Here is a 144,179-nt window from a genome sequence, read left to right as displayed (position 1 = left end):
AACGTTAGGGGGACACGATTACGTATTTGCGACCCAAGTTTTCATAACACAGTTTTAAAGGTTGAGAAATGCTGTCCCTTCAAACTAAAATCTACAAAGAGGAAGCCCCCAATTGCCTTGGTGAAATGGATCCAAAGCTGACATATTGATTGAATTGGTAAATTCAGAGCTTTTAAAAAGTGAGTAGTCTGGATTTTACACCATATGATTAAGTTACTGTCACAGAAACAAGGACTGCTGAAACTTATAAAATGTATGTATAACAGTTCAAAACCTAAAGAGAATAATGATTGGGGTGTAAGCAAAATGTTCTGATCCACCAAAATAAGGTTTACTGAACAATGCACAAGATGGAAAAAGGAGGTACCAGATTAAAAAACATAGTGAAATCCTGACTAGTACCGTGTTAATATATTGGATACTCTGTGCCTGGTAAAGTATCTTAAAACATATCCCAGTAACACACGCACTCAACCCTCTGCTGAAGATGGCTCGTTGCACCGTTTAAAAACTCTGCGATAGAAAATTACCGTTAAAAACCCTTTTAAATCAGAAGGGAGGGTTTTCTCGGACCCCTATTAAACGCGTCCATTCCTTTCATTACTAGTTTAATAGGATCACGGGTATAAATATGAATACACTCGCAAGCAAACTTTTTAAAATCTAAAGACTTAAATAAAAACAGACAGCCTGATCTCAGAGCCCCCGTGCATTAAGATATAAATTCTTGGGTCCGTGTTCAGGGTTCAGTCAATCTGTCTCCAGCCGGCTGTCCAAATGAGAATTTTTATAAAGCATAAATGTTTCGTTATCAGACTTTTAAAACAGGCGGCTCCGTACAAAAAATAACCGAGTACATAGTTCAGAATACTGACGTCTTATGTCCGAGCTATTACACACACCCGGCCTGCTCTTTTAAACCAGGCCTGAATATTCTCAGAGGAGAGAACGTGTTTGAATTTCAGACGCCGAGACAAAACTTAACTGATTGTAAAGCCCGTTTCGGTAAGAGAAAAAAAAAAACTAATATTGCTTCAGTCCTATGAACATTAATCGTCGTACACGTAGATAGAGAGATTGAAATATAAAATGCTACAATTTATATACACACGAGCGCGCTCACGCTCCTACACATGCGCTGTGTGTAAATTAACATGCTGATAATTCCTGCACACTGTAAACAAATATTTTTAAAATGGAATTACCGGAGAATCAACTTGGAAAATATTAAGTATACAATATAAGGATTCATCCCTCCGTTTTAAAACATGCTCGTTTAACACTTATAATAATCCTGAACGGTTCTTACCGTTATATTGACTGTCGGTGCTCTGTGCAGATGGCCGGACACCGAAAAGTCCTGTATTTTTAAAAAAAGGTCCTTCGTTATGCATAGATTTATTTTAGCAAATGTGTGGCCTCACTTTAAGTGTGTTTCAAACTGAACCTTATGTTAAAGCAATTATGTGTGAACATCTTTTGTGTCGGTATAAGGATTGATCAGACCTAATAGCTACACCCCCACCCGTCTTAGCTTCAGGATGTCAGAGCTGATGACCGTGAACATCCTTGTATTGTTCGGGTTGAAAAGTCAACTTTGTAAGCATTCGAAATCTTTTAATATCACAAGGTGAGACCATTTTTACACTGCCCCCGAACGATCTGAGGTGCTTAAGACAATTTCACTTGGCAGGGATTTTTTAAATATATAACTCCTGGGGGTAAAATTTATACGTCTCAAACATTATTTAAAAGGATCCTGTTGCCTATTATTTTACAGATCTTATATCGATCTCGTTATCATTAAAAACTTTTACATTTCGTGGGGTTTAGCTCCTGATACGCATGCGCTGAGAACGCAGCGCCTGAGGCTCGTAGCCTTGGGGGTAGGGTCTAAACCACTCTGCTCGAAGGACGCATCCTGTGGGTCTGTCAGTTTCCTGGGGCTGTGCGGTCAGAAAGTTTGCGTGCACGCGCAGCGGTCTGCTCCAAGAGGCTCTGTGTGTAGACGAAGAGAACCGGGCAGCTTGTATTTGGAAACTACAGAGAGCCGGACAGCACCCTGCGGGTTGAAGTAAAGGCTTTTTCAGCTTAGAGACGGTCTGTGAAGAAATCATTTACTTAGATAAAGGAATAGATATTTTAAATCATAGTTTCTTGCCCAAAGCACTAGAGACAGGAATGATCCCCAAGAGGCATGGATGGTAGGGGCCCTTCCTTAACATGTTGGGTTGCGTGTGCGTGTGCGTGTGTGTGGAGGCGATCTCTCCTCGGGCTACAGGCAGAGGCCTCCTGCTCCGAGACAGAGAGCCGGACAGCACCCGGCTGGGGTGAAGTAATGGCTTTTTCAGCTTAGAGAGCGTCTGTGAGTTGAAGAAAATCATTTTGACTTAAATAAAAGGTTAGATATTTTAAATAATAAAGTTTCTTACCCAAAGCACTAGAGTCAGGAATGGCTATAAGGCAGAATGGACAGGCTGAAACATTTGTGTGGTTGTCTCTCCTCGGGGAGAAATGATCAAGGACTGGCCTGGGGCTGGACTCAGAGTCAAAATGACTATGATGGCCATCCGTTGTGTGTGTGTGTGTGTGTGGGCGGTCTTTTCCTCTAGGGGTGGGGAATCGGAAGGGGGCGTCCTCAGGGTTAACCGACTGTGGGCAGGAAACTCTAAGTCAGAAGACCTGCGACCACCAAGAGGTGCGGACGGCAGGGTCTGCTACAGACTTGCCTGAACTTGTCCTCGGGAAAAGTGGGGGCGGGTTCAAGGAGGGGGCACCCATCCATCAAATAAAGTCTTGGCCATTTCCCGGGGTAAAAACAGGATGGGAGGGTTCAAGGAAGGGACAGATGTTTCCTGGTTTAAAAACAGGATGGGAGGGTTCAAGGAAGGACCGGACATCCGCCAAACGGATCTTGGCCGTTTCCTGGGGTAAAAACAGGATGGGAGGGTTCAAGGAAGGGACAGATGTTTCCTGGTTTAAAAACAGGATGGGAGGGTTCAAGGAAGGACCGGACATCCGGCCGGGAACACCGAAAGGGGGCGGGAGTTTATGACGTCAATCCCAAAAGGGGTGGGGCTTAACTCATCAATCATTTTTTGACAGAAGGTGCATGCATTATACTACTGAGCAACTTAAGTAAAATTAAAAAAACTTTGCTGTAATGCAAACTTTCATCATTTTCCCAAGTAATATTGTTTTTATGTATAAAAAATGTTTGAGATATATAGTAGATTGTTTGGGGTACAGGTTATCTACCATTCAGGTTTCTCTGTCATCTCTTTTAATCCTTTAAATTAATCCACTGCTTTAAAATTTACTGTAAATTTGGACAGAGCTACAAGTAGCAATTACCAGTGAAAAGTGCAATGGTTAATGGTTAACATAATATTTGGGTAAATAAGTCACTGCAATTCAGGAAGTACAGGTTATAGTTGAATGGTTCAGTTTTTTGACCATCTTATACAATTGAGAATCACTTCTAGTAATAATGCTAGGCTACATGCTAGTGATTGTTCATCTCACAGCCTACCTTGTAGAAAATATCAGTCAGTCAGTCATTGTCCAACCCGCTATATCCTAACACAGGGTCATGGGGGTCTGCTGGAGCCAATCCCAGGGCGCAAGGCAGGAACAAACCCCGGGCAGGGCGCCAAACCACTGCAGGGCACACACACACACTAGGAACAATTTAGGATCACCAATGCGCCTAACCTGCATGTCTTTGGACTGTGGGAGGAAACGGAACACCCAGAGGAAACCCACACAGACACAGGGAGAACATGTAAACTCTACGCAGGGAGGACCGGGGAAGCGAACCCAGGTCTCCCAACTGTAGAAAATATATCCTTTTCCAAACATAAAATATTCATTGTAAAAATTTTTTGATATTTCCAGTGGAGAGATAATCTATACATACTGTAATAAAGGCACAATTTAAATAGGTTTCATTAATGTTATCTTGGTGTTTTTAATGACAAAATCTCATTGATTGTGTTTTTTTTCCTGTATCAATGGTTGTAACTGTGTTAATAAGTTGTACATGTGCTCCAATAAATAAATTCTGATTTCTTAAATAATTTTTCTGTCCTTGTTTCCTTGTTTTTTTTTCCTAGTGAAACAAAAACTATAAGATAACTTACCGTTGATACTATATACAGTAATCCCTCGCTATATCGCGCTTCACCTTTCGCGGCTTCACTCCATCGCGGATTTTATATGTAAGCATATTTAAATATATATCGCGAATTTTTCGCTGCTTCGCGGGTTTCTGCGGACAATGGGTCTTTTAATTTCTGGTACATGCTTCCTCAGTTGGTTTGCCCAGTTGATTTCATACAAGGGACGCTATTGGCAGATGGCTGAGATGCTACCCGGCTTACTTTCTCTCTCTCTCTTGCGCTGACGTAGGTGGTGTGAGCAGGGGGGCTGTTCGCACACCTAGACGATACGGACGCTCGTCCAAAAATGCTGAAAGATTATCTTCACGTTTCTATCTTTTGTGCAGCTGCTTCCTGAAACGACATGCTGCACAGTGCTTCGCATATTTAAAAGCACGAAGGGCACGTATTGATTTTTTTATCTGTCTCTCTCTCTCTCTCTCTCTCTCCCTGCTCCTGACGGAGGGGGTGTGAGCTGCCGCCTTCAACAGCTTTGTGCCGCGGTGCTTCGCATACTTAACAGCCAAACAGCCCTATTGATTTGTTTGCTCCTTTGAAGAGGAAGATATGTTTGCATTCTTTTAATTGTGAGACTGAACTGTCATCTCTGTCTTGTCATGGAGCACAGTTTAAACTTTTGAAAAAGAGACAAATGTTTGTTTGCAGTGTTTGAATAACGTTCCTGTCTCTCTACAATCTCCTGTGTTTCTGCGCAAATCTGTGACCCAAGCATGACAATATAAAAATAACCATATAAACATGTGGTTTCTACTTCGCGGATTTTCTTATTTCACGGGTGGCTCTGGAACGCAACCCCCGCGATGGAGGAGGGATTACTGTATAGTATTTTATGACCAGACAATCAAACCGATTGGGACCTCTACAATTATATAATGGGAATTTTACAAAAGAAACTACAAGAACACAAAGCAATCACTTTTGCCTGCCTTATCAGGATCTTACGAAATATACTTAACAGTGGGGGGGTGGGGTGCAGCAGTAAAGTGGCTATCTATCTGTCTATCTATCTATCTATCTATCTATCTATCTATCTATCTATCTATCTATCTATCTATCTATCTATCTATCTATCTATCTATTATTCTGTGCAGTGTGGCATCCTAAATTAACTTCACTTTGGAACAGTCAGAGGTGGTACTCATTTACCGTTAAATAACAAGACCTTAGCAAAGTCTTGGGTTATTCACCTCTGTGCAGTGTGGCCTATTGACATGATGGTAAAACAACTTGTTATCATGAAGGATTCACGGGTCTTGTACTAAATATGTAACAACAAGAGAAATGTGTCTTAGTTAAGTCACCTTAGACCATTGCAAAGTGGAAATCACGAATTGTTCAATTTTAATCTAACTTTGGAAGAATGGTGACATATAGTCACCACAATATAGGTATTTTTTACTTTATAGTTTGGCTCCTAACACATAGATGTTAATTAGCAATTCAAATCTGGCCCAGAATGAGTTGGTGTCGGTTGATTTCCTGTCTTGTGTCGGATTCTGCTGAGATGTGCTTTCTGAACAGGACACTAAAGGAACAAGAACACCATCTATTTAGAATATGTATTGTACCACCTTCAAGTCTGGGCATTTTTATAGACCTCAGAAAAAAAAAGTCCATGCAGGTACATGATGGAGATGTTTTTATTTTAAAAGCAATGAATGATATGTCATTTGCAGAGAATAATTAAAAAAGTGTTTGTATGGAAATGGTATTTTTAAGAAAGACAGCAGACTGAATAAACATTTCCAAAGCATGAATCAATATTGACAGGTAACCTTCCTATAACTAAACTAATAGTACATTTAAAATCGCTGAACTCATACAAGTTGCCAGAAGTACATGCTGTTGATGTAGTTCTTTATGAGCATTCATTCACCAAGAGTTGAGTTGATTTAATCCAAGGGCGGCTCCAAACTTCAAATCTGCATCTGTAATTCTGGAATAAAAAGGCATAGCTGATACATCATCTCATACATTTTAATTACCGATCACAAAATATTCACTAAAATAAGATATTTTTTAAAAAGAAAGTTTCTGTGTTTTATGAATTGTTGAACATTAAAAGGCAGCTTTAAGAGAGAAGATAAGCCACAGACAGTATGGTGACGCAGTGCTGCTGCCTGACATATCCAGAATGATGACTTCAGATCCAGTATAAGAGTTGAATTTGAACCCTGGACCGATGTGCACCTATCGTGTGCTGTCTCATTTTCTTCTGAGCTTATGCTTAAAGGCTGAAGGTGTTATGTCATATTTTAAGGCATTGTTCTATTGTTATGCTCAGGCTAAGCTTCCTATTGATGAACCAAGAAGGAAACATATGGTTCAGAAGAAAAATGAACAATTCTAAAAAAAGGCACGTACTCCTAAGCTGAGAGGACTATAAATCAACCTAGTTGTGGCTATTTAAGGTCATGTTAGCAACTGGGTGTAACCAGTCATGTTAAAAAGTTTTATGATTATGTATGAATTCCTTGGAATTGTTATCTAATCGGTGAATTGTATAATAAAAGGGTGCTCTTTTCCTACACTGCACTTCCAAACTGCTTCATGAATGTCATTAGTTGGTATGATTTTGGGTCCTTAGAGACCGCCAGTGTTTATTTTCATCATTCGGTCCACTTCCAGCATTACTAGAGGAGTGTCCTCTGAGGTCAGGACCCAAGCATAACTGAAGTGATGGGTTGAAAGGATGGCTACAAGTGCAAATCCTTATCCAATCTGCAGATACCAAATCTCTGAAGTATTCAAACTTTATCATTGTGCTCTTTTCATGCATTTACTTTCGGCTTTTACTGTCTTGTTCTTTTGCAGCCGAAAGAAGAAGAAGAATTGTCTCTTGTATTGGGCTTTGGGTTTCATTTACCTTATATAGTTTACACCTTTCTGTTTTGTTTTGTTTTTCTTTAAGACACATCTCCCGGTTTTTGCTCACAAAGTGTATCTGCCAGTTCACTGACAGAACAATGGGGCGGGAGGTGAGCCGATGATAACAGCTGAGCAGCAGTTCAAAAGTGCTGCGCAGAGACTTCAATTATCAGTTTGTGCTACTCCGTACCAGCAGTTAAAGTGTGCATGCAGATGACCCCCACCAGACCCACAGATCCTCAATTCACATGACCTGTACACTTTGTGATGGATATACAGCTAATTTAACATGTGTCACAAATGGTTCTGTATGTTGGCACCTGACTGCATTTGCACTTACTGAAGATATTTTAGCTGAAATAACCTTACTGATATTTTAAGTAAATAAATATACTTACTGCAGGTTAAAAAAACATCCAAATTGCCCCAGGCCATTTTCTCATCCATGATATACATGAATAGAAAATAAGTAGTAATGCTTTTTTGTCTAAAAAGGTGAAGAAATCCATCTTAAGATGAATGAGCAACCTCATTTATCAGTAACTGTTGCCTGACCCATTAAATATGGTCCTTGAAAATATATCAGAAAATCACACTGACCGCAAGGTATAGCAAAATATTACAGATGACTTTCTGGAGTTAAAAGCACATGGCACTCTCATGGGCCATTAGGTGATAATAAGCACCAACGCCTAACATTCAAGATTATACCTTAGCATTCTGAGGACCTCTTTGGAAAGGACACTTGTTTATTGAATTCTGGGTAGTAAGGTCTTCTTTTTTACATGTGGTTCGCCCAATCTTAGCTTCTATTATGTACTTCATTCCTGAAACCACCTGGAAAAAAAAACATAGGTAGCCAAATGTATTTAATCAACAACACTGCTTATTACATTGTTATTCTGCACATTTCTGGTTCATTGAAGCAACATAAACACACCTAAAAACATAGATTGTATTATTGGATTTATTATTATTAGAACCTATTGTTTATTAAACGAACAATTAAAATGAGATAAAATAGTTTTATTTGCAAAAAGTACAGCAATTGTCTGGCTGGACTTTTTAATAATATTGTCATCATCATTTTACTTTACTCACCTCACTACATTTCATCAGCACACTTGCTGCTTAGACTTTCTAATAAAGAAGTTTTTCAAATGTTAGACATACACTGCCGTAGGCCAAGTTAGCACTGCAGTGTTATTGTCAGTTACAGCAAATTAAATGTAGTGTGTAAAAAAAAGGTAAATAAGAAATTATGGGCCACTTTTTAAAAAGAAAATCAAAGAAAAACTAGCAAGTAGTGTATCTTCAAAGGAAAATATAAATCTAGGAAACATGAGGTTTTGTTCACAGCATTCTGAGTTTTGCTAGTAAATATAAAGATGGCCTTTATTATCCCAAATAGGTCCTTTTGACAAGAATTTCTGTCAAATAATTGCCCAAAGCTGTCTCGTTTGAAAAGACATTTGAACAAAATCATTCAACTGATGTCAGGAAACAGGTTGACATCTTCTAAAGATGAGCAGCACTGGTAGTGAAACAAGACAGGCGTCTTTCTTTACATCATATTGCATTTTTCATGCAAAGGAATGACACGCAACTGGAGAAGACCTGATATCACTGGTGATCGAATACATTCTTTGGGAATTGCTTGGCATGGAAGGTGCCTGCAAAATTGACACTGTTCCTTTGTCAGATAGGAAATGTGTAGACGAATATATGTGTTGTGGCTGACAATGTAACATTGCAAGTACCTGAACAAAAGCAGAGATGTAGCTAATGCAGCACAGCTAATTGCCTGTGTTTGACAGAGATGGGAAATTTGTCAAACAGCTTCTGCATAGAAACTAAGGGAAGAACTACAGGCCAGGAAATTTTTTAAATTTTGGATGCATTCATGCAAGCAAATTCAGTTTACTGGTCTCTTTGCATGGGACCAGTAGAACCAACCACAAGAACTTTGTTTTCAGGATCCAATGAGTTCCTGTACGATGCTGGCTGTGAGACACTTGTGGTCCCTGGCCACTTTCATGTATTGTGTTCCCACTGCACAACAGAAAGTGTAACCCTTATACAAAATATGAAGTTTTCAGTATGTTTGGGGGTTTATGGGGGACCCCCTCCACTTACTGTTTCGAAGCGACCATGACTTCAGGGGGCAGACTATTGTTTAGATGCAGTGCCTGGCACACTGCACAAGGGAGATAGCTATAAAGAGTGATGCAATGCGAAGTGTGACACAATCGGTATTCACAGGGGAACTCCCCTCTTTATTGCTTAGAAGTGATTTTGAACTTACAGGGGAGTTTATTGCTTTGATGTGGTGCATGGCGAGCTGCACCACTGAGGCAGCTATGAAGAGTGATGTGGCACACCATCTTCACCAATAAAAAAGGGATGAACGTATTCCTATTAGTTATTTCCTGTTGATTATTTCTACCTGATTGTAGGCAGTAGACCGCCAAATATCTTTAGTGCTGCTTATATTACAACTGTCAAAAAATCAAATCATTAACAGGTGAAACACTAAATTTTGTGTGTGTGGACACCAACAAGCCTCAGAAGTGATCCCTGGCCTTGGGTCAGCTCACTAATCTGAAAGAAAGAGTGAGGTAGAGCTGGGCAGAGTGTATAAGCAAGCAAAATAAGCAACTGTGAGCACATGGAGCCACAGACCACCTGAGCGCGGTGATGGAAGCACCCACTGACGCCGCCAACAGTCTTTTTTAGGACAACTGACTACCAGACAGATGTAAAGTGGCTAATTCCATTCTTTTATTTCTCTTACCTCCTCGGGTTGTTACAATATCAAAGCAAACAGTTTAAGAGCAATCTTATGTAGCAGTACTCATTGATTATGGCACAAGAGAGTGCTGATGTGTTGCATTTTTATTAATGCATGTTCTCTTAACTCCGTACATGTGACAGTCTGGTAAAATACCTTGAAAACTGGCAGTGCTGAATGGGTGATTGACACTTAAAATGAGCTCTGCATTCCACAAACACCTGGAATAGTCATATTACACTTTACAAATAAAGGGTCAAGAAGGCAGGCACCCAGGGAGCCATGGGGAAAAAAGAGAGGGATGGTCACAGACGGAATGATTGGGAACTATGGAAGAGTAAACAGGATTTCACAAACAGCTCCTTTCAGTAATTGTTATTTTACATGGCATTCCCCAGATAGATAGAATAAAAAAGAATTGTAAATGTAGAACTGAGTTTCAGTAAGGGTGCTGCTAATCCAGATATTCATGATGGCTAATAATGTGAAACAGGGTGACCTGATGGCAAACAGTACAGAGTAATAGGGATTGTGTAAGAGAGGTGAAAAAGAGAGTGCAGGCAGGCTGGAATGGGTGGAGAAGAGTGTCAGGAGTAATTTGTGACAGACGGGTATCAGCAAGAGTGAAAGGGAAGGTCTACAGGACAGTAGTGAGACCAGCTATGTTATATGGGCTGGAGACGGTGGCACTGACCAGAAAGCAGGAAACAGAGCTGGAGGTGACAGAGTTACAGATGCTAAGATTTGCATTGGGTGTGACGAGGATGGACAGGATTAGAAATGAGTACATTAGAGGGTCAGCTCAAATTGGACGGTTGGGAGACAAAGTCAGAGAGGCAAGATTGCATTGGTTTAGACATGTGCAGAGGAGAGATGCTGGGTATATTGGGAGAAGGATGCTAAGGATAGAGCTGCCAGAGAAGAGGAAAAGAGGAAGGCCTAAGCAAAGGTTTATGGATGTGGTGAAAGAGGACATGCAGGTGATGGGTGTAACAGAACGAGATGCAGAGGACAGAAAGATATGGAAGAAGATGATCTGCTGTGGCAAGCCCTAACAGGAGCAGCCGAAAGAAGAAGAAGAGGGTGACCTGATGGTGCCATGCCTGGCACTCTTCTGTCCTTCTGGTGCACAGTAAGTGGCAGTAAGATGCTAGAAACACAGAGGCAGAACATCGTGAAAATTGGAGTGAATGAGCTGAGATGCTGGAATAGCGGATGTACAGTATACAATGTAAATATGCTTTTAGAAATGTACTTTTTTCGTCCGTTTATAGGAGATGGACGTCTGAAGCAGAGCTCCGCTAGCAGCGGCTTTATTTTCCCACGTATTTCATATTATTTAGAGGTATCCTGTATTTAACCCGACCAAGGAACTTCCACTACAATATACAAGCATGAGTAACAAGAAGAAAAGTCAGAAAGAACCGGAAAAGAAACTTAAAGCTGTATCAAAGTCTGGACAGACTTCCGGCCTGAGTGCAAGTGCAAGGTATGGCCTCACGGAGACTGACCTGGAACAGGCAGACGAATGCGCAGAATTCCTTGGACCCCGCTCCATTGTATCGTCTCCAGTCGAGAGTGAAAATGGGAGCGAAGGTGCAAGTGATACAGGTCACGACGGATCGCTGATTTCTGAGGATCATTCGAGACTAGAAAGGGCTCTGCAGGACGTGCTCTCATCTACTCATCGCGAGCCTGTAACCGGAGCTGCATTTCCACTTGCGGAGCACGAAAGCCGAAGCGAACTGTCCGAACTGAAAGAGATGATCGCTACACTGGCCACTGCCATGGTTACGGCCATGAATGAGCTTAAGAAAGACAACACGAATGATCTTAAGAAGGTGACCATTGAGCTCAAGAAGGATAACAAAGATAAGGAAACATGTCTATTTAAACGTTTTGACGTGAACTTTAAAGGCATGTTGGAGAAATTAGTGGAACACATTAAAGAAACTAATTCCAAACTGAAAAAGCTTGATGACCAGATTAATGACGTTTCAGATCAGCTGGAAGACGTTAAGCAGGGACTCACGGCTCGAGTGGAAACAGCGGAACAACTGGCATCTAACGCCGATGAAAAAGACACAGCTGCGAACTCGGAATGCAAAAAACTTGGAGACAGACTTGCAGCCCTGGAGGATGGGTGCAGAAGAAATAATATAAGAATTGAGGGTATACCTGAGAAACGAGAAAGCTCAAGCCCAGTGAAATTTGCAGTAGAATTACTGTCTAAAATAATTGGAGATGACTTTAAACTCGACATTGAGATAGCCACGGCTTATCGCACAAAGATACCAAGCGCCTTTAAACCTAGGTCTTTTATTGTCCGCTTTGAGCGACTACGATGTAAGCTTGATGTGATGGCACTTCTTAGACGCAAGCAAGAGATTATATTCGAAAATAATCTTATTCGTATTTTTCCCGACTTCTCACCATCAACAGCTGCAAAACGCAGATCCTACATCGACATTAAAAAGTTGCTACGGAAAGCCGATATCAAATACAGCCTCTTGTATCCCGGCAAACTAAAAGTGGAAGTTCAAGATCAACATCATATTTTCTTAAGCAAAGAAGAAGCTGAAAAAGAACTAAAGAAGCTGTTTCCGACACTTTTTTGAAAGTTAATAAGTTGAAAAGTTGAAAGTTAATAAGGAGCCGTATTCTATCAAGGCACGGGAAGGACCTATAATCTGCTCTCTGGATCCATATTTAAGGAGACTGGTATTATAATTATACATCCCTTTTTTTTTTTTTTTCTTTTTTTTTCTTTATCTGGACTTTATATGTTTATGTTTTAATCAGAGTTGTAGAGTTATAGAGTTATAGACGTGAGTGTGAAAATGTGAAAGTAATTTAAAGTAGGATTCGTTTTTTTTTTTTTTTCTCTTCTTTTTTTTTTTTTATTTTACTATACCTTAAAGTAGACTGTTTAACTTCATACCCTTGGTTTATTGCTTTTTCTACTATTTATACTATTACCATTATACTATTACAGTAGGAATTACCAGGTTTATCCTAGACTAGTTTTTAAAATCATTCCCAGGGTTGTTTTCTTTCTTTCTTTCTTTTTTTTTTTTTTTTTTTCTTTTAATCTTAATATCTTAATTTATAAGCGCTGAAGATTATTTCAAGCTTAAATATTGTTAATGAGAACATCTTCGGCAGATAGTATTAAGAATTTAACTGCAAAAGATATCTCTGTTTTAATTCTCTAACGCCGCTGTGGGGTGGGGTTTGTTTTGTTTTGGACGTGCTCTGTCTCTTCGTATGTCAGAGGACTGGAACATCGCGAAGTGGGATCTAGCCTCATGTGGGGAGGCAAAATGGGGGGGTGGGGGGATAAAGGGGGGAGAGAAGGAGAGCAGGTTATATTTAATCTATTCTTGTAATTTTTATAATTATAAATATCAATGCAACAATAAGCTAAAATGCAATAACTCATGGGGAATCTTGAAACTAAGATTAAAACTGCCATATTACCAATTAAAACTATAAATGACATTAAAAACTCAGAATCAATGTCTCCATGATGGGACAGTTAACTTTGTGAGCTGGAATGTTAAAGGCCTGAATCACGAATTAAAGAGAAAGAAAGTATGCTCTCACCTAACAGGCTTAAACGCTAAAATAGTATTTTTACAGGAGACCCACTTACTAACCAAGGATCAGTTCAGACTACAAAAAGACTGGACTGGCCAAATGTTCCATTCTAGCTTTATAAAGAAAACTAGAGGGGTGGGAATTCTCATACATAGAACAGTTCCATTTGTAGCATCAGATGTAGTGTCGGACCCTGAAGGGAGATATGTGATGGTCATGGGCAACTTATATAACAGTAAAATGATTTTGATAAATGTTTATGCACCCAATGTTGATGATAAGGAATTCATGCAAAATCTATTTGCATCCATTCCCAATGTGAACACTCATAAAATTATAATGGCTGGGGACTTTAATTGTGTTTTAAATCCACTCTTAGATAGGACTCCTGTGACAGGGGGGACGACATCTAATACTGCAAAGATAATTACACAGTTTTTGAATGATCACAACTTATCAGACCCCTGGAGGTTTCTTAACCCAAACTCAAGAACATATTCGTTCTGTTCACCAGTGCATTATAGCTACTCAAGAATTGATTATTTTTTTATAGATAATAATTTCCTGCCTACAATTAAATCATGCAAATATGACACAATTGTTATCTCTGACCATGCCCCTCTAGTCTTGGAGCTAAAATCATTAAGCCCCTCACACTCACCTCGCAGATGGCGTCTTAACCCTCTTTTATTGGCAGACGAGAACTGTACAGAATTTATATCCAAACAAATCAGCTTCTTCCTAGAGACAAACACGTCCACAGAGGTTTCTGCAGGAACACTCTGGGAAACTCTAAAGGCCTTCTTAAGAGGACAGATTATTTCATATCTTTCCCACAGAAATAAATTAGAAACCAAGAAAGTATCAGAGCTAAGAAATGAAATTACTAGAATAGATGAAGAACAAGCCAGGCGTCCAAATGAAGTTCTCCACAGGAAAAGGCATGCCCTACATACAGAACTTAACATCTTAACAACTAAAGAAACTGAACAACTTATTTATAAGTCTAGACAGCATTACTATGAACACGGAGAAAAAGCTAATAAGCTTTTAGCTCAACAAATTCATAAACAAGAAGTTCACAATGCAATACCAGTAATCACCAACAAGAATGGAGAAGAAATCATCGACCATAATAAAATAATGCACACATTTAGAGATTACTATAAGTCTTTATATTCCACTGAGCCCAAAGAAGACAACACACAATCTAATGCATTTCTGGATAATTCACAAATACCATAAATAGATGCTTTAAGTGCTGAGGAACTGGATAAACCTCTAACGCTAACAGAATTACTAGACGCTATAAAGTCACTACAAAGCGGGAAATCATCAGGCCCTGATGGTTACCCCGTAGAGTTTTATAAGAAATTCTCCACTCAGCTAGCTCCACTCTTATTGGCAACATTTACAGAAGCTAGAGACAGCTAGATTTCCCCCACCTTGCACCCTCCACAATGCTGGAAAAAATACTGCTCAATTTCGATGAAACAAACACTATTTCCGCAATATATAAAATCTTATTAGAGTCCCTACCTTTCAAAGATCCAAGAGGACATTGGGAAGAAGATCTCTTAATCAATATATCAGAAAAGGAGTGGAAGGTAGCAAAGCAGAGAATTCACTCGAGTTCTATATGCGCAAAGCATAGAATTATTTAACTAAAAATTATATATCGAGCCCATCTGTCTCTCTTAAAACTGTCCAAAATGTTTCCAGGGCAGGATCCAACCTGTGAGCGCTGCAACCAAGCTCCTGCCTCACTGGGTCACATGTTTTGGGCCTGCACTAATCTAAAATCATTTTGGACAAAAATTTTTAAGTGCCTCTCAGACAGCCTTGGTATCACAATCCCTCCTAACCCATTAACAGCTGTGTTCGGTGTTCTTCCAGATGGACTTGAATTGGAGAAGGACAAGCAAACGGTGATTGCATTCAGTACACTTTTGGCACGCAGACTTATTTTGTTAAATTGGAAGAATCCTAATTCTCCTCTTATAAGTCAGTGGGAAACCGATGTTTTATATTATTTGAAATTGGAAAAAATCAAATTTTCAGTTAGAGGATCTGTACAACATTTTTTCAAAACATGGCAGGATTTAATCAATATCCATATTACTAACCGAGAATGCTAAACCGGATGATGGACGCAGGCACATCCGGCCATGGGCCGTAGCTGCAAAAAGACGTACTGCGCAGGCGCAAGAAAGGGCGGACGGGATACACACCAAGAGGGGGATTTAACAAGCCCCTGGAACACAAAAAAAAAGAACACAAAACCGCCCCACACACCCTACAAGCAACGGACGGGACACACACAAAGAGGGGGATTCAACAAGCCCCTGGAACACAAAACGAAAGAAGACGCTCGCTCAACAACAATCCTCACCCACACCCCCCCCCCCCCCAATCAATAAGAAGTGACACCCAAAGCCACATATCTAAAGGAAACGTCCATATTAAACATACGTCATCTCAAAACCTTCACACTAGGCAGCATAGGTGGATCTCATTAAAATAAAGCACTATTAACCGTTCAACTGGAGAAAAGGCTCCATATTAACAGTGAGTACGATCCTACTAAATACTTATCCATATTTCGCACGCTGAGGAACAAACAAGTCATGCATACACGGTCACGGGTACAAAACTATTCGGATCGGATAACGGAACAAAACACACGAACACGAATGAAACAAAAAGAATACACGGCGGCGCATACAATGCGCTTCGGAAAATACGTGAGAAAAAATGTCTCGGATCAAAAAACGCAAAGCTCAAGTAACCCCGTTACAGAGACGTGCCCAAATGAACAGACACATTGAACGTAGATGCATACAGCGCGCGTCTCAAAGTGCTGCATCAAAACAAGCACGATTTCAAAAGAAAGAGCTTGCGTCTCAGACATACAAAAAAGGGAGCAAAGCAACGCGCATATGACCGGCCAGAAAACAAGCAAGCAGGACTCAAAAAATAGAAAGCTCAACTGACCGACATACAAAAACGGACAAGGCACGATACAAACAATGCACGACGTAGAGTGAAACGGACTTTGCGCAAAGCGGAGGCGGATCAATTAAAACTCAAAAATAGCGCGTCACAAATAATGGACATGCAACAACGCGGCACTCAAACACCACAAGCAAAACATGCCCGTCGCAGACATCAACACCAGACGTCTGCTAAACTCTTACGCCAGTTGGCTGACAACGCTTTCAATAATGAGTCCACTATTGAGGAAAATTCATTGGGATTAATGAATGTCATTTGCAATCATTGTCATTCACTTAACTTCACAGAAGAAACAACTGGCAATACAAATAATGAATTTACACGTTGTTGTCAAAAGGGGCAGATTAGACTGCCTCCTTTACATTCATATCCGGAATATCTACAGAAGCTTCTAACTAAGGATGTGCCTGAAAGTAAAAACTTTATGAACTACATTAGATCCTACAATAGTTCATTTGCTTTTGCATCTACCAGAGAACATAACAGGACACCAAAAGGCAATGGCCCATACTGCTTTCGCATATGTGGTTAACACAACGCACTATATTATGTCCAAAAAATATTAATGTTAATCACATTATTAACCAGGTCATTTCATTACTTCCTGGAGAGACACGGCTCTTTCTAAGCTCTGACAAAGTTGACTCTGATGACGACAATGAACATCTGAATTTCCCATTAGAATATTTGAACACTATTAACCCGGATGGATGACCACAACACAACCTTACCCTTAAAAACGGAACAATAATCATGCTATTAAGAAACCTTAACACTAAACAGGGTTTATGCAATGGCACACGGTTAGTCGTCAACACCATAACACACGATGTTATTCAAGCAACAGTTCTTTCAGATTCACATGCTAACAATACTGTTCTCATTCTTGGAATTGACCTTACGAGTTCTGACCTAGAATTACCTTTTACATTGAAACACCGACAGTTCCCCATTAAACCTGCATTTGCCATGACCAGCAAAAAATCACAAGAACAAACCATGGACAAGGTTGGCATCTACCTCTCTGAACCCGTTTTTGGACATGCACAACTTTATTTTGCCTTCTCATGTGTTCGACGTTCATCTCACAATAAAGTTAAAATTAAAAATGATCCATGCCAAGGAAAACTCATTCAAAGACAAGACACCATCTTTACTACTAATGTTGTATACAGAGAAATATTCCAATAAAACATTACTCTATGCCAAACACTCTATTTTGTATTTATATAGGCATCATCCAAACCTGCACACTATTCTATATCTAATTCATACATCTCACTCTTTGTCATGCCCCAACGCCAGGGGTTGGCGAGCGAAGCGAGCAGGGGGCGGAGCCCCCTAGTTATTTTAGAATAAGAGAAATAACTATTATTGCATTTAACTCCCTTCTCCATCTCTTATTTACATAGATATTTACTTCTCCCTTTCTTTTGTTTAATGTTGCCTTATTAAAAAGCCTAAAGCAATTTTCCTTTAGCTAAGCTCTCCTTCTCAGGGGTGGGGTTTGATTTGTCTTCAAATTTGTTGGGTTATAAATTGATCTGTTTGTATGGAATGATTACAATGAAAATTAATAAAATAAAAATATTTAAAAAAATTAAAAAAAAAAAAAAGAAATGTACTTTTTATATGGCAAAATTACATTCTGTTATTAACACAGTTCAAGAAGTTTACTGTTACAAATGCCTAAAGTAAGAATTACATGAAAATAAAATACTGTCAAAAACTAATAAATAATTAATAAATATAAACACATGACATGATCTTACTAGGGCGGCACGGTGGCGCAGTGGTAGCGCTGCTGCCTCGCAGTTAGGAGACCCGGGTTCGCTTCCCGGGTCCACCCTGCGTGGAGTTTGCATGTTCTCCCCGTGTCTGCGTGGGTTTCCTCCGGGCGCTCCGGTTTCCTCCCAAAGTCCAAAGACATGCAGGTTAGGTGGATTGGCGATTCTAAATTGGCCCTAGTGTGTGCTTGGTGTGTGGGTGTGTTTGTGTGTGTCCTGTGGTGGGTTGGCACCCTGCCCAGGATTGGTCCCCTGCCTTGTGCCCTGTGTTGGCTGGGATTGGCTCCAGCAGACCCCCGTGACCCTGTGTTCGGATTCAGCGGGTTGGAAAATGGATGGATGGATGATCTTACTACTCACAAAGTCAGTCCTGTAACTAAAAATGAAAATATTTTTGTAGCGAAATAGCAGTTCTCTTAAATGTTTAGCACGGTAAAGGAATAATAACAACGGAGCATACTAGTGATTTGATTCTTGCGTGGCATTGGAAGCCTTGAACTGTCACGTTATCATGTGAAAAACTGTCACAAAAAGTAGAACTGTCTCTTTGGTGCATTTAGATGTAACCTGTATGTAAAAAAAATTAAATTAAATTATAAATTAAAACTAAAAAATATCTTAAAACAAGAAAAATGCAGTTTAGAATAAAGGGAGCAACTGAGCATTTCACTAACCTGATACTTAGCGCTGATGATCTTGGCCAGTTTGTACGCGAAAGTGTCATCGGACGCCTTATTGTGCTCACTTACGGCAAACTTCACAGCCTTTTGAAATTCTTTGTCAGCCGGGTCGATATTATTTATGCCCCCGGGTAAACCCAGCTGAGACCGGGTTGTCTTTGCTGCGAAGAGCAAGAAAAGAAGGCAGGCGACAGCCGACAGATTCATTTTTGCTTTGGACTATTCGGCAGTGATCCGAGTAAGAGGATTATAAACAGCGACCTCGCCCGGGTGGGTTGGGTTAACTGAGAAATGTACTGGCATGTCCGGACCGCTACAAGAAACGGCGCAAAGGTATTTGAATCGGGGGGTGGCGAGATCTGAACAAGAGCCTGGCGATAATACATTCTTATATTGTGGCAGGTTGGTAGCGGTGGGCATTTTAAAAATAGAGACTTACTGTTGCCCTAAAGACCGTTGTTTGATATGTGCACATATAGAGGAGAGGGACACAAACATATTTAGCAAAATTATGAGAATCACCATGAGAGCTCGTCACAAAAATGACACGAGTTTTATTTAAAGCTACAAAAAGTCTCGAATTTAGCAACCTGCCATTGCAAACAGCATAAGAAACACTGCTCTGCTCCCGATTAACTGTTCATTATGGGCTACCAATATAGAGAAATGAGTGGAGAAATGCTCGTGTGTATAAAGCCAAATTAAAATACTACTAAATTAATATATAGAAGGTAAAAGGCAAAATAAAATGTAAAACGGTTTTAAAAATCTAATAAGTTGCAAGGATTGTATACATAAGATATATCTTATTGTATACATTGGGAGTGAATTCCTGTCTGGATTCGAAAAAGGCAAATACTGTATAGTGAATATGATGGAGTCAGTTTGATAAGTGAATTGTTTATATATGTCGATTTATGTAGACTAATTCAAAAATAAATAATGTTGAGTTATAATGAGTAAGATTTGATAAATGGATAGAATCCTTAATTTAAACTTAAACTTGGAGGCAAAAATAGGCAAATCTAATGACTAGTTTTATATCTTGCGCCCAGTTTTTGGTATATTTAAGTGGAATGAATTATCAATATACAAAGTCATTGTTTATAAATAGAATCAAATTTGAAATATATGTAGTATATTTTGAATATACTCTACACAGTCAAACCTGATTTATATGGAGCCATAATTATATAAGGAGTACAGTAATTTCAGAAGAAATTATAATGTTCCAAACCCACTGATTCGAATCCAGGATCATGGTGGTCCAGTGTCTGAGACATTAGAACTGAGGGCATGGTGGAAAACAACCCTGAGCAGGACTCCAGTCCACATGAACATAGCCATACTTGGACCAATTGATTGATTTAAAGGTGAAAGCTAACCTGACCTACATATCTGTGGAGATGTGAGAAGAAAACTCACACAGTCACCATGAGTGTGTGCAGACTCCATGAAGGCTCGTATTGAATGTTGGTTAGACATGCAAGTAAGAATTTCACTATACCCTGTACACATGAGAGTAAAGGAACATTAAATAATGACCAGGCACAGGATTCGAACCCAGGACATTGGACCCATAGTGGTCCCTAGTGAGCCGCCCATGCTTTGTACACATGCAGTCTCATGTGATATCTATGGAATACATTCTGACTATTGAATACTTTCAATGGCATTCACTTCAGCATCATGTTTTGGAGTGTTGTACAAATTCAAAGTTCTTGCTGGTCAGGGAAGATTTTTAGTGCCTTCAACTGAAAATAAATCTTCTAACAATTACAAGAATAATTTCAATAGATTACTACTAACCTTTAAAGTGAATATCTGTCTGCCAAAGAAGGTGTAACCTAGAAAGTATCAAAAAAATAAAAACAGCCTGAGGCGACGGCGTTTGGGTGTACCCTTTCTGAAATGCCTCCTTATCAAATACACCTGTGGCTTTGCTCCTCATTGGCTGTTGTCAGGCTCTTCTGTTCCCCTGGCCTCCTGCCACTTGTTTTTGGATGTGTTGCCTCTTACTTGTTTTGACTTGTTTTCAATCCTTATTCTCTTGTGTCTCACTTGTAGCACTCACATTACCCATTTTGGATGATGCCTTTGTAGGGGTGACACATTTTAAATGCTCAACTTTTTAACTTGGGCGGCACAGTGGCGCAGCGGTAGCAGTGCTGCCTCGCAGTTAGGAGACCTGTATTCGCTTCCTGGGTCCTCCCTTCGTGGAGTTTGCATATTCTCCCCGTGTCTGTGTGGGTTTCCTCCGGGTGCTCGACATGTAGGTTAGGTGCATTGGCGATCCTAAATTGTCCCTAGTGTGTGTTTGGTGCGTGTGTGTGTGTACCCTGCAGTGGGTTGGCACCCTGGCTGGGATTTGTTCATGCCTTGCGCACTTTTCTGGCTGGGATTGGCTCCAGCAGACCCCCATGACCTTGTGTTAGGATATAGCGGGTTGGGGAATGACTGACTGACTTTGATCTACCCTGATCTTTTTATTCCTGCTGGCATTTAGTTGTTTTTTTTTTGTAGATTTTCCTAACCATAACTCTTCATATTGTAAATGTGTGTTTCACAACTAGAAACCTCTCTTTAATCAGTTCTCAAGTAATGATTATCATTTAGAGCAGATTTTAAAATTATCTTACTTATATACAAGGCACTTAACAATCTTTTGTCTTCACGTATTTCAGGATGCCCTTTCAACATTTCCAAAACAAAGCATAAAATGATAGGAGAACCGATAATGAATTAGCATATCAGTCATGTGAGTCTGTCTAAGACAAATTGGATATAACAAGGATAGAAAAAGAAAGGAAAGGCCCAGATGCACAACTTTTTAAGAGGTAGAGACGCTCAATCCATTAGACAACAGTTAAGGGGTGTGCATACTGGACCTGAGGGGTGACATTTGTGGAACTCAAGTGGCACGTGCTCCAGAATAAACCATGTCACCTCCCGATGTGGACCAAAAACCTGATTTGGAGAACACACACATAGCAAAGGTATGTAATTTGTTATTGTTTTACGATATTCTTTTAGGACGTGTTTTTAAGACTTCGACAAGTATAAAATGCAAATGTTTTTGTTTCCAGTTGTTGGTTGAGAGTAGGAGAATTGTTGGTTGTGCTTTGGACACATGAAATATTTAGCTTTCTGTCATGACTTTCAGGTGAAACACTGACTTTAAAAAAAAATGCTGTCCAGTGGATTCCTGTTGTGAAAAATAAAACATTTACTATGAATCAAGCTTTGCAGGATTATTTACTGAAAGGTGAATTTGGATCCACCGTGAAAACGAAGCTGGCATGTTCTAATTTTGTGCTAAAAGGTAATTTTAATGTCCTTGTATGGAGACACTTATTTCCACCCTTTAATCTTCAAAATCACTGAAATACATCTTAAATCTTCAGTGGTTACAAATAACCTCATTTGTTTCATCTATAACTGTATAATAAAAAATACAAATTTGATACTCTGTTCAGTGTAATTTTTAAATTTATTTATGCAATGAATCCTTTTCATTTTGACCTAAAATAGTTTAACTATTATTGTTGATGTTCTTTCATCGATACAGAGAACAGACCTTTCTGGTTTTTTTTTTGGCCAACAGCCAGAGTAAAACTTCTAAGAGTAGAAAAGAGAGAGGAGAATCCTTTTCCCCAATATAAAAGCTTATTCTAAAATGTTATTGAACAGATCCACTAAATGAGAATTAGATTTTTTTCCAATTTCAAATAGTATATAACATTAGTTACCCATTGATTTAAAAGTGGCGGGCTGGGATTCTTCTAGTTTAGCAAGATAAGTCTATGTGCTGGTAGTGTAATAAAGGCAATTACAGTTTGTTTGTCGTTGTCCACTTTAAGCCCCTATGTGAGCCCACCAAACACAGCTGTTAATGAATTAGGAAGGATTGTGACACCAAGGCTGTCTGATAGACATTTAAAGATATTGGTCCAGAATTATGTTAATTTGCATGCAGAAAACATGTGGCCCAATGAAGCTGGATCTCAATTGCAATGTTCGCAGAATGGATCTTGTCCTGGAAACATTTTGGATAATTTTAAGTGAGATAGATGTGCTCAATAAAAGATTTTAAGTTGAATAATTGTATACTTTGCTCATATGGAGCTAGAATTAATTTTGTGCATTGCTGCCTTCTGGTCCATTTCTGAAAAAATCAATATTTCTTTTGGAATAGAAACAGGAGGTGAGGAAAATTAGGAAGATTTTGTTTACTAAAGTAGTTCGTAGGATACAAAGGCATTATCTATGTACAAATCTCTATGTGATTTAATCCCGCATGTTTTCTAAACATTAAAAACTGTGTAAGTTTAATAGGGTTGAAAAAAGTGGCTATTGTGTAGAGGTGCCACAGATAAAAGCTTCTCTATCTTGAAGTACTTCCTACATTGGTTCCAAATTCTGAGTGAATGAAGGACAATTGGGTTGTTAGTATATTGGTATATATATATTAGTATATTCAGCCTATATACATCGGACTTCCAATACAACTCAGAGTCCTGCCACGTGCAAAACTATGCGACTTTTCAATTCCACCCAGGGGGGTAAACGTTAACATTATTCAAAGTTGTTGTCTGTTTTTACCTGCATTTTTATTACTCTTTAATTTAATATTGTTTTTTTGTATCAGTATGCTGCTGCTGGAGTATGTGAATTTCCCTTGGGATTAATAAAGTATCTATCTATCTATCTATCTATCTATCTATCTATCTATCTATCTATCTATCTATCTATCTATCTATCTATCTATCTATCTATCTATCTATCTATCTATCTATCTATCTATCTATCTATCTAACTCATATTTACTTGGGCACAAAGCAAGGAATGTAAAGTACTGCAGGATTTTATTTTGATTGAGGACCAAGCCCGTGTGTGTTTATCTCTTTGTGCCAATGTTGTTTTTATAGCTTGTATATTTGCCAACCCAGTAATAAAATTGAAAGATAGGTAGAGCCATGCCACCTTCTGCTTTAGACAGCAGACTTTTCCACACCAGCCTGAGAGAAGGTCCATTTTGATGAAGTGCCACAATAACACTGGGACAGATAACCACAATGACATCAGAGGCACTAGAAACAGGGTCAATACTTGCTATTACTGGCCTACACTTAACAAGGATGTGACAGATTGGGTAATGTATGGACACTATCATGTTTAATACAAACTCTGAGTTATTTTGGGCAAACAGTTTTAGGTTTGCATGTGAACTGAAAATGGGACTTTGCCCACATTGAAAACTGAGAATTGAGATTTTCTTGGTTATTTTTTTTTTAGTAAATTGGTTTTATAATGACCCGTTTGATAAGCCTGCTTAATTTAAAATAATGCTTCAATAATTAGCTTCTGAATACTACATTTAGTTATGAAAATCTAATATCAATCAATCAATCAATCAATTCAGTTTTATTTGTCATTTCGCAGAACATCCAAGATGTGCTGCAGAACGAAAATACGATGCACAAGACATTAATAAAAACACATAGTTAAAATCAGCCTACAATAAAATACTCGGGGCAACGGGGCTCCAATGATCCTCTCCGCAGCCCTCACCACTTTCCTCAGTGCTTTCCAGTCCGAAGCGCTGCAGCTCTCCTGCCACAGAGAGCTGCTGCTGGTTAGCACGCTCTCTATGGTACCTCTGTAAAAAGTGGTGAGGACTGACTTACTGAGATGGGCCCTCTTTAGCCTCCACAGAAAGATCAAGCGCTGGTGAGCTTTCTTGATGACGGAGGAGGTGTGCAGGGACCAGGTGAGGTTGTTCGTCACATTAACTCCCAGGAACTTAGTAGACTGCACAATTTCCACAGCAGTGTTCTTAATGTAGACCAGGATGTGTATCAGCTGTTTCTTCCTGAAGTCGATCACCAGTTCTTTTGTTTTTTCGACATTCAGTATCAGATTGTTTTTATCACACCATTCCACAAATGACTTCACCTCCTCTCTGTAGTCCCCCTCCCCGTCACCTCGAATGAGACCCACCACTGTTCTGTCGTCCGCATACTTAATAATTTGGTTTGTGCTGAACTTGGCACAACAATTGTGGGTCATGAGCGTGAAGAGGAGGGGACTTAGAACACACCCCTGTGGAGAACCTGTGCTCAAGGAGATGGTATCTGATTTATTCTTTCCTACCCGTACGTACTGTGGCCTATCCAAAACATTATCATTGCTGCCAGCTGAACAATCCTATCAAGACTGCTGCACCAGTTTTGTGTTCTGTTAAGATACTGTTTGCAGTGAAAAGGCTTTGCGACTCTGTAAATATGCTAATGCCATATGTGTTGTGACAATAATTGAGTCTAGACATCGTAAAAATGGTTTGGGTCAGCCACCCGTATAATATCCCTGGCTGCAAAAGGCTTTTAAAGTAACAGAGATGTTCACCAGACGGAGGCCAAAACAGAAGATGACATTGATGCAAAAATCAATGACATGTACATTCTGAATGAAATGGTGTGTACTTAAGCAAAGCACACCACAAAATCTTCATATTAGTTTTCTGCATGTTTTTATTTATTGGATGTTACTTATAAGTTCTCAGCAATATTGAGAGAACACAAATCAGGCAGCAAAAGACCTTTGGAGACCAGAAGCACAAGTTTACCAAAGTGTGCTCCATTGACACTGGGGATGAGGTTTGTATTTCACATGACTGCAAGAAATGGCACACTAGAGACACCCTTGGAAATCTATATCAAGGACCTTATACTGTTATGACCATAACTTCTATGAGTGTAGCCACTGTGAGAAAGGGTAGTTCAACAGTCCAGAAGGTCTATGTGTTAAGACTATGGCCATATAACAGATTAACAAGTAAGAGATCTAAATACAGAATGTCAGTGTTATGGGAAATTTGATAAATCTGGTAACTATGCATAATATACATAAGGACTGGACACTATAAATGTCACAGAAAGGAAATGAACCATTTGAATGACAGTGCAAAAGATGATTGAAATTGGCTGATTATCATGCACAAAGCACACATGATCACACTGTGTTTGTTTGTTTGTTTTTCTGGTATCAGATGTACCAACTGAGAGGACATTCATGCAGGTCCACTGTTATTCACAGCTAGAATGGCAGGTGGAGCATCCATATGCTCTTTTGGGACCACATTGGGTGAAACACCTGGGCCTTCTTCAGGATGACCTGATTAGCATTGTGTGCTGTCTGCCCATGTCATGGTGTGGTTGCAATGATTAATATTGTCATTTATGTCTTCACTTACAAGAGTTAATCTTGATATGTAGTTAAAATATGTCCTGAGAACTTATTGTGAAGAATGGCCAAACCTGCCTTATATGTGAGGAGTTCTGGAGCTTCAGTTTGAGCCAGTACATGGAATCAAATGTGAGTACAGTAATCCCTCGCTACTTCGCGGTTCACTTTTCGCGGATTCACAACTTCGCGGGTTTTTAAATACAAGTGATTGCCCGCCTATCGCAGAAGTTATGTTCCAGACCCACCAGCAACAGGAGAAAATCCGCGATATAGAAAGACCATATAAATAAACATTTTTATAGTTTAAGCCTTAAAATACTCATCCCACATGCTTTAAACACATGTAAACTTATAAAACACACTTTGTTAACACATATGATATGTGGATGTCGGGCTAAGGATATGAGTAACATCTCACTATTATAAAACATTTTAACTTCACGCAAGACAAGACAGTGAGACAGGAAAATTGGTGATGTACAGGCTTAAAATTATTGACACGCAGAGTGACAAGCAGCACAAAGCCAGCACAAAGTCCACTTCTCCTTAGCGTTCATTCAGCTCCCCACCCCCTTGACAATGCGAAGTGGCAGGAGCGTACTGCGCTTCCGGGGAGGGGGGGGTTTGAGCAAAGGTGCGTTCAGCTCTCACACACCCACACACACACACACACACTCCTGCTTTCGAACACGCAGAGCGACAAGCAGGCATTTTGGCAGAAGCAGCACAAAGTCCATTTCTGCTCAGCGTGAGTTCAGCTGCCCCCCTTCACAAAGCGAGTGCAGACACATTGACGTCTGATCGCTGCGTGCAGTGTGCAGTGTTGGTCTGCGGTGTTTAAGAATGTAGAAAGTGTTTAAGAGCATAGGAAGTGTTTATAAGAGCGTGGGAAAGGTTAACAAGAGAGTAAGAAAGGTTTATAAGAGTGTGGGAAGGGTTTATAAAGCCTTAAAATATGTATAAATAATAAAATAAAAATAGGTCGCTACTTCGCGGATTTTCACCTATCGCGGGGGGCTCTGGAACGTAACCCCCGTGATAGGTGAGGGATTACTGTATCCTTAAAGTTTACTGTTACACCATGCTAAAATTCAATTCAACACATTACACATTGTATATTTAACTTGAAATATTTTCTATGATTCTATGCAGATTGGAAATGCATGCCTCAAGATGGTGGAAGAAACAGCACAAGACATGCAATTTTTCATTTTTCGTTTCTAATTTTAATTTTATCATCCTGTTTCTTGGACTTACTGCTCCAGTTTCATTTATCATTATGATATTCTTGTCATATTCATACTTTTAGGTAAAGGTTGTTCATGTTGTGGACCTGTAGATCTGTATGTAGATCTGCTGCTTTGTTTGCCAGTACTCCTACACATTGAAATCTCTACATTCAGAAGAGATGTGTATACAGTGTTGTACCTGACTATACCAATGTTTATGTGTTTTCTTCCATACTACCAGGGAGATGTAGAGTCAAAAAATGCCATTCTTTTCCCTGTTTGGAGTAGATAACTGGATTAAGCAGATCACTATCTGGTCTGTGTTGAGTACAGTTTTGAAATATTCACCTTTTAGTTTTATTATATTTATTTTGAAAATGTATATTTTAGGTTCTATTGTTACCACAAAGGGAAATTATCCATCCATCCGTCTTCCAACCCGCTGAATCCGAACACAGGGTCACGGGGGTCTGCTGGAGCCAATCCCAGCCAACACAGGGCACAAGGCAGGAACCAATCCTGGGCAGGGTGCCAACCCACCGCAGGACACACACAAACACACCAAGCACACACTAGGGCCAATTTAGAATCGCCAATCCACCTAACCTGCATGTCTTTGGACTTTGGGAGGAAACCGGAGCACCCGGAGGAAACCCACGCAGACACGGGGAGAACATGCAAACTCCACGCAGGGAGGACCCAGGATGCGAACCCGGGTCCCCAGGTCTCCCAACTGCGAGGCAGCAGCGCTACCCACTGGATTCCCTTTGTCCACATGGCTTTGGAGATGATGTATACAGATCAATATTTAGGTTGTAAATAAAGATAGTTTGACTTTGGTCTATGACTGTGTTCCTATTTTTATTTCCAAGAGCCACATTGGCTGTGGAAAACCAAGACAAGACCCAAATACCAATCACATTCCATATACAGGTGTTACCAGAACTGGCCAGACAGCATGCCACAAGAGCTATCAATAAGACTTGGCCAGCCACCAACAGCTCGAGAGCTTCTTAATGAGAAACATGTTTTATGGCCAGCCTCATTCTCACACTCCACGTTTCTGTCATAGCCTCATTCTCAGCCTCCAGAATGAATTATATAATTACATATCAAAATTACTGTACTTTTATCTCTACCACCGGACAAATTGCAAGCTCCATTGGCACAAGACCCTGGACTGAGAGACACTGAAGTAACTTTAGACTGGTTTAATTGTGAAACTCAAGTGTTTGCATGTTTCTCACTCCACCTCGTTTTATTACTTGAAAAGTTACATCTGTTGTTTCTCTGCTTTCAAGTTCTCCAGAACTTTTCTCAACAGACTGCAAGAAATTCATGTGGCATCTTCATGCTAATGGTAATAATAAATTTTTCTACACTTTCATGTATTAAATTGCTGTGTATTACATTTTTCTGCTTTGTTTATTGTAGTACGCACTCTGCCTCTTCACTACAGCATTTTCACAGGGTAAATTTTGGCACATTTTGAAGATTTTCAGCCTGTTTTTTGATATTTTGTCTATTGCCTGATTTTTATGTGTGTGTGTGTGTGTGTATGCTGTATACTATATATTGTAAAAAGGTGCTATATGGGTGCTGACCTGACACAGACTGACACCGTGAGGCACCCGTAAAATAAATAAACTTTTTATTTTCTTCACCTGTGGGGCACGTCTTCCCCGTGTCCCACAGGCACAACACAGTCCCAAAACAGACCAATAAAGCACCAACACAACACACTCTTCTTTTTCACCACCACTCCTCCGTCAATCTTCGTCCTCCTCCTCCCGACTCTGGCCATTGAGTGGTGGTTGCTTGGCCCTTTCATAGTCCACCCGGAAGTGCTCTAGGTGGTTAATAGTAGAGCTCTGGCTGCACTTCCGGGTGTGGTGAATACGCTGCCCATACGGGCTCAGGAGTCCCAACTGCAGCACCCCCTGGCGGTGCCTGCAGGACCCAACAGGGCTGCACCCAACTCCAATTCCCATGGAGCCCTGTGTTGGGGGATCTGCATCTAGCGTCCAGGGGGAGGTATTGCACAGTCCATGGCTGCTCCTCCTGAACATATAACGAAGAGGTGTCTGCCACTATATATATATATACTGTACTATGGTGGGCTGGCGTCCTGCCCAGGGTTTGTTACCTGCCTTGCGCCCTGTGTTGGCTGGGATTGGCTCCAGCAGACACACGTGACCCTTTAGTTAGGATATATCAGGTTGGATAATGGATTGATGGATATATATTGTATATTTAGACTGATATCCTGTTAATCCACCAGTGATTCAGCATTCAGCTAATGGAGAGATTTTGTATAGAAGGATTTGAATGACTCCATTAATAATATACTGAGCTATAGAAACGTAAAGTCTTTCTTGTGTAAGTGATGCAATGGTATTACTCAAACATGGACTGGGGTTTGGCTACTGGATAGAGGAAGATTCATGCCTACTGAAGGGAAGCTTAGAGCCTCTCTTCACGGTGTCAAGGTCCACCTCAAAAATATTCCAGCCAGATGTGCAAACTGTAACTGATTTCACTGCAAAAGATAACCCTTTTAGAAGTGTTTGGTATTTTTTTTTTTCTTTGTTGACTTTCCAATATACATTTTAACTGAATCCATCCCTGATATTTACTTCCAACTTTACGGAGGAGCCATGCATTATGAGGGATTTTTGTGATGCTTTGTCCTGGATTCACATGAATGGCCAACTCCTTTGTGGAAAAGTGATCGAGCTTACTGTGCTCCGAATGAGCGCTGAGGATCAGCAGAAGACACTGTGATGATATGGAGGGTCAAAATGTTCAGGCAAAGGAGACATTTACATTTATTTTTGTAAATCAAGATGAAATGGAAATTTTCATATGTAATTGTAACAACAAATATAATCTTAAAGTTAATGCCATGTTTATATACGTAATTTTTTTTTTGTTTTGTCCAATTTCACTCTGTTCCTTCTATTGTGTTTACTTATTTGTTCAAATGTATCTGTTATCAATTTACTGTACAGTTTTGTGTTTGACAGAAACTTGGTTATTGCACTGTTTTATTTTGCCTCTTCTCACACCTCTCATTTTTTTCCCCAAATCCTTCCACTCCAGTTGAAGTCAACCATGTCTTGACTCCGGCAAGGCTGATCGTGTGTAGGCGGATTGCAGATGGTGGACCGTGTCAAGGCCCAGGTTTCATTCATCATGTGCTGCTTTTGGATCCTTGATATCTTTGTCACTGACATGTTCAGATATCCCTGAGAGACTTGTGGTCATCTTGTACGTGGACTGTTTTGTTGATTGTGTATTATTTGAGTTTTAGGACATTATATGGACAATCAGTTATGAACTGACACACAACAGTTGAATACATAACTGCAATGCAATAGTTTACACTTTGTTTTCTCTCCATTAGACCTAATTTAATAAATTTCTATATATTTGTTGTGTAATTTGTTTTCTTTGTCCTGTTTATTTAACAAATTTAACTAAACATTATCACATTGTTTGTATTGCCTTGTTATTTCTGTTGTGCGTAAAACAGTAGAGGATGGGCTCCCCCTTTTGAGTCTTGGTTCCTCTCAAGGTTTCTTCCTATAATTTTGCCCTGGGAAGTTTTTCTTTGCCACTGCTGTCCCAGGCGTGTACACTGGGAGATTAGGTGTGGGAACATGGAAAGCTGCTTTGTGACAATGTCAACTGTTAAAAGCGCTATACAAGACATCTGCAAAATATTTCTCCAATCAGATTCAAGGGAAACTCAACAAACACGTCAATCATTTACATTCCTCAACACACCTGAACACTGCAATCACACACCAACGCTATAAGATGGGAGACAAGTCAGACAAGACTGTTGGGTCAGAGAATACTTTCATGAGCTGCCTGGGTATGTGTTTGTGTTTTCTCCTTTTCCAACAGTATGTAACAAATTCCACTGTTCATACTTTCACTTCTGTGTACATGAACTTCAACTTCTACAGGCAGTGAAACAGAATATTACAAGTACAACAGCATATGGAGTTGCCTTTGAAGGATGGAGAAGGGGACTCAGCACAGTACCCTCTGGATTTCCTTTGTTAAGGGTTAGCATGGAGAATGTGGTGTTGCCAATCTGCACACCCTGAGGTCTGTTGGATAGAAACCATTACACCTGATTCCAATTGTCACTTTATATTTCATACAAAAGTAGTCACTTTCCACCACCCCGAGGGCAAATGATAACCCAGAATTTCTCTAGGAACCTGGCAATCTCAAAACCCTTCAATATCCCTGCATTACAGTAAGTCACAAACAGTGGATGGCAACTTTTGTACTTCTAAAAGCTCCCACTCTGTGGGACCTTCTTCTAATGATTGTTAGTGCAAGGCTAAATCAAAAAGTCAAGGCAATCTGAAAATTATACGGTAACCACAATTGATAGAAGTTGATGCAATTCAGCATGTTCATGATGACTTATGGGTAGTTTGACAGCACACAGCACAGTGCTCTGCTATTAGTCTAGGTGAAGCCAAGGTCAATTGAACATGGACGCTCCCCTTTTGGGATTGCACAGTTGTTGAACAACACATCATAGTGAGATTTCTTTGAGCAGATGGAGTTAAACCTGCTGAAATTCATTAAATTCAGACTAATAACATCACTGCACACATAACTCTTCATTAATGAGATGCCAAAAAAGAAGAATAAAAAGAAAAACGCTCCAGCCTGTTTATGAACGCAGACGCTGTTGGCAGGCAAGCAAGCAGGTGAGCAGGCAGGCAGAGCGGCAAAAAGTGCAAAACAGTGGGCCCCAAAACAAAAGTGGCTGAAAACAGATTGCATTGGTAGTGGTTTAGCACTACCATGGAGGATGAATTGGAAATGGTTTAGGGAGTTTCAGCTAAAAACTGGCAGGATATGTTCACCTGAATAGTTTGAATAGTCATGCGTACAGCTCTCTCCCGGTCACATAATACAGTGTCAACGCAGTTTCCCAGGTATGGCTCATTTATTTCAACTCTGACAATTTACTACAAAATTATGCCAAAATAGTTTAAAGTTATTTTGTTATAATTATTTATTTGTCTAAAACATATACCCTGAATGAGGTAAAGTGTCAGTGTTTTTTCCTGTGTATTTTAAATGCTGTGTTTGCAAACACCACTTGGATAAAACATTCTTTTTTCTGGATTCCTTTGTATCTCTATATGTTCATTACAGCCGTATTTCTACTTTTTACATTTTATGCAGACATTTGCATGTTTAAAGAGGTAAGAGATAGGAAAATAAATTATGCCCGCTTTTCAGCACAGCAAGGAAGCTGAAGTTGGCTACTTATTTGCAGCTCCTTATTTGGCTGGCTACTTATTCGTTTGTAGCCAGCTACTTATTCAAATACTGTGTGCAAAGCAGTTACTTATTCAACATTAACAGTAAGACAGATGCCTTTGGTAAACAACAGTTGATTTTTGATCATCCCAACGTTGGTAATGAATAAGAATGTGATGTTCAAATAGCACTATAAAGGGTTAAATTTCATTGGGCCACCCTAGTTTTAACAGTTTTATGAAAAAAAAGGTGTCTTCATAAATTTGCAATTCAATTTTGTAAAATCCAATGCAAATACCTGGGTCAAATGGACTGGCAAAAGTGGCACACATACTGTAAAATCTAATAAATGAGATTTACTTTATGTTGGATGGGCATTGCAGAGGGTTAAAAAGGATTGAGCCACCATTGTGCCACCTGATTTTTCACTATTTCAAAAAAAGACAGATTCTTTTGTTAATTTGGAATTCAGATTTGTCCAGCCTAATGCGGGTATATTAGTCAAATGGACTGGTAAAGTTACAGTACTTTCATATCCAATGAATGGAATTTACTGTGATGTTTAATAGGCACTGTAAAGGGTTAAATGCTGTTGGACCACCCTAGTTTTCACAGTTATGACAAAACACAGATACCTTTGATAACTTGCAGTTGTGTTTTGCCCAGTCCAACACAGATATATAGGTCAATGGACTGGCATAGTTGGCATACATCCCAGCTAATGGATATGATTACCTCTGATGTTTGATGAGCACTGTAAAGGGTTAAATGCTGTTGAGCCACCCATATTTTCACTGTTTTGAGAAAATAAGGATAACTTTGTTTAATTGGAGGCCCAGCACAGGTATATAGGTCAAATGGACTGGCAAAGCTGGACTACTTCCATATGTAATGAATGGGATTTACTGTAATGTGCTGTTTTGTGGGCATTGTAAAGGGTTAAATGCTGTTGGATCACCCTCATTTTTACAGTTTTGACAAGATATGGATGCCTTTGTGTAATTGCAGTTGTGTTTTGCCTGTCCGAAGATGGATATATAGGTCAATGGACTGGAAAAGTTGGCATACACCTCATCAAATGAATATGATTACCTCTAAGGGTGAAATGCCATTGGGCCGCCTGAATTTTCACAGTTGTAACAAAACACGGATGCCTTTGTTAAACTTGGTTTTTCTGCATGGTAGATTGTTCAAGTTGCTTTGACATTTTGTCAAACATGCATTGATGCATTAAGTCAAAATATAGTCTACTGTATGTTCCATTTTTCACAAACAGTACTTTAGCTGTATTTTAAATTTTTAATGATTTGTAAATCAACTGTTTACTCAAATATAGTATATGCATTTCTTAAATCAGTACCTTATTATTTTGTTTCATGTGATGAATGGCATAAAAACAAAAAGACTTAGCTTGTTTAGTGATGTACGTATAAATGTAATGAATTATTATTATTATTATTATTACGTATGTGATAGAAATGTCTCCATATCTGTAGAGTTCTGGAAAGTAAATATAAGAGGCTTTAAGCTCTCGTCCCTTTCTTCTTCATCCCCACAGTTTTTGAACTCTTCTAACTTAGTATCTGCATCCATTACATCTTTATGCTTCATTGCCAGTACTGAAGGTTCACATATTATTCCAGTAAATAGTTCTTTGTTTTTGTTCACCCAGTGACCTGCACTTGCAAAGTCCTTCAGCACTGGTGATTCCTGGCAAAGGTTTATGAATATATATTTAAAAAAAGAACCCCTCAATTGTATGGCAATGCACAAAAGGAAATTTTTACAATTGAAAATACAAGTCCACAAATGTTTATTCCTGCCTGGGCCTCTTTAGCTCTTATCATGGAGATATTTCTATTTGTCTTAACTGGAGACTTTAAATTAACCTGGTCTGAAAGATTGTGGTTTGTGTATGAATGTATCTTGGGATGAAGTGATGACTATTCCAGGGTTGGGTCCTGCTTTCCAGGGCAGGAGTCATGTTGGCTACTTATTGTCCATCACTGAATTGGACAACATGGCAACAGAAAACGATGAAAATGCTGAAGATCTTTTAATATTTGCATACTTGAGACAGTGAACATAAGTACTGTGCGCAAAAGAAGGGTTTCAGGGTATTATTTAGACAGTGGAAAAAAATAAATGAGAGTACAATGCTGACATTCGGAAATCAGTCTTTATGTAACATGAAGTTATTATAGTAAACCCTTGGGTTTCTAGAGCTTGACTGCCCTCTTACAATTCTACACAGACTTGCATAAGCACTAATAGTTCATAAGAATAAGATTCCCAGTGTTTTTTTGTTTGCTTGTTTGCACAATTTGTTTGCTTGAATTGAATGAACACATTTACTGTAAAGTCTCTCACACTGTTTTGCATAAGACATCATGAAGTCTGATTACTTCAGATGAAGCCTCATGTTAAATGGCACCCAAGATTTACTTGACAGTAAAGGAAAGATTATTCATAAATCATTATTGAAAGCAAAAACATATTCCAGGTTTTGTCTGAACTATCATTTACAACTTTGAGATTTCCTTCACTCTTTTCACTTGATTGATAGAGTCTGACATCTGCTCATTTGACACTGGCTCCATTCTGACTGCTCTTTCTGGTTTGTTCCTGAAGTTTCTGCTCAGATCTTATATCTGTCTTGGTGACTCATTTTAAGTTCTAATGCAGTGCTTCCCAAACTCCGTCCTGGGGACCCACTGTGGCTGCAGGTTTTTGTTCCAACCAACCTGCATTTTTCATTGGATTCTTAGCCTAATTAAGTGAGTCATTATTTTAATAATAATAATAATACATTTTATTTATATAGTGCCTTTCCCATGCTCAAGGCACTTACAGAATATAATAAAGAACGGCAGCGTATACAGTATATAGCATTGTACAAACGAGATAAATAAATAAAGATGATTAAGACAGTGAATTCTGAAAAAAAAGAAACAGACAACATAATTGATGGTCTCGCACACACACACACAGAGGTTACATTAGCATCTTGACAGAGAAGTAAACTGAGAGAAAGGTAATAAAGTCAAATAGAGCTAAAAGCCTTCCTGAACAGATGAGTTTTGAGTTGTTTTTTAAAAGAATTCGTGGAGTCAGCTGAGCTGATTAATTTTGGTAGGTCATTCCAGAGTCTGGGCTCTATACAGCTAAAGGCCCTGTCACCCATGGACTGTAGATTAGTGAGGGGCACAACAAGATTGCCAGAATCAGAGGACCTTAGTGGGCGGGCAGGCACATAGTGATGGAGAAGGTCACTGATGTAGTTTGGCACGAGGTTATTTACAGCTTTGTAAGTTATTAGTAGGATTTTATATTCGATTCTGTAAGACACAGGGAGCCAGTGGAGACGGAGCAGGATGGGTGTGATGTGCTCGCTGCTGCTGGTTCGAGTAAGGACTCTTGCAGCTGAGTTTTGAATAAGCTGGAGCTGTGATATAAGATTAGACGGGGCACCTGCCAGTAGGGAATTACAATAATCGATGCGGGATGTGATAAAAGCATGGACAAGTCTCTCAGCATTAGAGAAGGAGAGGAAGGAGCGAACATGTGATATGTTACGGAGGTGAAAGTAAGAAAGTTTCTTAATGTGATTTATGTGGGCGGAATAAGAGAGGGAGGAATCAAAAATGACACCAAGATTTTTTACAGTAGAGGCAGGTCTGATGAGATCACCGCCAAGATTTTGCAGTTTCTGTGTTTTGGAGTCAATGTAGAAATTACAAATTAAGTTTGGCAGATTTTTATTAAAATGTAATAAGCAGTTATATGGGGAATATGCAGGTTTTAAAGTCATAAACAGTATTTTCAACCTAATTTTCATTCTGCTTTTCTAGGTGTTCTGGTTATGTAATTGATTCTTTAGTAATTAGTGGGTCAGACACTGACGTCATTGCAGCATTCATCATCCTTGGTGTCTGCTGTGCTGTTTGTTAATTGTTACTATTAGGGTTAAATGAAGGGAGCAAACTACACAGGAAATGGGGGAAATAATAGGAAAACAATAAAAGAGAGTTAAGCACTTACAGCTTTAGAAAAAAACAGAAATATTTCTAAATGTCTTATAAATGTAAAAACCATACTGTTGTGTTTTTCTGAATGATGAATAAGAGAAGAGTAAAAAAAGTACAGCTAATTAAATGAGATCAGTTGTTATCGATTATTATTACCGATTATGAGTCTGGTTGGAACAAAAACCTGCAGCCACAGTGGGTCCCCAGGACTGAGTTTGGGAACCACTGCTCTAATGGGTGCAACAATAGTGTAGAAAAGTGGTTTTCTTTGGATCCACAAATACACTGAAATAGAGAACACTGAATGTGTGACAGAAATGAATTCTGGATTAAGGTCCACCACCGAGTTCACTGTTATGTGGAGTAGACAGTTCAGCTACCTACTTTTCTTTGGGATCTGAAAGCACACTTAGAGAAAACAGTGGCCACCACAACCATGAATCAAAAGGAGAACAATGTACTAGTAGATAGATAGATAGATAGATAGATAGATAGATAGATAGATAGATAGATAGATAGATAGATAGATAGATAGATAGATAGATAGATAGATAGATAGATAGATAGATAGATAGATAGATAGATAGATAGATAGATAGATACTTTATTAATCCCAAGGGGAAATTAATAGTAATTTAAAAAATAAAATAAAAAAATAGTAATTAGTAATACTACAGTATCTAAAATAATCTCTCTCTATATAAAATCCAACATGTTTGAATGTCTGTCTGCTTTTCACGAGAGAATTACTTAACGGATTTAGATTGGGTTTTTTTCTATAATTTGCTTGAACATTCCGATTGATTTTGCGACTTCTCTCATTGCGCTATGTATCATAGTTCGCTTGCGGTATTGATTTATTTGGCCAAATCCGAGAGACACTCAGTGGGCCAAGGGGAAGGAGAAGTGTGATGTCATGAGTGGGGAGCCGGGCAGGGCCCTCTTCACTTCTCTTTTTCACTAATACGTGGGGGACGGCTAGTAAGAAATAAAAGAAGTATTGCAAGATACAGATTTGGCATGAGATGTCTTAATTTACATACATAAAAATGTAAATTTTAAAAAGCATGTGCATACTTTAATGTACGTAAATAAATCATACTTCCTTTTTATTATGAGTTTAGTAGTACAAAAGTATTGGATCAGCAAGGCCAGCAAGTCCTTAAACTGGAAACTGGTTCACCTTAAGAAGACAGCAACTCTTATATAATCTGTCAATTGGAAACACAGCTCTTATTTTTTCTTCAGTCCAAATGGAAGAGTATGGTCTGCTAATCAGTAACAGCAGGGATGTTTCCATCAAGTCCTTCCATTAGAACATTAGTCTTAGCTTTTGAATAAACAAAAAAAAAATGCAAGATGCAAATGTCAGAACATGAAATATACAAAACTTCAATTTCCCATTAAATCTAGGTGGATAGTATAGTTGTAGCAATATTTTCAATTTTTGTTATACTGCAGTTACAAATAGAAAATTACTATCAAATTTGAAAGTACAGTCCCCTCTAAAGTGTTAGAACAGCAAGGCCAATTAATTTATTTTTGCGGTTCTCTGAAGACATTTGTATGTGAGATCAAAAGATGAATATGAGAAGAGGGATCAGTTTCAACTTTTATTCCCTGCTATTTACATCTAGATATGTTAACATAGAAAAGAGCACATTTTGTATCTGACCACATAGGTTTTCAAGTCATATCACACTTGTTGTAGTTACTTGTGTTAGTAGAAGTACATCAAAAACATACTTTTTAACAGTACATTACAGTTTCATGAATTTCAAAACGTATCTCAAATAGGCTTATGGCAGCTCAATAGCTTTTATAGACAGCAGATTCCAATTGAAGTTCTGTATAAATGACACTGATTGATATGGCGGTGCTACATGATTTTTGTCTTTTGCATAGGTGTGTTCAATTGTCTCTGTCAGCTTGATATTCTTTTACGAAACTGTGAATTGTTCATTTTGTAAAAGCAACCACTTATTGACCTACAATGGGGAAGACATTTAATTGACAGCTGCTGAATCTTTGAAGTGGGATTTTCTGTTTTAGTTAAAAAGATTTCAATATCTAGAGGACTTTAGACCTCGGTTAGCTCTCCATTTTATTTTTCATTCATCTTAAACACACAAGCTAAAAATAGGTTTTGTTGACTGTTACCAGGACTGTGGGAATTCCTAAATTCACCTCACCACAGTTGGCTATTTTCTCTGGCTTCGGCCAGGAAAAGAATTCACATCCTCTGAGACTCAGGTTGGTGGGACTGTTCTGGTTTTTATTCAGCTTTATTTACTTTGGGGTAACTCCATCCTTGCCTTCAAGTAATTAGGCTGGCTTCATTTTTTCCACCATCTTCCCTGTTACTATTTCCATCTGGACTTTGTGTGTGTTTGGTTTATGATATTTTTGTATGTATTGTATTGTATGTAATGGCTGTTTCAGGGAAAATATTTTGTACTGACTATATATATTTCTTTTATCAGTATTTACATATATTCACTATTCATTGAACAGCAAAATTTGAAAAGCAAAAATAAGCAATAAATACAATGTCATCTTGAACAGGCATGAGTCTTCCTCAGAGAGCCCCAAGATGGCGCCAGAGCCAGTTTTCAAGGATGACTCCTGGAAGGGATGGCTTCAGGAGGGTGGAAGCTGGAAATGACATCCGAGGTGGGAACAACCGTCAATCATCCATTTTGCAGAGGGAGGAAGAGAAAAGGCATCAGGCAACAGTGCCCACCTCTGGTTTGGAGTATAGATGAGTTCTGAGGTTATCTCCCATATTCTTTGTGTGTGACAATGTATAGAAATATGTGTTTGTTTTTCTTATTTATTAATTCACTGTATACTTTGGGTCATTTTCTTTTATTTGTATTTATGTATTTACGTATATTCACTTTTTTACATTATATTCACTTTTTGCTTAATATTTTGTGATGTACTGTCATTTCACTGTTAATTGGAGAAGTACAGTCATGGCCAAATCTTTTGAGAATGACACAAGTATTGGTTTTCACAAAGTTTGCTGCTTCATTGTTTAAATCTTTTTGTCAGATGCTTCTGTGATATACTGAAGTATAATTACAAGTATTTCATATGTTTCAAAGGCTTTTATTGACATTACATTACGTTTATACAAAAAGTCAATATTTGCTTTGTTGGCCCTTCTTTTTCAAGACCTCTACAATTCACCCTGGCATGCTGTCAATCAACTTCTGGGCCAGATCCTGACTGATGGCATTCTTGCATAATCAATGCTTGAAGTTTGTCAGAATTTGTGGGTTTTTGATTGTCCACCCGCCTCTTTAGGATTGGCCACAAGTTCTCAATGGGATTAAGGTCTGGGGAGTTTCCTGGCCATGAACCCAAAATTTTGATGTTTTGTTCACTTTTGCCTTATGGCACGGTGCTTCATCATGCTGGAAAAGGTATTGTTCGTTACCAAACCGTTCTTGGATGCTTGGGAGAAGTTGCTCTCGGAGGATGTTTTGGTACCATTCTTTATTCATGGCTCAGGATCGGGGCACCACCAATGCAGAGCTTGATCAGGAATGGCAGCAGGCAGGTGTGAGTGCATCTGCACACATAGTGAGGCAAAGACTTTTGGAGGATGGCCTGTTGTCAAGAAGCCCAGTAAACAAGCCACTTCTCTCCTAGAAAAACTTCAGGGACAGACTGATATTCTGCAACAGGTACAGGGACTGGACAGCTGAGGACTGGGGTAAAGTCATTTTCTCTGATGAATCCCCTTTCCGATTGTTTGGGGCATCTGGAAAAAAGACTGTCCAGAGACAGTAAAGCATCCTGAGACCATTCATGTGCAGGGTTGCTTTTCACCCAAGGGAGTAGGCTCACTCACAATTTTGCCTTAGAAAACAGCCATGAATAAAGAATGATACCAAAACATCCTCTGAGAGAAACTTCTCCCAACGATCCAAGAACAGTTTGGTGATGATCAATGCCTTGTCCAGCATGATGGAGCACTGGGCCATAAGGCAAAAGTGATAACTAAGTGGCTTGGGGAACAAAATATTGACATTTTGTGTCCATGGCCAGGAAACTCCCCAGACCTTAATCCCATTGAGAACTTGTGGTCAATCCTCAAGAGATGGGTGGACAAACAAAAACCCTCAAATTATGACAAATTCCAAGCATTGATTATGCAAGAATGGGCTGCAATCAGTTTGAATATGGCCCAGAAGTTGATTGACAGCATGCCAGGGTGAATTGTAGAGGTCTTGAAAAAGAAGGGCCAACACTGCAAATATTGACTCTTTACACAAACTTAATGTAATTGTCAATAAAAGCCTTTGAAACATGAATGCTTGTAATTATAGTTCAGTATACCATAGAAACATCTGACAAAAAGATTTAAAAACATTGAAGCAGCAAACTTTGTGAAAACCAATACTTGTGTTATTCTCAAAACATTTGGCCATGACTGTAAGACTGGGAGACTGGTAAGTGAAGTAGAGGGTTGGCTTGGCCATGTTCAAGCTTTTTCCAGGCCTTGGGTTTGGGAGTGCAGCAGCCAGCCAAGGTATTTTAAGCTGGTAAGTACACTATTGTTAGTTGTTGGTTGTGGAGGGTCTGTAACCAATTGTAGTTCAAATTTATTAAACATAACATTTACAGAAAACATAGACAATGATGTCAACCAGAGCTGGAACTTTGCCAATAAATTACAGCATAAAAGGAATACTGAATCTTTATAATGCATAGATATAATGCATAGATAGACTGCTGTCACTGTCCTGCTCCACTGACAGACTGAGAAGATCATTCCTCCCCCAAACTATGCGACTCTTCAATTCCACCAGAGGGGATAAACGTTGAACATTATTCAAGTTATTGTCTGTTTTTTACCTGCATTTTTTATTACTCTTTAATTTAATATTTTTTGCTGCTGGAGTATGTGAATTTCCCCCGGGGATTAATAAAGTATCTATCTATCTATCTATCTATCTATCTATCTATCTATCTATCTATCTATCTATCTATCTATCTATCTATCTATCTAATGTAGCCATGAGATTATACCAAGTGTAATGTAAATATTGAACATGTACTGTATTTTTTTCACTCTATGCTTAGAGTGACACTAATATAATTCCTTTCATCTTACATTCATTTCTAGATAAGTGACTTTTTTCGTAAACAGGAGGAGACGTGAGCTGGCACAGCAGAACCCTGCACACACCTGCTTCCTCAGCATTTGACTATGTTGATTTGTTTTGTCATCAGGATGGGCTGTAGGACAAGTAAAACAGGAACATATGCAAAATGTACAAGATGAACTGACGTTGCTTAAGGTGCATTTGAAATTGCACATAGTAAGTCTCTTTTTAAGGTAGATGAATTCACATTTGCTTGGTTTTCAATGCGAGATTTAGAAATTTCAAAACATGTGTATATTGAACTCCATTCAGGATAACTCAAAGAAAATTAAACTGTCCTGAAAAATTGCCTTGTAAAGCAAGGACAATGAGTTTCAGTGTTACCAGCTGACAGTGTTAGGAGTGTCATTCTGCCCAGTTTCTGTGTCCTGAGATTTGGTTTCTCTTCAGGATTTGTGGGTTAATGTTATGTCTTTGTTAGGGTCCTGGGTGACCCTATTTTCCCCTTTTATGTTCTTTATTGAGTAGATCTTAACAAAATCTCTCACATCCCAGCATTTAGACATCATATATTACATTACCTTTTATACCTGTGGCCTCAAGCAACAAGATGGAGCAAAAGAACAAACAGAAGAGAGTTACACTTTTAATTATGATCTATTATAGAAAATATACTTATAAAGAAACAGAGTATAATGTGAGTGTTTTGTTACAAGCCAATATAAACTGATAATGCCTGATATGTAGCTTCCTGTGGCACAATAACTTGTAGTTACATTTGATTCTTCCTGGCCAGCTCATTATCTGCATAGGCCCAGGCAGCCATCTTGTCTCAGTATGGCTGCTGAGAAGGAGTTGTCTTTTCTTCATGTAGGAATGGAAAGAGAAGAGCATTGTACAAAAGTATGAGCACATTGTCTGTTGTGTCATCACGCACACAGGTTATTCGTGAGCATACGCATGTGTTAGTTTTGTGCCTGATACGCCGAAATGCTGTACTGCCCGGAGCGTACACATTGCTGCATTTATTTCATTGTTTGTTAACTTTGAGTGCGTCTGTTTTGATATAATTTACATATTTCATTGTTAGTTACTTAAAAATATGACACAATTTTTTCTGTAAGTAATAGTAAAAATTCTAACAAAGTTTTACTAACGTGTTCTGGTAACCTTTTATGTCAAAGTGTGCCCAGTTTAATGTTTAAAACTGCATAAAGTACATTAAGAAAAGTTGTTTCTCTATTTGTATATATACTTCTAGAAAACAGGCTTGGTAAATGCTGTTTAAGTAGTGACTGTGCATGGTCCATATTTGTGCAGTTTTAACACATTTAGTAACTTCTTTTCAGTGTCTTTACCAACGACTGCACATTATAGCGCTCTGTTAATTTCTAGGATGTTATTTTTGTGACAGTTACGTAATGTTATTGTATTTGTTTCTTTTTCAGAAACCACACAGACATCTGCAAATAAATATTTAGCATTACAAGTCCATTGCAACAAATCCTTCTTTGAAAATGTTTGGCAGTCTGATGGGTGGGGGTTGATTTGTTTCAAACCCAGTTTTGTTAAACTTGACTTGCTTGTATGGAATGTTACTTGATTTTAATAAAATCAATCAAATGCTTAAAAAAATGCTTGGCAGTTAATCGAGTCATTCTATTTTAACTCTGGTCTGCTTCATTCGCCTTGCAGCGGATTAGGATTTGGTTCCACATACACACCAATTTGATGCACACACTGTTTAACAAGCAGTCTGTTCCAAGCCTATCTCTTTATTGTTCTTCTGCAGTTCCTGGGACACACAAACTCACCTCTCTCCTCCCGGACATTTCCCAGGTCATTCATCAATGAAACAACTCAGGCACGGCCACCTTCCTGGTTCAGCTAATTTACAATGTAGCTGTAACATTCCTCAATGAAACAGATCAGGCAAGTTCAACCCACCAGTCTAGTATTTTTTCGAGACCAAAATAAACAAGAAAGAAAGGAAACAATTAAGTCCAAAAACTGGCCCAGATGGTGCTTTCCTCATCTGTGAAACTCTGAGAAGGTTAGAAAACAGGTTTATTCCACTTCCTGACTCTTCAACATTACAAATACTGACATACAAAATATATATGCTAGATATCACTCATATTACACTCCACTACAGTTAATATGGAATGAAAGAAATGAGAATACTAAAACCAGTACTGAATCAAGACCCAGTTTACCAAGTCCAAAACAACATCCAGTCAAGACAGAGTCAAAACCAAGTCTAGAAGAGTCGAGACCAATTCATGACCAAGTCCAAATGGAAACAAAATGGAATCAAGTCTGATTTAACTAGAATTCAACTGATTTCTGGCCAAAATAATTTATTCTCTAATGGAGTCATTTGAGACTCAGCTTTGCTATTCCCCAACAAATTGACTTTAGACAAAAGATTTAAACAGGCTAAAAAATATCACCAGTTGTTGAGTGGGGGTGTCCCCAACAGGACACTGAATTGAAGTGTTGAACATGTTACTGTAATCCCAAACAAAACTGATTATACTCCAAATTACAGAATCTAACAAATACAAATTCTCTTAGCAATTAAGGCTTTTTGTGTAAGAATAAATATTTTTTTATTTAGGAAATACTATGTCTGACTTTCTAAAAAACATGTCATAAAAAGTCATGTTAAGCTGATCTGAATCTTTGCATATTCTTGACATTAGATTTAACTGTAATGTACTGTAACTACACAGACACATCATCTTCCTGTATCCGTTACATTCTCTCTGCCAGTAAATAAGAATTAGGCTACAGCAATAAAATGGTGCAAAACATATAGTAAAGTATATTCTTAAAATTAATTATTTGCATACATTTAAAGAGAAGCATGAGCATATATGAAAATAAGCATTATATCCTAGTGCACGTTAGTACAGCAAAGGCTAAATCACAAAAAGTCTTGTGCCTGTATATTTTTTATTTTTCTTAGCAAGCTGAAAACCACCAATATTTCATGTGTCAAGGTCAGGTATATAGAGAGAGGCTGACAAGCAGAATCCCCCTTCTCTCCAGGTAGTGAACGTGGGCTGAGGACTAGAGATATTGGTGGCAGGAAGGTGGGGAGAGGACCTTTCAACTGGGCATGATGGACCAGAATAGAGTGCTGCACTCATTAGGCTGGGAAATATAGGTGGAACTAATTGGAGGCAGGACCAAGGCCATGGAAGGCTGGGAGTCAGATAGGGGTGACAAATGAACTGACTGTGGTCATCTTTTGATAAGAACTGTAATAAAAGTAAGGTAGCCCCATTGCTAACTACTCGAGTCATCTGATTTGAGTCTGTACGTGCATTGCACAATAAAGCTGAATTTTGCTGCATATCCTGAGATTCCGGGTGCCTTCTTTGGGCAAAGAGTAAGAGTGCCCATCTTTGCTTCGACAGATTCTTAGTGATCCCCGACGTGATTAGAAGAAGGCTGGGTGCACATCCGGAGGCTCACACACAGACAGCGGCCACCTACAAAAAAAAGGTAAACGAAACGTTTTCGCTGTAAAATTGTTTGTGTTGGTTCCAGGGAGATCTTGCCCTACGATTGAAAAGTGGTAAGAGGCCTTTCTAAATAAAGAACAGCAGAGGGCAGAGGAAACACGCAGAATTACAGCAGAACCAGCTGCGCTGTGCGGCTGCTGTTTGATCACGTGATTTATCGAGTGAGTGCGCTTCAGAAAGCTCGAGCTTTAGAGACTGGCGACTACCGCCGTGACAAAGGCCAATCTTAAGTCCTTTTTTATTGAATTTATTAAAAACAAGTAACATTCCAAAAGATCAAGTGAAGCTTTACAAAACTAGGTTCAAATCAACTGTTAAGTTCTATGGTTAAACGCACCACTGTGACGACAGTGGGGGACTGGACAGGTAGGCAAAAAATTCCTGGAGTATCGGTTTTGCTGTGACAGGACCGCTCTCTCAGTGAATTCTGCTTAAAGGCAGCTGCGTGCAGCAGGAGACTACTGGGCTTGAGCCGATATTGTGAGAGAGTGTGTCAGGGGAAGGTGTGCTAAAGCCGTGTCGTGCTGAGGCCCCTCTGCGCTGCGCTCATTAAAGGTCATCGGCAGAAGAATTGACTCCAGGAGTATGGCTGATTTTATCCTTCACGCGATGCACCCGTGCTCTAGCACAGGGGTAGGCAACGTCGGTCCTGGAGTGCCACAGTATGTGCAGGTTTTTGTTCCAACCCAGTTCCTTAACGAGAACTCAATTATTGCTGATGAAGCACATATTGCTTAAGTGACATTTTAATGCTTCATTTTAGTGGTCTCGCTTGTTAAGGTTCTCCAACCTTAATTGCTTATTTCAATCTTAAACTGCTGCATTCAGTGTTTTAATTGCTCCTTATTAGCAATAAGATGTAAAAGACAAAGCAGCCAGCGGTTCTCCAGGTCTCTTTTTTCCAATTACATCTGTGTGTGTTCATCATGCACGGTTTGATTTAATAAAACACTTAATAGAAAAACGTGACAGACTGAAAATGATCTGTTTTAGGCTTCAAATCATTTGGATGATATCCTTGGAAAGGAAAAAAATCTACGATATAAAAGCCTTACATTGCACAGACTAACAAGCCATAAAATTAAATAAGGTCTGAGATTGGCAATGATTGGTTTCTAATTAAGCAATTGGGTTGAATGAAAACCTGTAGCCACTGCGGCTCACCAGGACTGACATTGCCTACCCCTGTTTTTAATCTTATTGCTAATAAGGAGCAATTAAAACACTGAATGCAGCAGTTTAAGATTGAAATAAGCAATTAAGGTTGGAGAACCTTAACAAGCGAGACCACTAAAATGAAGCATTAAAATGTCACTTAAGCAATATGTGCTTCGTCAGCAATAATTGAGTTCTCGTTAAGGAACTGGGTTGGAACAAAAACCTGCACATACTGTGGCACTCCAGGACCGACATTGCCTACCCCTGCTCTAGCAGACGCTACTGCTATGCAAGCGTTGTACTGTTTATACTTGCGCGCGTACTTTACGTAAATCTGGACGATTCCACCAGGTGACAGTGCAAGAAATCATCACGGTGAGAAAACATTCGGCTTCACTGTGTTGTGAATTGCCTTAAACATCCATTAAATTCCCAGGACACTTTGCCACAATATCGCTGAAAAGAACGTTTAATGATTACATCCATCAATCCAGGGATGCGCCTAGCAAACATATGGCGCGAGACAGAAGCAATCCTTTGACGGGGCATCAAGCTCATCGCAAGGTGAACACAAGTATACACACACGCTGGCGTCATTTTAGCGTCACCAAAACCCCAAACCTTCCTGTCTTTGGAAGGAAACCTGAGCACACTGTGGAAACCCACCAGGAAAACATACAAACTCCAGGCAGGGAACGCAAGGGGCGTGACGCCCTGCGAGCCAGCAGAATTACCACTCTGCCACCATGCCAAACGTGTAATTATTAACAGTATTATTTAAATGAAGTTAACAACGTAAACTGTAAAATGTAACACACATGCTTTAATGCATTTCATCATGAAAGTGATATCAAGTATAAATCTAAGGATTCCAAATATGCAGAGAGATGGAATATCATAAATGTGATGTGTTTCTGCATGGTGATTGCTGCTGTCAGTTCAGGAGGAAGCCCCAGAAATATATAGAGATTAACAATGATGTTTACAATGGTGTACTTTAATGATAAAATAAACTACGAGATTAAAGTGGACATTTTGAGATTAAAGCCGAAATTTCCACTTTAATCACAATACAGTACAGGTATAGACCATTTCACTGTGTCTTTAATTTTTTTTTTCTGTGGCTCAAATGTGCTGCCATACATTCTGATGCTGTTGTGCAGGTGCAAAAAAAAACACAGTATAGAAGATGGTATGTGAGACTTTTAAAATGTATTGTGTCATTACGTTGGGGAATATGCAACACTTGAATATAAAAGCACCAAGAATGCATTTGTGTGTCAGTATTTTGCTTCACCACATTGAACCATTCATCTAACATCGAATCAGTCACGTTGATCCTGTACGATCAGCAAAGCGGCTTTCTGTCACATGTAGATTATAAACAGAGACTCTGAAGTCACGTTCCGACTTGATCACATTGAGGCCCCCAACTTTTTGCTGGTACTGCACATCGCCTTAGACCTGTCATTACTGACTTGGATTAGAGACAGGGCTTTGAACGCACAGGCAAAATTCTTGTAGGATACCGCTCTCATTCTGTCATTAGTAGTATAGTCTGCAGAGGGCTGAATTGAGACAGGAGGTGTGAATGAGCTAATGTGAGGAAAACATAATGTTAGAATAAGTTAGACTAGTGCAGGGACGTGTAAGCAACAATAGGGCTAGTATAGTAATTTTACAAAAATACACAGTTTAGCATAGGATAGAATAGGGGTTATGGAGTATATGAGGAAACTGTGACTAAATGACAGAATGCAGATTCTGTGCAGATGTAAATATAGCTTTGCATGTAGGGTTGAGTATAAATATACTGTATTACAGGCTTGAATAGAATTTAATTTTGTGTAAGAAAGTGCCAGTGTAGCCCTGTTATTGAGGATAAAATGATGGTGTAGAGTTTTAGGTTAACATCACTGCTGCCTCGCAGTAAGAAGACCTGGGTTCATTTCCCAGGTCCTCCCTGCGTGGAGTTTGCATGTTCTCCCCATGTCTGCGTGGGTTTCCTCCGGGTACTCTGGTTGCAGGTTAGGTGCATTGGCGATTCTAAATTGCCCCTAGTGCAAGCTTGGTGTGTGTGTGTGTGCACACCATTCGGTGGGCTGGCACCCTGCCCGGGGTTTGTTTCCTGCCTTGCGCCCTGTGTTGGCTGGGATTGGCTCCAGCAGTCCCCCCGTGACCCTAAAGTTAGGATATAGCAGGTTGGATAATGGATGGATGGATGGATATATATATACCACTAAATTACAAAAGCACCTAGGTGAAGTGGAAGTAGATACAGGTGCTGGTCATAAAATTAGAATATCATGGCAAAGTTGATTTATTTCAGTAATTCCATTCAAAAAGTGAAACTTGTATATTAGAATCATTCATTACACACAGACTGATGTATTTCAAATGTTTATTTCTTTTAATGTTGATGATTATTAACTGACAACTAATGAAAGTCCCAAATTCAGTATCTCGGAAAATTAGAATATCAATTAAGACCAATGCAAAAAAAGGATTTTTAGAAATATTGACCAACTGAAAGGTATGAACATGAAAAGTATGAGCATGTACAGTACTCAATATTTAGTTGGGGCTCCTTTGGCCTGGATTACTGCAGCAATGCGGCGTGGCATGGAGTCGATCAGTCTGTGGCACTGCTCAGGTGTTATGAGAGCCCATGCTGCTCTGATAGTGGCCTTCAGCTCTTCTGAATTGTTGGGTCTGGCGTATTGCATCTTCCTCTTCACAATACCCCATAGGTTTTCTATGGGGTTAAGGTCAGGCGAGTTTGCTGGCCAATCAAGAACAGGGATACCATGGTCCTTAAACCAGGTACTGGTAGCTTTGGCACTGTGTGCAGGTGCCAGGTCCTGTTGGAAAATGAAATCTGCATCTCCATAAAGTTCATAAGCAGCAGGAAGCATGAAGTGCTCTAAAACTTCCTGGTAGACGGCTGCATTGACCTTGGACCTCAGAAAACACAATGGACCAACACTGACTGTGGAAACTTTACAGTGGACCTCATACAACGTGAATTCTGTGCCTCTCCTCTCTTCCTCCAGACTCTGAATTCCAAAGGAAATGCAAAATTTACTTTCATCAGAGAACATAACTTTGGACCACTCAGCAGCAGTCCAGTCCTTTTTGTCTTTAGCCCAGGCCAGACACTTCTGACGCTGTCTCTTGTTCAAGAGTGGCTTGACACAAGGAATGCGACAGCTGAAACCCATGTCTTGCATACGTCTGTGTGTGGTGGTTCTTGAAGCACTGCCTCCAGCTGCAGTCCACTCTTTGTGAATCTCCCCCACATTTTTGAATGGGTTTTGTTTCACAATCCTCTCCAGGGTGCGGTTATCCCTATTGTTGGCACACTTTTTTCTACCACATCTTGTCCTTCCCTTCGCCTCTCTATTAATGTGCTTGGACACAGAGCTCTGTGAACAGCCAGCCTCTTTAGCAATGACCTTTTGTGTCTTGCCCTCCTTGTGCAAGGTGTCAATGGTCATCTTTTGGACAACTGTCAAGTCAGCAGTCCTCCCCATGATTGTGTAGCCTACAGAACTAGACTGAGAGACCATTTAAAGGCTTTTGCAGATGTTTTGAGTTAATTAGCTGATTAGAGTGTGGCACCAGGTGTCTTCAATATTGAACCTTTTCACCATATTCTAATTTTCCGAGATACTGAATTTGGGACTTTCATTAGTTGTCAGTTATAATCATCAACATTAAAAGAAATAAACATTTGAAATACACCAGTCTGTGTGTAATGAATGAATCTAATATACAAGTTTCACTTTTTGAACGGAATTACTGAAATAAATCAACTTTGTCATGATATTCTAATTTTATGACCAGTACCTGTATATACATATATATACTGTGGCTTTTGAGTGCCTGTCTTGCACCCCAAAACACAAGGCTGAGTCTCAGTGCTTTAGCAAAACCAACTTTATTCAGCTTGAAACAGGAACAGCACGGTTATTTATAGTAGCGGGATCTACCATTCTCCTATACACAGACACAGCAAGTATTACTGTTCCCTGCAGTTATAATGTTCCTTGCATCACCCATTGATGGCAGGTGCTCACAGTGTGACCACGATCTTTTCAGATTTGTTTTCACGGAAAGCTGTCACAGCACTGGGAGTCCGTGGTTGCCCTGGCAACTGATATGCTATTTTCCACAAACACAGCAATCATGCTTCGGGATGCTCTTCGGCATGACGTCCCATTGGGGGGAGTCCCAAAAGAGTTTAGAAACCTTACAATACTTAAATGTCCCATCCCTGAATAAGGAATGATTGAGTGACTGACTGCATGAGTCTCCACTATCCTTCAGTGGTAGTAAAATAATCCACAGGATTGGAGACAAGTGTGAGCGTGAATGAGCTCTGGGACCCAAGTAGTGGATAACAAGAGATGCAGTAAAGTTATTAAGCACATAATGAGTGTGAGTGGGATTTTGTAATCGGGCGCCTTTTTCATGGAGGCACATTGAGAGATTTTTTGTCAGGACAGTGTCGCTGTTGGGAGGTATAGCAGTTGGAGGTATGAGGGCCAAAGTGTTTCAGATGGGATGATTATAGATTTTCAGGGGTTGTGTATGTATGACTAAAGGAAGGGTAGCGGTTGAGAGCATTTGAGTGGGGCGGATGGGGCTGATGTTGTGACCAGAGTGCATTTGGAAGAGATGGGTGTGTGCTGATTGCTTGCAGTCAGTGTACAGAAAATCAGAGAGCGAGAAAGCAGAGAATACACTACAAAAATGGATCCGCAAAAGTCTGAGAGAAAAAAACAAACAAACAAACATTTAAATGGTATTTTTTTTTTTTTTGCTTTTATTCAGGAAAAATCTGCCAAAGGAGTAACAAAGTTTAGTGCCATAATTTAAATACTTTCCCATGGCTTAGGTTTCAATTTTGCAGTGTACTAGGATTTCATAAAATTATTAAGAAGCATAACTGAAACAAGCATAAGAAAATTAGGAGCTAGAAAAGTGTCAGCATATGAGAATTGGAAGTATTTTAAGTAGAATTTAGATAATAAAATGTAGGAGAAGTGTTGAAAGAGTTAACACAATCCAAATTCTGGTGCTTCATGTTAGTCCCTATTGGAGAACAATTTGAGTCATATTTACAGTTTGCTGAGCAAAACAGCCTTGAGAGAGAAGTAGGAGGAAAGTGTTACTGGCCTCAAGCCTAGGGGAACCTGGGCCAGGTACAAGCTACAGTGCTATGCTGTCAAAAGCATTAAAGAAGCAGGCAGCAGTCATGAGTCTCAGACCATACTTCTCTGAATGTAACGGACTTTAAACAAAGAGGATTGGTCGACTTGCCAATGATGAGAGGAATAACTTTGCAGCTGCCAGTTGAATTGCAGCAAAGTAGAGCTGTCAACCTTTATTTAATTTTTTTTTTCCCCCTCGGCATGGATCACCTTTGAGTGCTAAAGTGCAATGCAGTAGCAGCTGGTAGAAGATTCCAGTCTCATCAGCATTGTATCAGTCTCATAAGCTGAAATGATTTTCCTGATTTCATCTGCACGCCATTCATTTGCTTTTTCAATTGGAACTTCAGATTCTTGTCCACAGATTGCTTTGGCTGCAATTCCAAAACAATCCCGAAAGTGAATTAGCCAACCCCAGCTGGCAGTAAAATCTTTGTGGGCCAAGGAGATTGACAGTGACTTTGCTTTTTCTTGAACGAGTGGCCCACTAATAGGAATATTTCTTGAACAAGCATCACTGAACCATATGAAAACTGCTTTTTCGACGTCTTCAAATGCAGCAGTTCGCATATGTTTGCGCTGAGGCTCAAGGTTTGCAACCTGAGATTTTTCTTCTATTTTTGCTCGGTCTTTCACAAATGTTGACATTGTCAATGGCGAAATTCTGAATTCACTGCAATAGGCAAAATATATCACTGAAAAAAAAACAGAAAACAAACACAGCAAAAAAAAAAACAGTACAGGGAAAGTTTAAATAAAGAAAAACATTTATAATGTTTGGGGATCGTTATGCACAACTGAGCTGCAACCACAGAACTAACTGCTCTGTGAATGATTCATTCAGGCATTTCAAGGTCTTTTAGGCACTTCGTTGTAATGAAAGTATCTTCTGAATGTATAGTAACAAGATTTTTAAAGACTCTGCCTTATGGGGAAACTGTTGGGACCATAAAAATACTTTGTTATAATGAAAAGATTTGTTGTAAAGATATTTTTTGTAATTGAATTTTACCTGTAAATCATTTGGGTGTAAACCAATGAACCAACCAGAGTAAAATTTATGCATTGATTGACACTATATGAAAATTCAAAAGTTTATAAAATGAATTTCTATTCTTAGTTTCTCTGACCATTCTGATCATACTGTAACGGACTGCTTTTGAAGAATGCTCCCTCCAAGGCATTTTGCCGGGGAGTACTTAAAAGATACAATGAACAGCTTTTCGCCTGCCTGATTACTGATTTGTCCTGTTAGAGGATGTTTCTTTCATTAATAAGATGTTAAATTTCGACCACATCAGAGTAGAGATGGTAATTTTTCTCAGTTGGGGTGAGTGTTTTGGATCCGTAGCCAATTATGTATAGTTTGCCATCCTGCTGTTGGTAGAGTACTGCTCCCAGTCCTTCGTTTGATGCATCAATGTGCAAAACAAAGGGCAATTCAAAATTTGGAAAAGGAAGTATGGGTGGATTGGTGAGTATATCCACAAACTTAGCAATGACTGTACAATGTTCATTAGTGCACTGAACTGAACTTGAAAGTAGTTGTACATTTGATTTTATCCTCCCTCTTGCTGTAGTTGCCAAGCTGGACTTTCCAGTATTTTCAATAGTACCTTTAAAAAGTTCAAGCAAAGGTTTTGCCAACCTGAAAATGTCCTGTATGAAGGGGCAGTAATAACTAAGGAAGCCAACAATTATCTGACTTCTCAAACTGTTGTGGGTTCCTTTTCTATTAACTGTCGGACTACTATTCATCTCTCAGTTTCTCCAGTAGCCCTTTCCATGCATCTTTGAAATGCTGCAGGAATGTTGCTCAAGCCAAAAGGAATGCGTACCCACTCATATAGCCTCCATGGGGTACTGAAGGCAGTGACAGATCTTGAGTCCTCATCCATGAAACCTTGATGCTATGCACTTCCTTGGTCCAGGATCGAACATTATGAGAAACCCCCAGGGTTATCCAGCAGGTCTTGTATGCGTGGTAGGGGGTGTCTCTCAGGGATGGTTTTGCGATTTAGCTCTCTAAAGTCCACACAAAGACACAAACTTAAGTCCTTTTTCCTGACATAGTCAACTGGAGAAGAGTAAGCTGAAGTGGACTTCTTTATCTAACCATGGTCCAAAAGGTTCTGGATGTATTCTTTCACCTATTTTTATAAGGGCTTTGGAATAGCAGTGTACCTTTTCTGCACAGGAGTATCATCCTTTAAGTGGATTTTTAGCTTCAAATCTGGAATGCAAACAATTTCACCTTCTTCACATGAAAACGCGTCTCATTCCTCAAATAACATGTGCTTGACTATCCTTTGTTCTTCCTCTTTTAAGTGGTACAAATCTACTGGTGGGTTTCATTTCTTTCTACCAGTAACCTTGTGTTTGTCGCTTTCCTGCTTAACTCTACTGTACTCTGTGCGTGCAGCATTGACTTCACTTGGCTGACTGAATATTACAGGGCCAGATGGTGGGGGGATGACTGGTGTGGCAGGCAGCCGGGGCCCATGCCCGGTTGGGACGCCCCTGCAGCATATAGCAGGGATGGGAAACCCAGTATATCCCCCTGGACACTAGATGGCAGCCTCCCTGGGTTGCAGTGGTGCCTCAGACTCCCCCAGGGCTTCATGGGGGTTGGAGTTTTGTGCAGCCTTGTTGGATTCCGCAGGTGCTGCCAAGGGGTGCTGCAGCTGGGACTCCTGAGCCCGTCTAGGCAGCATATTCGTCACACATGGAAGTGCAGCCACAAGTCGGCAATCAAACACCTGGAGTACTTCCGGGTGCCCTATAAAAGGAGCCAGCAACCACCACTCAGCGGCCAGAGTTGGGAGGCCGAGGACAAAGCTTGAGGAGGAGTGGTGGTGGAAGAGAGAGAGGAGTGTGCTATACCTTATGTGAGTTCAGTTTGTGCTTGGGACTTTGTTGTGCCTGTGGGGATTCCGGGGAAGACGTGCCCCACAGGTGAAGAGAAAATAAATGCTTTTGTTTATTTTACACGTGCCTCCATGTCCATCTGTGTCGGGTCAGGCGTCTATATAGACTATCTTTTCTCTGCTGGGCACATTCTCAACATCTTCTTTTAGGACTACCCCTTGAGATACAGCTGTCTGAGTACTGTTACCAATATGCTTTGTGATCTTTTCAAAATTATTTTCTAGCATAGACACTTTAGCTGTCAACAGAGCATTGGAGCAGTATGTGTGTGGGAAGTATGTATGTTCTGGGACAAAACATGGAGTTCAATTGTAATTTGCTGAAACTATCGTGCACATAAATTGTTGAATATCAGATATACATTTCCAGAGCTCTGAGCTAATTTGGGTTATAATATGTGTAATATTTGATAAAATGAAAACGTCTCCACTTTTGATTATAAAAATTTTTATAAATGTGCAAAGCATCTTTCCTTCAAATCCTGATCAAGTCTTAGAGAAAGATGTTCTTTTGATAAGTATAAAATAAAAGGGAGACAATTTCTTTCATTTTCCTTTCTTTTCTTTCCTTTGTTGTTTCTGATGTGTGTGTGGGAGTGTAAGATTGAACGTGTGGTGCCCAGCAGTGGAAAGTGAAGGTTTAAGCTTATATGTTCTTGGTGTTGAGTTGGTGCCCTGCGGTGGGCTGGCGCCCTGCCCATGGTTTGTTTCCTGCCCTGTGCCCTGTGTTGGCTGGGATTGGCTCTGGCAGACCCCCGTGACTCAGTAGTTAGGATATAGCGGGTTGGATAACGGATGGATGGACGGATGTTGAGTTGGTGTATTCTCTGTGCCTGCGTAGCTTTCTGTGGGAGTGCTTTCCTGGTGTGGTATCGTACTGCAGAATCGGATCGCCACAGAAGCGTTTTCCTTGTTGTCACTGATTTGGTTCACCAATGGAGTCTCCTTGATCTGGAGACCAGTGCCTTATAGAGCTGAGCTGGATTGTGTTGTGCTCCCTATTTGATGACATTAACACCAGCTAGCGTCATGAGAGGTTATTTAATGTTTGTTTGTCCTGATCAGTCAAGTAAATGAGAGTGAACAGATGTCTTAATATATGGTGAATTGAGACAGGGTAAATATAAGCCTAAGAGATAAAGGGTGTGTTAATGCTTTAAAAAGCAATAATACTTGGGTGAGTTTGAATTTGCTAAAGACAGTGTGGGTGATTTTGTGTTTTATATAGTGTGTTAACACTAGAATTACCAGAGCCAATGAAAAAAACTTGTAAATCTGGCCCACCTTAAATCCCTTCGCACCTCTCCGTCAGCCTCTTTTGTCTTCTAAGTGTGCTGATAAGCCCAAGCAGCAAGCAGCCTGCTATATCATCCCCCCACCACCTCAGAATGGGCAAGAAGTTCTCCCAGTTCCTGCCTTGATTGATTATCTGGGAGTGAGCTACCCTGAATTGTAAGGGGAAATAATTTGATGTGTGTTTTGTGTCTACAACAATCTATGTAAACACATTGTTTAAACAGAAACTTTTTCATGTTTTAGTAATAAATGGCAAAATTTAGACATGAACTGTATAATGTGTGAAGGCTGATGGCCAAATTTCAAATAAACACTTTCACAAAAGGTGCAGGGGCGGCACGGTGGCAAAGTGGTAGTGCTGCTGCTTTGCAGTAAGGAGACCTGGGTTCACTTCCCGGGTCCTCCCTACATGGAGTTTGCATGTTTTCTCTGTGTCTGCGTGGGTTTCTTCCGGGTCCAAAGACATGCAGGTTCAGTGCATTGGAAATCCTAAATTGTCCTTAGTGTGTGCTCGGTGTGTGTGTGTGTCCTGTGGTGGGTTGACGCCCTGCCCGGGATTTGTTCCTGCCTTGCACCCTGTGCTGGCTGGGATTGGCTCCAGCAGACCCCCATGACCCTGTGTTAGGATATAGCAGGTTGGAAAATGACTGACAAAAGGTACAAGTACAATATGAAAGCTTCCATGGTGCAGCGGTTAGAACTGCCGACTTATAAACCTGAGATCGTGAGTTCAAAGCCATCTCCCCCGCAAGTTTACCGTTTTCAGTAGTGAGCTCCTCTTGTTGTTAATTTGTATAATATTAACAACAAGAGGAGCTCACTACTGAAAAATAAAAACATAACATTTGATTTGTGTCTGTAACATCTGGTGTAAATGTATAATACTTGTAAAAGTTAGTGTTTTTTTTTCACTTTTATTTTCTCAGTCACAATCACGATTCAATACCCCAAAGATCTGACACGGTTACTTTTTATCTGAAACTGGGAATAGCTGTAGATGTGAGTGGTGTTTTGAGACAATGTAACTGGAAATTCTCTGATCTGGAGGGATAAAAGCTGACACACAAACGCTGATGAATCTGTCTTCTTCGTATCTCACCATCATTTGAATTTTTTTTATTCAGTTTTATTGAGTGTTCCTGCTCACGCTGAATTAGTATGCACCTTATGGTCCATAATGTCAAAGCTGCACTGACTGAAAACAAAGACATAGGTATATATGATACATACAGTATGTATTGTATATACAGGTACACATGTAAATGTAGGAAGGACGGTCATTGTGTGTGTGTGAACTGTTAACATTTCAATCTGATGATTGCATATAGCACTGAACTGACCTCTATGTACTATTTTTTCCTCTGCATGTCCTGGAGTACAAAAGAAACAGCACCATGCAAAAACATGTGGGGACTGGCAATATCCAGGAAAAAAAAAAACAAACATGCGGTCACTGATTACAAGCGCAAGATGTAATGCGAATGAATATGAATAATATGAATAATGTTGCATCCGTGCCACAATGTTTCCGAAATGTACTATACAGGTCATAAAATGAATAATTCCAAATATCATATATACCTATGTCTCTGTGTTTTTTTTTTGTCAGTTATTAGTTCAACACCACTAACCAGGGTAGCAACGGTAACCCTTACACCTTAAAATAGATATTAAATATGTATCCACCCAAGTCAGGTTAAAATTTAAAAACCCTAGATTAAAGATACAGAAAATAATAAGCACAGTCCTAAGAAAAGATAGATAGATAGATAGATAGATAGATAGATAGATAGATAGATAGATAGATAGATAGATAGATAGATAGATAGATAGATAGATAGATAGATAGATAGATAGATAGATAGATAGATAGATAGATAGATACTTTATTAATCCCAAAATTCACATACTCCAACAGCAGCATACTGATACAAAAAACAATATTAAATTAAAGAGTAATAAAAATGCAGGTAAAAACAGACAATAACTTTGAATAATGTTAACGTTTACCTCCCCCCTCCCCCCACCCGGGTGCAATTGAAGAGTCGCATTGTTTGGGGGAGGAACGATCTCCTCAGTCTGTCAGTGGAGCAGGGCATTGACAGCAGTCTGTCGCTGAAGCTGCTCCTCTGTCTGGAGATGACACTGTTTAGTGGATGTAGTGGATTCTCCATTATTGACAGGAGCCTGCTCAGTGCCCGTTGCTCTGCCACAGATGTCAAACTGTCCAGCTCCATGCCTACAATAGAGCCTGCCTTCCTCACCAGTTTGTCCAGGCATGAGGCGTCCCTCTTCTTTATGCTGCTTCCCCAGCACACCACTGCGTAGAAGAGGGCACTCGCCACAACCGTCTGATAGAACATCTGCAGCATCTTATTGCAGATATTGAAGGACGCCAGCCTTCTAAGGAAGTATAGAGATATGGGAAAGGGAAATGTGGAGCCTGGCTGTTTTGGTTTATTTTGATCTCATGTCTAAAAATAATTAAGAATTTATCCATCAAGACTATAAATTTCTTTCTTGACTTCTGCTTGCTATGCTGACTGAGAGATGTTCTCTGGAGGACACTGGTATACATTGCCATCCATTTAGGAGAAAAGTACAGTGAACATGGAGATATATTTGTATTTTAGAATAACTGGCTGAAATGTTTTTACTTTTAACAGGAGTCTCCCCAGAACATGGCTCTTTAAGTAATAACATTTATAACAATCTACCTTCTCTTTGCTTCTGTTTGTTTTCCATTTTCATTTCCATTTCCATTTGTATTTTTATTTTTATTTGTATTTGTATTTGTATTCTTTATGAGAAAATTGTGGTATTTGGCCCTTAAGTTATTATATTAATGGGATCAATGACTGACAGGGTCTCTCCTGCCCGATATCCTTGTGCTCCACATTTCCTCTTAAACTAAAATGATTATGGCAAGATTGACACTTGTGTCAATAAGGGGGAAAGGGTTGTTATATTAACTTAATTTTAATTTTTGAAGCCCTTTTTCAGCTATGCACTAATAATATGAATATAACTTGAATATTATGCAAACACTATTATGAGACCAATTTTTATAACGATTTACTTGTTATGAGGAATATGTTTCCAATTGAGTAGAATTTGCAACAGCAGCAAGACTGGTTACAGCTATAAAGGAAAGCTTTCATTTAAGGATTTACTTTTGAATATAACAGCTAAATTGAGAGGAAAGCTCACATTGTGCTTATCACCTTCAGAATTCATTTGATCATTAAAGACACAGGCACAGACAGAACTGAAATGACTTTCTGCTTTACCACTAGCAATATTTCTAACAAGGGGTACTCCAACGAATTAAATCTGACATCTTATGAGACATTATTTTTGGGATTCATAAGTAGCTACCAATGAAGAATTGACATGCTGTCTATTTAAGTGAAAATTTTTAAGTCTTTACACTGCAAGTGATAGCGTTTTTTTTCTAGTACATCGTAGATGACAGCATTTGAAGATGAACTATGATATTGAGCTGTGATGAAGGTCTGCAGGCAAATGAATCATCCAACTCCAAGGAGAACCCAATGTGACAGATAGTGGGCGCTCTTGCTCCCTTGAACCCTCGGATACCACACCAGACACCAGATAAAAGTCCAATAATTGACTTTATTATAATAATAATGTGCACAAAGCACCCTCCTCTCCACAATGCTCATATACAATACAATAATCAATCAAACAAACAATCTTCCATACTCCCAGACGCGTTGCCACCCTTCCAACCAGCTCAGCTCGACGTCTGGGATTTCCCACAGTCCTTTTATAGTCCTTGACTCGGAAGTGTTTCTCTCTCTGTCCATGTGACTATTAACACTTCCGGATCAGATAAAAACTCCTTTTCTTCATCAGCCCGGAAGCATTTTATTTCTTCCAACCATGTGACTGAGATCTACTTCTGGGCTGTATGGAAAATAAACATCTCTGCGTCTCCCTGCAGCGTCCCCTGGCAGCCCCAACGTTATCCAGCAGGGCTGTGTATTAAAACTCCATAGTCCATGATGACCTGCTGGAATTCGAAGCATCTCCATGTTGCAAGGAGGGCTCCATCTAGCGGCCTGGGAGTATTGGCCGGGATGAATGGCAATATCCCACACCAGCCATACCAGAGAGGGGATCAAGTCGTGAATCAGGCCATCGACTGACTGAGTACTGGACTACGTACTTAAATTCCAGTCCAAGACATCCCAGGTCCCTGCTGCTAAGAACTCAGCTGTGCTGGTGATGGTTGATGCCAAAAAATCATCTTAGGTCCCAAATCATAGATGGCATTCATCCACCTTGGACCAAAAGTTCTAGATATTGTCTCATTTGCCTTGGGGTACTGGACCCCAAAACCTGCTTAATCCCTCACCAGAGAAGAAAGTTTGACACACGTCTAATCTGCAGGGTTCGTTGTACTTTGCCAGATCCCACTTTACATGACCACAGTTTGTCAATTTTTTTGACATCCAGGTACCTGAGTGCCTTCTCCTCTTTTCTGCAGCAACATTTTTCAAAGAGGATTTAAACCAAGAAGTTATGGAAGATATAGAAGGAAAAGCTAATTATCTGCAAGCAGAGTGGAGCTAAGAAACTCTTTTCATTAGCAAAATGTATTAATTGAATGTTTGTTTTAAATTTGAATACTGCATGATTATTATAAATCCATAAAGGTTGGGTTTAACTGGTATAGAAGTTAGGATAATATAATTAAATAATTTAAAAATGTGATTAGCATAAAATGGTCAGCACCTAGTGTATAAGTAAATGTGTTAAGAGTAAATATTTTTGGATAAGTATTTTTATATGTCTATTGATGCTTAGTATGAGAAGATCAATTGCCTATAAGGACCAATGATTTATATAATCTGGAGTTACGAATGTAACACAGCATAAAATTTCTATTTGGGATCTTGTTAAGTGACTATCATTGGAGTGTCATTCCAGCATCACTAGTTATAACCAGTCCAGTTTAAGGTAATCCAAGTTTAAGACCACAGCTGGGTGTAAATTTGGGTGACTTTATGGATGAAAGCATCAGGATGCAAGCATAGTGATGTGTATAAAGATTTTATCTCTGATCATTGTTGTGTACATCAGTGGCAACAAAAAACTGTAAACTTTTGAGTTTTTAAGATAAATATTTTTGCTGTCTGTGTCACCACCAACAGTATTATTAAAAGATCTGATTCCAGATGAACATACAGAGCTAGGTACATTAAGTAGTTACTTTAGAAGAAGGGAAACTATGATATTGATTGATTGCAATGTTATTTCACCATATTTAGGAATTAGGTGGTTATGGGACAATTCTGACATTATTTATTTAGTGTAAACCAATCTTAGAATCAAAACGCAAGATCAGCACACTTTAAATTGGCTCCATCTGAACCTAGGAACATGGGAAACTATGTTTGCTGAAGCAGGAATCATTCTCTTGATTACATTGTTGTGTCCTTGAATGGTATTTTGCTGCCTCTTGCCAGTTTTCAGATCACTTATCACCAGAATTGCTGTTAAACAGGTGAATATCAAAGTTATTGAACCTCAAGCCTCTGTAGCTTCTGATTTTGATTTTCTTCTTGATTACATTTTGTAAAAAGAAACTGCAAACTAAAGTCTTCCTGGGTGAAGTGCTGGTAACCAGATCCCAGGAAGGGGACCCTCTACAGTGCGCAAAGTACCTGGGTCAAAGCAATATTTTACACAATTACACCCTGGAAGAAATCTGCACAAGACTGGGAAGAACACTGGATTCTGTAATCATCTGCTACTGTTGCTCTGGACTGTCTTATATTGATTTTTATATTACCTGTAATCCATTATGTTATTGTTATATTGTTTGACTTTTACTTACATTAATCCTACTGTATACTTGTACTACTGATACATATAGCGCCTCCCTTGATTTGGCCAGCAAGAGGTCTTCTTTTCCTCTCTACTATATGAAAGGGGGGAGATGTTTGGCTTCTGTGTCACCAGGAGGGGTAAACGATGAACCAGAGGTTGTGAAGACTGACAGTGGTCTTGGGTTCAAGACCTAAAGAAGACTGAGAGCTAATTCCCCCATTTCACCTTCTGGGTTATAAAAACTATTGGGGTTATACTGAACCCCAGAAGGGGGTAACTGTAGAAAAGTATATTCTTAAACTTGATGATTTACATATATTTAAAGATAATCATGAGCATATATGAAAATAAGTATTATATCCTAATGCCTGTTAGTACAGCAAGTGTTAAATCGCAAAAAGTATTGCGCCTGTAAATTTTTTATTTTTCTTAGCAAGCTGGAAATCATCAATATTTCATGAGTCAAGGTCAGGTATATAGAGAGAGGCTGACAAGCAGAACCCCCCTCCTCTCCAGGTAGTGAATGTGAGCTGAGGACTAGAGATATTGGTGGCAGGAACTGGACGGGTTCAAGGTGTGGAGACGGCCTGTCAAGTGTGCATGATGGACAGAATAGAGTGCTGCGCTCATTAGGCTGGGAAATATTGGTGAAACTAATTGGAGGCAGGACCAAGACAACAAGAAGATGGGTTTCAGATAGGAGTGACAAATGAACTGATTGAGGTAAATTTTTGATAAGAACTGTAATTAAAGTAAGGTAGCCCCATTGCTAATTGCTTGAGTCATCTGATTTAAATCTGTATGTGCATTGCACAATAAACCTTAATTCTGCTGCCTTTCCTGAGATTCCGAGTGCCTTCTTTGGGCTAAGAGTGCCCATCTCTGCTTCAACAAACACTCTGCATGTGTTAGCAAATAAAACAATGCATGATTCCCTTAAAACACTGAAACTGCATAAACCAACTTTATTTAAGAATTTAGCTTTACAAAGAGTTTGGTACCTTCTCTTTGCAGCTTTTCTAAGTAATTCAGTCACTATTTTTTAATATTTTTAATAAATACTACTACTACTACTACAACAACATAATAATATATTATCCATCCATCCATCCATTTTCCAACCCGCTGAATCCGAACACAGGGCACAAGGCAGGGAACCAACCCACTGCAGGACACACACAAACACACCAAGCACACACTAGGGCCAATTTAGAATCACCAATCCACCTAACCTGCATGTCTTTGGACTGTGGGAGGAAACCGGAGCGCCCGGAGGAAACCCACGCAGACACAGGGAGAACATGCAAACTCCACGCAGGGACGACCCGGGAAGCTAACCCGGGTCTCCTAACTGCGAGGCAGCAGCGCTACCCACTGCGCCACCGTGCCGCCCTAATAATATACTAATGTATTAAAATGTTGTAGGAAATGTGAATGTGCACAACTCTGCCCTAAAATGTCCATATCTTATGGTGTCCCTTACCGTTCCACAGAAGTTTGGTTGCACTTTCTGTCTACTGTTTGGTCGTTTCATTTTAATTTTCAAATTTTTTTTCAGTCAGAAAAAACAGATCATGGACGCACAAGTTGACTTTTTTCTTTTAATCTAAGTTAACATTACTGCGGTGTGCTGGCGCCCTGCCCGGGGTTTGTTTCCTGCCTTGCGCCTTGTGTTGTCTGGGATTGGCTCCAGCAGACCCCCATGACCCTGTAGTTAGGATATAGCGGACTGGATAATGGATGGGATGGATGGAAGTTAACATTAAAATACTTTTTTATTTAGTTGTTCCTTTGCAAAATACAAAAGCCTAAAATTGTTATCTTTTCAACTAGCTGCTAAGCCAGGTGTGCCTATGGAATGGAACTTAGGGATCATCAATTAAGAGCATTAAAAACAACGTTTACAACACAAAAACCTGCACAAAAATGAACAAGGGGGTGTACCAGCCACCTTACCCAACACAGACAGGCAGACACGTGTATTCCAAATGTGTCTAAAAGTGTTTTCAACCAAATAAAACTACTATAGCTGCATTTTTCCAAAGTTACAAAGTTCACCAGCTCTAACTTAACAAATCGGATTCAACAAAAGCCTGACGTGCAGAAATGATTCCACAGACAAAATATCTTCATTTTTAAAAGTTTAGTTAAGTTTCAAAGTAAAACAGTTCACACTAAAAAGAAAATTAAAATACCAAAAAAAGAAAATTCTTATTAAGAAAAGTTCTGTTCAAAGCTTAAGTCTTGTTATATCTCAAATCATTACTATTTGCTTAACATTTCTGAACCATTTCAAAACATTTCTGAACCATTTCAGAATGGTCAGAAAACTGTACGCTTATCCCATTTCTAAGTTGAAAATGGGTCTTTCAAATCCCTGTTTACTGGGACATGTTCTAAACACAACTGAATCTATTATCACACTGTTTCTCAGTTATAGCAAGAAGGTTCTATCTCTTACTAATTTATAGGGGGAAAGGTCTATACCATTGTCTATGACTATGGAAGAAATGATATACTATTCAAATTAAGCAAACATTAATCTGAGTTTAACTCAAAACTTTAACTTTCTAAGATTGGCTGTTACAACTACGATTGCAGTGACTACAGTCATTTCCAACAAAGGAAGTCACAGTTGTTGCTGTGACGGAGGGACAGAACAAAATGTTGTGCTTTTATGGACAGACCAAGAGAGCAGTCTTTTAAAGAGCAGGGATTGGCACACTGAAATTCTCAACAGTTTAATAAATCAAACAAAGATGCAAACCAAATATAAAAGTCACAAGCAGTTGTCAAGTCTTATCCTAATGTTCACTGAAACTTCTAACAAATGGTTTTGTTCAGGTCAAACCTGAGTCATCCCCTTGTGCTCACATACAGTCAGTTCTCCTTGCTAACGGCATCCACGAAAGATTACAATAAGAAATTATTACAAAAAAGGGAGAAAAGTAATAATCACAAAAATTAAGTAGAATTAATCATGACATTCTCAGATCCAAATCTAACCTGTAACAAGTGAACGTGCACAAAGAAAACAAGCATAGTGAGCTTAGATCTGAATTAATGGAATCCTGACACAAGCATTTCTGGTGAGCAAAGGTGGAATAAAAACTATAAAGATTGTAGCTGCTCTCAATCGAGACCTAAAACCATAGTTGGCAAAACCAAAGTTTGAGTATGAACATCCCCGAGTTCAAGACAATAGTAAAAATATCTTGAGTTCAGACTCAAGTACTTCAGCCCTAACACTGAAAGAAAAGTGAAAACAGTTGAGTTGGCATTAAGCATATTTAGTAACTACTATTAGAAGTATACCCTTAAGGTCTTCTAATAAATACTCAGCTAGTATGGCTTATGCTGAGGTAGAGCCAAAAAAATGCTCCTTCTTGCCAAAAAAACATAATTGCCATGCTTCGGCCTACAAAGCAACATCTAAATGGAGTACAAGACATTTGAAGCGATATTCTCAGCCACAAAAAGACTAAAGTGCAGTTGTTACATCGTTATGTATACCTCATATTTGACAAAAACCAAAACACGCAATCAGCACAAAAACCTCTTACCAGCAGTTGGAGGGGCAGGGTGATGATTTGGGGTTGGAACTCTTTTTATACCTGACCGCTCTAAGAGAAATTGTAAGGCCATGTCTCTGACAACAAGGCCTAGCTGAAATTGAATCATCAACAAAGATTGTAAGTACATCAGCCAATTTAGAACCGAGTGGATCAGAAAGAGACAACATCAGGTTTTGAAGTGGCCAAGACAAAGTCTACAAAGCATGAAATGCTGTGTTTGAAACCTAAGAAAGCTCTGTTTGTAAACAAACACCAGCTTCATTTGAAATGCTAGGCACTTATTTTTCTAGTTTTGACAAGTGTCAGTTATGCCTTTCTATGTTGAGAATGTTATCATTATTCTAGCATTATTTGCTTTGGCATGTCAGTACTGTTGCCAATTGAGTGACATGTTCACCTTCTAACATCCTGGTTTTGGATCTTTCTGCTGTTGCTAGTGTTGGAGTGAGATGAAAAGTACTTCCAAGAAGATTCACTGTTAGATCCTTGGCCTTGTTTATTTGACCTGGTTGCTAATCTTTGCATTTTGTTTTTGTTGTTTGATTTATTTGTCTTTCTCAGCACTCATCTTTTACCTGCCCCAGATCATGTCTCTTTCTTTTCCCTTTAAATCTGTTCATCTGTTGGTCACCTCTTTCCTTTTTCTACCACCAGACACCTTCGTGTTTTGAATCAAATTACAATAATGACCATATTGTAAGGAAAAGTGTGGCAATGTAGCAGAAAGAGAATTGTCTCTTTAATGCATTACTGTTCGTTTTTGATTTTACAAGTGCATTTTCTATTTCATGCAGGATTTTGGCATGTTGGAATATTTTTTACTGAATGAAAATAGAGAATTTAAAAATTGGTTATGTTTTGTCTGTTATGTGATGCTTCATTTATCTAATTTAAAAATACAGGGAAGACTAGATGATTGTGTGTAGTGCTGATAAGGGAAATTCAGTGAATATGCTGTGTTCCCTGGTAACTTTGTTCACAAAATATTACCAAGGAAATTAGACGTGGGGCTGGCTTAGGCAAACATTTTTTTCCAAGTGCCCCGAAATGATGTTTTACAAGGTCAGTGTGACATCACAGAGCTGTTGCAGCCATGCACAGAACTTTCATGTCTTGGCCATTGCTGGGTCACAAGCGCAAGAGGAAAAAAAATACAATTTCAGCTACTGGGATGCCATCCATCCATCCATCCTCTTCCGCTTATCCGAGGTCAGGTCACGGGGGCAGCAGCTTGAGCAGAGATTCCCAGACTTCCCTCGCCCCGGTCACTTCTTCTAGCTCTTCCGGGGAAATCCCAAGACGTTCCTAGGCCAGCCGGGAGACATAGTCCCTCCAGCGTGTCCTGGGTCTTCCCCGGGGCCTCCTCCCGGTTGGACGTGCCCGGAACACCTCACCCTTGAGGCGTCCAGGAGGCATCCTGATCAGATGCCCGAGCCACCTCATCTGACTCCTCTCAATGCGGAGGAGCAGCGGCTCTACTCTGAGCCCCTCCTGGATGATTGAGCTTCTCACCCTATCTTTAAGGGAGAGCCCAGACACCCTGCGGAGAAAACTCATTTCAGCCGCTTTTATTCGTGATCTCGTTCTTTCGGTCACTACCCATAGCTCAGGACCATAGGTGAGGGTAGGAACATAGATCGACCGGTAAATTGAGAGCTTTTCCTTATGGCTCAGCTCCTTTTTCACCACGACAGACCGATCCTGCACCGATCCGCCTGTCGATCTCAAGCTCCATTCATCCCACACTCGTGAACAAGACCCCGAGATACTTGAACTCCTCCACTTGGGGCAGGATCTCGCTCCCAACCCTGAGAGGGCACTCCACCCTTTTCCGGCTGAGGACCATGGTCTCAGATTTGGAGGTGCTGATTCCCATCCCAGCCGCTTCACACTCAGCTGTGAACCGATCCAGAGAGAGCTGAAGATCACGGCCTGATGAAGCAAACAGGACAACATCATCTGCAAAAAGCAGTGACCCAATCCTGAGTCCACCAAGCCGGACCCCCTCAGGGTCTGTGCCTAGAAATTCTGTCCATAAAAGTTATGAACAGAATCGGTGACAAAGGGCAGCCCTGGCGGAGTCCAACTCTCACTGGAAACAGGTTCGACTTACTACCGGCAATGCGGACCAAGCTCTGACACCGATCGTACAGGGACCGAACAGCTCTTATCAGGGGGTCCGGTACCCCATACTCTCGGAGCACCCCCCACAGGATTCCCTGAGGGACACGGTCGAACGCCTTTTCCAGGTCCACAAAACACATGTAGACTGGTTGGGCAAACTCCCATGCACCCTCCAGGACCCTGCTAAGGTTGTAGAGCTGGTCCACTGTTCCGCGACCAGGACGAAAACCACACTGTTCCTCCTGAATCCGAGGTTCGACTATCCGACGGACCCTCCTCTCCAGAACCCCCGAATAGACTTTTCCAGGGAGGCTGAGGAGTGTGATCCCTCTGTAGTTGGAACACACCCTCCGGTACCCCTTCTTAAAGAGGGGGATCACCACCCCAGTCTGCCAATCCAAAGGCACTGTCCCTGATGTCCCTGCGATGTTGCAGAGATGTGTCAACCAAGACAGCCCTACAACATCCAGAGCCTTGAGGAACTCCGGGCGTATCTCATCCACCCCCGGGGCCCTGCCACCAAGGAATTTTTTGACCACCTCGGTGACCTCAGTCCCAGAGATGGGGGAGCCCACCTCCAAGTCCCCAGGCTCTGCTTCCTCATTGGAAGGCATGTTAGTGGGATTGAGGAGGTCTTCGAAGTACTCCCCCCACCGACCCACAACGTCCCGAGTCGAGGTCAGCAGTGCACCATCCCCACCATACACAGTGTTGACACTGCACTGCGTCCCCCTCCTGAGATGCCGGACGGTGGACCAGAATCTCCTTGAAGCCGTCCGAAAGTCGTTCTCCATGGCCTCTCCAAACTCCTCCCATGCCAGAGTTTTTGCCTCAGCAACCACCGAAGCCACATTCCGCTTGGCCTGCCGGTACCTATCAGCTGCCTCCGGAGTCCCACAAGACAAAAGGGACCGGTAGGACTCCTTCTTCAGCTTGACGGCATCCTTCACCACTGGTGTCCACCAACGGGTTCGGGGATTGCCGCCACAACAGGCTACTGGGATGCATTACCCCTAAACCCCCATTGAAGTGCTTGACACTTGGTCTCTAACCACATTAATCTCTTGCATTTGAGGTCATTTACAACCCCCTTGGCCACTTCGATTGCTGTATGTGGGTCATTTGTGAACCTAAAAAGGTAAAAGTGGGTCCCGAAGCCATACAGGTTGAGAAACACTGCCAGATTTTCATCACACATGCGTTAAAAAAAATGTACAAGTATTACGAGTATTGCCACCAGATAAATAAAACTGATCCTTGTGAGCCAGCACCTCATAGCTATTTGTACATTCACATTAGCCATGTGCCCTGCCACAAACTCAAACCAAGTCTTAAAGGAGCTCTCCCTCTCCTCTCATCGGAAAACACAACACGCCGTGAAATAATAAAAAGATTTATTACTGTTTACAAGGCTTTTCTTTCTTCTTGACAGATGAAGAAAGTGTGACAGATGCACAGATACATGGGAAACAAAAATATAGCCCCCTGTGCCCATGACTTCAAACAGAGGAATGAGCTAGTCCTACACCACAGCTTCAGGGCATGGCTAAAGTTTGTCCCAAGACTGAAACTCTGAGCAAAATTATCTATATTTTATTTACTTATTGTTACTTTTGTGTTTGTCTGTTGTATTTTGTTTGTGGTATTCATTCCGTTTGCATCTCTTGTTGTTTGGGGCACAATGGTGCTGTGGTTAGTATCACATATTTAGACACAATAATCAATTTTTCCATAGGCCTCAGGAATACATAAAAGACCATTTCATCATTATAATCCACTCAAAACTAATTAACTTCCTCCTTCCCCATTGACTTCAATGGAGTTCACATAGTTCTAAAAATTCATAAGCATTTTTGTGATTTTGCCAAATTCAAGGTGAAACAAATTCAATGAGGTTCATTCAACACTAATTGTGAGGTAGTCCTGATATTTAAAACCATAGAACGTAAGGATGCTGTACTCACTTTTTTGTTGTAGACAAAGGATATTTTGAAAATATTGTCTATGATTATCTAAGAACTAACCTGGTAGAACCTACTCCTCTCAACTTACTGCCACTACAGAACTCACTAGGACGAACTGCTCAGAAAAATCAATGTTTGAATGTAAATAAAATATAGTAAAAATCACCAGTTTAATTGATGATTGTAAAAAGTATTAGATAAATCCAGATGTACTGGTAATTTCTTAGCACAATTCAACTATTTCATAATTTATCTTTTCCTAGAGAATTTATAATCTTGGAAATCATTACTTGTTCTATATTAAACTAACTTTGGAAGAATGAAGACATTAGGTAGTACAGTATATTCATTTATAGTTTAACTCATTTGAAAAATTTTTCACATTTCAAATTCATATATGAAAGTCTGGAACGAACAGATATGACTGATATATTGTCTCATGATGTCACGATCATGATAGATTCTAATCACTGATGATAAAGCACCAGTTTGATGTTTCACTAAAAGAAGACATTTTTCTTAACACATCCTAAAGATGTCAATTAGTGATTCAAAACTCGCCCAGAATGAGTTAGTTTGGGTTGATTTTCTCTCTTGTGTCAGATTCTGCTGAGATGTGCTCTTACCTGACACATTGTGTACAGTTCTGAACAGGAGACTAAAGGAACAATAACACCATATATTTAGAATATGTATTGTACTGCCCTCAAGTCTGGGCACATCTGAAAAAAAGTCCATAAAAGAACATGATAGATATATTTTTATTTTAAAAGCAGTAATATGTCATTTGCATAGAACAAATTAAGAAACTGTTTGTACAGAAATGATCATATTTTTAAAAAAGACAATAGATTGAATAAACATTTCCAAACCATTAATTAATATTGACAGGTTACATTGGTATAATTAAACTAATAGTAAATTTAAAATTGTTGAACTCATAGAAGTTGCCAGTAGTACACGCTGTTGATGTAGTTGTTATGAGCACACATTCATCAAGAGTTGAGTTGATTGAATCCAAGCACGGGTCCAGATTTTAAACGTGCATGTGTATGTCTGGAATAAAAAGACAAAGCTGATATATCATCTTATGATCCTCAATTCTCATACATTTTAATTGCTGATGACAAAGTATTGATTTGATGCTTCACTAAAATATATTTAAAAAAGAAAAATGTGTTTTGTGAATTATGGAACAATTAAAGGCAGCTTTAATAGAGAAGATAAGCCACAGGCAGTATGGTGGTGTATGAGAAGTTCAGATCCAGATCCTAGTCATTGTCTGTGTGAAATCTACATTTCATGTACAGTAGCACCAATTACTCTTCTCGTCCTAATGATGTGCAAGACAGTTTGATTAGTTAGGCTTTCTTAGCTATTCTGATATAAGTGTGAGAAGGTGCCCCTTGGAGAGTCATTGGAATCTGGTGCTTCTGGTACAGACTCTGGCTCACTGCTACCCTAAATTAGAATGAAGCCAGGCTTAGGAAATTGTCATGATCTGTCATTATGTACTCATTTCCTCTCCACGTGGCATTATTTAAATTTTTAATCATTGTTTTAAGTTTTGATATTTTATTTGTCATTGCCACAACTCCATTTTATTTTCTGGATGCCCACCATTTTATGCTCATTTTCCATATTATTTCCTGCTACTAGGCCTGTTGCCAGTCACATAACAGGCAAGCCATATGACATATTACCTCATGAATGTCTGCCTACATAAGATGAAAGTGTACATGTATTAGGAGTCTTACTTTAGATCAAAGACTTAAAAAGCCTGACTATTGGTTCTTTTAATTAATTTCTGCTATTCCTCTTCCATCTCTCTAACCCTAACCTTTCTACTGGGATAACTACCAACAGTCAGTTACCCAGATTAAGGGTATTCTGTACCTATGGAAGGTTTGCTAGTAAATACTCTACTGAGGAAAGGTGTAATCAAAGAATGTTTAATCCATATTTACTGCTACTTATGATCCTGTAAACAAAAGGATTTAACAGCTGATCATATGTGAACAAAGGATTGTTAAAATATGCAGTTATTAGACGATTTACGGAGGACCAAAGTGAGGCCACTTGTACTTATAGCCTTATATTATATTTATGTTTTTTTTTCAGTGATGAACGGGTATGAATAATAGATGAGCTCGTACTTTCCCTTTAAGGCCAATTTCTTCAGACCGATGACACTACACAAGCTTTCCCCCGTGAAGTATCGATCGATCTTTGCAAAGCACCAACAAATGAATGACAAGCATAGGGGAGTTCCCCATGAAGTACTGATTGATAGCTGCAAAACATGGACACCTGAAAAACAAGTAGTTCCCTAGCGTAATTTTGGGAGAACAGCCACATTGTCGTTCCAAACTGCTGCATGAGTGTCATGATTTGGTATGACTTTGGGTCCTCAAAGGCCACTAGTGTTTATTTCCATCATTAAATCTGCTTCTACCTCTGCTAGGGGCATAGCCTCTGAGGTCAGGACCCATGTGTAATAAATGCAGATATTAAAGTCACATTGCTTATGGGCAACTTCAAGACAAAGAAGGAGAGAAAAGAATGGAAAGTTAAACTGATGCTAACATTTCAACACACTACAACATGGTTTAAATAGAAACAAGCGTTTTATGTCCAGATTTGAGGACTATTTACATCTCCCTGACTGACCTAGGTGATTTCATTACAGATCAACATTGTAAGGAAAACTTATCAAAAGACTTTTGTTGGACAGTTAATTTATCAAAAGATCTTAACTATACATTGTTCTCCTCTCCTGATAAATGAATCTTGAGCTGGAGGGTCTGTTATTGTTTGACATTGAAGATGACCCACTTAAAAGTTTTATTTCTTTCCTAGTGTACTGTATATATAAACACAGGGAACTCCAGTTTCTGTACTACGACTTGCCTGAAGAAGGGGCTTGAGCTGCCTTGAAAGCTTAGCCAATAAAAGGTGTAATTTTACTTCACTTCTTATTTCATCCATAATGACTAACACATCACCCTACTACCACTACAAATAATAGACTTTGAAAATATATCCGAAAATCACACTGACTGCAATGCATAGAACATATTCCAAATTACTTTCCCTTAATGGAAACTTCACAAAGCCTGACTGAGACTTTTCCAGCTAACACCTAACTCTGCTCACTTACTGAGACTTATATAAGCACTCTTACTGAAATATTTTTAGGTATGAAATTAAATGATGAGATGTTATGCAATTGAAATAAAGATAACTGAATTTGATTAAATCCTCAAAGATCTTTGTGACTCTTCATTAATGAAGTTAAAAGCACACAGCATTGCAATGAGCCCTCAAACTGACAATAAGCACCGACGCCTAACATTCAAGAATGTACCTTAGCATTCCGAGGACCATTTTGCAAAGGACACTTGTTTATTGAATTCTGGTCACTCAGGTCTTTTTTTTCACATGTGGTTCGCCCAATCGTAGCTTCTATTATGTAAATCAGTCCTGAAACAACCTGGAAAAAAAAGAAAAACACAGGTAGCCAAATTTTTTTAATCAACAACACTGCTTATTGCAAATGACTGTGTTTGCATTGTTATTCTGCACAATTTTGGTTCATCAAACCAACACAAACACAATTAAAAGCAAAGACATATTTTTGGATGTATTATTATTAGAACTGATTTATTTAGTCAAGTGAAAGTTAAAATTAATAATGTTAAATAATAATCCATCCATCTAACCTGCTATATCCTAACTACAGAGTCACGGGGGTCTGCTGGAGCCAATCCCAGCCAACACAGGGCACAAGGCAGGAAACAAACCCCGGGCAGGGCACCAGCCCACCACAGGGCATACACACCCACACACCAAGGACAATTTAGGATCACCAATGCACCTAACCTGCATGTCTTTGGATTGTGGGAGGAAACCGCAGCACCCGGAGGAAACCCACGCAGACACAGGGAGAACATGCAAACTCCACACAGGGAGGACCCTGGAAGCGAACGCAGGTCTCCTAACTGGGAGGCAGCAGCGCTACTACTGCTCCACCCTAATAATAATAATAATACATTTTATTTATATAGTGCCTTTCCCATGCTCAAGGTGCTTTGCAGGTGCTTTCCAGGTAAGGAAATTCTAGAAAGTTGATTCAGTTGATGTAACGTATCTCCCCGGAAAAGAACTATGTCCAGATGAACTGAATCAGCTTTCTAGAATATCACTTTGCTTGTTTTAAATAATCTGTGCTAAACTTACTGAACTTTAAATTGATTAAAACTAAATATATGAGTATATCTTCTATTCAGTTCTTGCCATTTTACGGCAAGCTATATATATTTGTACGTAACAACCAATGCATGACAACACTGGCAGCCACAGGCAATCTCTTTGTGAAATAACACAATCATTTTTGTGAAATAATACTGTAATTATTGTCAATTAATGCAATACTTTTGGGAAATAACAATTTTTCTTTTTTTTTTGAGTGGCACTAACAAGCTTCTATACATTTACCAAATTTCTTAAGGAGAGGAGATAAACACATGCCACCTGTTCCTTTGGAAGGTCCAGTTTAATAGTTTGAAAATTAAAGCCATGGAGGATTAGACAAGTCGATTGAGTAAAAACACCAGATTTAAAGAAGAAGATAAAACAAACAAAAAAAGTGTGTTGCTATCCTTTTACCCCAAAGGACAAAGATATCAGCAATTGTGATACAATCAACATGAGCTGCAAGAGGCTGTGAGAATGTGTATTAGTTCTGTAGTAGCTGGAACACGACTAATTCTGATTTTGTCCTACGTTATTTATTATTATTATTATTATTATTATTATTACTATTCGGTAGCTATCAAATCAGCCTAAACAGATAGAATAAACAAGAACTGAAAAGTTAGAAAAGAGTTCCAGTAAGGGTGCTGCTATTCCAGATGTTCACGATGGCTAATAATGTGAAGCAGGGTGACCTGATGGCGCCCTGCCTGGCACTCTTCTGTCCTTCAGTCCTTCTGGTGCACATATGGAAGACACTAGAAACACCAGTGGCGTAGCGTGGGTGTCAGCCGCCCCCTTATTTAGGTATGGTTCAAATTTTTACAAGATATTATTATTATTTATTGTGAAATTTTGCCGCCCCCTAAAAGTGCCGCCCGGGGTGGGCCGCCCCTGCCGCCCCCACTACGCTACGCCACTGAGAAACACCGAGGCAGAACATCGTGAAAATGGGAGTGAATGAGCCGAGATGCTGGAATATCAAATGAACTGCAAATAAAAATACTTGTAGAAATGTGGCAGAACTGATATTCCGTTATTAACACGGTTCAAGTAGTGACGTCAACCGTATTTCTAAAAATGGCCAAAGAAAGAATTACATGAAAATAAAATTCTCTATCAAAGTTCGGATATGGGTAAATGACATAGTCAAAATAATCGAATATCAAGAATAAATATAAATATATACTACTCACAAAGTCAATCGCGTAACTATAAATGAAAGTGATTTTAAAGTGAAATAGCATTTTTCTTAAACGTTTTGCATGTAAAAAGTAACCAGTGACAACGGAGCATACTAGATATTTGATTTATGCATTTTTTATCATAATGGAAGCTTTGAACTGACATTATCATTAGAAAAACTGTCACAAAATGTAAAATTGTCTATTCATGCATTTAGATGTGACCTGTACTCAAGATGAAAATTATACAGTTTGACAAGTTTTAGACATGCAAAACACTGCCCGTATGGACATTATTTTGGTTAGTAAAACAAAAGTAAAATGTAACAAAAACTAAAACTTAATTGCTAAAAACTAGAAATAAATAAAAACTTCAATAATGCAAAACTAAATAATAACGAAAAATTAGAAAATTGTGAAAATCTACAACTAAATACAAATAAAAATTGAATGAAAATCTAAATTAAACGTAAAACTAAAAATTATGTTAAAATTGGAAAAATGCTGCTTGGAATACAAGGAACAACTGAGCATCTCACTAACCTGATACTTAGCGCTGATGATCTTGATTAGTTTGTACGCGAAAATGTCATCGGACACCTTATTGTGCTCACTGATGGCAAAGCTCACTGCCGTTTGAACTCCTTCGTTAGCCGGGTCGATATCATTTATCCCTCCTGCTAACGGTTCACTTGTCGGAGACTTCGTTGTCGTTGTCTTCGCTGCGCGAAGCAAGAAAAGAAGGCAGGCGACAGTCGTCAGGTTCATTTTTGCTTCGCAGTGATCGCACTAATTAGCCGTGATTGGGGAAAGAGATTTATAAACAGTGACCTCACCCAGGTGGGTTGGGTTAACTGAAGAATGTACTCACCTCTACAAGAAATGGCAAAAAGGGAAACGGGGGTGGAGATTTGCTTAGTGCTCATACAATCTGAAGCGATCTAAATAATATATTCACATAAGAATTAATTGTAACTTAGACAAAACATCAGCATATTGTAACAACTTCGTAAAGATACAAGATGGACATATTAATAACACAGATTTATTGTTGCCCTAGGCGGGACACTGACATATTTAGTAGTATTATGAGAATCACCATGAGATCTACTCACAACAATGTCATGAGTTTTATTCAAAGCTACAAAAAGCCTCGAATTTAGCAACCTACCATTGCAAACAGCTGCACATAGCAACTGCAGTATATTGTAAGTCAGTTGAACTATTAGGCGTTCCGTAGTACTAAGAAAGTATGAGTATAAGGGAGATAGTAGGAAGTAGATTATAATAATAATATGGTGTAACGTGTACTCAGCAACGACCCTTGCAAAAAGAACCTGTTAAAGTTTATCACTCTGAACCTGTCTCCATCTTTCTCTGTTTTGTGAGTTCAATATTATTGCTTACAAATATAACAACAAGGGTGCTCAGCTCCAGATGAACTGTTCAATAAGTGCTACCAGTAACACTGTATTATGAGTGAATTCTCAGGTGTGTAATGTAAATACATTAGCCTAAAAGGTAAAAGGCAAAATAAAATTTAAAAAATCTGATACAAAGTGAGGATTCTATATTTACAATATATTAGATTGTATACATCGAATTCTGAATATATAATATCAAAAGATATTTGGATTCAAAAAAGGCAAAAATAGTGAATATGCTGGAGTCAAATTTGATGTGAATTGTTTATATAAGTTAATACATGTTGGCTGAAAAATTTTGATTTATAATGAGTAAGAGGTGATAAATGGAGAGAATCCTTAATAAATAAAGTCTCCAATTATTTTGATTTTTTTTTTGTCTGCTTTTACAGGAATTTGAACTTGAACGTAGAGCCAGAAAGAGACAAATTTAATGAGTTGTTTTATATGTTGAGACAAATTTTGGTGTATTTAAAATCAAGTGAATTGTCCATGGATGAAGTCATTGTTTATAAATAAAATCAAATTGATCCAATCAAAATGACTGAGAAATGATCTGATTTTACACCTACCTGGCTTGCGGCTCTGGGCTGATCACGCCTGTAATAACCAGCGTTATATATATGTGGCCTTCTAATTCTGATATCTTCATGTGCATCTTGGAATATCTCCTAATAAACTTCTAAGCCACCCAACCCTGCCCATCTCACCTTCTCCACTGTGCTCTGTTGCCTCTCTCCTACTATCAGATAAGTATTGCTCTATACTATGCTAAAATACTCTGGTGACAAACTCCTTCATATTAAACAGTTTGTCCAGAGTCAATGGTCAGACTGGAATGTCCTAAAAGATACTGGTATTGTGCAGTGCCCGAAATATTTACATCGCAGGTCAGGTAATCACCCCTGCTGGGCTGCAGATGAAAAGTTCAATAGCAGCATTTGTTCAGGAATACACTGTCCTATTTATGGCTTTAGAAATAGGAGTGTCAGTGTGCCAAATTTGCAAATTGTTAACATAAACTCTGATCATGGATCTGTCCGCAATGAATCCTCATCAGCTAATATTGCATTGGTTACCTCAAGATCTCTTAATGGTATAGTGCTGGTGCTATGAGAAATCATTACAGACTCCAACCTTGACAAAAACCAAATGATTTTACATTTCTCACAGAGACGACACCATCCAGATACATTTGCTTTGTGGAGCCTCAATGCTCAAGACACGAAGGAGGAGTCGCAGTAATTATTAGAACTGAACAAAACATCAAAAGAATCCCAATTGACTGCCCATTGTCTTTGAGTGTCTGGCTCTTAAGCTAATATCAAAATTAGGTCCTGTCTTACTCATTGTTCTGTATCGTCCCCCAAAATACAACGCTTCTTTTATATCTTACCTGACTGAATTATTAAACCACTTAAGTTCCTTTTTCAGAGAGTCATTCTTCTTGACGATTTCAACATCCATATTGACATTACTACATGTAAGATGAGAAATTAATTCCTATCCTTACTGGACTGTTTTCACTTGGTGCTACATGTTGATTTTCCTACTCACTCTGGTGTTCATATATTGGACCTGATCTGCACATCTGGCTTATCTGTCGGCAACACTTACAGCAGAGGTTTGCTACACTCTGATCCTAAAGCAGTACTTTGCACATCTCATTAGTTCTATTTCTGATCTTTTTCTGTCTTCACCTATTCCATCCACACTAGATAGTCTTGTTGATCACTATAACTGAGCTCTTCTTTCAGCACTAGATAAAACAGCTCCTTTGAAGCATAATGAAGTAAGTTTCTTTTAAGCACTCAGCTCCATGGTACAATTCAGAGTTACGGTCTATGAAAGAAGCTGGCCAATGTCTTGAGAGAATGTCACATAAGACTGGCCTCACTGTGCACTAACTACAGCCAAGAACACACATTATGGCAGAATAATAGAAAGTCGCCATTAGTTGTAATTAATACAGTAAACTACTTCAACCTGCATCTGGCCCAGTTACCTCCTCTACCAAAGATGTAAATAATTCAACTAACATAAATCCATCATCAATTTATATATTTCCCTATCTTTCCACTCCATTCAGCTCTTTTTCGAAATTTTCATCAGTCACATATGCATTTGTTAATGACCTGCTTTGTAAGATGAGGTTGACTACATGCATATTGAGACCCAATCCCTACAACACTTCTTACATCCTGCCTTCATGCCATCCTGACTGTTACAACAATAATAAATACATCCTTTGACACTTTCTTTGTGCCAGCCACTTTTAAAATCACTTCTGTGACCCCACTGTTAAAAAAGTCTGGTCTTGATGGTAACAATCTTAACCATTTTTGGCCTATTTCTCACTTATTTTTTTCTGTCAGAAGTTCTTCAGAATGTTGTAGCTTTCCATCTCACCAATTACTTAACGTCTAATAATTTGATGAAACCCTTTCAGTCTGGTTTCAGGGCACAGAAGTTGCTCTGCTTTGGGTAACTAATAATTTACTTACGGCAGCAAACTCTGAACAAACCAGCATAATAATTTTTGCTTCCCCTGGGCCATATCATTCATAGCTATGGACTGGGTTATCATTTTTATGCAGATGATACTCAACTCTATTTCAGAGTTAAAAGTGAAACTTCATTAATGTTTTCTTAGCCCACTTCTCTTGCCTCACTGACATTAAAACCTGGATGGAGCAGAACTCTTTAAAGTTAAATTGTAACAAAACTGAACTCCTTCAAATTGGCACTAAAGTGCAGCTTAAGAAAATGAGCTGCTTCTCAGTCACTCTTGATGGTGATTTCATCAGACCTTCTTTTAATGCAAGGAATCTTGGTATCATTTTTGATTCCTCTCTTTCTTATTCTGCCCACATAAACCACATTAAGAAATTTTGCTACTTTCACCTCCGTAACATATCCCATGTTCGCTCATTCCGCTCCTTTTCTAATGCTGAGAAAGTAGTTTATGCTTTTTTCACATCCTGCACCAATTATTGTAACTCTCTACTGGCAGGTGACGCTTCTAATCTTAAATCACAGCTCCACTTGATTCAAAACTCAGCTGCAAGAGTCCTAACATAAACCAGCAACAGCGAACACATCACACCTATCCTGCTTTGCATCCACTGATTCCCTGTGTCTTATAGGATTGAAAATAAAATTCTATTATTAACCTATTAAGCTTTAAATGGCCCTGCGCTGGACTATATCAGTGGCAATCTTGTTGTGGCCCACACTAACCTGCACTCTGTGAGTGACAGGGCTTCAGCTCTGTACCACCCAGACTTTGGAATGACCTCCCTAAATTAATTAGATCAGCTAACTTCATTCATTCTTTTAAAAAACAACTTAAAACTCATCTGTTCAGGAACGCTTTTAACTTAACCTGACATTCTGACCCCTCCTTCAGTCTTTGTCTTTTTCTAGATTCTCAGTATAATTTGTGTGTGTGTTATATCACAAACAACATTATTTTCTAGGTTTTCTTTTAGAGTTGAATTTAGTATTTTGCTCTGGTTAATTGTCTTTTATTTTGTGTAATGCCTTTGTATATCCTCTGTCTATCTGTTTTAATGTTCTATTCAGGAAACATCTGTATCCAATGTTACATATACCTGCTCTTTCTTTATAAGACTCTGTGAAGCACCTTGAGCGTGGGAAAGACACTTTGCAAATAAAATTTATTATTTTTATTACTATACTGAATAATTATGAATATACACAGGCAAATTTGATGCATCGTTATCCAAGAATAAAAAATAATTACTTTCTAAATATTATATTTGGAGTCCTAGTTGATATTTACAGTATGAAGTATATAAACTTAAGCTGAATGTATCAAGTTATTCTTGACATATATGGAGTCAGGCAAATATAACAAATTTGGCATAAATGTTTATAAGGAGTAATAACTATATAGAGAGTAATTTCTGTTTAAATCATAATGTTCCAAACCTACTGATTCAAATCCAGGCTCATGCTGGTCTGAAACTAGCGCCATTAGAAATTGTCATATGATGGGAAGCAACCTTGGGCATCAAATTCAAAATGAGTGAAGATTTGCAAAACAACAATAAAGTTTATCAGTTTGAACATTCAATATCTTGTCTTCGTAGTGTATTCAATTGAATATAGGTTGAAAAGGATTTGCAAATCATTGTATTCTGCTTTTATTTACGTTTTACACAATGTCGCAACTTCATTGGAATTGGGGTTGTACTTAAACTCATCCACCTTCGCCAACTCTACTCCCTGCATCCTCCATTCCACTGACCTCCCTCTCATTTACACACATGTATTCTGTCTTGTTTCTACTGACCTTCATTCCTCTCCTCTCTAGAGCATATCTCCACCTCTCCAGGGTCTCCTCAACCTGCTCCCTACTATCGCTACAGGTCACGATGTCATCAGCAAACATCATAGTCCACGGGGACTCCTGTCTAAACTCATCTGTCAACCTGGCCATCACCATTGCAAATAAGAAAGGACTCAGAGCTGATCCCTGATGTAATCCGACCTCCACCTTAAATGCATCCGTCACTCCTACTGCAGACCTCACCACAGTCACGCTTCCCTCGTGCATATCTTGTACAACTCATACATACTTCTCTGCCGCTCCCGACTTCCTCAAAAAATACCACAACTCCTTTTGATGCACCCTGTCATATGCTTTCTCCAGGTCCACAAAGACGCAATGCAGCTCCTTCTGGCCTTCTCTATACTAACACCCTCAGAGCAAATATCACATTTCTGGTGCTTTTTCTTGGCATGAAACCATACTGCTGGTCACTAATCATCACCTCACTTCTTAACCTAGCTTCCACTACTCTTTCCCATAACTTCATGCTGTGGCTCATCAAATTTATCCCCCTGTAGTTACTACCGTCCTGCATATCCCCTTTATTCTTAAATATTTATTCTTAAATATCGGCACAAGTACATGTCTCCTAAACACCTCCATGCTCCCACAGGTATGTCATCTGGACCAATAGCTTTTCCATTCTTCACCCTCTTCATAGCTGTCCTTACTTCCTCCTTGCTAATCCATTGTGCTTCCTGATTCACTATCTCCACATCATCCAACCTCTTCTCTCTCTCATCCTCTTCATTCATCAGCCTCTCAAGGTACTCTTTCCATCTGCTCAACACACTCTTCTCGTTTGTGAGTATGTTTCCATTCCATCCTTACCTTAACCTGCTGCACATCTTTCCCAGCTCAGTCCCTCTGTCCCTCCTTAGTGTCCAACTTCTTATACAACTCATTATACGCCTTTTCTTTAGCCTTTGCCACCTCTCTCTTCACCTTTTGCCTTATTTCCTTGTACTCTTGTCTACTTTCTGCATCTCTCTGACTATCCCACTTCTTCTTTGCCATCCTCTTCCTCTGTATACTCTTCTGTACTTTTCCATTCTACCACCAGGTTTCCTTTTCCTCCTTCCTCTGTCCAGATGTCACGCCAAGCACCCTTCTTGCTGTCACTCTTACTACATCTGCTGTAGTTTCCCAACTGTCTGGTAATTCTTCACTAACACCCAGTGACTGTCTCACCTTCTCCCTAAACTCAACCTTGCAGTCTTCCTTTTACAACTTCCACCATTTGATCCTCTGCCCTCACTCTCTTCCTCTTCTTGATCTCCAATGACATCCTACAGACCACCATCCTATGCTGCTTAACTACACTTTCCCCTGCCACCACTTTGCAGTCTTCAATCTCCTTCAGATTGACTCTTCTGCATAGGATGTAATCTACCTGTGTGCATCTTCATCCACTCTTGCACGTAACCCTATGTTCCTCCCTCTTCTTAAAATACGTATTCACCACAGCCATGTCCATCCTTTTGACAAAATCCACACCCAACTTGCGGGGCATATGCACTAACAACATTCATCATCACACGTCCAATTTCCAGCATCATAATCATTACTCTATCTGACACTGTTTTCACCTCCAAAACACTCTTGACATACTGATCCTTCAGAAAAACCCCTACTCAATTTCTCCTCCTATCCACACCATGATAGAACAATTTGAATCCACTTCCAATCCACCTGGCCTTACTCCCCTTCCATTTAGTCTCTTGCACGCACAATATATCAACCTTCCTTCTCTCCATCATATCTGCTAACTCTCTCCCCTTACCAGTCATACTACCAACATTCAAAGTTCCTACCCTCAGTTCCACTCTCTTTACCTTCCTCCCTCTTCTTCTTCTTTTTCAACCAACAGTAGCCCAATTTCCGGCACCACCCTGTTGGTTAATAGTACTGGTGGCGGTCGTTGTTAACCTGGGGCTCGATCGATTCGGTATGGAAATTTGTATTGTTGTCCGCATATTGATTTGGCAAAATTTTACACCGGATGCCTTTCCTGACATAACCCTCCCCATTTATCCAGGCTTGGGACTGGCACAAAGAAACACATTGGTTTGTGCATCCCCTGTGGCTGGGTTAAGGTACAGAATGACTAGAAAATGGACAAACTGAAAGGTGCAAAAAAAGTACAATCAAAACATAAATTAAAAAAACTAAACAAAACAACAAAACATGCAGCGGTCAAAAATAGGAAGATGAAAAGCACAAGTGCCAAAATCCCAAAATATTTAAGAAGAATCAGAAGTCAGAAAAACAAAGCCAAAGACACCTAAGTGCCTTTTAAGTCTTTCCTAATTAGCTACTATGAGTCATTCCTTTTATTTCAGACGTTTATCCACATAATTAGATACTGGTGAATCTGCACTTTCCCTTTAAAGGAATACTCCTCCCAAAAATGAAATTTTTTTATGTTACTTAAGCCTTGTAGTTTGTAGTGATGGCTGAATATCTTTTCTAATCTTGTGTTTCAGTGTAGAATGCACCTAAAAAGTTTCTGGTAGAATTGAGATCCAATACTGACCAACAATGGAAAGAAGCAAACAATATCAAAAACTCCAGCATCTCAACGTTAAGTGATTTTATTTTGAAGCTACTAACAAGTTCAAGTGAGTTCACTTGGAATACTTGGATGAGCAGGAAAGACACACACCTGTCTATAGAAGGTCCCACAGTTGAGCAAACAACAAGCCATGAGGTTGCAGGAACTGCCTAAAGAGCTTAGAACAGGATTCTCCATCCCCAGTCCTGGAGAGATACAGTGGCTGTAGGTTTTCATTCTTACCCTCTTCTTTATTGGTGACCTGTTTTTGCTGCTAATTAACTTCTTTTCCCTTCATTTTAATTGACTTGTTTTTTAGGTTTTAGTCATCTGAATTGTTTATTTTTTTCCTTAAATGGCACCTAAACAAGATGAGATGTGAAGTGAGACAAAAAATGACCAACTAAGTCAGAAACTCAAACTCCAACAAATTTCACTCCCAACAGTTTCTTAATAAGGAGCCAATTTTTGTTGTTAATTAAACATGTTATTAAATTTCTTTGTTCATTTTTCAACTTATTCTGCCATAAGAGATATTTCCAAAACTGTTGATTTTCTTTATTCTAAAACCACCATCAAATTATTTTGTGGACCTGAGCAGATCGACATTACTGAGACCTTCACCTTTTTTATTTTCAGTGATAGTATGATGGACACAGGGTAGCTGGTCATGTGTTGGCTCATTTTGTATCTCATTATTGCTTGGTTGCTAATTAAAGAGAAAAGATATAACTAAGGGGTCTGAGTCTTAAATAGTACGGCAATTAAAATTAAGGCAAAATAAGTTAATTAGCGGCAAAAAATAGTCACTAATTAAGAAAACGGTTAGGATGACAACCTGCAGCCACAGTAGCACTGCAGGACTGGAGTTGGAGACCCTTGACTTAGAGAAAGGATATGTGATATTTCAGCTTTTGTTTGAATAGATAATTTGCTTTTCTGCCTTGCCATTATACACTAACTGACTGCGTTGAAGGGCGAGTTACCACTGAGAGTGTCATGTAGTCGTATGGAAAGAGGATGTGTGCAGTAGGAGAAAAGACTGAGCGAGCAATGTGGAAGGTAGTGGTCAAAGCTGAATAACGTGGACATGACAGAAACCTTTTTTAATATAATAGAGAGATATTAAGAAACAATACAAGTCAAATAACTTATTTAAAGACCCTCCAAACATCTTCCTTCCTGGCATCTAATAGAAACAATCAAAGATTACAATAATTAAACATCACTTCCAGTCCAAAGCCTCATTTATAAAGCTTATGTACACACAAAAAGAGGCTTGAAATGTGTACGTGCAACTTTTCATGTACAGTAAATGTCGTAATTTATAAAAGAAAACTTGATCGGGGAATGATTGTTTGTATAAAGTTCTAATTTCCCCTTTTGTACAAATAAAGTACATCTATCTATCTATCTATCTATCTATCTATCTATCTATCTATCTATCTATCTATCTATCTATCTATCTATCTATCTATCTATCTATCTATCTATCTATCTATCTATCTATCTATCTGTAATACTCTGACCCATGCTTATGAAACCTTTCAGAGAAATTGGGAAGTGACAACACCTTTGAACAAGTAGGGAAATACAGCCAAATCAGATAGATGACGACTCATATCCAAGCTGTTATTATAGTGAGCATTACACCTTAAAAACAATGAATATTATGCACAGACTGTATTTAGTTCCATTTTAATATGGCCAATGCTACGTATTGCACTGAAAAAGTTTTTGTTTTTATCATTGGCTATGTGTTGTCACTTCTCTGGGCACTGGACGACATTTATGAATATCTCAGCCAAGCTGCATTCCATCATGTCTGCTCTGCTGGAAGCCATTAACTGGCTGGTGAAGCTCTACATTCAGTTTGCACATGGTATGGGTGTACACAGAAAAAAATAACATGTTTTTGCCAACATAAATGTCAATTTACTAGTGATGTAATTGAAGTACTTCACTTCATTCATATTGTAATAAGGGCACCTAGCGAGAATGAACCTGATTTTTTTTAACTCTATGCAGTTAAATTCCATTAATGCACAAGCCATCCAAGAAGTGACTGGCAAACATCATGTCTCAGTGGCCTGTGTCAACCTATAATTGTTTTATTTTGTGGCAAAGTATCCTTGACAGAGGTGATGATGCTGTACATGGTGGCTGGTTTTTTTTTATGGTAACTGGCTGACCCTCTGTGTTTCATTTGGGCTGTACTATTCATTGCAACAACAATCACATCATTACATACACCAATTGATAGTAGTTACTTTCTCAGGCAATGGTGGCTTACACCTTTTCTAGACCCACAGAACACATTGGAGAGGTGCTATAATGCCGGACATGATATTATACTTTCCATCTGAAGCACAGCCAGATACTGTTGAATGCAGATGGTGAGGTCTCTGTGTGTTAGGTGGGAGCTGCTGTACCAGCCAATGAAATTCAGCAACATCGTGATTGTGTATTTATGATGTTTTAAGGTTTCAAGTTTCAAGGCTTCTGTATTTAGTCATGTTTACACAAAAAAAAACATGAAATTTGTCTTCTCAGTCACATCTAATAATAGACAGAATGAAATAAAATAAACAAATAGAGACAAGACAGGTTAAGGTAAGGTAGTTTTGATAGTGAATATTTACCCCAAAATGGTTACATATCAAACTTCTATTATTTTCTCTGATATTCCTTATTAAAAGGTCTTACTGCACTAGGAAGAAAGGAAATTGGGGTTTCAAAGTGACCATCCTTCCTGATTTACTGAGGTTAAGATCTACATGTAATGATTGTCTGTCATCAGTTGAGATGATTTCCAGTTTCTTCAGCATTGTCCTCTGACACACATTTACCACATCATCTACTGTACAGCAGCACCAATAACTTTAGCTGCATGCTTAGTATTCTGCTGGAGCGAGCTTTTTTACATTTTGGTTTGTCAGGCTACTAAACCAGGCAATGAAGCTGAAAGTGATTACAGACTGGATTATACTGTGATTAAAGGACAACATGAGGTCTTTGTCTACTTTAAACAGTTGGAGTTTACAGAGAAGAAATAAGTGCTGATTGCATTTAGAGAATTTTTTTGTGTATTTGTATTCCAGTTAAGATTGTTATCTAGGTTAGTTCTAAAGTGTTTATATTCAATCAGTAATTCTAACTCCTCCCGCAGAACAACAATGAGTGAACAAACAGATTTCTGCCTCTTAAAGTCAAATATCGTTTCTTTGGTCTTTTTGACTCTCAGAGTAAGATAGTTCTTATTGCACTAGTTTACTTGATTTAGATAGTGGCTTTCATCCTCCCCAGATATGTATCCTTTGAGCAAGGTGTCATCAGTATACTTGATAATGGAACAGTGGTCATTGTTCTGTCTCAGGTCACTTGTGTACAGAGTAAATAGTAATGGATTTAAGACACACCCCTGTGTTTGAATGAATGGCTTTTGAAAAAGTGTCCTGTACTTTGACTGTCTAAGAACGATTTAAAAGAAAGTCCTCAAACTATAATGTAAACAGTTTAAAAGAAAATCCTAAATCCATAATGTGATAATTGGGTTAACATGCATACTGTTCAGTTTCCCAGTCAGCATGTGAGGCCGGCTGGTATTGAACACTGAAGAAAAATCTATGACCTATGAACCAGGATTTTCAAGAAAGGTGTGGATTTGATGAAAGATTACAAGCAGAGCATCTTACACACTTTTGTTTACCCAGTAAGCAAACTATTCTTATCTTGAAAAGTATTTGTCTCTGTCATTAAAATGTTTTTCACCAAATGTTCAAAGCATTTCCTTGGAATAGAGGTGAATGCCATTGGCCTGGAAACCTTACAAATTGGGGTAATGACTGATTGTTTCCACAGCTTAGGTTCAATACAACAGGACAGAGACCAGTTAAAAAGCAATTAAAAAACTTGAGAGAGCTGCTTACAACAGGACTTTAAGAGCTGACCTGATATGCCGTCTGGCCCCTCTGCTTTGTTTGTTTTAACCTGCTGTAAGCCTTTCAACCTTTCAGTTAAAGTGGCCTCCATCTCAGCAGTATTCCTGGTGTTTTTATACAGAAACTCCTATACTGCTGCAATTTGGGTACTAAAATCTCTCATTTCAAATGTGGTAAAAAAGTTATTAAGTATGTCTACTAAAAGCTTGTGATTGTTTTTAGGCCTTTCCAAACCTGCTTTGGATTGTTATAATTAAACCACATCTTTATTTTTCCCCCATACATCTTTTAATTTTATTTAATTGACCTGTAGAGAAAAGCCAAGCAAAATGACACCTTTTATTGGCTAACTAGAAAGATTACAATATGCAAGCTTTCGAGGCAACTCAGGCCCCTTCTTCAGGCAAGATGTAATTAATTCTTTGCTGAGAAATTTGTTTTTCTTCTATCTTATTTTCTTGATGGGCATGTTGTTTTTCTAATAGTAATAGTTTAATTTCTTAAGTGACCCATGGCTTACTCTTTGGGTACACCTTGACAGCTCTTTCCTTAATTATCATTGACTCACAGAATTTCATATTTGCACTTACTGTGTAAGTTGCCTCACTCAGCGACTGTGAGGATGTCAGCAAATCCGAAGGAGTATTCCTGCAGTTCTTCTCCACTGTGATTGCAACAGTTTTGTGTTTTTTCGTATGGCTGTTTTACTTGTTTCAGTTTCTAGTCTGTATGATGTATGATATGTACTGTAGGTGCCATGGATGTTTCCTTAACACTTGTCTAGTGCTTTGCCTCCTCTAGTATTAATATTTATGTACTGATGATAATGTGGTAATACTGGTTCCAGATTGCATAAACTAAACTCACCCATCACAAGTTTTTTTAAGAGCCAGGTGATTTGGTTTTCAGTTTCTCTACAGTTTTCAGAATTGTTTCAACTAAAGCTCCCATATCAGCAAGTGGTGGTGTGTAAACAACTGTCACAAATAATTGATTAAACTCTTGTAGTATATAGTATAGGTGAAGTCCAGTGTTGAGAAGTTCAATATTCATTGTGCAGATTCGCTCTTTTACAGTGATATTCTTGTGCCAACTTTTATTAATACAAAGGCAGATCCCACGACCCAACTGCTCACCAGAAGCTGGGTTTCTGTCTTGCCATACACAAACAAATCCATCTACTTCAACAGGTGTATCCTAGTCAGTATTCCTAGACCTCAGTCTCAGTAAAGCACATCATGCTATTTTTACGGTACTCGTGGACGTATTGTGCAGATGCTCTTAGCTTGTCCAGTTTATTCATCAAGGACTGTGCGTTGCTCATAATGATAGTTGGCAAAGGCTTTTTAAAACTTCTCCTTTCTTAGACATACTCCACGTCCACCTTTCTTTCCTTGCTTTCTGGGTTTCAAAGCCTAATTCATTTAGTATACAGTATTAATAGTACACGGGGAGTAACTGGTAACTGTTCTCATTGATAGCAGCGCATCCTGGCTGTAAATGAACAACCCCAGCCACCTGCGATTTCCTGCACAGGTAGTGCGTAAATGTCCTATTGGATTTCAAAGGTGATAAGAATTAAAATTAAAAATCTTTTGCAGATGTTATAAAGCATAAAGTATTTAGAAATAAACTAGTAAAAGAAAACAAAAGATGCAATTTTACATTATTTAAAAACAAAAACCAGACACAAAATAAGAGATGCACTGAGAGCTGCTTTTGTGATTGGCCTGCTCTCTATATATGGATGTGTCATGGCAGTGTTGCAGAAGTGCTCACATTTCCAAGGTGATTGTGATTTATGTGTGTACACCAGGCTTTATAAAATTGATTTTTCTTTTTTTGTTTTACGCATTTTCCTGGTTTTTCGGCATTGTAACCAGGAGGGGGCCCTCTTTCTCCCCTGGGATGTGTCATTTCTTGATGAAGAACAGACTAGAGCCAGTACCCATCCCTTTCGTAACCATGGTAGAAAAATAATCAGACCAGAGAAACATGGTATAAAAAGACATATATATGTATTTAACTTGCTTTAAATGATAACTTCCATTCCCATAATACAAGTGTAATCCATTTATACATACATATTCAGGCTGGAGAGAAGCCAAGGGACAGTACAGTTACCACAGCCAGTTCTTCAAGTGGGGTAATGCCGATGACCATATGCCCCATCCAGCAGAAAGTTCGACGGCATAGAGATGCTTCTGACTTCTTGTTGGATCCTTGTCATTATAGCCACTCACATATTAACATACTAGCAAAATACCCGCGCTTCGCAGCGGAGAAGTAGTGTGTTAAAGAGGTTATGAAAAAGTAAAGGAAACATTTTAAAAATAACGTAACATGATTGTCAATGTAATTGTGTTGTCATTGTTATGAGTGTTGCTGTCATATATATATATATATATATATATATACATACATATACACATATATTATATATATATATATATTTATATATTATATATATATATATATATATACACATATATTATATATATATATATATATACATATATTATATATATATGTTATGAGTGTTGCTGTCTTTTATATATATAATATGCACACACACACACATAAACATATATATACATATATATATATACATATCTACATATACACATATGTACATATACATACGTATATACACATCCACATAAACATATATATCCATCCATCCATCCATTTTCCAACCCGCTGAATCCGAACACAGGGTCACGGGGGTCTGCTGGAGCCAATCCCAGCCAACACAGGGCACAAGGCAGGGAACCAATCCTGGGCAGGGTGCCAACCCACCGCAGGACATAAACATATATATACATATACAAATTTACATATCTACATATATATATATAGACATAGATATATACATACATACATTCACATAAATTGCGCGTCCCGTTTTGAATCAATACTGGACGGGATTTATCCCGTATTTTTTTTATCATTTTTTTTTTAAAGCAGCGTCTCATGCAAATCATTCCACACGCATTTTATGAAGATGCCTCCTTTCCTACTTTTGATTGGGTAATACTTGATGTCATCGTTAGTTTGATTGGTGTTTTTAACTGTCCAGTGAGGAGGGCGTGTCTTTTAAGTACAGTCTGCAAAGTGTTGGCACTGAAATGTGGCGTCAGCGCCATAGTTGAAGCCCCTAACGTTGCGGTCAGCAAGTCGGCTAACATCCGCCATGTGCCGTCTTTCAGTTGCGAGAAGCAGATCATAGAATGGTTGAAACTGTTGCCCCTAACGTTGCGCCACGGCGTGTGGTTCGTTTATACCTCGTGTCTTCTCATTAAACTTTTATCTCGCGAATATGTTATTGCAATCCGCAGCGGGAGCGTTTCTATAAACTTAATTTAAACTTACGTTTTACACCGTGCTTTGTTTCCCTTATGAACATGCTTGTATGCTTAACTCGCTCCGTTCTCAATTGTTTAATTAATTTTTTGCTCTTCGCTGTTTGCAGCTGTTCCTCCATTTCCCCCTACTTCGTTCTTTTATCTCGCGAATATGTTATTGCAATCCTTAACGGGAGCGTTTCAATAAACTGATTGAAAATAGTTTTGCATTTACCTTTTTAGTAAAAGGCGAGCTTTTAAGCCTGAGAAATCACCCCGTAAATGCACACGTTTAATTGCACATGTGTTAATATGTATGCTTACACAGTATTAAAAGACAGTCAAAAATTAACGTCATTTACCTTCGTTCCCGCGTGTGACTCGTGCTGTAAATCTCTTCCTTGTTTTTAGTTCACGTGATTACGTAGGAGGCGTGATGACGCGATACGTGACTCCGCCTCCTCCATTACAGTGTATGGACAAAAAATATGTTCCAGTTATGACCATTACGCTTTGAATTTCGAAATGAAACCTGCCTAACTTTTGTAAGTAAGCTGTAAGGAATGAGCCTGCCAAATTTCAGCCTTCCACCTACACGGGAAGTTGGAGAATTAGTGATGAGTCAGTCAGTCAGTCAGTGAGTGAGTGAGTCAGTCAGTGAGGGCTTTGCCTTTTATTATTATAGATTCATAGAATTCTTCTCATATATAGTCAACTACCAGACGGGCAGACTGGTTATTAATGCCTTCACCTGTTCTCATCAATTATGACAAACTCTGTTTTTTATCCATATCGGTCAATCAGACATCAGCCCTTTTAAAATAGCTTGCTTGTGTGTCCTTTACATGTTTTCCGTCCTTCTCTCTAACCTGCCTTCCAGTTGTCATTTCTCCATGTGTCTGGTAGTCTCTCTCAGAGGAATTGCATGGTTCTGAAATAAACTTCAAGACAATGAGTCAACCCTGCTTTATTCAATACAGATCCCTGCCCCATGGAATTCATGGTAACTATCCTGCCATTCCATCTTCCAGTTGTTTGTGCCATGAATCACCCACCCCCCCATCAGTCAGCTTGTCTCACATGTCTTTTCTGTCAGTTGGCTTACCTAAATGTGTCTGGTTTCTGCTCATATGAGAAAAATCATATGCAATGAAAATAAATTTTACCAATCATAGTGACATACTGCAAATGTTAGCCACAGGTATGCACATATTTTCATACTCAGATCCATGCAAAGTTTCAGAAATGATGCCATGGGAATCAACATACTGTTTAAATGGATAGAGCCCTTATAAATGACACTGCAGAAAACTAGTCTGATTATGAAAAAATGGATGATAAGATTGGTGGTACATTGCTCTCCTAATCGTTAAGTGTAGTTTGAATGGCCTACTGGTAGGTGTCATTAGACTACAACTAAGCCTAATTCCCACACTTTCCCTTCCAAATGCCTCACAAATAAGAGTTCACCTGGGCATCTTAAATTCTGAGTGGGTCATCAACTTCACGTTCTATGTCTGTGGCTCTTTATCCTTTATCTTACCTAATGCCCTTTCATTGTTCCACTCATCCTTTTACATGAGGGCTTCCCAGATAAGCTTCACCCATTCCCGTTCTTGACCATCTCCATTGGACTCATTCATACTTTTTACCCTGCCACCTGTTTTGCCTCACTGGCAAGATAGTGTTACAGAAACAAACAGATAAAAAGGATGCAGACACTACAAGACTCGTTACAGATTCCTCATCCACTAAACCTCCTCTGGACCAAAGTAGGGTTTCATGCTGGTCACATGATATGTGTCTATTTTATCCTCTTCAACCGACTATTATTTGATCTGATAATTAACTGGTACTATCTGTTTCATTGTCACAGCTAGTCCAAACCATTTTGACATGAGTTTGGCAGTGAATTTGGAGACTGCTTTGGAGAGATGAGGGATCCTCAGCCAAGCTATATAAAACTGCTCAAAAAAATTAAAGGAACACATTGAAAACACATCAGATCTCAATGGGAAAAAAATTCATGTTGTATATCTATACTGATATGGACTGAGTAATGTGTTAGGAATGAAAGGAGGCCACATTGTTTGATGGAAATGAAAATTATCAACCTACAAACGGCTGGATTCAAAGACACCCCGAAAATCAAAGTAAAAAAATTATGTGGCAGGCTAGTCCATTTTGCCAAAATTTCATTGCAGCAACTCAGAATCATACTCAGTAGTTTGTATGGCCCCCACTTGCTTGTACGCATTCCTGACAACGTCGGGGCATGCTCCTAATGAGATGATGGATGGTGCCCTGGGGGATCTCCTCCCAGATCTGGACCAGGACATCACTGAACTCCTGGACAGTCTAAGGTGGAACCTGGCGGTATCAGATGGAGAGAAACATAATGTCCCAGAGGTGTTCTATTGGATTTAGGTCAGGCTAGCGTGGGGGCCTGTCAATGGTATCAATTTCTTCATCCTCCAGGAACTGCCTGCATACTGTCACCACATGAGGCTGGGCATTGTTGTGCACCAGGAGGAACCCAGAACCCACTGCACCAGCATAGGGTCTGACAATGGGTCCATGGATTTCATCCCGATACCTAATGGCAGTCAAGGTGCCGTTGTCTAGCCTGTAGAGGTCTGTGTGTTCCTCCATGGATATGCCTCCCCAGACCATCACTGACCCACCACTAAACTGGTCATGCTGAATGATTTTACAGGCAGCATAACATTCTCCATGGCTTCTCCTGACCCTTTCACATCTGTCACATGTGCTCAGGGTGAACCTGCGCTCATCTGGGAAAAGCACAGGGTGCCAGTGGTGGACCTGCCAATTCTGGCATTCTATGGCAAATGCCAATCAAGCTCCATGGTGCCAGGCAGTGAGCACAGGGCCCACTAGAGGACGTTGGGCCCTCAAGCCACCCACATAAAGTCTGTTTCTGATTGTTTGGTCAGAGACATTCACATCAATGGCCTTTTGGAGGTCATTTTGTAGGGCTCTGGCAGCACTCATCGAGTTCCTCCTTGCCCAAAGGAGCAGATACCGGTCCTGCTGATGGGTTAAGGACCTTCCACAACCCTGTCCAGCTCTCCTAGAGTAACTGCCTGTCTCCTGGAATCTCCTCCATGCCCTGTGCTGGGAGACACAGCAAAACTTCTGGCAATTGAATGTATTGATGTCTATCCTGGAGAAGTTGGACTACCTGTGCAACCACTGTAGGGTCCAGGTATTGCCTCATACTACCAGTAGTGACACTGACCATAGCCATATGCAAAACTAGTGAATAAACAGTCAGAAAAGATGAGGAGGGAAAATGTCGGTGGCCTCCACCTGCTAAACCACTCCTGTTTTGGGGTCGTCTCATTGTTGCCCCTCTAGTACACCTGTTGTTAATTTCATTAACACCAAACTAGCTGAAACTGATTTGTAGCGGGGCTACATAATAATAGCATGTTCTATGTTTGTGCCGAGTGCGTTTTGTTTTCATCGTCCCGTTTACTGTTGGATCCACCTGTTACATCTGGGACATTCTATATTTAAAAAAGAGGAGCAGAGGTGAGGAGTGAGAGAGGAGACAAAACGAGAAAAAACAAGACAATTTAACCATCCATTTACAAACTCATCACTGCTGATCATTGCATCATTCCACTGCCTGCTTTTTCAACAACTGATTCTACATCACAACAGCCAGAGACGAGAAATCCCAGGGTTCAAATTCATTCCAGCCATTGCCAGGACTTTTCACGGTGTGGTCATTTTTGTTTTCGGGAAGGAGCACAATATCACTACAGCCAGTTTCAATACCGCCAGACTTTATTTTGGACTCATATATCACCACATTTTCAATTGCTGTGTTTATCCAATCCATGTTTGTAATTGTCTTACGTGCTTTTGTTTATTGTTTAGAGGCAAGGGAGGGTTAATGTAAATATTTGTATATTCATGTCTCATATAATAATTAGTCACTGGTGTTTTTGGGATAGTGGTGTTTTGCACGCACATATATATATATATATTATTGAATATTTGTCTGTCTTTTCATTTTCCAATATATCAGTGTTTGATTTTACATATCTGTTTACTGTTTTCTGATTACTTCGTCATGTCAGGAAAAAATAAGACAACTTGTAAGGAGTACGGCTTGTTAATAGAGCAAGAAACCTCAGGTAATCCACGGAATAAGTCTTGGTAGTGTAGTGGCCGGTCTGGGTAAGGGGTCAACCATTACATAAGTGGTAACAAGGGCCACTCTGCTACTTAACTGGCCAGATCAATATCCCAGAAGTTTCATTGACTTGATCCTATACTATGATTAAACATTTTTTTGAGTATTATATATTATAATACCAAGCCTGCTTGGCTTTAGCCTCCACCAGCATCTCCCAGACTAATCTTTTTAACTTTTCAAAATCATGTATTCTATGATACTGAGAATTTTAAGTGGGGGGGGGGGGACTAGCCACTCTATAACCCCTAAGATGAGTCTTCCGCATTTCCCTAGTACTCTTATACCAAGCCACATGAGAATTGAGAGCCATACACAACTATCAAAGGTCTGATCCTTGGCATTGTTCCCTCCTTCCACTCTTTTATATGTTTCCTGCTCTTTTCTTTTCAGTTGCATGCCTGATGAAAGTTATACAGCCGAAATGTTTTATTTGATCTTCCTTCATTATCAGCATGGAAATAACTGTTAATCTTTATTTCCTTTGCAGACATACACTGATGCAACCCTACACTAATTCCATGACACCAGGTTGCTGAGGATTCAGTACATAGCTAGAGCTGGATTTATTTAGTCCCTTGATCTCTTCTACAGACAGCAAAGGTTTATTTAGACTTTTTGCAAAGCTGTACTTTTCAGTAAACCAGGCAACTTTACAAGACTAATTGCTCAGTTAATTTTATGCATCGTTGCAGTTCAGAACTTAGATAAAAATAGCTACAAGATCTTAAAGTTGTGACTTGCTTACAATTAACCGAAACTGGCTTTAAGGAGGGTAGGACAGTGGCATACTTACTGCTACATTTTGATTCCAGTGATCAGGAACTGTCTCTTTGGAGTCTGCACATTCTGTAATGAACTGACACCTCATCCAGGTTTGCTTCATGCCTTGCACCCAATGGTCCTAGGATAGGCTCCAGTCCCACGAACTGTATTATAGTTTTTCCCAATCACTTTGGTGCATTTCTGGAAATATAATTTATGTTTGCGCAACAGTATGTGCATTTCTCAGATCAATATGTGCAAACCGCAAAACACAGTGTATTACCTGCAAAAGCAAGAAACTTGCTCAGAATGCTTAGTCTTTGCCCCAAAAGCAAATATTTGTGTCAGTGAAACTGTCAGTGCCATCAGAATGACAAATTCTTGCACCATTGCCTATGAACAAGATGGTCAAAATGCGTGAAGATGTTTTCAATATAATTGTTTGATCTGTATTGAAAATTTTGACAAGGATTTTGGTAACACTGTCTGAAAATCCATAAGGTAACATATTTTCTGTGTGATATGACAATTTCTGTACTAAAAAGTTTCAGATTACTGTGTTTACTGATCAGGGATTAATTGCAAGAGACTGGATATACTGTAAGTAGGATTTTTGGAATATTGTTTGAAAATGCACAAGTGACATTTTTTCAGTGTCTTCAGTTTCAGTACTACAGTACATATTTCATCAAAATGATGCAAACCTGTTCAGATTTTACTTACTTTATTGTACTATGCAGAAATATAACTAAAGTTGTACTGTTTACTGTAAATTACAGTATGCAAATAAATATTTTACCTGAATATATTGGTAACGCAGCTCCTTTACTGTCACCATTTCTTTCAAATGGGACCTGGTTGATTTATTTCATGCTCATTTGGTGTCTTTTCAGTACTTTGCTGAGACACTTACAATTAGGATGTTCTCAAATACATTGTTGTCTTCAATTACAGCTCTGTATCTCCTGTAGTCAAATGGCATTATTTGCAGCCACCATGGCAGAAATGGCCTCCTCTTGTTGAATAGTAAAAAAGATGCCTTCGACCATCCCTGTGAGGTAGTCTTATAGTCCTATTTGGACAGTATTGTACAATGGAGAAAATAATACAGTAAATATACTAGTGTATAATACAGCTTAAACTGCATAATGAAAATATACAGAAAGGCAAGTTACTGCAGACTCTGTACTTTGAAGCTTTACAATATACATATTTTTACATTACAGTACCCACCTGTTCTCCCGACAAAATGTTTGTATGATTGAGGACACAGTAGTTTGCCCAATATTTGGCTGTACCCGTCAACTAGCTTGACAAATGTGGTCCACAATGGTGGCTCTTATTTCATCAGGAACAACCCTGTGTACTCTGCCTCCTCTTCGTCTACCTCTATTTTGTCTCTTTACTCTTCCACCCTGCATCCTAACTCGCCTACTTCCAAGCTGTTGAGCCTGTTCATTAGCTTGTGGTTGGTCCATTACTATGTAGGAAAATGTTTCAGGAATCTGTGTTTTGCTTGGTATATATATATATATATATATATATATATATATATATATATATATATATATATATATATATATATGTATGCTATAGTAAATTGAAGGTTCATGGAACTCACCTCTGAACAATTGTAGAGGATTGGTTTATTGTTGGTTCAGCTAATGCCTCATGATTATAGGTTATGAGTCAACCTGAGACCAATTACTCAATACTGTTACAAATTTCAGATTTTCCAAATACATAAATAAATATGCTAGACAGATTGTGACACTAGTTCATCATTTTTTGCACAGAATGACTAAAGCAATGAAATAATGAGTAGATGTTTTGAGTGGAAGGACTAATTAACAGAGATCAAACATAATGCATTTTGACAAAAGCAAATGAGAATGTCAAAAACAGCAGACAATTGCACACAATCAGTTGCACGGATGTACAATGGGAAAGATGTGCACAACTGATAAGGATATATGGAGTGTGAACAAGTAGTTTTGAAAATTTCAATTCTGATCTGAGACATGCACCAAAGCGATTGAAAAAAACTGTAAGTGGGTTTGAAGATGGATGGATGGATGGATGGATGGATGGATGGATGGATGGATGGATGGATGGATGGATGGATGGATGGATGGATGGATGGATTTTCAAGACCAGCATTGGTAAACTTTGACTGAGACAACACTTTAAAGATTTCAAAGGAGATATCAGACCACCACATAAAAAATATCTGAGCACACAGGGTCCCAGCTAGACTGTATATTCTATTACATGGTGCAGGCCACTATGCTTACATGTTAACCCATGTGCATTAAGATCAACAATGTCCTGTCAAGACTCAAAATGTGTCTAAGAGATATCTGGGCAAGCTATGACCATTGGCTTTTACAGGCTGACTCCATCAGATCTTTCAGATGCGCATTACTACCAACAGGTGATTGATTAAAACTTTCCAGTTAATTTAAATTCTTTTGTTATTTGAAATCACATCCTGAATTGAATATCTGCTCTGATATGTTATCAAGACCAGAGCAAAGTGGCATTAATAATTCAATTGTTACATAAAATTTTAGTAGTTTCACTGGTTTTATGCCCTGCCTGCCAGTAAAATCAGCTGACCTGCTTGGCATCAGACAATTTGTATGGAAAATGAAAAACCCAGATGACAAAACATCTACTGTATGTAAGGAAGAACTGCACAGGAGCAAGTTCATACACCACTTTATGTGAGACAAATGAAAGAAATAAAGAGGTGGCCTGTTTTAAAATGTTTTTTAATTTTAAGAAATTATATATAAGTTGTGCATGCTAAAATAAAACAGAATATGACTATGTTCTTTACATTTTTATTCAGCCTAACACGTAAACAGACTAGTATTTCAAACAAGATTTCATTTGTAGTAATGCTAAAACAAAAAGTAGTGAATTGGTTAGCGGTTTAGACTGCGTATTGGTGAACTTCCAAAATGCAGGACTGTGGAGTCAACGTGCTCCTGCTGCTCCTGCATCTGTCCAGGATTAAGAAGTTATAGCAGTTTTCAATCTGGTTAGTTTTTTACTGACAGTAGAAGTCCCACTTCTGGAAGGTAAAAGATATTCCGTGAAATATTTGTGCAATAATATTTCACTTGCACTTCCACTACATATATAGTGAAGAAGGCACCTCTGTATAATTCCATTAGAAGATAGTTCAAACAATCCAAATTAACAAAAATTATGTTTTTATTAAATCTAAACAAAAAAGCAGGGATGATCGGCCAGAGAAACACAGCCAAGTGTTTTGTTCCCCAGAAGCTCTTTAGACAGATTCCTGTGCTGATCTAACTTCTTGTGGACCTTTAGAATTGTTAATTTGCTCTGACTTTGGAATAATTTCTTCCACATGTGTCTCGTTGTCTATATGGAAGGTTTTATAGCATTTAGACCACTATTTTTGAGTTGCATACATGTACACAATATATATTTAATATTCTGTTGTATTCCACACATGGGAGGCATGGAAACATAGCAGGCATGTTCCTCACAGAGCCTGAGACCATTAACGAATCATGCATTCTTTCAAATGAAACAGGATATTTTAATTAGAAGGATGTCTTTGTCTCCCATGACTGGGTTCAGATGGTGAATTTAGACATCTCACTGTGTTCTTTGAAAGCGGAAGATTATAGAAGTCACACCGGGTGTTGGTATATCCTGAGCAATCCACATTTAGTGTGTTTGTGTCCGGCTCAGTGTTTGAGCACTGCATCATCCTTCTCCAAAATCAAATACTTTTACTACTGTTTGTTTATTTCTTTAAGATTTAAGGATTATTTTGGTGAAGCTATCACCAATTTGTGCTTTGTTACTGCAATGCCACACCTTGTTGTGGAACTTTACACTTTTACTCTTTTACGATGCATGCCTATGTGTGAGTGATGCTATGGTGGTCCTCTTTAAAAAACCCAGATATACATCGTTTAGTGTTTCTCAAAGAAAAAACTCATCTGCATGAGAAACGTATTTTCTTTAGCAGTTACATTTGTCTTCACAAGATATGCTTAATTGGTTTCAGTCACCTTGGAGAATTTAGTGTTTTCTCACCTGGCCTCTCTCACTTGGACTGCCCCCCTTGAAAGCCTTAACAATCAACAATTAAAACAAAGAATCTCATATAATTGACTGAACAGGCATAATATTGATATATCTGGCTTTTTTATGTACTAGAAATCTTTATAGAAAGGTTGTTTAAGGTTATATATTTTCACTGTCACGCTGTAATGACACCACAAGGAGACACGCAAACCTCTGTGAGAAAACACTGTTGCTGTGCCATGCTTTTCCTCGCCATTCATGCCGATGTCACTAGTATTATTTTGTAAAAAAAAAATGCATGGCATACAATACATCTCTACAGCATTATTAACCAGCAGCATTTACAAAGGAGCAACCGTAACTCTACTAATGTCTGACTTTTATAATAAACTGGGGATTATTGTTTTGTAAATAAACTACATACATGGTGGCTCTTATTTCATCAGGAACAACCCTGTGTACTCGGCCACCTCTTCCTCTACCTCTATTTTGTCTCTGTGATTTAATATTGATTAAATCATGTCACATGGATGCTAGAGTCTATCTCAGCAAGCATCAGGCACAAGACAGGAACAATAACTGGACAGGGTGATAGTCCACTTACTAGGTCCAATTTAGCATCACCATGCCATCTAACCTGCATATCTTTAGACTGTGGGAGGAAACTTTCCTGGAACCCTGCTCTGCAGAAGCAGGTTTAGTAAATGGATTCAATGATGGCGATCAGAAAGATACTGATATTATACGTGCATGTTGTCACATTGGTATCTACTCATCCTCTCACTCACATCCTGTCATATAGCAAACAATTATAATAATACACCAGCATGCTAATTAATTTGTTACTCCTCAGAGGCAAGTTTTAATTTATTATAAAAGGGAAACTTTACCATAGATACAGCTGATCTTTCTTAGAATACTTCTCTGCTGGACCTTTGCTATAACTCAGGAAGGGCAAAATTCGTCAAGTTAGCCAAAAAAAGCATCTAGATATAGGGTTTTGTACTAGACATTTCTTTCACAATAATGATTTTCTATTTACACTTTGACATTTTGGTCCGTATACATTCAGGTTGCAGATTTTGAATGGAAAATACAGCTAGATAGACAGAACTTTATTTGTCCGCAGGGGAAATTTGGTTTTTTGCAGAATCTCTTTAAATACTGGTCTCTCTCATGTTTAGTATCAACTGTTGCCATTAATTTAAAATTTTGTTCTTACAGTCTATTCCAGGGGTCACCAAATCCAATCCTGGAAGACCACCGTGGCTGCAGGTTCTCATTCTAACCCTGAAATTGGTTGGAGTTTGAGGCCCTGACTTAGTTGGTCTTCTGTTGACTCCTTCACTTCACATATTTCTGTTTGAGTGCCATTTAAGGAAAGAAATGAAGCAATTCAGAGGAACAAGGAAGAATTTCAGGGGAACAAATCTTAAGAAAGAAGTTAATTTCAGCACAAACAGGGCACTCATTAAAAAAAGGGTTAGAATGAAAACCTACAGCCACGGTGGTCCTCCAGGACTGGAGCTGGTGACCCCTGGTCTATTCATTAGGTGTTTTCGGAGCTATATTTGATCTTTTTTTGGAATACAAGATACATACAAGGGCAGCACAGTGGCGCAGTGGGTAGCGTTGCTGCCTTGCAATTAGGAGACCTGGGGACCTGGGTTCGCTTCCCGGGTCCTCCCTGCGTGGAGTTTGCATGTTCTCCCCGTGTCTGCGTGGGTTTCCTCTGGGCGCTCCGGTTTCCTCCCACAGTCCAAAGACATGCTGGTTAGGTGGATTGGCGATTCTAAATTGGCTCTAGTGTGTGCTGGGTGTGTTTGTGTGTGTCCTGCAGTGGGTTGGCACCCTGCCTGGGATTGGTTCCTGCCTTGTGCCCTGTGTTGGCTGGGATTGGCTCCAGCAGACCCCAGTGACCCTGTGTTTGGATTCAGCGGGTTGGAAAATGGATGGATGGATGGAGATACATACAAATTAAATATATTTTACAAATAATCTTAAAATATTTAAATGCTAGATACTCAATTAGACGTGATATCAGATTAAATAAGATGAAATCGAACAAATCACCAGGACCAGATAATATTTATCCTCATGTTCTTAAGGAGGCTAGCGAGTACATATATAAACCCTTGAAGCATATTTTTAGGAAGTCACTGCGCACTGGAGAGATTCCGAAGGACTGGAAAATGGCAAATATCATCCCATTATATAAAAAGGGTGACAGGGCAGATCCAAGCAACTATAGGCCAGTAAGCTTAACATGCATCACAGGAAAATTAATGGAAGGAATTATTAAGGATAAGATCGAGCAACACCTGGCAAGGACAGGAGTTATTCTAAGTAGTCAGAATGGATTCAGAAAAGGGAGGTCGTGTTTTACTAACATGCTGGAATTCTATGAGGAGGCAACAAAAGGATACGATCAAAGTGGAGCTTATGATATTATTTATCTGGACTTTCAGAAAGCATTTGATAAGGTGCCACATGAGAGGTTGGGCATCAAATTAAAAGAGGTGGGAGTTCAGGGTGATGTTTGTAGATGGGTGCAGAATTGGCTCAGACACAGGAAGCAAAGGGTGATGGTGCGAGGAACCTCATCAGAACTGGCTGATGTTAAGAGTGGTGTTCCACAGGGGTCAGTGCTAGGGCCGCTGCTATTTTTAATATATATAAATGATTTAGATAGTAATATAAGTAACAAGCTGGTTAAGTTTGCAGATGATACCAAGATAGGTGGATTAGCAGATAATTTGGAATCCGTTATATCATTACAGAAGGACTTGGATAGCATACAGGCTTGGGCAGATTTGTGGCAGATGAAATTTAATGTCAGTAAATGTAAAGTATTGCACATTGGAAGTAAAAATGTTAGGTTTGAATACACAATGGGCGGTCGGAAAATCGAGAGTACACCTTATGAGAAGGATTTAGGAGTCATAGTGGACTCTAAGCTATCGACTTCCCGACAGTGTTCAGAAGCCATTAAGAAGTCTAACAGAATGTTAGGATATATAGCACGATGTGTAGAGTACAAGTCCAAGGAGGTTATGCTCAGCCTTTATAATGCACTGGTGAGGCCTCATCTTGAGTACTGTGTGCAGTTTTGGTCTCCAGACTGCAAAAAGGACATAGCAGCACTAGAAAAGGTCCAGAGAAGAGCGACTAGGCTGATTCCAGGGCTACAGGGGTTGAATTATGAGGAAAGATTAAAAGAGCTGAGCCTTTACAGTTTAAGCAAAAGAAGATTAAGAGGTGACATGATTGAAGTGTTTAAAATTATGAAGGGAATTAGTGCAGTGGATCGAGACTGTTATTTTAAAATGAGTTCATCAAGAACACGGGGACACAGTTGGAAACTTGTTAAGGGTAAATTTCGCACAAACATTAGGAAGTTTTTCTTTACACAAAGAACGATAGAAACTTGGAATAAGCTACTAAGTAGTGTGGTAGACAGTAAGACGTTAGGGTCTTTCAAAACTCGACTTGATGTTTTCTTCGAAGAAATAAGTGGATAGTACTGGCGAGCTTTGTTGGGCTGAATGGCCTGTTCTCGTCTAGAGTGTTCTAATGTTCTAATGTTCTAATTATGGCACAGTGGTAGCAGTGCTACCTCACAGTAAGGAGATCATGGATTTTTGTCCTGGGTCCTTCCTGCATGGAGAGCACTTTGAGTAGTGAGAAAAGTGCTATATAAAGTTAAAGAATTATTTTTATTATTATTATATACTGGTATTAGTATATCTACTAATATAGTTGCCACTGTCATTTAATATTTATAATGAGGGGAAAATGACATAAAAATACCAAGCCAACACTCTGTTTAAATGAGTAAGATTTCACTTACTTAAAGACACTAAATCTAACTATTAGAGTGAGAGTTATTTTATTGGAAAGTAGCTTAGTTGCCAGAAGTTTAAACCTATGATGTGTGACTTGAACAAATCCTAAGAGTATTACATGATATAATATGAAATACTCAAAAAAGTATGTTTTTGCTAAAACTACTGCTATATTTGTCCAGACACACAAAAAAATTCCAAATTTTTTGAGGTTCTTACATCAGTTGGGACCTCAACAGCAACTGAGTTTCTTGCACTATGCTGCTTGGGAAAAATCTGATGCTAGTCTCCTGGGCCCAGTTGTTCAAAAGTAATCCAATGGGATTTGTGATAACAGATTGGATTGAATCTTGAAAATGGGTTGTTCAAAGGGAAAAGAGGGATTCTGGAATCAGATCAGATCACCTAATCCAATCTCAGTTTTAATAAGGGTCAAACAGTCTTTTGTATTGTTCAAATGTTTGTGTATTAATTAGGACACATTTGATCCCAAAAATCAGGATAATCCTGATCCCAACACAGAGGAGGATTCAGTGTGGATTTCTGAATAAAATAAAACTTGAAAATTGATCAAAAAAGCTATGTTTGCAGGTGATGTATACATCTATTTATATTTTGTACAATTGTTGAACTAGGACAGTGACAATGTAAATAAAGTAGGGAATAAGACATGAAACCTTTTGGTATAGTCAAAGGAAAAAAATCCCTGTGAAATATCAGTATTCAAACAAAATCTCAAAGCTCAAAAAGCTCTACTGTCCATTGTATTTTAAAGAAAATGACAATTACTATTACTCAAGTCATCAGTCAGAAGTAATGTCTTACAATTGCATCCCTGATCACACGTCCAGTCTGGCCCTTATTTGGAGCGAACATTGAAGGTTGCTCTGGTTGCACTTCATCAGGCTCAGGTCCATCATATATGTCATCAAGTGGAACATTACGCCTGGTGGCAATGTTATGCAAGACAATACAGGCTAGTATTATATTGCATGCCACCTTGGGTTCCACCCGCAAGTAGTTAAGGCATGCAAAGCACTTCTTCAGGACTCCATTTAAGCGCTCAATTGCGCATCTTGTTTTGCAATGTGCAGACTTGAAGCCTACCTGCTCACGTGTGTTTGCAACTGGAAAAGGGGTCATCAGCCATGTTAGGAGTGGATAAGCACTGTCTCCTAATATTATGCCATTTGGTCGGTTGGACTGGAGCTTTCTGTATAGTGCGCTTTCCCTCAGGATACGTGCATCATGGACAGACCCTGGCCACTTGACAACACAATTTGTGATGATGAGGTCAGCGTTGGCCACAAGTTGGACATTGATGCTGTGCCTCCCTTTTCAGTTCACATACTGCCACTCCCTTTCACGAGGTGCTTGAATGTGCACATGAGTACAATCAATAACACCAATAGTATTAGGCATGTTCCCCAAAAGAAAGAAACTTTGCTTAGTTTGCACCATTTGGTCATCCTTGGGAAATGAAACAAATTCATTGACCAGACTGGCCAATTCAACTGAGACAGCTTTCACCAAATTACTAACAATTGATTTGTCCACTCTCATATTGTCACCAACAACCTGATAGAAAGTCCCAGAGGCATAAAAGCGCAGTGCAATTAGGCACTGTTCCTCCACAGACAGAGCATGACTCCTTTTGGTTTTGTGCTGTAACTTTGGCCTGACAAGGTCTGCAATGTACTTGATATCATCCCTCCCAAAGTTCCTCTGTAGTGTATTGCGCACGTGGTTTGGCACACTCAGCATACATTCTTTCATGGTATTTTCTCCTTCCCAACCTGTGGTAGCGATGAACAACACCTGCCATGCCAATGCCTCTGTAAACCTATGACCGAGGTGTGTAAGAAATTGGTGATTTTATTTGGTCACACAGCAATTAAGCAACAATGAGCTGACTGGTTTATCATGCGTTGAATTACCCCAATCAAGCACAGGACCTATAAAATCAGTGTTAGCTACACAAAAGAGATGGAACCATGGACTCAAAAGGGCCTAATTTCACAGTGGCAGAAAACCATGCACTGTTGGAGGGTGTTAGGTGCCATTATGCGCCTTCAACACAATCCAACCTCTGCTCCTTAGGGACAAGCTGACAGAGATGGGATTAGATTCATACCTAGTGGCATGGATCGTGGACTATCTTAAAGACAGACCTCAGTATGTGCGTCTTGGGAACTGCACGTCTGACATTGTGGTCAGCAACACAGGAGCGCCACAAGGGACTGTACTTTCTCCGGTCCTGTTCAGCCTATATACATCGGACTTCCAATACAACTCAGAGTCCTGCCATGTGCAAAAGTTCGCTGATGACACTGCTATCGTGGGCTGTATCAGGAATGGGCTGGAGGAGGAGTATAGGGACCTAATCAATGACTTTGTTAAATGGTCCGACTCAAACCACCTACACCTGAACACCAGCAAAACCAAGGAGCTGGTGGTGGATTTTAGGAGGCCCAGACCCCTCATAGACCCAGTGATCATCAAAGGTGACTGTGTGCAGATGGTGCAGACCTATAAATATCTGGGAGTGCAGCTGGATGATAAATTAGACTGGACTGCCAATACTGATGCGCTGTGCAAGAAAGGACAAAGCCAGTTATACTTCCTTAGAAGGCTGGCTTCCTTCAACATCTGCAATAAGATGCTGCAGATGTTCTATCAAACAGTTGTGGCGAGCGCCCTCTTCTATGCAGTGGTGTGCTGGGGAGGCAACATTAAGAGGAAAGACGCCTCACGCCTGGACAAACTGGTGAGGAAGGCAGGCTCTATTGTTGGCATGGAGCTGGACAGTTTAACATCTGTGGCAGAGCGAAGGGCGCTCAGCAGGCTCCTATCAATTATGGAGAATCCACTGCATCCACTAAATAATGTCATCTCCAGACAGAAGAGCAGCTTCAGCGACAGACTGCTGTCACTGTCCTGCTCCACAGACAGATTGAGGAGATCGTTCTTCCCCCAAACTATGCGACTCTTTAATTCCACCAGGGGGGGTAAACGTTAATATTTAACATTATACATAGTTATTGTCTGTTTTTCACCTGTATTATTATCATTCTTTAATTTAATATTATTTATTGTATCAGTATGCTGCTGCTGAAGAATGTGAATTTCCCATTGGGATTAAGAGAAAAGCCAAGCAAAATGACACCTTTTATTGGCTAACTAGAAAGATTACAATATGCAAGCTTTCGAGGCAACTCAGGCCCCTTCTTCAGGCAAGAAGAAGGGGCCTGAGTTGCCTCGAAAGCTTGCATATTGTAATCTTTCTAGTTAGCCAATAAAAGGTGTCATTTTGCTTGGCTTTTCTCTACATTCATAATGGCTAACACGGTACAACACCCTAGTACTACAGATATACAAGACACCGAAATGTACCGCTACTACATGGAACTTGACATCTTGCCTGAAGAAGGGGCCTGAGTTGCCTCGAAAGCTTGCATATTGTAATCTTTCTAGTTAGCCAATAAAAGGTGTCATTTTGCTTGGCTTTTCTCTACATTCATAATGGCTAACACGGTACAACACCCTAGTACCATTGGGATTAATAAAGTATCTATCTATCTATCTATCTATCTATCTATCTATCTATCTATCTATCTATCTATCTATCTATCTATCTATCTATCTATCTATCTATCTATCTATCTATCTATCTATCTATCTATCTATCTATCTATCTATCTATCTATCTATCTATCTATCATGCCTCCATAGTAGGACACTTCAGTTCATTAAAGGGGAGAGAAGTGACCAAGAAATGCAAACAGAACATTTGGGAGGACATCACCAAGAATGTGAATGCTATAGGGGCTGGTCAGAAAAGGACCACAAAACAAGTCATATTAAGATGGAAGAACCTTAAAGGACCTTGCTGAGGCCAAAAACCCCACAACGGGTAACAAGTCTTTCAAGAGGGGTGAGTATACTGACATTGTCCTTAACATTATTGGTGGTGACAAATCAGAAGCTCTGCATGGAATTGATGGTGTTGAAGTCGATAGTGAGCCCACAGTTACAGAGGAGGGTGGGCCTGGTCCTCCTAATGAAGAGGAAATATTTGTCTCAATCTCAGTCAAGTGGTTGAGGAAGAAGGTGGATCCTCACAGATAGAGCCAGCTGTTGTCACAGAACCTTTAAAAAGAAAGCGTAAGCATTCTCCAAACCTAGATGGTGACGCATATGAGGTGCTTCTTACAAGAGAAACTGAAAGAGCAGAAGTGCAGATTCTTCTGGCAAAAGGAACAACTCCTCCTTACCCAACTACAACAAACTAAAGTCAGAATGGAAATCCAACTCCTAAAAGCAGAAATTGGAAGAGCTGGTCCCTGTACCAATGAGGAACTGTAAATGTTCCTTATTTTGTTGACTATTGGACTTTTTTGTTTTACAATTATATAAAAATAACCACAGTGCATATATGGGGAAATATTTTATTCTTTCAGACATTCATTCACTTATTCTTGTGAGATTGAAATGGAATCTGGCTGTTTATAAATGAAATGGAAAAATATTTGTTTATTGTGGTGTTTTCTGTTTCTTCCAAGTAACACACATGATAGCTATTTGGCTACTGGTATTTTTGGTCTGCCTGTTGTTCTTTACATAGTCAATAGGCTACACTGTGGGTTCTATTTAAAGCACTAGTAAACCGGATTTGGTAATCCTGAATATTCTGTATCTGGATAACAGTGATCTAATCTAGTGTTGCTTTGAAAAACCAGCATGAAAGTAAAATGAATTACCAGAGCCTGGATAGCAAAACAAGGGATTTCAAAATCCAGATCATTTTTATCCCGATTAAATAGTTTGAACAATTGGGCCCTGCTCATTGTAATAGTTTGCTTTAACCTGCACGATTAAAGTGGAACAACAGTGACACGAACTGGAGAAATGTGGCATGGCAAACAGCACAGAAAATATACAGGATTAAAATATGAATGATGCACATTACGAATTAACAAATTAAAACTAGGAAAAACCCAATAGATAAGGTATGATAAAAATATTAAGCAAGCAAATCTGTTGAAACTTTTATTATACTCTCAGTTAAAAATTAAGATGTAAAATTAAAGTTTGCTTCCTACAGTATATTGACATAACTTTATAAATGACATAGATAGATAGATAGATAGATAGATAGATAGATAGATAGATAGATAGATAGATAGATAGATAGATAGATAGATAGATAGATAGATAGATAGATAGATAGATAGATAGATAGATAGATAGATAGATAGATCTTTATTGTCATTGCCACTTTTACAAAGGAACAACGAAATTGAAGGTGCAGTCGACTCAGTGTGAGGCATAAGAGTTAAAAAGACAAGAAGAGAGAAAATAATAACAATCCAAATGCCCTGGAGAGATGATGGGTTCTCAGCCAAACTCATTCCCCTTCAGAGTATTTAACTACCTGCCAGTGCATATTATAATATTGAGTCTGCTTGACATTAGCCTCAACCAACCACTCCCCAACTAATCATTTTAAGTGCTCAAAGTCATGTATTTTATGATACTGAGATGAATTTGGAGAGGGAGGGGTAACTAACCGCCCTACGTCCCATATAATGCGTCTTCCAAGCAGGTGGACTCATGCCAAGCTGAACTGAGAGCCACACACAGCTTTGGGAGCCACTGTTCCCTGGCTGTTTTCCCCCCTTGCACTCTTATATATGTTACCTGCTCTTTCCTTTTTAGTTGCACACCTGATAAAAGTTATAGCGCCAAAATGTTGTCTTTAACCTACATTCCTATTCAGCATGGAAATAACCTTTAATCTTTTTTTCCTTTGCAGATGCATGCTGATGCAGCCTTTCACTACCTCCATGACACCAGGTTGCTGAGGATTTGGTCCATAGTGTGGCAGATAGGAGCACCAGCAAGCCCCAAACCCTGGACACAACCAACACAAATACAGTCACGGGTTCAAAACAGAGAATTTATTGTCAAAATACCTCACAAATGTTTCTTCCAAGTCTGCACAAGCATAATAATGAGCAAATTCTTCTTTCTTCCTTAGTTCTTACCTTTCTTAATTCCATCTCTTTTCTCTCCATCCACTTCATTCCAGTGAGTGTTGCCTTCCTTCCAACTCTGACTCAACTGGTGGAGGCTGGATTGCTTCCTTTTATGTCGGACCCAGGAGTACTTCTGGTACCAGGGGCTAACCCAATGGAAGCACTTCCAGGTCAGAAGGAAGCCCTGAAAAACAGGGATCATAGGACCCAGTAGGGCAGACACATGGCGGTACCACTCCCATCATGCCCTGCAGGTGTCCACATGATTACTGAGGTCCTGGGATGTTGCCATCTAGTTTATTGGGGATAAACATATTCTGAAACAGAAGCCTTCACCCACTGCTCCTGTTTTTTCCTCCTGTCCAGGTAAGGGTTCCATACCCATTCTGGATGGGATGCCTGTCCATCGCTGTCATTCCATTCTGACTTCTCTTATCAGCACGGGTCCCCCTTTACTCCCTGGCTGGATGTCGGGTAATCCTTTCTGGCACTTATAATAGCTAGAGATGGAATTATTTAGTCCCATATTTTGAGCTCCTCTACTGGGCAGCAAGGGTTTATTTAGATTTTTTCCAAAAGTATAATTTTACAAGACTAATTACTCTTTTATATTTATGTTATGTTACAATTCAGCACTTCTATATAAAAAAAGTCATGAGTTATGACTTTCTTGCAATTATCCAGAATTTGCTTTAAGGAGGGTAGGACCCCATGACCCTGTAGTTAGGATATAGTGGGTTGATTAATGGATGGATGGATGGAAGGACAGTGGCATAGTTAGTGCCAACAGTTTGATTTCCATGATTAGACAGTATCTCTTTGGAGTCTGTACATTCTGTAATGGACTGGCACCTTATCCAGGTTTTCTTCATGCCTTGCACCTAATGGTCCTGGGACAGGCTCCAGTTTCATGCAACTCTAAACTGTATTAAGTGGGTATGAAAATGGGTGGATGGATTTTCAGGACCAGCACTGGGAAATTCTAACTGACACACAAAATATTTAAAAGGAGATATGAGAGCCCCACAGAAATAATGTCTTAGCACACTGGGTCCCATCTAGACTGTATATTCTATTACATGGTGCAGGTTACCATGTTTTCACGTTAACCCATGTTCATTTAAAATCAATAGTGTGTTGTCAAGACTCAAATTGCGTCCAAGAGATATTTTGGCAAGGCCTTTAGCTTTTAGAGGTTGATGCCATCAGCTCTTTCACATGCACACTACTAACTTTAGGTGATTGATTAAAACTTCCCAGTTGTCTTTAATTATTCTGTTATTTGATACAACACCCTGAACTGAATATCTCCTCTGATAGGTTAGAAAGATCAGAGCAGAGTGACTTTAATAAGTCAACTGTTCCATAAAACTTTAGCAGTTTCATTGGTTTTGTACCCTGCCTGCCAGTACAATCAACTGACCTGCTTGGCATCAGAGAGTTTGCATGAAAAAATAAAAAACCCTGATGAGCAATTATCTGCAGTATGCAAGGAAGAACTGCACAAGAGCAAGTTAATGCACTACTTTATGTGGAATAAATGAAAGAAATAAAGAGGTGGCCTGTTTTACAATGTTCTTTAGTATAACAAGTTGCTATATCTCTAATTTTAAGAACTCATGTGCATGTTGTACATGGTAAAACAAAACAGATCATGACTATGCTGTTTTAATTTTTATTCAGCCTAACAATTAAACAGACTAGTATTTCAAGCAGAGAGTAGTGAACTGGGTAGCTGGTTAAGCTGTGTATTAGTGAACCTCGAAAATGCAGGGTTGTCGATGTAACAAAGTGACATATTCCTGCTGCTCCTCCATCTCTCCTAGATTAAGAAGCTGTTGCAGTTGTCCACCTGGTTAGCTTTTCACTGGCAGTAGAAGTCCCACTTCTGGAAGGTAGAAGAAAGAGATATGCCATGAAATATCTGTGCAATAATATTTTACTTATACTTACACTGCACATACTGTCATGGTGGTACCTCTGTGCATTTCCATTAGAAGACAGTCCAAACTACCCAAAATAAGTATTTTATTAGTAAATAAAAAATATGTTTTTATGAAATCTGAACAAAAGAGGATGGATGATCAAACAGAGAAACACAGATATTTCAAGTTAAGAAAAAGACAGCAAAACATTTTGTACCAAAGTAGCTTGTTAAACAGATTCCTATATAAATCAGTGCATATTTAGCCTATTTGTATTACAGTAAATTCAGTATTTGAGCACTGGATTGTAGCACTTTTACTACTCTTGTTTATTTATTTTACAGTGTTTCCCCATTTTATATACACAAACAAATGGAACTTTGCACACAATTCTGAAAATGTAAAGCTCATGTATTAACAACATGACTCCAAACTGCTAAATTCTAACTTTCATTCGTCTCACTCACATATCATTCTAAATGAACACAGTTTGCATCATTTAGCACACTTCGTTCATCTAGAAACACTGGCCTTCAAAATGCAACACTCTGATTACCAATTAGTCTCACTCATGTTGCACCTCTGCAAACTCAATTGGAAGAACAATTCAATAATGCGTCAGAATATAAAAGAGGCCTCTAGTGACTTATACAGACAGGTGTTAGGTGTTAGGCAAGAAGATTCAGCAGCCAGAACACAGAGGAAGAGGAAGAGTGAGAGTGAGAGTGAAAGTGAGAGTGAGAGTGAGAGTGAGAGGAGGCCATCCAGGATCCAGGATGAGGACAAGTAGCAGGAAGAGGAAAGCAAAGGTGAGCCAATATTTCCAATGAAATACATGCAACTTTGGTGGACCATGTAATTAATCATGACTTAACCATGACTGGTCGGAGTGGTGGCTCTGAGGCTAGGGATCTGCACTGGCAATCGAAAGGATGCCGGTTCAAATCCCATAAATGCCAAAAAGGGACTCTGCTCTGCTGGGCCCTTGAGCAAAGCCCTTAACCTGCAATTGCTCTGTCCTGGGTATGACATTAATCTGCATCCAGCCCTGCATGTAGGGCCTCCAACCTGCAGGGAAAAACCTGGGGGTTGGTTGCAGAATTGACACCCAGCCACCATAAAAAAACCTCACACTGTTCCACTCCATCTGAACTAGTGTGGTGTTGAGGTGTCACCCATTGCATGGCTACACTTGGGTCCTAATCTGGATCCTGAGTTGGTTTGTCGTATGGTAGGTGCGGCAATGCACTGTATCAGTGCGTGCTCCTAACCTCTCCCTCTCCTAACCATGACTGAAAGTGGGCAGAGAGTCCATCTGAATTTGAGCCGCTTCACAGTAGCCTCAGTTATCTGGGCCTTTAGATAAGAGAATAGGTAAGTAACTACAGTAATTACACAGTACCATAACTTTATGGTTTCCGTGGATATCTACAGTGCTCACAGAAGTGAACCCTATAGTGTAATGTTTTGTCTTACATTTATGCAGCTATATAGTAAAATGTGTATCCTGTAATGTGTGTATATACTTTTCTCAGAATAGAATGATGGGCAGCAAGAGGTAGCAGAGGCCAGAAATTCACAGACAAGCAAGAGACCACCATAATCAACATGGTTTTGGAAAATAATGCTATCACCCTGAGGGAAATCAGAGACAGAGTCCTGGAAGACAATGTCCATTTCGCAAAAATTGACCAGGTCAGCCTGTCCACAAATAAGTGTGTTTTGAATCAACATCAGCTGAGGATGAAGCAGGTATACTGTATTCCATTTAGCACAACTCTGAAAGTGTAATGATGCCAGTGTGTGCATGTGAGTACAGCAACTTCTCAGTACTCTGTATAGACATGTCACTGTGTACCTCAGTGTTCCTGTATGTAGGCCTTTTGCCTGGTATGCTTATTCTCCCTTTTTCAGAGAGTGTTTGAACTTGATGGCAGTGCTGCTCCCTATGAATACAGTACACCCCCAAAATTCGCAGAGGTTACGTTCCTACAGCACCCACGAATTATGAAAAACTGTGAATTTTGGATGTGGTTAAAAAAATGCCTATTTTCATAGTTTAAACCCTAAATTTGCCCCCAAAACACTTCAATTTAATTTCAACCTCAGCTTAATACATTACCTAAAAATGAAGAATGTAAAGGTAAACCTGTATACTGTACTGCTATGTCTCCCGCAGTGCTAGAATGTAAAATACTGATGTTACCGCTATATGTACTGTAATTCATGCAAGCGTGTTTTCATTGCCAGAAGCCTTAGACGGTGCAGCTCGTTTCAGCGGCATCTTGCAGTTTTAACCCTTAAACTGCCACATACTTGGGGGTTAATGCTTTCCTGGACGCCAAATACTTTTTTGCTGTAATTTAAGTAAACGTCACAATTCACAAAGAAAAAGTGAAATTTTAATGGAACACATTTTTTTCATGCAAAGAGAATCATAATTACTGCAACACTGATCATTTTACACACTGCTAATGAACTGTAAAAACTATTTAAAAAACTACTGGAACAATATGTACAAAGTGCAACTGATGCCATGGATGAAACTCAGTAAATCACTGAGCCAACTGCACTTGAACTGGCTGCACACAAGCACACAGAGGTAAGCGCTGATGCTTACAGGCTAGTCTAGTGCTGCGGCTGAATCCCAGGGACAGTGAGGCTGCAGTACTGCAGGTTGTCACGCTTGGGTCACAGAATTGCACAGAAGCACAGGAGATTGTAGAGACAGGAACTTTATTCAAACACTTCAAACAAACATGTCTGTTTCAGATGTAAAAGGAGCTCAGTATGCAGTTAGTTATCGATTAAGAATAGACAAACATCATAGGAGAGCACAACCCCCAACAGGAGCAGAGAATGTCTGGGGGAGGAAAGAGAAACAAAGCAATTAGCCAAAAAGGACAGGTACAGTCCAGGCTTTTAACTAAGTGTAGCGTCACGCGAGAAGCATATCACGTGACAGAGTAGCCGCAAGTAAGCCCAGCAATTAGGGGAGCAATGTGAAGGTAATCTATCAGCGTTTTTTAAGAGGGGGTTTTTGAGGAGCGGCTGTGTCTTCTAGGGGTGCGTTCAGTCCCCTGCTCACAAGGGGCTGCCGCTGAGATTCACACCGTCGAGAAGACGGTGATTTATTTATTTTTATGGTGGAGATTCCAGGGACGCACTCAGCCTTGACCCGACCCACACGCACTCACAAACAGAGACAAAAACAAAGCAAACTGGTAATCAAACAGCAAATAAAGAATGTAATGAAAACAAATGAAATAAGAAAACAATGATACCATCCCTGTTCCCCTTACGGCGATTACACATTAAATACAACAAAGCACAAACAAAACACACACAGTAAATCTTGAAAAAGTTCATGAAAAATGGCAACGGATGAAATGTAATGATGAAAATAGATAGTCCAGAGATCTGAACGTTGAATGGAAATGTACAGATAGTCCTACCACTAGTTCCTGAAATGGTGAAGACGGGTGGATGGGTTCAGGAGCGCTCCTTTCTTTGCAGGATAGCCATCAATCCACTTACAGTCCTCATATACACAGTCAGACGGCAGACAATCCAGATGCATGAAACAATCCAGGACAAAATGAATAAGTACAGGTAACCCAACAGAAGGGAGACAGACAGGAACTTGAAACACAAATTACAAAAACTTTTTTTTTGCTTTTGGTCACCGGCCCCCTTTTTAAAAGCCTAGCTGACATCCTTTGACCTCAACAGCCCCAGCACCCTCAGCAGAAGACCAATCAGAGCCACTGCAGGGACTGCTGGGAGTTGCAGTTTCAAATTCTATTGGCTACTTTCACCATCCCAAGCCACAGTTTTTTCTACAGTTGCTTCCTGTTCTCTCTACAGTACAGTATTGCCACGGAAAAAGCCATAAAAATAGCGGAGGATATTTGCGGTTTCCGCTAACAATTATTAGTTAGGTTCTAAGGAAAAATCTGCGAATGACTGAGGCCGCAAACTCTGAACCACGACTTTGCGGGGGTCTACTGTATATTCATTGAAAAGGGAGGGTTCAATATGCAGAAGACCAGATGTCAGAGGAGGAACATCATTGGCAACCGTGGCTTTATCAATATCCTTGGGCAGTGTGGCAGAAATATCACCATGTGTGCCACTATTACTCAGTATGAGATCATACATCAACCTGCACAACTAGTTTCCTTTAACACTCCCCATTTGCTAACATTCCTTGACAAACTCAAAAATATCCTCATCCTCCCACAGGAAGAGGAACCAGAGCAGCCACCTTCTTGTCATTTGGGATAATGTAAGTTTCTACTGCTCTGGTCCACAATTGGTTCAACAACAACCCACATTTTGTAGTGTTATGCCTTCCACCATATTCCCCTTTTCTAAATCCAATACTGGAATTCTTTTCAGCATGGGAGTGGAAAGTGTGCAAACGCAGACCCCACAAGCGTGTGGTAGTACTCCAGGCAATGGAGGAGACATTTACACAGATAAATGCCACGGATGGATCCACCGTACCAAGTGTATTTTCTCCTGTTGGTTAGCTAGGGTGAACATCATAGATGATGTGGATGATGTCCTCTGTCCTGACCAAGATCGGAGGCTCGATGCAGAGTGATCTGTTTCATTGTATTTTGCAATTGTTTTTGTCAATTGCTGTAATGAAAAAATATTTCATTTGTTACCTTTTTGTATCTGTGCACTGATTTTCTTTGTAGTATTACTTATTGTACTTACATTACATAGGTGGAATTATTGAGTTTTGCTACATACTAGGTAAATAGGTAACATTTGTGTTATATACATGTACTACTGTAATTTCTATTTTGGGACAAAAAAATTCTACGCTTCATCAACACTTGTATGCACTTGAAAATGTAATATGACCTCATGAAGCCAAAACATACATGAACACTTTTGATGGGAGAGTTTTGAATTTATCACATCAGTGTTTATTTGATGCTCTGTAAGACATAAACATATAATAGCTGTGTGCATTATTTTGGTGGAAGGAATCAGTTCTGAGAAGAGAAGACATGGTTTTGGGTGCTGTGTTGCATTTTTCAAGAGATTTGAGGAATTTTGACAAAGTAGTTAACTCTTATCAGTTTGTTTTTTGAGAAATTCAGCCACAGTTTCTGAAAATGTATTTAAAAGTTTAGAAAAAACCTATGTTTTTAAGGATTCTTTTGGTGATGTTTGGTTATTGCAATGCTGAACCTTGTTGTGGGACTTTACACATGCACGATGCATGCTTATGTGTGCATGATGTTATGGTGGTCCTCTTTAAAATACTGAGATATCAGTAAAAAAAAAAAAAACATCTGCATGATAAAAGTATTTTCTTTAGCAATTACATTTGTTTTCAGGTTTTCTTTAGGCTTCTGAATTTTTGCCTGCCTCTTGTCTTCATAGTTTTTCTGCTTACTTCATTGGTTTTCGGTCACCTTGGGGAACTTAGTGTTTTCTGACCTGGCCTATCTGACTTAGCTTGCCCCTTGAAAGCCTCACTCCACATTAAACACGGAATCTCATTTAATTGACTGAACAGACATAATATTTATATGTCTGTCTTTTTTTATGTACTAGAAATCTTTATGGCTGGTTGTTTAAAAATCCATCATTTTCACGCCATAATGTAATGACACCACAAGAAAAGACGTAAACTTCTGTGAGAAAACACTGTTGCTGTGCCATGCTCATCCTCGCTATTCATGCTAACAATGGCATGTGATGTCACTAGTATCATTCTGTAAAAAAAATGCATGACATACAATACATCTCTACAACATTATTAATCAGCTACATTTACATGCTCATAAATCCACAAAGGAGCAGCCATAACTATAGTAATATCTGACCTTTTCGCAGGGAAGCTAAAGCTCAGCATGCATCAGACACAAGACAGGAGCAATCCCTGGACAGGGCAATAGTCCATTGCAGGGTGAACACACTCACATGCACTCACACATTTACTAGGTCCAATTTAGCATCACCAATCCACCTAATCTGCATATCTTTAGAGGTTAGGAGGAAACATTCCTGTGACCCTGCTCTGCAGAAGCAGATTCAGTGAATGGATTCAATGATGGATAAACACGTCGTAAAATGGCGATCAGAATATGATGCGTGCATGTTGTCAGATTGGTATCTAATAGTCATCTTACTCACACCCTGTCATATCTCTCTATTATAAAAGAAAATCTTGAGACGAGACAAGACTATTGCCAAGAGATTTTTTCAAGTCCTGCCTTCCTCTCAACCATTTATGGTTAATGTCCCATGCCCACAGTCCTCTCACCACTCATTCGTGTGAATGATTTTGTCAGACACAGTTGCTGCGCTCTCAGCCCTTATAAATTTTTACGTTTTCCTCACTTTAAGTTCCCAATAAAAGAAGACTTATGTCCAATTCTTAATGAAGAATTTCATCCCGAAGGTTTATCAACTGAAGAAATGAGTACACTGGCAATCTTAGCACCGAGAAACGATGATGTCAAATGAATTAAAGCGTAAATTGTCGGTCGGTTACACGGCAAATTGGTTAAATGCGTATCGATAGACTATGCTGAAATAGTTGGTGGTGATTGTGCAGAAAATGAAAACATCAACTTACAATATTCCGTTGAATATCTACAACTATTAACACCATCCTGTCTTCCACTTGGCTGAATTACTGTTGAAAGAAGGATGTATGGTAATGTTATTGTGTAATTTATGTATGAATGATGGGCTATGCAATAGGACAAGATTAGTTGTATTCAAAATTGGTCGAACAATTCTGACATGTAAAATGTAACAGGCAACAAGAAAGGTAACGTTGTACGTCTTCCGCAGAAAACATTACACACCAAAGGAGATCTTGATATACCATTCGTATTAAAAGGTTTAAAGTTTCCCGTTAGAATAGCTTTTGCTATGACAATTAATAATCACAGGGACAAACATTCAAAAAAGTTGGTTTATTTATTAGAGAGAAAGAAACAATATTCACTCATGGGCAGTTATACGTTGCATTGTCATGATGTAACTTTAAACATGGAATCAAAATTCAAAGCGATATTGAGAAAAGTTCATTCTATATATTGTTTTTACTGAAGTTTTACAGTAAAAGTGTAAGTTTAAAATGTTTTTGCATGGTAATTTCAAAGCCAAACAGAATGAAAACGTATAGCGCAACAAATACCTTTATTACGTTTTATTATTTTGTACTATGGTTAATTACTCGCTGTAATGTAAAATAGTTAGTTCTATTATGCATATGTAACAATTCCCATGAAAAGAACAATCTGTTTAAATTGTACATCCGTTTCCCCATACGCGAGCGGCAGAGCCGTGAAGTGGCTAGCGCATATCCCCCTCAAAGGGGGTTGGCAAGTGAAGCGAGCAGGGGGCAGAGCCCCCTAGTATCAAACCATTATAATACACCTGCATACTAATTTATTTATTACTCCTCAGATGCATATTTCAAATTTATTACGAAAGGGAAACTGTAGTATGGTTGCAGCTGCTCTTGTATTGAATACTTCTCTAATGGTTTCTTGGTTATGGCGTAGGAAGGGCAAAATACTGAAAACTGGTCAAAAAAAAGATTGGTCAAGAAAAAGTATCTAAGGACAGAGTTTTGTAGGAGACATTTCCTTCATTATAAAAGTTGATTCTCCATTTACACTTTGGCGTTTTGGCCCACAGTTATTCAGGTTGTAAATTTTGAGTGGAAAATACAACTACTGGCCTCACTCATGTTTAGTATCAATTGTTGCCATTAATCTAAAATTTTGCTCTAACAGTCAATTCATCAGGTATTTTTGGAGCCATATTTCAACTTTTTTAGAATGCAAGTTGCATAAACTTGAAATAAAGTTTGCATATACTGTAATAATACACGAGTATATCTACTCCTATAGTTGCCATTGACATTTAATATTTACATGAAAATAACATAACAATTAGCAAGCCAACACTCTTAATTGAGTTGAGTAGGATTTCACCTACTTGATGATACTTAGTCTAAGTATTAGGTTGGGGGCATGCGCTGATTCACCACATTGCTGCACCCACCACACAACAATCCACCTCAGGATCCCAAATTAGGACCCAAGTGCAGTTGTGTAACAGGTGACACCTCAGCACCACACTAGTTTGAATGGAACAGTGTAAGGTTTTTTTAATTTTTTTTCTGGAGTGCCAATCCTGCCACCAACTCCTGAGTTTTCCTGAAAGCTGGAGGGCTGCAGGTTGCAGGTTAACATTATACCCAGGATTCAGAGTTAGAGTTACTTCATTGGAAAGTAGCTTAGTTGCCAGCAGTTTAAACCTATGATATGTGACTTGAGCAAATCCTAAGAGTATTACATGATATAACATGAAAGACTAGAAACTTTGCTAAAACTACTGGTAATTTGTCCACACACAGACACAACTTCAAAACATTTTTGAGTTTCTTACATTAGTTGGGACCTCAACAGTTCCTGGCAGCAGCAACTGAGTCTCTTCCACTATGCTGCTTGGGAAAAATCCAATGTGAGCCTCCTGCTCACTGTAATAGTTTCCTTGGACCTGCAGGAGTAAAGTAGAACAACAGTGACACAAACTGGAGAAATGTGGCATGGCAAGCAACACAAAAAAGAAACAGTACTTAAACTACTGTACGTATGAATGATGTACATATAAAAAAACAAATTAAAGATAGGAAAAATCAACTAATTAAGATATAAAAATATTAAGCAAGCAAATCTATTGCAAAATTCATCATGCACTAAGTTAAAAAGTAACATATAAAATTAAAATTTACTATCTATATTCACATAACATTATGACTGATATACCGACAGACAGACAGACAGACAGACAGACAGACAGACAGACAGACAGACAGATAGATAGATAGATAGATAGATAGATAGATAGATAGATAGATAGATAGATAGATAGATAGATAGATAGATAGATAGATAGATAGATAGATAGATAGATAGATAGATTGTCCCTGGGGGAAATCTGGCTTTTTACAGAAGCTCTTTAAATAAATACATACATACATACATACAGCGAGGCCAAGATTTGTGAGCATTGAAGCTCAACCCTGCTGGGGTCCATGGCCGCCGCCAGAGGACACCTGGAAGTGCTGCTGGAAGAAGCACATTGAGCACCTGGAGTCCTTCTGGGTGCTGTATAAAAAGGTGGAGGAGTGGAGGTGGAAGGACTGGCAGCAAAAGGGACTGTGTTGGGCTCTGTTTGTGATTGTGTGCTGTGAAGGCAACAGGATCAATAAACCATGAGCTGTGTGGCAATTGGTGTCCTGCCTGTTTGTGTCAGGGTTAAGGTGGCTGCACACGCCCTTGGGCATCACAACATACATACATACATTCATAAACACACACACTTCTTGCTCTTCTTTGTCTCTTTTTGGCTGCTCCCGTTAGGGGTCATCACAGCAGATCATCATTTTCCATATCTTCCAGTCCTCTGCATCTTGCTCTGTTACACCCACCACCTGCATGTCCTCTTTCACCACATCCCTAAACCTTCTCATAGGCCTTCATCTTTTCCTCTTGCCTGGCAGCTCTATACTTCACATCCTTTTCCCAATATACCCAGCATCTCTCCTCTGCACATGTCCAAACCAACATAATCTCGCCTCTCTGACTTTGTCTCCAAACTGTCCAACCTGAGCTGACCCTCTAATGTACTAATTTCTAATCCTGTCCATCCTCATCATATCCAATGCTAATCTTAACATCTTTAACTCTGCCACCTCCAGCTCTGTCTCCTGTTTTTTGGTCAGTGCCACCGTCTCCAATCCATATAGCACAGCTGGTCTCACTAGAATCTTGTAGACTTTCCCTTTCACTCTTGCTGGTATCCATCTGCCACAAATCACACTTGACTCCAAATGGACCAGTCACCTCACCTGTTAGAAACTTATTTTTTATAAAGTGGAATTACTCCTCTCAGTTCCATTATAAAGAACTCCCTTTCTTTATCTATAATAATAATAATAATAATACATTTTTTATATAGTGCTGATCCCATGCTCAAGGCACTTACAAAAAATAAGAAAGAACGGCAGGGTATACAATATATAGTATTGTACAAACCAGATAAATAAATAAAGAAGATTACGACAGTAAATTCAGAGAAAAAAAGCCTAACAGACAATATAATTGCTGGTCTCGCACAAACACATACAGGTTACATGAGCATTTTGACAGAGAGGTAAACTGAGAGAAGAGTAATAAAGTCAAATAGAGCTAAAAGCCTTCCTGAACAGATGAGTTTTGAGTTGTTTTTTAAAAGAATTCATGGAGTCAGCTGACCTGATTAATTTCGGTAGGTCATTCCAGAGTCTGGGCACTATACAGCTGAAGGCCCTGTCACCCATGGACTGTAGATTAGTGAGGGGCACAACAAGATTGCCAGAATCAGAGGACCTTTGTGGGTGGGCAGGCACAGAGTGATGGAGAAGGTCACTGATATAGTTTGGCGTGAGGTTATTTAAGGCTTTGTAGGTTATTAGTAGGATTTTATATTCGATTCTGTAAGACACATGGAGCCAGTGAAGGCGGAGCAGGATGGGTGTGATGTGCTCACTGCTCCTGGTCCGTGTAAGAACTCTTGCATCTGAGTTTTGAATAAGCTGAAGCTGTGATATAAGATTAGAAGGGGAACCTGCCTGTAGGGAATTACAATAATCGATGCGGGATTTGATAAAAGCATGGACAAGTTTCTCAGCATTAGAGAAGCAGAGGAAGGAGCAAACACGGGATATGTTATGGAGGTGAAAGTAAGAAAGTTTCTTAATGTGATTGATATGGATGGAATAAGAGAGGGAGGAATCAAAAATGACACCAAGATTCTTTACAGTAGAGGCAGGTCTGATGAGATCACCGCCAAGATGGACTGGGATGGACCTCATTTTATTAAGCTGCATTTTAGTCCCAATTTGCAGGAGTTCAGTTTTATTGCAATTTAATTTTAAAGAGTTCTGCTCCATCCAGGTATTAATTTCATTAAGGCAGGTTGTGAGCTGAGAAAGCTCTGATGAAGTTCCACTTTTAACATTGAAGTAGAGTTGAGTATCATCTGCATAAAAATGATAACCCAGTCCATAGCTACAAATAATATGGCCAAGGGGAAGCATGTAAATACAGAAGAGAACAGGGCCGAGGACAGAGCCCTGAGGAACTCCTTGTGTGACTGGTGCTGAGCTGGGTCTGCTCTTGCCAAGACTAACAAACTCTTGCCTATCAGTCAGATAGGACTTGAACCACTGGAGGGCAGTGCCAGAGATACCCAGCATGTTCTCCATTCTGGACAGTAGGATGTCATGTCTGACAGTGTCAAATGCTGCACTGAGGTCTAATAGAATTAATATGCTGGTTTGTCCAGAGTCTGCTGCCATAAGCAAATCATTGGTTACCCGTAGCAGAGCAGTTTCACAGCTGTGCCGCGCCCTGAAACCAGACTGAAAGGGTTCTATGAAGTTATTAGAGGTTAGGTAATTGATGAGTTGGGAAGTTACAACACGCTCAAGAACTTTTGACAGGAAAGGTATTTGGGAAATAGGCCGGAAATTGTAAAGATTGTCAGCATCAAGACCAGACGTTTTTAACATTGGGGTTACAGAAGCAATTTTAAAAGTGAGCAGCACAGAGCCAGTGTCGAGGGATGAGTTTATTATTGTTGTAACAGTCGGGATTATGGCATGAAGGCAGGATTTAAGTAGTGTGGTGGGGATGGGGTCCAGTACACAAGTAGTCAGCCTCATCTTACAAAGCAGGGTATTAACAAACACAGATGTGACTGGTGAGAACTTAGAGAAGGAGCTGGATGGAGTGGGAAAACAGGGAGAGATATAAGCAGATGATGTATTTATGTTAGTTGAATTATTTAGATCTTTAATTTTGTTACGGAAAAAGTGGAGGAATTCCTCACAGACTTCAGTAGAAGAGGTAGTTGGACCAGATGCGGGTTCGAGTAGTTTATTAACTACAGAGAACAAAACCCCTTGGGTTTTGGATTATCTATGTTATTTTGTCCATAAAACATTTTTCTGTATTCCTTGGAATCTCCTTGAGTGTCCTCTATCTTCACTGTTTCTCTCTCTGTCTCTGTCTATTTATAAGTATACATACATTTTAACAAAGAGATATAGATGTAAAGTAGATCCTCTATTAATATCTGTCACCTAAATTGTCTATGACACTGGATGTGATCACGTAGCCCAGTTTGCAAAGTCAATTTTGCCCTCTAGTTAATAATAATAATAATACATTGTATTTATATAGTGCCTTTCCCACACTCAGTTACTTAAGGCGCTTAGTTAAGGGGGTCTTGTAAAATCATCACTTCTTTTGATTTATTGTTGGTATACCAAACTACATAATCTTTTATGTCTCTTATAAGTTAATTTGTATTTTTGTTTTGCTTGAAAATACAGGTTTCGTTGGCAATTTTGAGCAGTGTTTCTTTTTATTTTGTTACAGTACTTTGGTATATTTTGTGCTTTTTAGGAGATTCACTAGGAACAAGCAAGGTTAACTTAAATTCTTAAGTTTACCTCTAAGTTTTAAATTTGTTGCTCACCCTGGCCATATAAAGTCAATGTTCAATATTTCACAGTTTTTTATTTTTTTTTTTATTAAGGCTGACTTTAGGTTTTATTAAGTGGGAAAGCACAAGAAAGAATTATGACTGTGGTACAAATGCCAGTTAAAATCAGAATAGATTTGTCACATACTGTCCCAGTTGGGCTTCTTCTTACACCAAACAAAGGTTACTCACATGATTTCTTTCTCATAAAACTTAGAAAGAAAGGCCACCTATTTGTCCTCACATTTTGATCACAAAGACTCAACCGCTCTAATCAAAGCAAGGAAATCCTAACAGAGACAGGAAAATACCATTTCCTCGAAAATGAATAGTGACATTGCAAGATTGTTTCAAGTGACAGTATATTCTTTTTCTGGAAGGAGAAGGATCACAATAAACTTCTGTAAGCCTAAACAAATCAAAACAGTCTGTTACTCACGCTGCCAGCCCAGAACAGACGTCCACGGCCCTTGAGTTTGGAGAACACATAAATAATCTGACCCCTCTGGATAGGAATAAAACGACAGTCTGAAGGGAAGTAATCATCTAGAGCAACTGCCATTGAAATTGGATCTGCAAAACAAAATGAAATTTACCATCTACTAAATATTACTGTTGTGATTTAAATGTTGAAGATGAGGAAACTAAAAAAGAGGTACAGATAAAAAATATATACAAATAAACAGTACTAGAAATATTTTTATGACTTTCAGAACTATAATATCAGCACTATAAAACATATTGATTTGAACCTTTGCATATGAAAAAGACACCAAAGTGTCTTAGCAGAGGCAAACTGCTCTGCAGAATAGTTTATGACAAATGGGTTATTTACTTCAGACAAAAAAATATTTATTGCCTATTTTACCAATAAGATATCCATGTGTTTATATGCTCTGTCCCAGTGAAATGAAGAGAACTCTATCATATCTAACAAATTATAGAAATACATCTCAAACTTTAAAGTTAAACATTAATGGAACAAGTAAACTATTTTTCAATTTTAAAATTGGCAACACTACTATTATTACTACTATATGGAATAAAAAAGCGTACAGATGGAAATATCTTACCTCATTCTAGGTTGCATCCATTTACACTTATTTAAGATCACCATTGCACACTAAGTTATCTACTTTATATAGTATCAGCCAACCATGCCAACCACTGAGGTATTATCCTGCAACAATCAACAGTGGAATAGAAATCTTTTTGAATAGCTCTTAATATTAATTTACTTCCCAGGTTATCGTACACTTATTAAGCATGGCATAATTATGTAAAGAAGCCCTGTATGTTCAGTTTGAACATTAAATATCAGGATATGAAATACTAAACCCACCTGAGTGGTTAAGTGGTGGTACCAGCCACTTACTGTAGCAGTCATTTGTTTAACATACAGGTACACCTGAGCATTTATTTGGGGCAGTTGGATGTTCTAGACTCAGAAGAAAAGGCCATAATAGCAGGGTAATTGAAAAGTCTATGCTTAAAAGAAAATTGCTGTTGTTTTTTTATTCACATTTGCATAGTTTTTCAACAATTCTGTGCCAATGGACTTTCAGAATTGCATTTCAGTATTTTTCTCTGACCAGAAAACTTAAGGTTTTTCTATTTTCCTGCAATCCAATCTGTTTCCATCAGCAACACTTTAAGGAGAACACTATCACCACATTTTGGGCGCAAGGTGATATGTGACAACTGCAACCAGTTTGCTTCATTTTTTTTGTGAGAGTAATATGGAGACAAATCATAAGTTCAAAATGGATTCCTCTTGCTGAGAAGCCATTTCAGGAAGCAACAGTTTTTATCCCAAGACAGCTAATGGGCAGTTCTGGACAAATAACAAAAACAGAACATCTTTGCTAACTTCTTCAAGAAGCCCTGGCAGTACAACAGATCCAAGACAAACAGCATTTGCAGAACAAAGAGAAACAGTAGCAGCAGCACCAATTCAAACTCCTTCGATCTTGGAGACAATGAAACAATAACTTTGGAATCAGAAACACAGGTAAATAAACTATCCTGCACTATTGTACCATTTGACATTGGTGACTTGCTTATATTAGAAGGGTTCACTTTACTTGGACAAACCTTGATTTCTAGAGAACATAATGAGTCAAAGCTTCACCCTGCTTGGCCAAAGGAGTTGTGGTCTCTTCATTTAACTACCCTAATCAGTAGTATGGCTTGAGCCTCTTATTTGGCCATGGATTTTAAGGGAATTCATGACTATGACCCTTTGAAACAGGCTGTCTTATATAAATCTGAAATTACTCCAGAGATGTATATATTGCATTTCCACTCACTAACACTGAGAGAGAAAGAAAGCCCCAGGAAGCTATGAGCACGTTTGCAAGACATTTTAACAAATGGATACTGCCACAGAATTGCTCCAAGGAGGAGTTATGTGACATTATTGTACTGGAGTAATTCTTAAGAGTGCTGCATCCTGAAATGATGGCATGGATCTACGAGTACAACCCAACATCATCAGAACAAGCTGTAGCCCTAGCAGAGGCTTAAAGTGCAGCTCAAAGTATTCACTATGGTGAAGTGAAATAAATCGGCCAACCCCAGTTGTGCTATGTTCCATTGACTGGTAAGTCAGCAGCCGACTGCAGAAATGTTAGAGTTTGGATAAAGATTTTTTATTTTTTGCATTGTGTGTCATTGTGACCCATTCTTCCATTAAATGTTGCTCACAATTTCTTTTCTAAAATGCTAGTGATTTTCCATAGATCATGATTAGAAGAAAAGGATACATTTCTACTTGTGGGCACCAGAAGCTTAAAGCCATTGATTTGAGCCAAGTCTATCACTTGATATTTTTCCTAAAATATGTGATTGCACTTGGTTTGTAGAGACAATTTAGAAACATGATGACATTGTTTCTATGAGTTTGACTGACAATCCTTCCTTTTCTGAGTCAAAATGTTCCAGTGTTGTTTATTTTTGAACTAGCTGTGTAAGCCCGTGCTGTAAAAAGCCTGGGCTCCTAGAAACCATGGATTCTGGTACTTCAATCAATCAATCACATCGGTTGTGCATTATCAGCTAAGCGATGTTTTCTTTCCTCAGCGGTTTCATTTTGCCGACGTGCTTGCCTCCATTGACTATCAGCGGCTAAGTACGCTTCTCTGTCCCTGGAGGTTTTGTTTTTCCAATGTGCTCGCCTCGCTTGTGTATTAGTGGCAAAGCAAGTTTATCTTTTGTCAGTGGTTTCACTTTGGTGACAGAGTCGCTTTCTTTGAGTGTCATGCTATAGCCTCGCACTTCTGGGCCGCTTCGCACTTCTGGGCTGGACAGACATATATAAACGTTTACATATGGAAGTGTGTGTGTCTAAGACATTTTTCTTTGAGAAAATGGTAGGGAAAAAGGCAAATTTCTGCTAGAGTTGCAGGTATTTCAAAACACAATAGTTTTTGTGTGAAGCTGCAAAAACCAAGCTGCTAAAAGTGTTAGGTAACCCAGCAAAACTACTGGCTATAAATATGAAAACTGATGACTGACACTTCCCTGAGATGACTGAGGGGATTCATTCAAATTATCCATCACTGAAAATATGCTGAATGAAAGCAGATATTGTTATTAGTAATTATTTTCTATTAAAGATGTTCGGCTATATTGTCATGAAATTGTGCAATAGTGTGATGGGGACAGTGTCAAAGGCTTTTTGAATGCTATGTAAAAAACTGGTGCTCAACTCCAAACTGCAGATAATTTTTTCTGTTAATTTTACTGTACATGGGTATCTAAATGAGTGACAGACTTAAGAAAATGTAATTAATACTTCCTCGCATTTTTAAAGTTTGGAAGACAGAGTGCAAGGATATGAGAGCCATACATTTTTATTTTCATCGCAAAATAAACTATTTCTGTAAACCTCTTTCTTTCTTTCTTTCTTTCTTTCTTTCTTTCTTTCTTTCTTTCTTTCTTTCTTTCTTTCTTTCTTTCTTTCTTTCTTTCTTAATGAACTAGAGCCAGACAATAGCACGAATCAGGAGCAACATTTACCATTACAATACAGTACATATTTCTGCCACTGCAAAGCAGCTGGCAGTTATGCATTAAAGTGTGTATGCAACCTTGATTAAAATATTGCATGCTTGAATTTTCATTTGACGGCTGGAGAGAAAATCCCCACAAGAGTCAAGTATCATCTAGCAAGTTGTGCTGGCTAGCGCAGCCCACAATGAAACCTTTGAAGCACATAGTATAAACACCCTCCCATGCAAGTCACAGAGGTGCTTTTTAAAGTAGGTAACTCCGCTGAATACTGCTTGGTAGCAAGCCAGTTTGGTGTTCAGTGCATAAATTAGAATGCATATTCTGTAAACATATGGTCTATTTAGTCATTAAACAATTTATTACAATCATAACTATGGATGAGACTTGCACAATTGCTATGAGATTTTAGTATAATGCTGTCGCACCATCTGCTGTTAATTTGAACAGTTTATATACACATGGCCAAGTAAAACACGAGTTTATGAGCTTCCTATTTTACAGTTATTAGAGGCATAACCCATCCTATTTTGTTCTTGCAAAATGCTATATGTTTTTTATAATTAGGTGTTTTCAAGAACAGTGTTATAGCTGGAGGACTTAAGTATTCTGCGTATTTTGTACATTTAAATGCACTCAATGTTTCGCCATTTAAGAACATTAAGTCAACAGCCTCCAGAGCACCATGTCACACCAACCGAAATAACATTACAAAAGGCACAATGACATAACCAACACAACATTACAAGCCTCCTATGTCTGTCTATAAGAAATCACAACGCTTATCTCTCTTTTAAGAGTGGACAGAGATGATGTCAGGTTAGAAGTTACAAAGCAATTTGAAATTTTATTTATTCCCTCTCGGAATTTTGAGTAACATCTGATTGAAAATAACACACCTGTGATGTTTCACTTTCTCACTCTTGAGTTATCACTGGCCATTACTGTGCAGACGTGTGTTAGGTAGCCCAAGAAAAATATTTTTTAAGCTAGCTATTTGGGTAGTTGCTTATTAGTTGTGAAAACACTCAGAGGCGTAGCTAGGGTTTTCAGTGCCTGGGGACAACTGAAGATTTCTCCTGTTTGCCAAAATGCAATAGGGAAGGGAAAGAAACATCAATTTGGCGCCCCCTGGATGCTGCGCCCCGGGACAAATGTCCCCCCTTGCCCCCCCACCCAGCTACACCACTGAAAACACTAACCATAAGAATAAACAGAAATAAACATGAATAGAATTAATAGTATCAAGAATAGCTTACATGATTACAACAAGTCTTTATTTTGTATGGCCTAAATTTGAATAAAAAACTGAAGCAATTTGCTTAGGTACAACATGGTGTAATTTTTCTTATTTTCACATTCTTGGGCACTGAGATATCTAATGGAATACTGATATTAATGTTATGTTCCATCTGTAGACTCTGCAACAAGTAGATCGTAGTTGTGTTTGTAGTGTATTTGGGGCTTGTTATCATGCTGAAGATTAAGAAATCATTTCTCAAGGGTACAGCAAGATAAATCAAAATCTTTGTATATTTCCTGCCATGTAACAAATAATCATGTTTTACATAAAAAGTGCATCATTATCAAAACATGCAAAGCACCAGAAAGTTCCTACTAGAGAAAAACATAGGTAGTGGTAACAGCACTATAATTCAAAAATTCATAATCAAAGCCATTACTGTAATTTATATATATATATATATATATATATATATATATATTTTATACAGAACAGATAAAACAACACATACAGTCAATCAAGTTATACTGTAAATATGCATATAATTTGAACATCATCATAAATCAAATAACAAACTTATACTGGTTTGAAAAAAAAAATTGTGTGCTAATAATTAGTGACTAAGGTGGTTTTCTCTCTGTTCAGCCCCCAATTACCAGAGATAGTCATTTATTTTAGAGTCCCACCTTCAGACACTAAAGGAGATCTAACCTTTACCCTGCCAGATCTAACCTTTACCCTGCTTGTTTTCACTGTTATGTTTAGAACATGTTGAAACAATTTAGTCTTTGAGGGAGTGAGGGAGGGAGAGAGAGAGAGAGAGAGAGAGAGAGAGAGAGAGAGAGAGAGAGAAAGAGAGAGAGAGAGAGTCCGACAGACAGACAGACAGACAGAAAGAAAGAAAGAAAGAAAGAAAGAAAGAAAGAAAGAAAGAAAGAAAGAAAGAAAGAAAGAAAGAAAGAAAGAAAGAAAGAAAGAAAGAAAGAAAGAAAGAAAGAAAGAACTTTATTTGGCACCAGGGGGAAATTTGGCTTTTTATATAAGCTCTTTAAATAAATAAATGCATAAATAGACAGATAAGTGACTAAGTAACTAAATAAATAAATAAATAAATAAATATACACACACAATTTGATCTGAACACATACTGGAATGACTATAAAGCAAGAAAATTCAAAAGAAAGAAAACTTTTTTAACTCGACAGTTACAGTCACAGTGAGGCATTATGCAGACGTATTGCTGTTGGAATAAATGAGCCCCAGTAGCATTTCTTGACACACTTCTGCTGATTTGTTGGCTGAAAGTACTCAATGTTAGTGTGTGAGAGACAGAATGTGCAGCATTGCTCATAATGGCACTCAGTTTTGCTTTAATTCTCTCCTTTGCTACTATGTCCAGGGTGGAAGTATTTGATCATATGTGAACAGGACTGGTTGATCAAATAGCAAAATTTTCAAGAGCAATTAAATTTTTAAGGACACTTAAAGGATATAAAGAAGCAAAGGCCATCCAAATGCGGAAGGTATCACAATGCCTTCTGTTTTTCTTCTCTGTTTGGCTCTTGGCTTGCAGCTTCCTGGGATGGGAGGCCCATGGCAGTTAACTTGACAAAGCTGCTTCTCTCTATTAAGATACAGCAATGTCATCCCAAAATGTGTGTCTGCTCTTACCCATTAAAATATTCCAAATTTGCCATATTTTCTCATTTTCATTAAATTTAATACTATGTCAATATGTTAATCAACAGTCTGACTGCTTAGTTCATATACAAATGTCCATTAGCTTCCATAATAGTCCACCTTCTCAACAGTCGCATCCTTCAGTGGCCCATCCTTCCTTAACAGTAATGACCATTATAGAGCTGTTTACAGTGTTTCAGCTTGACCTTCAAGCCATCTATATGTAGTAAGTCATCAGCGGTCTCTGCTTCTATATTGTGACCCTGGCACCCCCAATGGCACTTGACAAAACCCTAACTGTGCTGTGCTCTGAAGCTCTGTTAAAACAGGCAGGTCTGGGTGTCTGCTGCAGGTTCAACTGCAAGTTTGCAGGCTCACCGATGGTTGATGCAGGGAACATTTAAAACTGGCCACTGACCTGGGCTTGCTCTCCTTTTGACTTCTCTCCTCCAGAATGAGTTTACTCCAGCTGCTGAACTTACCTGATGAGGAAGAATATCTATTATTTTATTCTGAAGAAGTGAGCTGATACAGGACAACCAGCAACATCTCTGCTTGCTTGCTGTTTTATTGTGCTGAAGTGACAGCTCCCATTTGAATAAATGTTGAGACTGTTCCTGTTTTCACTGCAATAAAGCTGATTCTCTCAGAAGTCCGGACTCACCTCCTTCTCTCTTGTGCAAGTCAATGATCCTCAAATCACAATATTTTAAACCTTCATAAATAATGTAGCTTTATGCAAAGCAACAAAGCCAGTCAGCTATGCGTCTAAATTCCATAATCATCACAAGACTCACTACAAAAATCATCTCGGTAACATCATGCATTAACTAACACATGAATATTTTGAAACATATTATTAATATAGCTATTAATATTAAATTAATTTTAAAATCAAAATTATCCCCAACACATTTTCCAGAGAATGAAAATGTGTACCCCTGCAGATTTTAGTTTATTCGTTTGTTTTTTCTGTCCTCCCTGGCAATCGGACCTTACTTTTATTCTATGTTAATTAGTGTTCCATAATTGTAATTCTTATTCATTTTGTCTTTTTTCTCTTTCTTCATCATGTAAAGCACTATGAGGTACATTATTAGTATGAAAATGTGCTATATAAATAATGTTGTTGTTGTTGCTTTAGAAATAAATGTTGTTTTTGTATTTGTTTTCAAAGGAACAACATAACAAGATTCAAAAAGGATGTCCGTATGCCTGGCATTGGTGTTGAAATAAACCATCAGTTCCATCTAATAATATTGAATACAGTACAAATAGTCATAAACTTCAAAAAATGCATTTCAAGGGTACTCTTCATTGACAGTGAACAACATATATACTTTTAACGTGTTTAACATTTTCAAGCAAACATAGTTAAAAGATGTGTAGATACTGTTATTTATCGTTTGATCTCATCATTTATAAAATGTCTATCTGTTCCCTTATACAATCCTACACCCTCAAACGATCTGGACCAAATTTTGCATAGTGTCTCTTTAGGACAATACAGGCAAGATAGGCTACTTTAGAACCCAAACTTTTGACTCTGGGGGACTCAGTGGGTTTTTTTTTCCTCTGAACTACAGTTTGCACACCAGTGCCACCTGCTGGCTCAGACCAAGAGAACCATCCAAACAGACAGAAAGCAGACTAGCAGACACAATGACCACATGCTGCTTCTGTTTACTGTAATATAAAAAGAAGTATTGTATGCTTTTGCAGGGAGTGCTGGGTGAAGCTTGACCGAGAATGGAAGTGCAGCGCAACACAAAGTAGAATCAAAGGGTTGTTATTTAACTCCTGCTTTGTCTTTTATTTTTTCATAATGTAAGCATTATGAACTGTTCACCTTGAACTAAGAAGACAAGTCAGACATAACAGTGTACACGGTTACAAGCCAGCAAGGAGTCATAGCAATTCTGTATTCCAATTAGAACTAAAAAAAAACAAATTCTCAACTCACAAAAGCAGAAACATTGATAGTGTGAATGATGGATTGGACAGCTAGCAATAAAAAGCAGTGTCACCATTTAAAAACACATAAACCTTTGCTTTCTTTCTTTAATCCATTCTACAAACTGTAACACTGTAAACTGCTTGTAGGGTAAAAACATCAGAAATCTAAGGATAAGGGTCAATTTTAAGAATGCAGACAGTGCTTCACATATAATCTGAAAGGTCAAGATGAATTTAACAAATTGCCAAAGCAACCCAGATATAAATCTAAGTTGACATCACTTTCAGGGATTGGAAATTATGGAAAATGGTTACTTCAGAAAGAATCCATAAGATACAAAACACACAAATTAATGTAATGTAATTATTTCCTAAGAAATTGTTTTTATTTTCTGTTCTGTGTAAAAACATATAAATCACACTGTGCCATCCTCAGCTATTCATTTTTGAGTTATAATTTTGTAAACACTACTGTTGTTTTCCTCCAGTAGAAAATGTTATAAGTACTAACTGTCTCTTCTGCGTACATTTACAGTTAGGTCCATAAATATTTGGACAGAGACAACTTTTTTCTAATTTTGGTTCTGTACATTACCACAATGAATTTTAAATGAAACAACTCAGATGCAGGTGAAGTGCAGACTTTCAGCTTTAATTCAGTGGGGTGAACAAAATGATTGCATAAAAATGTGAGGCAACTAAAGCATTTTTTTAACACAATCCCTTCATTTCAGGGGCTCAAAAGTAATTGGACAAATTAAATAACTGGAAATAAAATGTTTATTAGAAACCAAAATTAGAAAAAAGTTGTCTCTGTCCAAATATTTATGGACCTAACTGTATATTTCTAAGTGCTGCTCATTTCATCAGTTTTCCCATAGATCCCCAGCACCAGCGGCTGAAATGGATCCCCAGATCATGTTTTTTTTTTTTCAATTATTTTTCTGACATGCTGGAGTCTTTGTCAAACATATTTCAAATTTGGACTTATCTTGCCATATCTTTTGCATACTACAGTCCCTTTTTGCTCGTTACTTTTCTTGGCTGCAGCACACCCTACAGTGCCATTTCTTTTAAAAGTTCTTCATACAGGTGACAGATGTACGTTGGGGCCAGATGACTTTTCCAGATACCAAGCTAGCAAATTCACTGGACTTCCTTTGGTCTCTTAATTAAGTCACCATTTAAGTAAAGTCCATTAAATGCAGGCAGTGTTTTAGGTCTGTCACTGTGTCTGTTGGCTTCAACTTAGTCAATTTCTTCATATTTCTTTATGATAGCTTGAGTAGCACATCTTGAAAATCCAGTTCAGTGTGTTATTACTCACCAACTATGCCTTGTTCCTACAAAACTATGATTTATGTCTATTAAACTGTACTATCTTAGCTATTTCCAAATCTCTCCTCGAGGCAATCCATTACCTGCAGTTATCATATGGTACACCCATTTAGTCATTAAAATACATCATGAGCACGCCTGGTTAGACTGATTGCTGAATTATTAATATAAATCAGAAATGCGCTTGGAATCTAATTAGTACATGGAACACATGAGGTTCTTGAAAATAGGTTTCGGAACCAGTTCTAGACATCTCACCAGACTGCAATATGTTTTTGGAAAACAAAATACACTAGACTTGATTGTATCTGTGTTTCTTTGTATTTATTCTAATTATATATAGTGTTTTCATTAACAAATAAACACTTGCTGCCCAGATATCTAGCTTTATAAATAATTTTATTGGGTGTCCTAAGACCCTTGCTTAGTCCTGTTTTTTTCTGATTTAGATAGATAGATAGATAGATAGATAGATAGATAGATAGATAGATAGATAGATAGATAGATAGATAGATAGATAGATAGATAGATAGATAGATAGATAGATAGATAGATAGATAGATAGATAGATAGATAGATAGATAGATAGATAGATAGATAGATAGATAGATAGACTCAAATATGCATGCTTACCTACTAAACTGTGTGGAGTATGTGTAATATATACTGTGGCTTATCACTAACGTGCAGCTATTACTTTTCTAATAACTTGTAGCACATTCAAAATTAATTTACATAATTCAATAAAGTAAATACTTATTATAGAATATCATACCAAAAAATTATACTAAAAAATGTTAATCTATAGATATATAATTCTTTTCGCGTTTGAAACGGAAATGACCATGTGATATGGAAATTATGTATGAAACGGAAATTACGTATGACCACGCGATATGGAAATTACTTATGACCACAGAACATATTATAATACAGGAACTTATCACTTCGTTTGTGGACGCCGTTTTTATATCGTCTTTACGAATTGTTATTATTTGTGTGCGCCCCGCGTCGCCCTCTCCTACCCCTCCTGTCTGTACTACGGCGCTGAGCTCTCCACCGCCAGGCGCATTCTGACAGAGAAGTTTTATTTATTTGTCCACGTGACTGTCACTGAAACTGCCACATTGTATCTTTTTTTTAGTTGTCAGTACTTGATAGTAGAAGAGATGAGGAAAACAGCTTTGCGTCTTTTTACTTTTTAACTGTGCTGAGCTGTAAACAATGTGAAGATGAGACCGCCTTCAGCTACGAGGGGTCGTGAGAACAAAGTGGACGCTGGGAGGCGCGGAATGTCGAGCTGCTCCGCCGAGTCGAGAACTTGGCAGTTTCGGGCAGCGTCCTCTCTTCTCGCGCTGTTTGTGACACTTCAAGTCCCCTGTCGGCTCCTGGGAGAGTGGAAATCTTTTCAAATGAGTGTAATCTGCGCCATCGAAGCAGGACTCTGTTTGTAAATTGCCCTGCACAACTACTTACTGTCCCTTAAGGTAAGTTCGGGTCACTAAAACCCCACAAGGTTCAAGGTTCAAGGTTGCTTTTGTGATTAATTATTTTAACAAGTAAATCACAGGCATGTAGTGCAAGGTTGTCAGGCAAAAATTTGGACAATCACATAGAAAATGTAATTTCTATACCACAGCGGTCGTGTAGCGCCTTTCACAAGGGATCTACTACTTACCTGTTGTGTTATAGCACCTTTAAAATGTAATTTACCCGAAACCACTCTAGTAGTGCTCAATGTATCTTTACTTCTTAAATGTTAATGTTTTACAGTTTAATAACTTATAGACTACATTTTATTTTTTCCCTTGCACTCAGTGAGCGAAGCCACTGGGTAATCAACTAGTAGCAATATATAATTAAAAAGATTGCAAACATTGCTTATATAATACATTACTAATAGACTGAATACTTTTAAAATGGCAATGAGCTTCTTATTTTGAAAGCAGTGAAACTGCAGTGAAGCTGTGTGATTGCTGTTTCTTGCTTTACTATACCAAACCACATTTACTGTAGGTATAAAGTATTTGATTACTACTTATTATGGAACTTGTTATGTCCTATTCTTCTTCATCTTTCGGCTGCTCCCATTAGGGGTCACCACAGTGGATCATCTTCTTCCATATCTTTCTGTCCTCTGCATCTTGTTCTGTTACACCCATCACCTTCATGTCTTCTCTCACCACATCCATAAACCTTCTCTTAGGCCTTCCTCTTTTCCTCTTCCATGGCAGCTCTATCCTTAGCATCCTTCTCCCAATATACCCAGCATCTCTCCTCTGTACATGTCCAAACCAATGCAATCTCGTCTCTCTGGCTTTGTCTCCAAACTGTCCAACGTGAGCTGACCCTTTAATTTCAATCCTGACTCTGCTGCCTCCAGCTCTGTTTCCTGTCTTTTCATTAGTGCTACTGTCTTCAACCCATATAACATAGCTGATTGTTATGTCTGATTCTTTGTAATAATTTGTTAATAGAATACACATGGAAATGAAAATGCTATTCTATGGTACTAAATTACCAAATTTTTGGCTAATTGCAATTTCTTGTATTTGTTGTTTATAGTACATACTTCTAGAGCATTAGAATATTAGAGCAATTTTGATGGGAACAAGCCATTCAGCCCAACAAGCCTGCCAGTCCTATATATCAAGACTCCACAAAATAAAGTCAAGTTAAAATCTGAATGTTTTTGTTGAAGACTTCATTTCAGAATAGCAACAATGATCTATTACACTAATTCCCTTACTAATTTTAAATATTTAAATCATGTCACATCTTAATCTGTATTTACTTAAACTGAAAAAGTTCAACTCCTTCAATTGCTCATCATAGCTCATAACTCCTTAGTTTCAGAATCAACCTAGTTGCTCTTTCTCTGGACCTTCTCCAGCACTGCTGTCTTTTTTTGTAATAGGAATAACAAAACTGTACACATTACTCTAGATCAGGCCTCACTAGTTCAAGTTATAGCTTAAGCATAACCTCCCTTGACTTGTACTCTACACATAGTGCTATATTACCCAACATCATATTAGCCCTCTTGATCGCTTCAGTATACTGTCTGAATTTAGACAGTGACAAATCTACTATGCCTATTAGATCTTTCTCATATATTGTACTTTTAAGTTTCTAATAACTCATTGTGCATTAAAATGTAACATTTCTGTTTGCTACTGTCACACACGTGCAATTACGAGGGAGCTGAGTGCACCGAGTGGAGGCAGTGAGTGCAAAACCTACTTCTGTTATCTCTGCAGGCCAAATATGGGAAAACCTATCTGGTTCAACATCAATGGTGTCACTTCTGGTTCCGGTGTCAAGGCTGATGTCACTTTGGTTCTGGCAGCAAGACTGACATCACTTCCGGTGTCACGCCTCTTCCGGTTCCTGTGCCTAGGATAATGTCACTTCCGGTTCTAGCCCGAGATGAAATCACTTCCGGTTTTGGCTTTGAAAGCTGCCATCATTTCACCACTATATTTGTTCAGTCGGGAACTCAACGCATGCACATCAGTGCCTATTTCAAAACCTTTTTGCAGCCAAGGACAATAAATGGGTGGCTGCCCCAAACCTTTTTCATATGTTGAGACTGATTCTTTCACACCATTTATAATTTTTTATATTTACCTACATTATATTTCATCTGCCATAAATCTACCCAAGCATATATGTTGCCAAGGTCCCTCTGTAATGATTCAGCTGATTCTGCAATATCTGTTCATCCTCCTAGTTAAGTATCATTTGCAAACTCAACCAGCATATTGCTTAGATTTTTAATGAGATCATTTACACACATTATAAACAACATCAGACTCAGCATGGGATTTCACTTTACACATCATCAAATTCAGAAAAGATTCATCTCAGCCTAACTCTCTTTTCCTGGTGTCTAAGCCAACTTTTTACTCACCTACACAAAGTGTCCTGAATTCCACTTCTTTTAGTATGATTACTAGCCTCTCATGTGGTCCCTTATGAAAAGCCTTCTGAAAATCAAAGTGAATAATAGGATAAGCCCCTGTCATCATACGCTTTTGTTGCTTCCTCGTAGAATTCTAACATATTTATTAGTGAAACATGATCTCCCCTGTCTGATCTCATATTTGACAGTTCAGTAACGCTCCTGTACCTGACAGGTGTTGCTTGATCTTTTTCTTAATAACTGTCTCCATAATATACCTATGATGCATGTTAAGGTGATTAGCCTAAAGTTACTTGGATCGGCCCAATCACCCTTTATTATATAATGCAGTAATATTTCATAGTTTCCAATTCTTTGGTTTCCCATTGTGCCAAAAGATTTGAAAAGTAAGTGTCAATGGTTTATGTACTGTATATATTCACTAAACTCCTTAAGCACTCTTTGTTATGTTATCTGTTCCCAGTTGTTTGTTAGATTTTAGCCTATTTAATCTACGAAACAATGGAAATTCTTTCATTTATTGTTATGTATGTCGCAATGCCATTTTGTAATCTCAGTATTTTGGGATTGTGTGGCTGGGATGTGCTTCACTGTTGCTAGTGGGTCTATACTAGATGGCACTACGCACCACCTTACAGATGCACAACTTTATAACCACACATGGCATGCTATACAGCATCCAAAAGTCAAACAGCTTCATCACGAGCCCTCTTGGATGAATGCCTTTTGATTTTTGATCCACAGCAATTCTTATTTCAGCTTGTGTAAAAGTCTTGTGTCTAGATTTTATTGACAGTTCCCTTTCAGGTTATAGTATGGTTTCAAGTCAGAACTTTAGCGGCAGCTTGCATTCAGGTTATAGTATGCTTTAAAGTTATGCTTTTTGTGTCATTTATGTCATCTTCTGATAATTCTTATGTTGTGTTACACTTCAGTTTTAGGTAGGAATTCTCTGGCTTATGGAATCATCCCTCAAACAACTTTAGTCCTGCATTCTTCTAGCTCACGACTCTTAGTTTTGCACTTCTCACCTTTGTTTACAGTTTTAGTGTCTTGGTTTTGGTGACAAACACTGTTTCAGCTTCACTTACAGTCTAACTCTATGGTTTTTAACAGAGGTTTCTTTGAGTATTATACTGTATATTGCCTCTCCTTACAGTTTCTTGAATGTACTCACACCTCCTGATCCACTTAACACCATTGTCAAGGTTGCCCCCATCACCTGTTTCTCCAACAGGAAATTCAGAGAGGCTGACTGGAATTAAGAATTCAGGCAGACTTTGTCTATTCTGCAAGTCCAGAAGATAGTCTTTGGATGCACATATATTGGATTGAAAAAAATAATTCAAATTGTAATAACAATAATTCAGAAAATAATCAGCCCAAAACAAATATCTCTCAATCCCTTGACATACAGAAGAATAATATAAAAAGAAGACAAATCAGCTACAAACATGAATATTACATATCTTGATTCATGTAAATATAACATAGTAAAAAATGGAATGGAGTAAAGGCAAACAGCAATAAACATAGATATTAACATGTACTGTATACAGTATATATAAAATATTTTTTGTGTGCCACATACACAAACACAAATAAAGAAGATGAAGAAAAATGCAGAAATAAGGTGCATTCATTTTAAGTCGATAAAGTATGTATGAAGTTGGTGGTTAAACTTGTGTAGTAATCAAAGGAGGTAGAGTAGCCCACCAAATTGTCCAACTTGTGTTGTTAATTTGTAATAGTTAACCATTTAGCTGAATCTTTTTCATGAGGCTGGTTCCCCTTCTTTGGGACTTCAGGTTAAAATGTATAAACAAAAGGAGACAGCAAGCAAACAATAAATATATAATGCTTAAATCTGTTTTGCCTCAGACACGAGAAAGCAGATGGAAACAGGAGCAGCAAATAACGTGGTCAAAAAGGCAAAGAGATGCTCAGGAAATCCAAAAGTCAAAATGTATTATAACAACTAGCCAGAAATGTAGCCAAGAATCAGTATCAAAGTAAACACGTAAAAAGTCTTTTAGTCCTGGAAAATCTTTTAAGTTTGCTAAGTACACTAACACTGCAATGAATATTGCTAGAAATGAGCAGAATCTTGTACACCTTCCAGGTAATGAGGTCATGATTTACCACTTCCCAGTGTCACATAATGGCAACAAGATGGCGTTGTTATGCACAAAATGATGAAAAATAAATAAATAAATAAATAAACAAGTGCATCAAAATGACAGCTATTTTAGTAGAAATGTACTGATTGCTTAGGCAGACGAGGGAAGGGGAAGTCAGGACCAGGAAATGAAGAAGAATTATGAGACATAGTCAAAAGATAGCAGAGTTCAGAAATGAGGGAACTCAAAGGATTGAGTACCAATGGTAAAATGTAGCTCTAAAAATTGAAAACTAAAGATGCAAAAAATTTGTTGCCAAATATTCAGTAACTTGTGATAACTGGACATTTTTTCTAACAAACTGTGTGGAGTTTGCATGTTCTCCCCATGACACGTGGGTTTCCTCCACAGTCCAAAGACATGCAGGTTAGGTGCATTGTCCCTAGTGTGTGCTTGGTGTGTGTGTGTGCCCTGCGGTGGGCTGGCATTCTGCCCGGGGTTTGTTTCCTGCCTTGCGCCCTGTATTACTGGGATTGGCTCCAGCAGACCCCCGTGACCCTGTAGTTAGGATATATAGCAGGTTGGATAATGGATGGGTGGATAAACAATGGACACAAAGTATCCAACATAATGGCAGGAAGGAAAAACTAACTGGACCAGGCTTCCAAATGTTTCCTGGTCCGTGTCTACCAGAAAAAATGGTGTAGAAGCATTTGTTTGCTTTCTAAAATTTCCACAGCTTCTGCTTTCTAATGGGGTTCAGGCAATGAGTTTGACTCAACACGTATGCAAATAATTCCACAGTTCAAGTGTCTTTGTTTTAAAAATTTTAGTAAAAATACTTAACAAAACACAGAAAGTTGATAATACAAAAGGAATGTTCTTGTACAAGATGTTTCTGTTCAAGGCTTGTATATAAAGTTAAAGGATACGTTTGGTATTTTTCAAGTTGAAGTAGTTTCTTGACAAACATGCTATAATAGCATTTGCCATGCGAAATTGTGTTCTAAAGTTAAGGTCTATAAAGTTTTAAAAAATATATAAAATAAAACAACCATGTGGCACAAAAACTTTACTGAGATTTCATCTGTTGGGTGGAAACCACCCCCCAGGGGCCTGAAAGATTGTTGCACAGAAAGACAAAGTGCTGAATCTCATAATATTGGTGTTTTTTGTTCAAATATATCATGTTTAATCTATTCTACAATGTCTGTGTAATCGCAAGACGTGGACACGTGATAAATTTAATTATATCATGTTTTTTTACAAAATAACTTTGACTTGAAAAATACCAAACTTATCTGTTAACATAGCATTCACTTGAAACAACCTTTAAATTTCACCACTGAGTCACTTTAAGGGTAATACTGAAAAGGCTGAATATCAAAAGCAACTTTCAATCTGAGAGCCTTCCAAATAGTGCCCTAGACATTCCAAACAAAGACTATGTGCTGAGTGTGCAACTATTAGACCCTTTCTTGTCTTCCCTAATCTCACCCTTAAACAAACAAAAGAGGCCCAGTTTATCTTGCTATGGACCATGTGCTGCCCCGTAAAGGCCTGAAAGTCATCTTGTCTCCTACCAGTGTTCCTGGCCTCTTTAGGTGTCCAAGTAGAGACTCAAATGTATCATCTATTGCATTTCAAAATCATGGGATAATCATCTTTAGTTCCTCCTAGAGTGGTTCTGTCTCTTATTTGTGATAGCACTCTTCTAGGGCCTCACACATAACTGAGGCTGCCATCACTCCCTTTTCTACTGACATGCAGAGTTTTCCTCTAACTGACAAGGCAGGTACCTTTTCCCTTAGAAGGTTTTGGACTACCCTTTTGGTTTTGCCCTTGCCCGTGGAAACTCTTTGTTAGCCATTCTATCACAACAGGAACAATAGATTGAGTAGGACCAGATAAGAGATCTAACCCAGGGACAGAGTGGCTACTAAATTATCAGAGTTGCTGCACTGAAACCCAGGACTCAGTTAGTCCACGTCTGATATAAGAATATTGCTAAATTCATGGACAACTGTGTTGAAAAGGCAATGATAAGATACAGAGTAACAAGTCAAGGTCTGGAATGCAGGAGGTGTAGTTTTTAGGATGGAACAAAAACAGAAAGTGAGTCTCATATTTCTGGCATACTGTGCAACTGCAGAGTAAATATAAATCTGTTAGTCATTCACAGAGCCGGAACACAAATTCAAATTTCAGGAATCAATACGTACCTAAAGTTGCAAAACAGTTTGGTAAAGTGAAGTTAAACTGAGCTCAGTCGGATTGCACCCCAATGATAAAGAAAAAGTCACACCATCAGCAATTAAGGCCACATAAAGAAGTGAACTTGAACAGGGGCTACTTAAATGTATTTATTAGTTACTGCTATGTTAAAAGACCTAGTCTAAATTCTTTGTGTTACATAACAGTAAGTGATAAATAGAAAGCTCTTAAAAATGTATTTCTAATGAGTTACCATTTCTTGGATTGCCTCATTAAACACTAGGAAAGCAAGCAATCAATTAAATACAAGGGTCATCCAAAGACTCAGTATTTAAGAGACAGAAAAAGAAAACAAATAAATAAAAACTCACGACTGCATTCTTCATCGGCACATAACTTCTTCTCAGACAGCTTGGGCATCTGCCTACCCCCTAGAATGGTTGAGAAGGAGATGGCACTAAAAAACAGCAGGTACAAAACTAAGGTTCCACTCATCTTCCTCATGGCTTTGTCCCTGCTCCTTGTCTTTTTCAGTTAAAGTGGGGGAAAAACATCTTGTGTACAGGAAAGGGCCTCCAGTTACCAGTGCTGACCTAAGTACCTCGCGCAAACCCTCAAGGGAACTCCCTGTCCAAGTAACAAGACCTGCTTTGTTTTCAAGTTTTTGCTCTTGCAGCATTACTGCCTTTCAGAGCTTAGGCTCCATGTGATTCCTGGCTGTTTGGATTAAATATAAAAGGCTAGTGTTTATTAGTGAACACATCAGACTGCACTTGTGTACACTTTAACACAGGTAAATCACATCTTGAGCTTATTTGCATGGAAGGCTACAAGATTTGGATTAATCTCTCCTAATTTTATTTATTTCATTTTTTTATAATTTTATTGATTTTATTGAAATCACACAACATTCCATACAAATAGATCGATTTTACAAAAATAGGATTGAAAACAAATCAACCCCCACCCCCAAGAAAGAGAGCATGGGCAGCAGAATAAAACTTAAAGCTAGCAAAAATAAGTAAATAGATGAATTAATAAGTGAATAAAGATAAATGAAGAAGAAAAAGAAATGGGGAGAGAATCTGCTTCCTCAGTGCTTTAAAAGCTTATTTTAAAATGTTATTGATTAGATCTTGCCAGGTTTTGAAAAATTTCTGCACAGATCCTCTAAGTGAGAATTTATTTTTTTTCCAATTTCAAATAATATGAAACATCAGTTACCCACTGACTTAAAAGGGGAGAGTTAGGATTCTTCCAGTTTAGCAAGATACTGTACATCTATGTGGCAATAGTGTAGTAAAGGCAATCACAGTTTGTTTGTCCTTCTCCACTTTAAGCCCATTTTGGAGTACCCCAAACACAGCTGTTAAAGTGTTAGGAGGGATTGTGACACCAAGGCTGTCTGAAAGGCATTTAAAAATTTTGGTCCAGAATTATGTTAATTTGGTGCACACCCAAAACATGTGACCCAGTGAGGCTGGAACTTGATTGCAGCGCTCACAGGTTGGATCTTGCCATGGAAAATTTTTGGTCAATTTTAAATTAGACAGATGTGCTCAATATATAATTTTGAGTTGAATAATTGTATGCTTTGCGCATATGGAGCTCGAATGAATTCACTGCATTGCTACCTTCCATTCCTTTTCTGATATGTTGAGTGAGAGATCCTTTTCTCAC

The 144,179-nt window shown here is 38.8% G+C and overlaps 3 protein-coding genes across 7 annotated transcripts in view; all 3 read right to left on the bottom strand.

The window, feature by feature from the left end:
• LOC114658181 (cystatin-like) overlaps positions 1–19,180 on the bottom strand; it is a 45,957-nt gene extending 26,777 nt beyond the window's left edge. Inside the window, exons 1-3 of one of the 3 annotated variants that reach the window (XM_028810272.2) lie at positions 18,917–19,176; positions 7,761–7,886; positions 5,804–6,117 (exon numbers count right to left, since the gene is read on the bottom strand). In XM_028810272.2, coding sequence (XP_028666105.1) covers positions 6,040–6,117; positions 7,761–7,886; positions 18,917–19,129 — 417 coding nt within the window. In that variant the 5' untranslated portion in view covers positions 19,130–19,176 and the 3' untranslated portion in view covers positions 5,804–6,039. Of the gene's footprint in view, positions 1–5,803; positions 6,118–7,760; positions 7,887–18,916 lie in introns of those variants that run through there. The other 2 variants (XM_051932115.1, XM_051932114.1) reach the window with 2 other exon arrangements.
• Positions 19,181–63,650: 44,470 nt separating this feature from the next.
• On the bottom strand, positions 63,651–143,125 carry mia (MIA SH3 domain containing). Of its 3 annotated transcripts, XM_051932116.1 has the most exons (5): positions 142,871–143,125; positions 124,452–124,585; positions 119,867–119,977; positions 98,605–98,624; positions 63,651–63,663 (listed from the first exon to the last, which is right to left on the bottom strand). In XM_051932116.1, the coding sequence occupies exons 1-5, from the start codon at positions 143,001–143,003 to the stop codon at positions 63,660–63,662; spliced, it is 402 nt and encodes a 133-aa protein (XP_051788076.1). In that variant the 5' UTR covers positions 143,004–143,125; the 3' UTR covers positions 63,651–63,659. The 3 variants fall into 3 exon arrangements, with proteins under 3 accessions (XP_051788076.1, XP_028664814.1, XP_028664813.1); XM_028808981.2 differs by lacking the exon at positions 63,651–63,663 and having other exon boundaries at positions 98,567–98,624; XM_028808980.2 differs by lacking the exons at positions 63,651–63,663; positions 98,605–98,624 and adding an exon at positions 111,164–111,390 and having other exon boundaries at positions 142,871–143,123.
• On the bottom strand, positions 70,243–75,741 carry LOC114657253 (cystatin-like). The gene is made up of 3 exons (XM_028808982.2): positions 75,479–75,741; positions 72,865–72,990; positions 70,243–70,553 (listed from the first exon to the last, which is right to left on the bottom strand). Exons 1-3 carry the CDS (start codon positions 75,701–75,703, stop codon positions 70,476–70,478), a joined length of 429 nt encoding a protein of 142 aa, XP_028664815.1. The 5' UTR covers positions 75,704–75,741; the 3' UTR covers positions 70,243–70,475.
• Positions 143,126–144,179: the final 1,054 nt, after the last annotated feature.

The sequence above is a fragment of the Erpetoichthys calabaricus genome, chromosome 9, assembly GCF_900747795.2.
Source record: "Erpetoichthys calabaricus chromosome 9, fErpCal1.3, whole genome shotgun sequence".
Classification (NCBI taxonomy): domain Eukaryota; kingdom Metazoa; phylum Chordata; class Cladistia; order Polypteriformes; family Polypteridae; genus Erpetoichthys; species Erpetoichthys calabaricus.
This window is presented reverse-complemented; position numbering and strand designations above follow the sequence as displayed.

Excerpts from the sequence above, each read along its gene's own strand:
- LOC114657253 (XM_028808982.2), bottom strand. The coding sequence starts at position 75,703 with ATGAACCTGACGACTGTCGCCTGCCTTCTTTTCTTGCTTCGCGCAGCG. Across the intron at positions 72,991-75,478 it reads TCATCAGCGCTAAGTATCAG|GTTGTTTCAGGACTGATTTA; the intron begins GTTAGTGAGATG and ends TTTTTTTTCCAG. Across the intron at positions 70,554-72,864 it reads ATGGTCCTCGGAATGCTAAG|ACATACACATGCACGTTTAA; the intron begins GTACATTCTTGA and ends TTTTTATTCCAG.
- mia (XM_051932116.1), bottom strand. The coding sequence starts at position 143,003 with ATGAGGAAGATGAGTGGAACCTTAGTTTTGTACCTGCTGTTTTTTAGT. Across the intron at positions 124,586-142,870 it reads TGCCGATGAAGAATGCAGTC|ATCCAATTTCAATGGCAGTT; the intron begins GTGAGTTTTTAT and ends TTTGTTTTGCAG. Across the intron at positions 119,978-124,451 it reads GTCTGTTCTGGGCTGGCAGC|GTCCAAGGAAACTATTACAG; the intron begins GTGAGTAACAGA and ends TTACTCCTGCAG.